General features: G+C 42.2%; 2 protein-coding genes across 16 annotated transcripts; one reads left to right on the forward strand and one right to left on the reverse strand.

Annotated features, from left to right (window-relative positions):
• Positions 1 to 12,552: 12,552 nt before the first annotated feature.
• C13H2orf76 (chromosome 13 C2orf76 homolog) lies at positions 12,553 to 97,778 on the reverse strand. 12 transcript variants are annotated; one of them, XR_004670084.3, is made up of 9 exons: positions 97,639 to 97,703; positions 95,013 to 95,066; positions 70,781 to 70,925; positions 52,607 to 52,657; positions 48,909 to 48,946; positions 43,055 to 43,136; positions 13,788 to 13,944; positions 13,170 to 13,297; positions 12,553 to 12,921 (listed from the first exon to the last, which is right to left on the reverse strand). XR_004670084.3 is itself a non-coding variant. In XM_003819138.5 (6 exons), exons 2-6 carry the CDS (start codon positions 70,911 to 70,913, stop codon positions 33,866 to 33,868), a joined length of 381 nt encoding a protein of 126 aa, XP_003819186.2. In that variant the 5' UTR covers positions 70,914 to 70,925; positions 97,639 to 97,778; the 3' UTR covers positions 14,834 to 33,865. The 12 variants fall into 12 exon arrangements, 5 of the variants coding, with proteins under 5 accessions (XP_003819186.2, XP_034809828.1, XP_057157368.1 ...); XR_008624472.2 differs by lacking the exon at positions 97,639 to 97,703 and adding an exon at positions 97,285 to 97,606; XR_004670085.3 differs by lacking the exon at positions 95,013 to 95,066 and having other exon boundaries at positions 97,639 to 97,763.
• On the forward strand, positions 97,778 to 103,389 carry DBI (diazepam binding inhibitor, acyl-CoA binding protein). Of its 4 annotated transcripts, none has more exons than XM_003819142.5 (4): positions 97,778 to 97,909; positions 99,037 to 99,154; positions 101,576 to 101,638; positions 103,088 to 103,389. In XM_003819142.5, exons 1-4 carry the CDS (start codon positions 97,901 to 97,903, stop codon positions 103,159 to 103,161), a joined length of 264 nt encoding a protein of 87 aa, XP_003819190.1. In that variant the 5' UTR covers positions 97,778 to 97,900; the 3' UTR covers positions 103,162 to 103,389. The 4 variants fall into 4 exon arrangements, with proteins under 4 accessions (XP_003819190.1, XP_063451189.1, XP_034809833.1 ...); XM_034953942.2 differs by lacking the exon at positions 97,778 to 97,909 and adding an exon at positions 97,949 to 98,312; XM_034953943.1 differs by lacking the exon at positions 97,778 to 97,909 and adding an exon at positions 98,186 to 98,377.
• Positions 103,390 to 144,179: the final 40,790 nt, after the last annotated feature.

Here is a 144,179-nt window from a genome sequence, read left to right on the forward strand (position 1 = left end):
AGTATCTAAAGAATTAAAAAATAGAGTTGCAAAAAATAAATAAGCAATAATATACTATAAAGGCACAGGCATGACGAAAAATGGAATTTTCAGAAATAAAAAATTGTCAGAAACAAACTTAATTTGGTGAGTTTAACAGCAGATTGGAGAAAATCGTGAATTTTAAAAGCTAAAAAAATTACCCAGAATGCAAAAGAGAGACAAATGGATAGAAAATATAAAAAAGTCATTAACAGAGATAAAGGTTAAAATGAACAACTATAACATACAAATAACTGGAGTTCCAAAAGGAAAGAATGGTGAAGAGGCAAATTTTAAAGAGATAAAGACCAAGAATTTTCTAAAACTAGTGAAATACTGGTATCCAAAAATGCTGAAAGTGCAATGTATACCATCAGGCAGGAAAGCAAATTTAAAAGTAAAGCTACAGTTAGCCACACTAAGCAGCTCTTAAAAGCAGTCAGAGAAAAATTATAAATGACCTACAATTGTGGAATTATAACAGACTTCTTAACAATATCAATGGAGATTAGAAAATAGTAGTCTAATATCTTGAAAGTTCAGGGGGAAGTGATTGCCAACTTAGAATTTTAAATCAAGCAAAACTGACTTTCAAGATTGAGTGCAAAATAAGAATGTTTCAGATTACAGAAATTGAGAGCTTACCAACAGTTCTTTTCTGAAGAACTTCTAAAAATATACTTCAGATAGAAAGAAAATGATCCCAGAGGGGAATCTGAAAACAAGAAGAAACAGTGAGTGAATAAGTGGTGACCCTCAAGGTAAATCTAAGCAAACCTTTTCTCTATAGAGGAAGAATATCTATGTAAGTGTTTTTTTTAAAAGGACATACTAGGCTGGGCACGGTAGCTCACGCCTGTAATCCCAACACTTTGGGAGGCCAAGACAGGTGGATCACCTGAGGTCGGGAGTTGGAGACCAGCCTGACCAGCATGGAGAAACCCCACCTCTACTAAAAATACAAAATTAGCTGGGCGTGGTGGCGCATGCCTATAATCCCAGCTACTCAAGAGGCTGAGGCAGGAGAATTGCTTCAACCTGGGAGGCGGAGGGTGCGGTGAGCCGAGATAGTGCCATTGCACTTCGGCCTGGGAAACAAGAGTGAAACTCCATCTCAAAAAAAAAAAAAAAAAAAAGACATACTAACTGGCTAAAAACAATGATATGTAAATAAGGGATTGAGTTAAAATGTTCTGAGGCTCATATTTGTTTAGAGGTTGGGGTTGGGAAAGTTATGGGCTAATTTAGATCTTGTTAAGTACATGTAGAAAAATGTCAAGGGTAACCACTAAAAAGCTAAAATTATAATGCCAAAATCCTTAGGAAGGGAAAAAAATTTTAACTGGATTTTTGAAAAACAAGAAACAAGAAAAATAGCATAGGTAAAGCAAGACACAGAAAACAAAAAGTAGGTATTAGAAAAAATCCACATATATTCATAATTGTGAAACAGAATACCATGCACTGGTATCAATCCTTATGAGGCGCACACCATATGTTGGATACCAGGAGAGGACTCTAAACACTTTGCCAATTTTTGTAAAGATTCCTGTATCTGGTGGATGCCCAGGTCTGGCAGGAGTCTTTACACAAACACAGCTTCTAAACGTTTTGCACAAACCCAGCTGCCAGAGTCTGAGTCTGGTATGAGAAAACATCTGCACAAGTCAGGCAAAGCCGACTTATTACTCACAGATATGTAGCAAAGATAGAAGCATAGAATCCGTGGGGAGCTGGTCCCCCAGAACTCAAGCAAGCTGCCCAGGGCAGACGGAATCCCATCTGCATATGCCCAACTTCACACTACAGCTGAGGGACCCTGAAAGCAGTCCACTCTGGATTTTATACCCTACAGGTACTTAAATCACTGAGCTTAAGCATTGCAGAGCATCTTGTTCTGAGAGGAACAAAGACAAAGCCCAGGCTGTTCTGGATGGTTCTTCCTTATCTCAGGATGTTACATTCTCAGTACATTCTGCCCAAGAATTGTAAGAAGGAGCAGGGAGAGCTGAATCAGCCAAGGTCATTCAAGGACTTGTCCTCCTGCAATAATCACAATAAATACAAATGGATTAAACACTTCAGTTGAAAGATAGAGATGGTCAGACTGGATTTTAGTTATATTTATAAGTGGCATACCTGAAGACTCAAGGTAAAGACATGGAAAAAAGTAAGCTAGGCAAAAACAAACTAAATTAACATTGGAGTGGCTAGATTATTATCATATAAAGCATATTTCATGAGAAAAGACATTATTAGGAATACAGAGAATTACTACATAATAATAAAATAAAGATTCAAATATTTTAGAATAATGTGCTTTTAATAATATAGCCTCAAAATATGTAAAGCAAAAAAATAAAAAAGAAAGAAATGTGAACAAATCCCTCATTATACTAAGAGATTATAACAAACAGAAAATTATATGCATGTGTGCACATGTATGTGTGTATAACAACACAAGTTGGATATAATATGAAATAGAAAAATTATATTTTTCTCAAGAAAACAAATTGAAAACATATTATACCATAAAGCAAATTTCAATAAATTTCAAATAATAAGTATCGGCATTCTCTCAAGTGAGTGCAAGAAAGTTAGAAATCAAGAACAAAATGCTATATATATGTGTGTGTATATATGTATACATACATATCAATGTATGTATACATGCATACATATCATATGTATGTATACACGCATACATATCATATGTATGTATACATGCATACATATATATCATATGTATATACATATCATATATGTGTATATATGTATACATATATTCATATTATGTATACATATATATGTACACATACATATATATCATATATATGTACACACATATATATCATATATATGTACATACACATATATATCATATGTATGTATGTATACACACATATATATCATATATATATATATTTATATTTTAGAGACAGGGTCTCACTTTGTCACCCAGGCTGGAGTACAGTGACACAACGATCACAGCTCATTGCAGCCTCAAACTCCTGGGCTTAAGCAATCCTCCTGCCTCAGCCTCCTGAGTAGTTGGGACTACAGGCACACACCAGTGTGCTCAGCTAATTTTTAATACTTATTTTTTAGAGATGAGATCTTGCTATGTTGCCCAGGCTTGTCTCAAACTCCTGGCTTCAAGTAATCCTCCTGCCTTGGCCTTCCAAAATGCTGGGATTACAGGCATGAGCCACCATGCCTGGCCTAAAATGCTATATTTTAAATGTCTATACATTTTAAAGCTTTAAATATACATTTCTAAATAAGTCATTAATCAAAGAGAAAATTACACTGAAAATTCTTCAAAATTTTTAAATGTGAATCATTATTAAATATCTTCATATCAAATATTTAGAGATGCAGCAAAAATACTGCTTGGAAGGAAATCAATAACCTTGATGAAAATCAGTACAAAAAGAATCCAACCCACAGAAAGTAAAAGATAGATACACACAGAAAGATATACTGAATGTAAGAGTAGAAATTAGTGAACTAGGAAACAAAAATATAATAGAGAGGATTGACAAAGCCAAAGGTTGGTTTTTGGATAAAACTAATCAAACAGATGAATCTCTGATAAAGCTGATCCTGAAAAACGATAAAATGCTCAAATAATTGTAGGCATAAAAAGGAGAGAAAACTGCAGATGAGACAGAAATTTAAAAGATAATAAGAGAATCTTATACATGAGATTATACAAATAAATTTGAAACTTAGAAAAATATAACTTACCAAAACTGATTCAAGAAAACAAAAAGTGAGCATGTAGACCAGGTGCAGTGGCTGACACCCGTAATCCCCAGCACTTCAGGAGGCTGAGGCAGGAGGACCACTTGAGCCAGGAATTCGAGACCAGCCTGGGCAACATAGCAAGACCCCATTTTTACAAAAAATAGAAATTAAAAAAAATAGCCACGTGCCTGTAGTCTCAGCTACCCAGGAGGCTGAGGTGGGAGGATCACTTGAGCCCAGAAGGTGGAGGCTGCAATGAGCCATGACTGTACCACTGCACTCAGCCTGGGTGACAGAGTGAGACCCTGTCACTCAAAAAAAAAAAAAAAAAAGGAAGAAAGAAAGAAAGAAGTAACTATATATCTGTGGTGATGGGCATACAGTGTATAATGATGTAATATGGTCTAACTTAGCAGTAATTACATTAAATGTGAAAGGATTTAACACTGCAAGAAAAGGCAGAGATTGGCAGAACAAATAATTCTTTTAAATGACCCATCCAGGCACAGTGGCATGTGCCTGTAGTCCCAGTTACTCAGGAGGCTGAGGTAGGAGGATTACTTGAGCCCAAGAGTTCAAGTCCAGCCTGGGCAACATAGTAAAACCTCATCTCTCGACAAAACAAAACAAAAACAAAAAACCCAAAGATTTGAAAGTAAGAGGATGGGCCAGGCACAGTGGCTCACGCCTGCAATCTCAGCACTTTGGGAGGCTGAGGTGGGCAGATCACGAGGTCAGGAGATGGAGACCATCCTAGCTAACAGGGTGAAATCCCATCTCTACTAAAAATACAAAAAATTAGCCAGGCGTGGTGGCACACACCTGTAGTCCCAGCTACTCAGGAGGCTGAGGCAGAAGAATTGCTTGAACCCAGGAGGTGAAGGCTGCGGTGAGCTGAGATCATGCCATTGCACTCCAGCCTGGGCAACAAGAGCAAAATGGCATTTCCAAAAGAAAAAGAAAAAAGTAAAAGGAAGGAAAAAAGATAGGCAAACAGTAACCAAAAGAGAACTGGATGACTACATAATAATGAACATTTTATAATAGTAAAAGTGTCAATCCATTAAGACTATATAAATTATAAACATATATGCAACTAACAATAGAGCCTCAGATATGAAGTAAAAGCTGTCAGAATTCAAGGGAAAATAAACTATTCAACAATGATGGTTTTTTGTATTTTTAGTAGAGATGGGATTTCACCCTGTTAGCCAGGATGGTCTCCATCTCCTGACCTTGTGATCCACCCACCTCAGCCTCCCAAAGTGCTGGGATTGTAGGTGTGAGCCACTGTGCCTGGCCCATCCTCTTACTTTCAAATCTTTGGGTTTTTTGTTTTTGTTTTGTTTTGTCAAGAGATGAGGTTTTACTATGTTGCCCAGGCTGGACTTGAACTCATGGGCTCAAGTCTACCCATTACTGAAAATACCTCATTTTCAGTAATGGGTAGAACAACTAGACAAAAGATTACCAAGGAAATAGAAGATTTGAACAATACTGTATACAACTATACTTAACACACATCTATAGAACACTCTACTCAACAACAGCAGAATATGCATTCTTTTATTATTATTTTTTGAGATAGAGTCTTGCCCTGTTGCCCAGGCTGGCATCCAGTGGCACGATCATGGCTTACTGCAGCTTCTACCTCCTGGGCTCAAGTAATCCTCCCACCTCAGACTCCCGAGTAGCTGGGACCACAGGTGTGCACCACCACACTCAGCTAATTATTAATTTTTGTAGAGACAGGGTCTTGCTATGTTGGCCAGGGTCTTGCTAAGTTGCTAATTTTGTAGAGACAGGATCTTGCTATTTTGCCCAGGCTGGTCTTGAACTCCTGACTTCAAGTGATCCTCCTGCCTCGGCCTCCCAAAGCGCTAGATTACAGGCATGAGCCACCATACTCAGCAAAGAATACACATTCTTTTTTTTTTATTATTATACTTTAAGTTCTAGGGTACATGTGCACAATGTGCAGGTTTGATACATAGGTATATATGTGCCATGTTGTTTTGCTGCACCTATCATGCTATCCCTCCCCCAGCCCCCCACCCCCTGACAGGCCCCGGTATGTGACATTCCATGCCCTGTGGCCAAGCGATCTCATTGTTCAGTTCCCACCTATGAGTGAGAACATGCGGTGTTTGATTTTCTGTCCTTGTGATAGTTTGCTGAGAATGATGGTTTCCAGCTTCATCCATGTCCCTACAAAGGACATGAACTCATCCTTTTTTATGGCTGCATAGTTTTCCATGGTGCATATGTCTATCATTGATGGACATTTGGGTTGGTTCCAAGTCTTTGTTACTGTGATTAGTGCCACAATAAACATATGTGTGCATGTGTCTTTATAGAAGAATAATTTATAATCCTTTGGGTATATACCCAGTAATGGGATTGCTGGGTCAAATGGTATTTCTAGTTCTAGACCTTTGAGGGAGAATACACATTCTTAAGTACATATGGAACATTCTCCAGGAGAGACAATCCATTAGACCACAAAATAAGTCCCAATAAATTTTAAAAGATTAGAATTATAAAAAGTATGTTCACCATAGAATAAAATTTGAAAACAATAACAAAAATTAATTTGGGAAATTCACAAATATGTGGAAATTAAAAAACACTCTTCTTAACCAAGAAGTCAAAGAACAAATAAGAGAACTTAGAAAAAAATTTGAGATGAAGGAAACAAAATAGCATACCAAAGTTTCTGGGGTACAGCTAAAGCGGTAGGTACTTGGAGGGAAATTTATAGCTGTAAATAACTGTATTTAAAAAGAAGAAAAATCTCAGATCAACTACTTAAACTATCATCTTAAGAAACTAGAAAAGCAAGAGAAAACCAAACCTAAAGAAACCAGAAGGTAGCAACATAAATTGATACAGAAACTTGAGAAAACAATTTAGCATTATAATGTTGAGCCTTTACATACCCTAACAGCCTGTAATTTCTCCCCAAAGTATATTTAGAAAAATTCTTGTAGGTGGGCAATAGTGAATGTATATAAAAATATTCAATGTAGGCTGGATGCGGTAGCTCACGCCTATAATCCCAGCACTTTGGGAGGCCAAGGCTAGATCACCTGAGGTCAGGAGTTTGAGACCAGCATGACCAACATGGTGAAACCCCATCTCTACTAAAAATCCAAAAATTAGCCAGGCATAGTGGTGCACACCTGTGATCCCAGCTACTTGGGAGGCTGAAGCAGGAGAATCACTTGAACCCAGGAGGCAGAGGTTGCAGTGAGCCGAGATCGTGCCATTGCACTCCAGCCTGGGCGACAGAGCAAGATTCCATCTCAAAAAAAAAAAAAAATTCAATGTATATGAAAACAACATGAAGATTCTGAGAAGGTGGCAGCCTTGATGGTATAATTATTTAATCTCTCCAAATCCCCCATAAAGATACACAAAGCAGCCAGGATTGCAAAACTAAAAACCCATGGAAAATCCCTACAACAAACCAGATGACACTGAATCCCTAAAAACCCTGAAACATAAATGGGTGGAGACACACCTACAAGATCTGCATGGTATCAGCAGCTGTGTTGGAGGACACAGAAGGAAGCAACAGAGCACCTGGTAGGCCTCAGAACTGTGAGGTCCTAACAAGGGGAAAGAAGTCAGGCTGGCAGGAGCAGAGGAAGCAAAAAACAGAAAGCAGATAAGCTATAAGGGATTTTATAAGGTCCAAAACACATAGCCCTCCTGTACAAATAACTCACAATCTTCCTGTTCTCAACTGTGCCTTCCTGTGCCAACCCTCAACTAATAAAATAATGCAATTTAGTTCCCTGCAACCTTGGCATTATCAGTACTGCGCAAAGCCCTCTTCAGCACATAGCACAAGCACCATCCTATAAAATCCCCAGGAAGCCTATGTTTCCTTGCAGTCAGTTCCTCTCTTGCTAACCTGCCTGTTGCATCCTTGCAACCTATTTGCCTACTTTCTCTAATAAATCTGCCTTTTTTAAACCTACAACTGTCTTGGCAAATTCTTCTTATCGCCCATGCTATTGGCCCAGATAGTCACTGATCACCTGCAACAAGAACTTTAAAATAATCAAGAAACAACTATTGTAAAGCCACCAGGCAGCTGGAGGACAGCACCTGACCCAGGGAGGTATTTGTATCCTTCAGTAAAAGCATGTGAGTTCCAAAGGTAAAGTCAGAAGAGGCCAGGGAAGACTGGGCCTAATAAACACTCCAAACTAACCAGCCCAAGCCCCTATCCAGAATAGAACCCCAGCTGGGAACAGACTCCAAATTGAGCACTTCAGGAAAATAGAGAAAAGCAAAAAAGAGAACCCAGACTACAGTAGGGGAGAACGGAATGGAAGTTCTCAGGAAGTGAGGTGCCCTATTTTTAAAATACTGAACATAAACAACAGAAGAGAGTGCTCTACCATTGTGAAATGAGAAAAACCCTTAAATTATGCTTCCTTTCAAAAAGTTCAGGAAATCTAATATTATGTAAACATAAGTAGCAGAAAAGGATTGAAGTGAAATCCCACACGGTTATTCAAAGAAAAAATAAAAAGTAGAATAACATCCCTGCAGACGATAAAAGCATGCCAGAGAAACACACGGGTGAAAACGACAGCCTAATATTTTGACATAAAAGCAAAGGGAAGGGAGGGGAGGGGAGGAAGGCACAGCTCATCTGTAGTATTCAGTAATGGGGAGCACAACTGCAAAGAAAAGAGGCAATGAGCACAAAAGCCAGGCTGGCGTTTACTCTTGGAGGAGGGGAGGGGCATTGCATTTGGGAAAGTGAGCCTGGCAGGCTTATGGGGTCAGAGTCAGCTTCCTTTATGTGGGGATGTTTAAAGGTGTTTATCTTGTAATTTCGTTAACCTCTCATTTTGTCTTATGCTATATATACACGTATATGTATAACGGTGTTTTTTGTTTTTGGTTTTGGCTTGTTTTTTGTTTTTGTTTTTGAGATGGAGTGTCACTCTGTCGCCCAGGCTAGAGTGCAGTGGCGCGATCTCGGCTCACTGAACCTCCTAGGTTCAAGCGATTCTCCTGCCTCAGCCTTCGGAGTAGCTGGGACTACAGGCGCCCACTACCATACCTGGATGATTTTGGTATTCTTAGTAGAAATGGGGTTTCACCATGTCAGCCAGGCTGGTCTCAAACTCCTGACCTCAAGTGATCAGCCTGCCTTGGCCTCCCAAAATGCTAGGATTACAGGCATAAGCCACTGCGCCTGGCCATAATGGTTTCTTTTTTAGCAACTAAATTTGTTTAAAAGAGTGTTGATTTCAGTATTGTTCATAATTGCCCCAAACTCCATTGACAGGAGGGCATGAATAAATTGTGCTATTCAGATGATGGCCTGTTATTCAGCAATGAAAATAAATTACCTATTCTTCCAGTGAAACTTAGAGACATGATTATGGACAGGGAAAAAAACAAGTATCAAAAACCTACATGCTATATGATACCATTTTTATAAGCCTTAGAAACCAAGCAAAAATGAAACAGTGTATTATTTAGGAATACATACATATGTGATTTTTAAAACTATATTTTAAGGAAGCAAGGCTGGCAAACACAAAATTTAGGATAGACTGTATACCACGATAACATTTTTATAATGCTCAGAAATCAGCAAAAATTAAACAATATTGTTTAGGAATAAGTAGACATGTGATTTTTAAAACTATTCTTTAAAAAAGCAGGGGAATGATAAACCCAAAATTCAAGCTGGTTTTTATTTCTAGGGAAGCAAGGAGGATGGGATAGGGGAGCCAGATCCAAGTTTTCTTCCCAGGTCGTGTGGTGGGTTCACAGTATACTTTTGATTATCATGTTTCATGATTCACAAATGTGTTTTATATGAAGACTTTATCAGATCTGCACACTAAGAATACAAATTAAAAATTGAATTCTCTTTTTCATCAGCCATTCATCTGTTCATTCATTCAGTTATGCAACAAATAGGCATTGTGTGCCCGCCCTATGCCAGGCCCTGTGCTAGGTCCTAGGATAGGGCAGTGAGCAGACACCATGGCTGTCCTCTCAAAGTTCACAGCCTCCTGGGACTTTCTACGCCACTGGTGATGGGGCCAAGTGGGAAGTAGCCTTTTACAAATCTGCAGAGAGCACTATTTACAATAGCAAAGACTTGGAACCAACCCAAAGGTCCATCAATGATAGACTGGATAAAGAAAATGTGGCACATATACACCATGGGATACTATGCAGCCATGAAAAAGAATGAGTCCATGTCCTTTGCAGGGACATGGATGAAGCTGGAAGCCATTATCCTCAGTAAACTAACACAAAAACAGAAAACCAAACACCACATGTTCTCACTCATAAGTGGGAGCTGAACAATGAGAACGCATGGACACAGGGAGGGGAACATCACACACTGGGGCCTGTCAGGAGTTGGGGGCAAGGGGAGGGAGAGCATTAGGATGAATACCTAGTGAATGCAGGGCTTAAAACCCAGATGACAGGTTGATAGATGTGGCAAACCACCATGGCACATGTATACCTATAAACCTGCACATTCTACACATGTATCCCAGAATTTAACGTAAAAAAAAAAAAAATCTGCAGAGAGTAAGAGCCAGGACAATCCATAATCAGGACCTTCCGTTTCAGGATAACTAGGAAATACCTTGTTGGTATGACCTGAGGGAGGTAATTTTTAAATTAAGATAGTTAAGGCAACCAACAGGAGACAGCAAAAACAGCAGACAGGCACTCCAGGCCGGTGGTTCCCAATACTGCCAATGTCGTTCCCCAAAGAAGTTTCCATCATCTTAAGCAATGTGATACGCACATGCATGCAAACATGCACACGCACACGGGTTATTCTGAGTTTATTTCCTCCCTATGTTTCTGTGTTAGGATCTCCTTTCATTTACATATTGATAGTGATGATAGACAGTGGTCGGACTTTGTTTAGGGAACTGTGGTTTGGTTTTTAATGTCCATACTTAGTAAAATAAAGAGCTGCCAAATCCAAATCAATCTCTAAGATTTAAATTCTTCATTATGTAAACCCTGAAGTCTGAGAATCATGGTCCAGAGTCATGTTTGAACCTAGCACTTTCCTTTTTGAGTAGGAAGACTGAGGTCACTTTTCTCTTTTTTTTTTTTGAGAACAAAGTCTCACTCTTGTCACCCAGGCTGGAGTGCAGTGGCACAATCTCAGCTCACTGCAACCTCCACCTCCCAGGTTCAAGTGATTCTCCTGCCTCAGCCTCCTGAGTAGCTGGGATTATAGGTGCCCACCACCACGCCTGGCTGATTTTTGTATTTTTAGTAGAGACGGGGTTTCTCCATGTTGGCCAGGCTGGTCTCAAATTCCTGACTTCAGGTGATCAGCCTGCCTGGGCCTCCCAAAGTGCTGGGATTACAGGCGTGAGCCACTGCACCTGGCCTGAGGTCACTTTTCAATACTTGGTTAAGACCTTGCTTGGCCTCAGGAGTAGCCTGGCCTTGACTCCCCGCCCAGCACCACCCCCATCCGTAGGGCCTGGAGGAGTTCCTCAGCTTATCTCTGAGCAGAGCTGAAAACCACCCTATGGCTGACACCAAGGTGAAAGGAAAGGACTGGTACCTAATAGCAAAAGCAGCAGTACATGTGCGTGCATGTGTGTATTACTACGAATACATCTGTTCCGGCAAGGTATCTCTACTACAGAATCAACCCGCAGGAATGTTTAGCTGAGGCTCCAGAGACCCTGTTGAGGAGGGTACCGTGTCTGAGGTCAAGTAAGTGCTTAATCCACCAGCTCCTTCTTCCTTGTGTCTGCCCGTGTGGCCAGCCGCTGCATCCATTTCCGTTCACCTCCACCATATCTGCCATTTCCACCCAGGCTTGGACCTCATTTCTTTATATCAACGTTTCCTTCAAATCTACTCACTTGTTTTCCCTGAAAATGTTTGTTTGTTTGTTTGTTTGTTTGGAGACGGAGTCTCGCTCTGTCTCCCAAGCTGGAGTGCAATGGTGCGATCTCAGCTCACTGCAAACTCCACCTCCCGGGTTCAAGCGATTCTCCTGCCTCAGCCTCTGGAGTAGCTGGAATTACAGGCGCCCACCACCACACCTGGCTAATTTTTGTATTTTTAGTAGAGACGGGGTTTCACCATGTTGGCCAGACTGATCTCGAACTCCAGACCTCAGGTGATCCACCTGCCTTGGCCTCCCAAAGTGCTAGAATTACATGCGTGAGCCACGGCGCCCGGCCTGAAAACATTAATTTTTAATGCTCCCTATGGAGAGGCAGCATAGCACAGAGGTTAAAAACACAAAATCCAGGCCAGACATGGGGACTCAGGCCTGTAATCACAGGAATCTGGGAGGCAGGAGGATCACTGGAGGCCAGGGGTTCAAGACCAGCTTGGGCAACATAGTGAGACTCCATCTCTACAAAAAATTTTTTTAAAATATTACTCAAGCTGGTAGTGCACAACTGTAGTTCCAGCTTCTCAGGAGGCTGAGTTGAGAGGATCACTTGAGTCTAGGAGGTCAAGGCTGCAGTGAGCCATGATTGCACCACAGCACTCCGGCCTGGCTGACAGCAAGACGCTATCTCTAAAAAAAAATGGTAAAAAAAAAAAAAAAAAAAGAACACAAAATCTGGAGCCACACTGCCAGGGTTTCAGCACCACTTCTACTACTTCCTAACCCGATTTAACCTCCTCTTGCCTCAGTTTCCCCAGCTATAAAATGAGGGTGATTATAGTTCTTACCACATAGGTTTGTAATTAGGTTATGAGAAAAATGACAGCTTCTCTTTTAACTTAATTTTATTTTTAGCTTTTATTTTAGGTTCGGTGTTACACAGGAAAACTCATGTCATGGGGGTTTGTTGTACAGATTATTTCATCACCCGGGTATTAAGCCCAGTACCCAAAAGTTATCTTTTCTGCTCCTCTCCCTCCTCCCAACTTCCACCCTCAAGTAGGCCTCGGTGTCTGCTGTTCCCCTCTTTGTGTCCACGTGTTCTCATCATTTAGCTCCCACTTATAACTGAGGATATGTGGTATTTGGTTTTCCGTTCCAAGAGTTTCTCTTAGGCTGAGGTGGGAGGATAGCTTGAGCCAGGGTGGTCGAGGCTGCAGTGAGCCGCCATCCTGCCACTGCACTCCAGCCTGGGGTGACAGAGTGAGACCCTACCACAAAGAAAATAAAAAGAGAGAGAGAGAGAACAAGAATGACAGAGAGAGAAAAAAACAGTTTCTCTTTTTAAGGTATTTAAAACAGATCTTCCACAGAGTAAGTGCTATATAAGCGTTTGCTAAATAAACATCCTAACATGAATAGGAAACCGTTATTACTGGCTATAAGACCTTAAAGCAGTTACAACCTCAAAATAAATAAAAACAAAATAATATGATTAAATTCTGGCTAGATTTTTTACCTGCTAAAATGCTTGGTGGAGACCCGCTCTCAAAAGAACAGAGAGAGGGAAGCAAGTGAAGTCTTAAGGACGTCGCCATCACCAAACTGAAACCTCTTCCTCACTCAACCAGAAGACCTGAAAGAAAACTGAAGTAACAGTAACTGTCTTACTGCGCTACCCACCCTCAACCAACCCCAGGCCCACTAGGAGCATGTTGTACATGTTCTGGAAAGTTCTGGAAAGGCCATTAAGATATAAAAATTGGTAGCCAGGCGTGGTGGTGGACGCCTGCAATCCCAGCTACTTGGGAGGCTGAGGCAGGAGAATCACTTGAACCCAGGAGGTGGAGGTTGCAGGGAGCCGAGATCATGCCATTGCACTCCAGCCTGGGCGACAGAGCCAGACTCCGTCTCAAAGAAAAAAAAAAGATATAAAAAGTTGGGAAAGTGAGAGGTGTCCCGAGAAGCCCACATACATGAAAAATGGAACCAGGCAATCCTATGTGGATCTATTTATCACAAACGCCGCTGGGCTGCAAGTGAAATATCTTATACCAATAGGTCGGCTCTGATGCAGGGAGTCTGTTTCACTTTGAACTGCTGTTCATGGCGCTGCCAGGGTGGGACTGTCACTCACCAAGCCTCCTTCCTGTCCTTGGTCTGGGGTGATTTGGCACTTCCCAGTAGGTGACTCCAGATGACAGCCAACAGCCAGCTTGCTCCTGTTCCCTTTCGCAGGCAGAGCTGGCTCTTAATTTTCATGCATTTATTCTTTAGCCACTTGAGACGCCTGGCTGGAGGGATGGGTAAGAGATTTGGCATCTTGGTGCCTCCAAGCCTCCTGTCCAGCATGGTCCAGGTTAACAAACACCTGTAAAGCGTCCGTCTCTGCCGGCCCTGACGGACAGGGTGAGCACCCCGGTGCATCCTCCCTCCTAAGAGGATTAAGCGGGGTGTTTGGAAAACAGAGCTGCATCCCTGGAGGGAAGGTGCCACCGAGACATCAACACACAGTTCTGCATAATCGGTTCAACAGCAGAACAACAAAAAGGGGAAGAGAAGATTAAAAAATAATCCAAATGTCATAATACTGAGGAGTGTGATGAAATGGGCAATCGGGTGGAAGCATTAAACCTAGAATCACTAACCACCCCCGCTTCACTCTTCAAAACTCAAGGCTGAGGGGGGAAACAACATGCTCGTCCTTGGGAGAGCTCCTCTAAGCCCCTCCTGAAAGACGGATGTCCACTTCTGAGGCTGTCTTTGAGGATGGGCACAGGGGAAGCTGTGGCAGTCCAGCCACTCTGCGGGGGTGTCATGAATAATTAGCAGGGTCCTTCACAGCGGAGGGCAGCCCTAGTCTCTCTCCCTCTTCCTTGGTGGGAAGGAAGCCCAAGTCCCTGAGAGACACTGGTGAACATCTCCCTGGAGGCTTTGGGCTGGCTGTCAACAGTGGCACCAAGGTGTAGCTCGGGGCAGGGGTGCAGGCGCTTAGCACTCAGCAAGATCTGTGGGCCTCCTCCCTGCCTCCCATTCTTTGTCATGAGCTTGGCAATGGAAGCTTCCAGTCCGCCTCTCAGTGCTGCACCCCCTCTGCCCACACTCCTGGGCATCCAGCCCAGGGCCTGCCTTGGTGCCAGCTCTGCCCTTCCTGCCTCCTCCTTCCTGCTTTGCCTTCTCCCCCTCTCTCTTCCCCATATCCATTTCTATTTTACAATGGTTCTTTTGGTTTTTTTGTTTTTGTTTTTGTTTTTTTCTTGAGAGGGAGTCTGGCCCTGTTGCCCAGGCTGGAGTGCAGTGGCGCCATCTTGGCTCACTGCAGCCTCTGCCTCCTGAGTTCAAGCGATTCTCCTGCCCCAGTCTCTGGAGTAACTGAGATTACAGGCGCCCACCACCACACCCAGCTAATTTTTGTATTTTTAGTACAGATGGGGTTTCACCATGTTGGCCAGCCTGGTCTTGAACTCCTGACCTCAAATGATCCAACCGCCTCAGCCTCCCAAAGTGCTTGGATTACAGGTGTGAGCCACTGCACCTGGCCCTATTTTACAATGTTTAATGACCCAAACTTGAGAATTTTTCCACTTCTCTACACCATATAATCAAATCAAAAAATCAGATATGAGGCTTTGACAATGGGACTGAATCTTGGAAACTGGAAAGTCCAGTCTCAGGACATCCCGGAAAGTTGAGCACACAAGCAAGCCCCATGCAACTGTGTGATGAAACAGCCCCACACATCCGGGAGCACAGCCAAGGCGTCCTGTGCCACCTCCCTGGTAGAATCTGGCTTTTCAACTTGCTCACCCATGAGAGGAAAGCGGTTTTAGACATCAGGCTCACCCCTCTCCTAAGCCACACCCTTTTCTCATTCCCAGCTGAGGAACTGAGCCTGAGACACTGAGGTTCCCAGCTGCCTCCATGATTCGCCAGCACCCAGCTTCAGTTTCACATCCTCCCAATCGTCATAGCCAGGACAGCATGCCTCACTGACCACGAGGGAATGTCACATCCCGCCTGGCTGAGCCATGCCGCAGACAGGCTCCTGGCTAAGCACTTGGCCGACACCCCAATATTCAATGCTGACACACCACAAAGGCATAAGTAGGCTAATTTTGCGGATGATGAAAATAGGACTCAAACCAAACTGTGTACAGTTGTAGGGCTTATTGAGGGCAGAAAACTTCTCCACAGCAGGTCTCTGGCAACCCAGAGCCCCTCCCTGCACTCCTGCGTCCCTGTCACTGCACCCATAGAGCCCCCAAGAGGCCTCAGTGGATCACCGGGCTTGCATAATTTTTATCTGGGTATACATTACCAAATTACCTCCACCCCAAAAATACCGTTCCAGGTTTCCTGTTACTCTACGGAAACACTGATGTACATCATCAGCCTGTGTTCATTTTGTATACTCTCCATATAGTGGGTGGGTTGTTTTGGGATTTTGGTTTTTTTTTTTTTTTTTGCAACCTAAAAGCTAAAATACTTTTCATGTTTAAAACTGAAATTCATATGCATGGACAGGACATTTTTTAAAGTAAATATTTCATGGGTATTTGTCAACAGAGTCTTATGGTTGATAATTTTGTAAACGATTTAACCCATCATTTCATGTGAATAAATTTAGATTTGAATATCTATAGGTAGCATAAGGCGAAAAACCTCTAAAATTTGAACCCGTATTCTGGGATGGGAGACCTTAGGCAAATGAACCTGTCTGAGCTTCAGTTTTCTCATTTGTAAGAAGGGGATGTAATATCTGTGTTCCAGGATCGTGGTGGAGATCAGAGGAGGTCATGTACCATAAAGCCCCCACCATCCTCACAAAATATCATTATTCTCATCATTTCATTCTTAGGTTGACTTAAATAGGGAATACAAATGTATTTACATATTCTTATTAAATTCTTAACAGACTGATAATTTATTCAAATCCAAATCATATGTAGATAATACAATTATCTACTGTGCATAAAACCATTAGAAAAGAATGACTCAATAACTATCACCTGACATTTTATTTAACATGATATAGTGTGATAGTCTCGGCACAAAGTGACCTTAACTGCTTCCAAATTCCTTCCTTATTTTTCCTTTAACAAATCATATGGTGAAGGAAGACCTTCCTCAGGGTCACGTAACTTGAGGAGCTTCTTGGGGGAAGTGCACAGGCATCTCTGCGGGCTGTGGAGGAAAAGGCCCCGGAATTGGCCCCAGTGGGGCTTTTTCCCAAGAGGATCTGTCCCGTTTCCCTGTTCATGTGTTGGGTCCTCAGTAGCTGGGACCCCATTTTCTCTGTCTGTCGTATCCCACCCCCAACACCTGACCAACTCAAATCAGCACATATATTTTAAACAGGTAGTGGATATCCAACACTGTGTCAGGGCATGGAGAAAATGGAAAAGAAACCGAAATTGTGGTCCTAGTGCTGAGACACAGGTAATCTCATCAAGCAATTTGGGTAGAGGCTGAGTTACCTGGATATTATTGCTGGTATCTGAATTTCTTAATATAAGTTCCAGAAAGCCTGGTAACTTTTAGAAGAGTATATGGTATAGCAAGGAAAGTGAATCCATTCATTCATACATAAATAACAGACCCTTGCATTTATCAACTCCCAGTGTGTGCAGGCCATGGAGATGCAAGAGTAAGCCTGATCTTCAACCTCAGGGAGAGCCACATCGTTTGGGGAAGGTCAGTATATAAAAAAGCAAGGCCGGCCAGGCACAGTGGCTCACGCCTGTAATCCCAGCACTTTGGGAGGCCAAGGCGGGCGGATCACGAGGTCAAGAGATCGAGACCATCCTGGCCAACATGGTGAAACCCCATCTCTACTAAAAATACAAAAATTAGCTGGGCATAGTGGTGGGCACCTGTAGTCCCAGCTACTTGGGAGGCTAAGACAGGAGAATTGCTTGAACTCGGGAGGCAGAGGCTGCAGTGAGCCAAGATCATGCCGCCGCACTCCAGCCTGGTGACAGAGCAGGACTCCATCTCAAAAAAAAAAAAAAAAAAAAAGCAAGGCCACAGTGTGTGATCAGTGCTCCAGAGGACTGGCCAGCACACAGCAGGATGAAAAGGAGAGCAGGGACCAGTCTCCTGGCTGTGAAGTGCTGGGAAGGTGGGATGGAAAGGACCTTAAGGACAAGATGGTCCTTGGCTGTGCCTCCCAGGATGAATGCTAGTCTGGTGGAACATTCAGAGACCAGAGTGGGAAGTCTGAGAAAGTGGCAGCATGGTGTGCCCAGAGAGAACAGGGTAAGGGGACAGGGGAGAGCTGGGGGAGACAGGAGGAGGTGCCAAATTCCATAGCTGGAGGAGAAGCTGGAGATGTAGCCAGAGATCAAACCAAAGAAGCCCCACTACACCATGCCAGAGTGTGCTCGTGATTCGGAAGGAAACAAGGACCCATCCGATGGTTCTGAACAGGGAGGGATACAGCAGTCAGACTTGCATTTTTAAAAGATCACTCTGGCAGCGGCATGAAGGCTGGACTCAGTGGATGAGAGTCTGCAGGGAAGGACACCAGATGGGAGAGTGTCTCTGCGGTCAGGATGAGAAATGATGAGGCCCAAAGCAGGGCAATGGCGGTGGGAAGGGAAGGGGAGGCCGTTCTCATGAGATGTTCATTCCAGCAATTCTGAGCTGACTTCTGTTGAGGAGGTATCAGCAAGTAGTGAAAGGCAAAGAAGGGTTTCACTTGCTCCAGCGATGGACTAGGAATTTCTTCTTAGTACCCCCAGTGAGCATAAGAACCTTCTTTCACCTGCGAAGTCCCTCCTGATGGTTGGTTCTGGCAGGCTCCATCACTTAGGAGCTGGGAAACCTCGGGCAGGTCACTTTACCTCCAAGTGCCCCTTCCCCATCTGTAAGACGCAGATAACTAGTACCTACCTCACAGGGGTCATGAGCAGTAGTGAGTAAATATCTGCAAAGTGCTTTAGTGAGGCCTGACAGGGCAAGCACTTGATAAATGCTGGCTATTTTATGCCTGGCTCAGTCTCACTTCTGATGGCTTGTCCTGCAGAGCTTGCTGGACCTTGCTGGAAAAATACTTGAAATTTTGAAATATGGCTTTTGTCACATATGCAATATCCACATAATGGAAGTGCCCACCAGCCAGAAACCAGGCAACTATCACACCTCAGTCCCCACCAGCTCACCATCACAGGTTCCCATGTACAGACATACACACCGCCCAAGACCCTCTCCCACAAGCCCACCACGAGGGCCTCTGCCCTCAAGTATACAACTTCAGAGGGTTATTTGAAAGCAGGGCTAATAACATGTTTTTTTTTTTTAATAAGACATCACATATACATTTTTAAGATGAGAAGTCTCTGTTTTTGTTGAGAACAACAAAGGGGAATATGACATGGAAGATCTGAGGAGACGTGATGTTTGTTCAAAGACATTGAGGCTCTTTCTTGATTCCTTGAGTTTTTTTTCATGGCGGAAGTTTTTAACTGACATGAAGTTCTGGTTATGAAGGAAATTCTAGAAGACAACACATCTTCTCTCCTTACTCCTGAAGGAAGAGGTTAGATTTGGACGCAACTGTGTGTGTTTAAAATAAAATGGCATTGTTCTTACTTAAATTCCAATTTCTTATAATATTAGAGTTGGTCTTCAGTTGGTTGGTTGTGTCGGGAGAGCGATTTGGACCATATACCTTACCCTCAAATATTCAAAAATGAAGGCCCAAATTTACCTATGGTGACAGAAATCGCAGCAGTAGTGGCTGATGACAGAGGGCAGTGGTGGGTGATGACAGAGGGGCAGAGAGGGGACTGTGATGGCACAAAGGAGGTTTTGGGGGTGGTGGGCATGTTCTGCATCTTGACTTAGATGTGGCTCGTGCACTTGTCAAAACCCAAAGAACTGCATGTCTAAGATCTTTGCATTTCACCATCTGTAAATTATACTTCAATTTTTTTTTTTTTTTTTTTGAGACAGAGTCTCACTCTGTCGCCCAGGCTGGAGTGCAGTGACGCCATCTCGGCTCACCGCAAGCTCCGCCTTCTGGGTTCCCGCCATTCTCCTGCCTCAGCCTCCCGAGTAGCTCGGACTACAGGCGCCTGCCACTGCGCCCAGCTAATTTTTTGTATTTTTAGTAGAGACGGGGTTTCACCGTGGTCTCGATCTCCTGACCTCGTGATCCACCCACCTCGGCCTCCCAAAGTGCTGGGATTACAGTATACTTCAATTTTTAAAAAGAAAGGGAGAGAGCAAGCAAGCAGATTTCCAAAGTTAAACATGAGAGGCTGATTATTCATTTACATCATCTCCTCTGAAAACTCCATTAAGATGGGAGTAAGGGGATAATACAAACATAAACTCATGAAGACAAAGAGACCCAGAGAGAAGACATTGAGGGCAAGAGAGTTGATCCAAGTTTTGAAGGTGAGAAGTGGATGGAGGGGTGGAATTGTCAGAGCAGAGAAAGCTCCAACCCCGACACTGGCAGAAAGCACCATCCACCAGAAGCTAGACACTCACCCTCAGAACCTGGGAGCCGCAAGCCTTGCTCAGGCCAGAGACTGGAGAGGGGGCACTCACCTGCTTAGGGTCAGCTATTCCCCTCTGAGGACAAGTCACCTCCCCAGAACAACACACGTGGCAATGGTAGAACCCACAAGCTCCATCCCCTCAGCCTTGGTGAGTCACTCCAGCCCCCAGCCTCCTCTCCCTCTCTTACACCTCAAGCCTTCTAGCAAAATTTCCCTGACTCTCGAAGGCTTTCAGGGAAAACCAAAATAATCTGTCTTCAAGCTGCTCTGCTTTCAAGTGTATAAGCAACCCTGGGCCAAGACACTGAAAAACCCAACACGTTGGAAAGAGAGGAAGAGAGAATACAGAGAGAATTGCTGGCTCTAGAAACTACTCTGTCCCTTTGACTTGGAGCCCGAGGAAGGCCAGTTACCAGGACCTTTGCAGGCAGGTCCCAACGCATTTCTAGCAAACACGGGGGCCTTAAGGCTGCAGAATGTGCGCTAGGTCAGGGGGTCTCATGCAGCCAGAAGGTAGGGACATACTGTACTCTGCCTCAAATTTAAGATTCTACTCTCCTATGGTTTAGCTTCTGTGTTCCATCTTGCACTTAACCAAGTCTCCTTGACATCTTAGTCTGGAAGCGTCTACCAGCTGTGGTGTCTGCATTAAAGCGCAGGGTGGCCGGGCGCAGTGGCTCACTCCTGTAATCCTAGCACTCTGGGAGGCTGACGTGGGCAGATCAGGAGGTCAAGTGATCGAGACCATCCTTGCCAACATGGTGAAACCCCATCTCTACTAAAAATACAAAAATTAGCTGGGCATGGTGGCACGCGCCTATAGTCCCAGCTACTTGGGAGGCTGAGGCAGGAGAATCGATTGAACCCAGGAGGCGGAGGTTGCAGTGAGCCGGGATCGTGCCACTGCACTCCAGCCTGGCGACAGAGTGAGACTCCGTCTCGAGAAAAAAAAAAGTGCAGGTGGCTTTGACAGGACTGGGGACTGGAATTAGACACCAGGGGGTCCACAGAGCTATAAAGAGACCCTGCCACTTCAGACCTTGTCTCAGGCCCCGCTCGTAGCCCCAACTCAGCCCTCTGCCGGTAGTAGTTCTCTGCTGTCAGCCACACCCAGCTAAGCCAGGAAGAGAGACCACAGAGGCACCGCTCTGCACCAGGGCAGACTGGTTTTTATTCTGTCTGCTGCCTTAAAGTGAGATTTCTTAATTTTTAAAATAACCTAGAAACAAACATAGGGTTTTGTACACTATCCAAAGAGTTACTGGCATTGCCCAATTATGTGTGAGAACATTCAGTCTTCAGAAGGGAAGAGGGACATTCCCTCTGCAAAGTAATTCCTGCGTCCCTGCCCCTGCATGGGAGTCACCATTTGACCCCAAAGCTCTGGGCACTGCTTACAGGCTCACATATGCCCAAGCTAAAGGACAGCTTCCAAGCCCCTCCACCAAGCAGAAGAAAGTCTCCCTGCAATTGGTTTGAGAAGGAATTTTTTAAGCACCTCACCTGGGCCAAATGGAGGAGGCTGCCTATCAATTGTTATACTAGGAAGCATTTAACACAGAAGCCATAGAAACCAGCTCACCACCTTTCAACCCTCAGCTTTAAGGAATCCTCAACAAATATACAGGGACGTTTTCCAAAGCATTGCCACATTATTAGTCTTCTTTTTAGAAATGGCCCATCATTAAATAGAGTGGTATAAAAGAAAAAGAAGGAAATAAGACTATAGAGGTAAAACTGACTAAAGTTAGGTATTGGCTTTGAAATAATTAAGCATTGACTTTTAAAATAAAATTTTAGGCTGGGAGTGGTGGCTCATGCCTGTAATGCCAGCACTTTGGGAGGGAAGGCAGGTGGATCACCTGAGGTAAGGATTTCGAGACCAACCTGGCCAACATGGCAAAACCCTCTACTAAAAATACAAAAATTAGCCTGGCGTGGCATTGCACGCTTGTAATCCCAGCTACTCAGGAGGCTGAGACAGGAGAATCGCTTGAACCTGGGAGGCGGAGGTCGCGGTGAGCCGAGATCGTGCCACTGCACTCCAGCCTGGGCGACAGAGTGAGACTCCGCCTCAAAAAAATAATAAAAATAAAAATAAAATTTTAGGCAGTAGCAATTGCATGGTCGCTGTTGAGCACTAGTACAACATGCCACCCCATCTACAAGCTGATGGCTTTGACTTTCAGCTATCAGACGCCAAGGCTGACTTACAGGGGGACAAACCTATTGAACACAGTCCTTAACAAATGACTGACACCGGCTCGGCCTCATCAGTTCCCAGGCCCAGACAGACTCTGCTGCCACCTGGTGGCTGAAGGGTAGGCAAAGGCGGACAAGTGCAGAGCCACTCCACCTGACCTGCAGCCTGGACTTCTCCGCCTAATGAGGCTCTGCTAATATGGCGGGAAAGGTGTCATACCGAGGAGAAGCTGCTCGGCAAGATGTAAAGATGAACGGCTGGGCATTAATCGGCTGGTGCCTGGCAGGCATCTAGAATATTCTAACTACAAAACCTGCCTTTGCAAGATTTTTCTTCCTAGAGATTATATTTCCTTGAACAAGCTGTGTATCCATTCATTCTACCACCTCACTCCACCCCATCCCACTTGAAGCAAGTTACAGCCAGAGAATAGTGAAAGGGACGGCTTTATCCTTATAGAAAGGAAATTTAAAGTGCCGGCTGTTGTTAATGAGCCCATTACTCCTAATTGGGGAAAATTGCAACCAGAAGAAAGGGGATATGTCAGGGAAACATGTGACAGGTAATGTGCTCAGGGCTGGCTGAATCCAAGGGCAAGGCACCTCGGGAAATGAAATGGGAAGAGAAGGTTCTTGGAAAATAAAAAACGAGTCCTTCCCTGGGACCAAGAACACTGCTGGGTGGTGTGGTTGGAGCTGGCAGGTGGAGGGGGAGAACGGGCAGCAGCCGGACACCCCTGCCTTGTAGGAAGAGGCTGGCTCCACTGCCTAGCACTCATGGGGGGCAACCTCCTATTCAGTGTCTAAATGTTCTCTCTGCGCGATGGGATTAGTAGTATTTCTTTGTAAAATAGCAGTGTAACAGAAATTATTCCCCAAAACAGATTATGTTTAGGCAGGCACCGAGCTAGGTCGCCTTAACAAACTCACAGAGAAATTCTGGAAGGTCAGTGTTAACATCCCCACTTAACAGAGCCAGAAACTGAGACCTGAAGAGGCCAAGCAGCTCACCCAAGGTCACACCTCCAAGCTAGCAACAATGCCTGTGTTCTTCCAACCCCGGGCTGCCTATGTCCAAGCTGAGCTCTCTCCTCCCACTCATGCTTGCCTAAAGCAAACACAGAAGGACAAATAATTCCAATATATGCAAAAGTGCACCATTTGCCTTTTCCAATTTGTATAATTTTAAATGTCACCACAAGTTCACTTCTAGGTCACTTTTAAAACAAGCAACTTTGCTTTAAGGCAAGTGGGGGAAAAAAATCTGCCTTAATTTGTACAGTTGTACAATCCACTGTTGAGTTTTCCACTCAGTTTTCCAGGGAACAGTTCAAACAGAAACAAATGACAATCTAGGACACTTATCTTGCTTATTGTGACTAACCACCACAGCGTTTGAGTTTTTTGTTGTTTTTTTTTTCCAGCTGGTAAAAAAGCCCTCACAGGAGGCTCAGGACCGCCTCCAGGCATACGCAGAGCCCTAGCGGCAGAAAAGAACTGTCAGCCGCATGAAAATGCAAGTGCAGCAGTGACCCGAGTCAGACCCACAAAAACAAACTAACTTTCAACACAGGTTTTCATCTCATTTCCTCAACTCCATTTGAAACACATATGCACACAGGACTGCTGACCAATTATTCCAGAGCTCAGTCTATACCACTTTACACATCTGGATGACTAATTTCAACTAAAGAAACTCCTAGAGAGTGTATTCAATCTACACAGATCTGTTAATACATTGCTATGGGATGAGCTTCAACAATCTGTAAAGTTTCGCTTTAACATTCAAATATAATCTTAGGCCAGGTGCGGTGGCTCATGCCTGTCATCCCAGCACTTTGGGAGGCTAAGGCAGGCGGATCACCTGAAGTCAGGAGTTTGAGACCAGCCTGGCCAACATAGTGAAACTCTGCCTCTACTAAAAATACAAAAATTAGCTGGGTGTGGTGGCACGCGCCTGTAGTCCCAGCTACTCAGGAGGCTGAGGCAGGAGAATCGCTTGAACCCAGGAGGCAGAGCTTACAGTGAGCCGAGACTGTGCCACTGAACTCCAGCCTGGGCGACACAATGAGACTGTCTCAAAACAAAACAAAACAAAACAAACAAACAAACAAAAAACAAATATAATTTTAAAGTCATTCACTCATCCCAGAAACATCCCTGCTGGCCTATGAAGTGCCAGCCACTGTTCTATACATTGGAGACATTCTAATAGCAGAAGACGGAACAGAAAAGGATTTTTAAAAAAGTAAAACAGAGATAGACAAATGAGTTTTGCAAGGGCAAGCATTTGCTATTTTATCTAGGATAAGCAGAGAAGGCCTCTTTGATGGCATTTGAGCAGACATCTGACAGAAAGGGAGAAAACCATGCAAAAAATGTAGAAAAGTCACTGCAAGCAGAGGGAAGAGCAAGTGCAAAGGCCCTGGGGCATGTGTATGTTTATCAGCTGGCCCTGGGGCGTGCATATGTTTGGTGTGCACCGGGAAGAGGACCAAGGCCAAGGTTCTTTCTCTGAGTAAGGGTTTTGAACTGAGGCATGACAGGATCTGACTCATGTTCTAGAAGAACCACTGTGATGGCTGGGTGAAGAATTGCAGCGGGGCAGGAATGAGAACGGGAAGAATTGTAGTGGGGTAGAAGTGAGAGCAAGAAACCCAGTTGGAAGGAAGGTGACTGCAATAGTCCAGGTAAGAATGGTGGTGCCTTGGACCCAGTGGTAGCAGTGAAAAAGGTGAGAGGCGCCTGGGCCCTGGATATACTCTGAACGCCCGTGGAGCAGACAGAACTGGCTGATGGCCTGGCTGTGGGGGTAAAAGAAAAAAGAGATATATATCCAAGGTTTCTGGCCTAAACAAATGGAGGACTGGAGGTCATGTCCTTCAGTGGAGAAGACTGAGCATGGTCCAGCCTCAGGGAGAAAGCTCAGAGGCTCAGCTGGAGTGTGTTATCATCTGAGGCATCTATCAGAGGATACCTATCAGCCACCTCACCAGGGATGGGGAGCACCCAGGAGGGACTCCAGCGGGCAGCTGGGCTGTGGACTGAGATCCGGAGTCTGCAGCATTTAGTTGTTATTTAAAGCTGGGAGCACGCATGAGGTCATCTAGGGAGAAGATATAATTAGAGAAGTCAGAGGGCCGAGCCCTGGGGCCTTCTACATTGTAAAGGATAAGGGATGAGGAAGAACCAGCAAACGAGATGGGGAGGAGTGACCAGTGAAGCCAAGCGAAGCAAGTGTTGGCAAGAAGGGTGTCAGTTGATTCCATGTGTCCAGCACTGCTGAGAGGTGAAGCAATTCCAAGACAGAATCCTATTCCTGTGGCAACAGGAACCTTTGGTGACCTTGGCAACAGCTGTCTCAGCAGAGTGCTGGACGGAAGCCCTCATGGAGGAAAGAGGGTATGGAGAACTCGGTTCAGGAATTTGGCTGTGAAGGGAAGATGGGGCGGCTCTTGTGGTAGGGTTCGGAAGGGAGAGCTGTCCGTATGCTGGTGGGGTGCAGAACTTGATGGTGTGGAAGAGGGAGGACAACGCTGAGGTGTGCTCACTGGTGTTCCAGAGGTGGGGGGCCCGGGCACGAGGGAGGACAGATAGCACTACTCGCTCGCCCACCCACACAGGAAGGCAGGTGAGGGACAAGGCCGGGAGCAGGAGCATGTTGTCTAGGATGGCCCGAAGTGAAGACAGCAGCTGGGAGTGAGAGGAGGGGTCTCAGGGTTGAGGGTCTAAAGGAACCTGGAGAGCGAGCGGAACTGCAGGGCAGTGTGAGGACCTGACTGCAGCTTAGCAGCCATGACCAACAGCGTGGCCAGTCAGCACTCGCCCTCCACCCCACCACGTGCAGTACGGCTGTTCAGGTGCAGGTGGAGAAGGTGGAGCGCGGCAGGGTTAGGCCTGGGGCCAGAGGGGTCAGGGCAGCAAGGGTCTAGGCAGAGATTGATGAGAAGGCATAGAGGATCTCAAGTCAGGGAGTGGGATAGTGAGAAGACAGCAGGATCAATGAAGGTGGGGGTTGAAGAGCCTTGGAGGGGGCACCAGAGGCAGAGAAATGGAAAGTCAGGAGACAGCAGTCAGAGAACGGGAGGTGGATATTGAGATGGTGTTGTGGACTAGGGTGCAGTTATTAATGACTAAGGCAAAGGTGTGCCTCCAGGAGGAGGTGGCTGAGACAGAGACGACAAGAAAGTTGCAGTGAGTTCTTCAATGACCTAAGAGGCCCCAGGGTACAGGAAGGTTTGTCTATGTCTATCCTGAATTACGAGAGATAGCAGCGGTCAGCTAAAATCATCAGGTAATAAGGGAGAGTGGCACAGGGCCTGCAGGTGTCGGCAACAAGGTTAGGGGACGGCGATAATGTATAGTCCGACGGCATAAGCCTCAAGGTCACAGGATGGAGGGAGGAGGAAGGGGCACTGATCAGGAAATTAAATGAGGTTGTTGTGCTTTGCTAAACAGAATTAACACTGAGTGGATTGAAGATGACAGCTCCCGATCTTACTGCTCTCATTCCCCACCAAATCAGAGATGGAGGGGAAGAAGCCCTCACCACCCTCCATCCCTGCCACTTGCCTTAGTCCTGTGAAGGAGTCACAGCCTTAAGAGTGCTCTGGTGACTGCTTTGATCGACCAGATTTGATAGATCACAAGAATGCCATTATGGATGACAGTTTTTTTCCTATGTATTGGACATAATAGAAATGAAGTTAAAACCAAAAGCTTGAGTCTCTAAGGCAGCATTCCCAAAACGGTCTGCCCTTACCTATTTTGAAAGAGTCACATGACTTCATCCGGGACCTGAAATGGATTTTCTCCATCTTAAAATCTCACGGCCTACGAATGACATTATTCACTGAACACTCATCCAAAGTGGCAGCAGCACGGAATGGAGGAGGGTCACTGCTCCCTAACAAATCACATCGTCAAGCAGCACAACACACATCCTGTATGTTTAAGTCATGACAACTATATGACCCTCTCGCTGACTAATGATCAACAAATGAGCCTCCAAAGGCCATTATCGAAACTCTTATGCTCATATTCTAGCCCAAAATGCACATTTGGGGATGGGGAAAGTGGTCTCAGGTCTGATTCATTGAATAAATATATCTCCTTTGATGGAAAGAAATGACAAATGTCGTGCCTTCCTCTTCCACTCCTATAAATGCTAGAAGTGCAGAGTGAAAGGTACAGAGTGGCCATGAGATGCATACTGTGGCTTCACGTGAGAGATGGGTTCTTTCCAGGCCTGCAGACAGAAAGGCCCACTGTCTTGATGGTGGAGTTCAAAATATTAACCTCAGACCAATCAAGTCAATATTCCACTTCAATTAGCTTTGCTACTCTGAGCAATCATGAGAGTTTCTGAAAGCAAAATGAGGTGAAACTGCCCAGAACCAATAATCAGAGCCCTTCTCCCAACACACATGCATGCATACATGTATGCATGTGTACACGTACAGTGAGAAAAAGATGACAAGATTGCTGGACAACTTCTCTAGTGGGCAGAGGGGTCCCAAGTACAGATCCTTGGACACTCAGGCCCACGATGCCCCAACATGCATTAGCAGAAATGGGGAAGCCCCCACTCTTCCCCCTTGTCCCCAGCAATCAGCAGAAGGTTTCCAAAGGGGCTCAGGCCAGGCCAGTTCTCTGGGTGTCCAAATAGGCAGGAACATCACCATCTCTCCTGCCTGTGTCTGGGGCAGGCAGAAAAAGAAGGAAAAGAAAACCCGTTTGCTACGGCAAAGAAGTTCCTCAAAGTCACATGAAACCTGGCCCAACTCGTAGGACCAGGGCCCAAGTGTTCCTTTGGCAAAGGCAAGTTCTCTTCAAAGGAGAATAGAAAAATGCCTGTAAAGGGGCGCCAACAATGCAGATGGGGAACTGTCTCTTGGCTGTGGTTGACCACCTTTCTACCATGTTTCTCCTATTGCCCAACGCCCTTTGTTTTCAAAGACAGAAAGTAGGATTTGAAGCCAGAAGAGACCTGCTCTTTGACTTATCAGATCTTAGGCCTTGGACAAGTGGCTTAATCTCTGAGGGTGAGGGTTCCTTGCTCCAAAATGAAGTTGCTGCCGCTGCACTCACTCTCACAATAAGTACCCGAAGACATGTAATAAGCGCTCACTTCCTGCTAGGCTCTGTCCGTAAGTGCCTTGTAGGCAATGTCCCACTTGATCACAAAACTCTGCAAAGTGGCCCTTATTGTCTCCTCCATCTCACAGATGGGGAAACCAGGACTCCTCAGAACTCTATCACAGTCTACTGTGTGGATTAAATGAGATAATATAAAATACATACAGTGTCTGACACATAGTGGTGATTTTTTTAAAAAATGAGACTTCTCAACCATCTTTAAGAGAGTGATCACGCTTTGAAATGCATAAAATGACAATGCTTTAAAATGCATACCTATATGTTTAAATAACATATGTGCAAAAAAAAGAAAGGTCTGAAAGTATGCTCACCAAGCTACGCAAAGGAGTGACCTTGCAAGAAGAGGATTTTTACTTTCTTTTAATCTTCAGAATTTTGTTGTTGTTGTTGTTTTGAGACAAGGTCTGGCTCTATAGCCCAGGCTGGAGTGCAGTGGTGTGATCTCAGCTCACTGTAACCTCTGCCTCCCAGGTTCAAGCCATCCTCCCTCCTTAGCCTCCTCAGTAGCTGGGGCTACAGGCATGCACTACCATGCCCAGCTAATTTTTGTAGAGATGTGGTTTCACCATGTTGCCCAGGCTGGACTCAAACTCGTGAGCCCAAATGATCACTGGCCTCGGCCTCCCAAAGTGCTGGGATTACAGGTGTGAGCCACCATGCCTGGACCAGAATTGGTTGTTTTAACAAGCAAATGTGACTTAAAACACAGGAAAAAGCTCAGAAACTCTAAAAAATAGACATAGAAAAAATAACCTAGATGGAAATATGTCAAAATGTTCATGGCAATTGCCTGATGGATTTTTTCTGCTTCTTTTGATTTCTATACATGTTTTGGTTTTGTTTTTACTAATTCATTTTTTATGAGACAGGGTCTCACTATGTTGCCCAGGCTGGTGTCAAACTCCTAGGCTCAAGCAATCCGCCCCCCTCAGCCTCCTGAGTGGCTGAAACTATAGGCATGCATCACCACACCTGGCTTGCTTTTAGTCATTCTTAACACACATTCTCCTTATGAAATTATGGCATACGCCTTTTGTGTTTTCAGAAGGCCTTCTCTACCCCAAGGTCACAAATATAATCCATTTTTTCTTCTAATAAACTCATCATCTTGTTTTTCATGTTTAGTTATTTAATCCATCTGAAATTTTAGTGAATGGTATGAAGTAGGACCCTTAACTGTTTTTTTTAAATACATGGCCATGTGCTAAATAATCTTCCTTTTCCTCATAATTACAAATACTACCTTTATTAGCTATTGTTTCCATGTAAATTTTATCAGTTTCTATATTCTATTCCATTGCTCATTTTATCTAGTTCTGTATCATTACCAACTTGTTTTGATCACTGAATATATTTTGACATCTAGTAGGCAACCACCCTTTCTTCTAGCCTACCTTTTGTTTTTCCAAATTGATCTTGGCTATTCTTGCATATTTTTCTTCCAAATGAATTTAAAAATCAATTTGTCAAGTTCCATGATAAATCCTTTGGGATTTTGACTGAGACTGCATTTATTTATGGATTAGGTAGGTATCTTCCACCTATAAACATGTAATCTATCTCTATTTAGGTCTTTTATACTCATCTAATAACACTATTTTATAGCTTTTGTGAACAATACATTTTAGGTTCAGCACTCAAGTCTCTTAGTTCAAAAAAACTTAATCTTCTTGCAATCATATTGTCTACAAATGAATGTTTTGCCTACTCCTTTCCAATATCTGAGAATCTTACTATTTTTCCTACTGTACTGGCTACAATAAGACTTGCAGAAACATACTGAATAGTACTGGCAATAGTGTTCGTTCTTGTCTAATTCATATTTTTTGTGCTGGAGTGCAGTGGTGCAATCACAGCTCACTGCAGCCTTGACCTCCTGGACCCAAGGGATCCTCCCACCTCCGCCTCCCAAGTAACTGGAACTACAGGGGCAAATTACCACACCCAGCTAATTTTTTTTTTTTTCTTGTAGAGACGGGGTTTCATCCTGTTGCCCAGGCTGGTCTCGAACTCCTGAGCTCAAGCAATCTTCCCGCCTCAGCCTCCCAAAGGGCTGAGATTACAGGCCTGAGCCAATGCACCCAGCCACAGCCTCTTATTCATATCTAATAGATTTGCTGAAACACTTCTCCATTAAGTAGGTTTTCTATGAGCAAACTTCATCAAGTTAAGGGTATTTCTTTCCCTTGCTAATTTTTATATATGCATGAGCAAGAATATCATCAAATGCCTTTTGGCATCTATTGAGATAAACATAATTTTTTTTCTCCTTTATAGATTTTGAAAAGTATATTGAGAGATTTTCTAATTTGGAATCAATCTTCCATTCCTGGTAAAAGTCCTTTTTAGTCACAATACATTTTTATTTATTGTAAACACAACAGAAATGTCTTTTCTCATAGCTGTGGAGGCTACAAGTCTGAAATCCAGGTGTCAGCAGGGCTCTGCTCCCTCTGCAGGCTCTAGGGAACAATCCTTCTTTGCCTCTTCTAGTTTCTGGTGGTTGCTGTTGATACATTTATTTTTGATTTTTATTCTGTATTTATAAGTGAAAATACTCTATATGTACCTTTTATAAGAAAAATACATATCAAAAAAGGTACTGTACATACATATTTTTGCATTATCTACTTAAACATGCACAGATAAAGATATGCTTAATTTTATATTTTAAAAAAGCCTGGTATGCAAATTGAATGTGTGCAAAGCAAACAAATGGAATATGTTTTAACCTCTACTTATTGAGTTCCCTATTTGGATTACTGCTGCCATCATTAATCCAGCCACTCAACTCCAGCAAGAATCACTGAAGTCTCCATTCCTCCCTCCCCACACTATCCCCGTCCAGGCATTCACCAGGTCCCAAACATTCTAAGGTCATTCTACCTCAGGTCTCCGCTGGGAGGCTGCAGGATGGAATGGGGGAAGTCAGGATTTTAAGACAGATTTGGTTCCAATCCCATTGCACATGACTGCATTCTCTTGAGCAAATAACTTTACCTCTCTGGGCCCCAATTTCTTTATCTATAAATACACATGCTACCATTGAAGAACTGTGGTAAAAGTCAGATGAGATAACATATGTAAATTAACTACCACACCATATTTGCCACGGAACGCACGATCACATGGTAACACCAAGAACCTCCCCACTCCTCTTCTTCCCCTCAGCCCCTGCCCTGGGCCAGGCCTTCCAAACTTCACCTGCTCAATGATGTCTTCTAGTCGTTATGCCACCTGGACATTGCTGACAAAGCTCACTTTCTAAAATACAAATGGAATCAAATACCTGTTTAAATCATGCTACTGGCTCCCATCTACCTACTAGATACCGTTCTAACTCCTTAGCATGACTTGTAAGGCCTACCTCGACCTACCTTTCTGGCCTTATCTTCCTCTTCTCTGTTCCATGTACTTTACACTCCTGTATAGATGCTCCTCAACTTACAATGGGGTTAGTCCCAATAAACTCATTGTTGGTTGAAAATATTATCTAAGTGAAAAATGCATTTAATACCCCTAACCTATCAAACATTGCAGCTTAGCTTAATCTACCTTACATATGCTCAGAACATTTACATTAGCCTAGAGTTGAGCAAAATCATCTACCACAAAGCTGATTTTATTGTAAAGTATTAAATATTTCATGTAATTTATTGAATACTGCACTGAAAGTGGAAAATATAATGGCTGTATGGGTACTCAGTGTTTCTACTGAATGCCTATTGCTTTCATACCACTATAAGGTCGAAACATCATTAAGTTGCACCATCTATAAAAGTCAGGGACACTAAAATGTGTGCTTTCTCCTGAAACCTCAAGCTCTTTCACAGTCCTTTGCTTTTGTGTATGCTATTCCCTCTTCCAGAAAGCCTTTCCCTTCTTTTCTTCTAAGCAAAAATTCCTATTCAATCTTCTAAGACACAGCTCAACTGGTACTTCTTAAAAAAAAAAAAAAACACACACACACACACACAGAACTCATTTCTGTCAACAATGCTCTGATGGCAGCTTTTTCTGCTATTCTTAAAATCATTTGCTTGTACTATGTCTTTCTCCATTCACTGAGGCAAAAACTGGGTCTTATTTTCCTCTTTATTAACTCCCCAAAAAGCTACATCATCTGTGTATTCAACACTTTGCTCCTGAATGAAACAATGAATAAAATAAATAGAATTTGTCTTAAAGAAGACCCTATTAACTTTTTCAACAAAGCAAAGCATCTCCTAATCATGTTAATCAGACTTTCAAAGTTGATTTTTAAAAAAATAATAGGTTTTCTTAAGTTAGACACGACCATAATGAAACCAATTTGCCCTCCTGGCAACTCTGAGGACTCAGGGAGCAATGGCAGAGCTGGCTAAGTTCTCTAGGACTCAAGGAGCAATGGCACAGCTGGCTAAGCTCTCCAGGACTCAGGGAGCAACGGCAGGGCCGGCTAAGCCCTCCAGCACTCAGGGAGCAATGACAGAGCTAGCTAAGCTCTCCAGGAGTTCTGATTAAACTCAGGCTGACTGAAAGGCCTCTGAAATAATGACTCCACAGGTGCTGGTGGTCAGCCATAATCAGGAACCACAAGTATTATATTATTTAGAAGGAATGTATCTTCCAGGACATAGACTTGTTCTCAATGAACAATTTTTTTCCAGAAGTGCAAGCATCCTGCTGCTTCCTCTCTCCAAATAAATGAGTTTGATTCTATGATAGTTTGTTCCTGAAGATGGAAAACACAGCTCAAGAAAAGAAAAAAAAATCAGCAACATTATTTGTATAGGCTGCAATACTTAAAAAAAAAAAAAAAAGTAACCTTCCTACATCATAAAACCTCCCTAAAATATACACAATTTAATTGCACATATGGTGGTATGTATCACACACCCTGAGCTAAAAGGTAGCCATGAGGGTCAAGAAAGTCAGAATTTCTGGTAGCCACAGACAGAAACAGTTGCTCTAATTCGAAACTACAGAAAAAATATACCATAAACAGTATGATCTTAGTCTTAGAATCTTTTTAAGGAACTCTACATGCAAGTCACCAAAATAATTCCTAATTTTAGAAAACAAATTATAATTTAAGAATCAATATTCCACAATAATTTTTAATAACAATTTATTTCCCTTTAAAAAGATCAAATGTTTTTCTCATAATATATTATTTTACAACAACAAAGAAAAAGAAAGAGAGAAGGAAAGAAAGACCTGAAGAGAAAGAAATAACCAGATTTTAGCTCAAAGAGTATAGCCTGGGATTAATTTTTTAAGATTTGTTTGTCAATTTCAAAAACTCAGCAGTGGAATAAAGAGCTTAATACAGGTATGCAAAAAGGAAGCCCTCGAGATGTTTTTACCAGGATGAAATGGGATTAGCTTTGTAGTTCTTATAATCTTCTTCACAGAAGAATGCAATTTCAGTTTCACTGGCTGAAAAAAAAAACAGAAAATGGAAAAAAAGATTTTAATGTAAATCTAAATTTTAAACAAGTATGGAAATCCATATGACTTTGATTCGGTATTTCAGAATAGCTTCAGATGCCCAAAGTGAAAAAGATGAGTTATTTGTTGGGTCGCACAATGCATTTTACCAAATCAACAAGAAGTTTCAGGTGAAGTTTTAAGAATCAAAAACTCAAATGATTTAAAAGTAAAGAAGAACAAAAAATAAAAAACCAAAAATTAAAATCAAGAGTTAATACAAGAATCTGGTTTTCAGGAAATCATAAAATTGCTCATTTAAAGTCTTTTTTACAGTGCTAGGAAATAAAAACCCTTGATTTTTTTCTCAAATATGCTACTCAGGTACTGAAGGAAGGGGAGGGAAAACTCTTTTCCCCCCCTGAAATTGGCCTGTAGGTATAATAATTTAATACTTAGAGGATCAGTAGAATATTTTACAGATCACTTTACATTCTCCCTCATGACCCATCAAAATATGTGTCTGAAGAAGTTAATTTTTTGCTCTGCTTATGATTAATTCATGCGGCTTCAACAATATGCAAAGTGAAAGACACAAATTGGCTTCTACCTCAATATCTTCAAATACCTCTAATTATTCACAAGGGAGATGGCACAGCTAAAGGACCCATGAAGGTTCAGAGCAGTCACAATTCTTTCAACCTAGCAGGTCAAGGACTGCGTCTTCTAAAACAATAAGTCAGCAACATTATTAATTCAGGCTAGAGACAAATCTGATGGAAAGCCTTCCAATTATTAAACATGCAATTCTTTAAGGTGTTGTGCCAACAAGTTCCACATTCATTTTTCAAATTAAACCAGAAGTTAATACAGTCTGCTTGGCTTTTACAGAAAGAGCAAAAGGGCCTTCAGAATCTCCACAAGAAAACAGACAAGATTATTCGTAATGCATACTGAGCACTCAATTAACATACTCTCTAAAAACAGACAAGTAAAACTCTCCAAGTCAAATAAATAGCATAATAAGAAAGGGTGCCAAGGATTACCACTCGTCTCTTAGTTTACAACTCTCATCTCATCATCAGACTTTATCACAAAATAATGAAATTAATGAGATTAGCATGCCATTTCATTAAAAATGTTTTTGCTGTTTTCAAGAATATCCAATTTAATGTTTGTTAATCATAAGCTACCCATGCTCATTACAGAAAATAAACAAGTGTCAAAAGAAGAAAATAAAGCCACCCATAGTCACAGATCCTCATTCCAGTCCTCTACTATATCTTCAAGATTAAATTTAATCTGAGTAGATGAAAATCAGATTGCAACCTCGCATGACAAGGAGCCTGTGGGGGATACAGCACAGAGAAACTGGAGATCAATAAGGAGGAGCTGTAAAAAGATGCACCCTGTGCAAACAGTAAGTTAAGGTACAGTTAAATTTTACAAGAAAGTGGCATCTAAAAGAATGGGTAAAAGACTCCTCCACACTTGGAATCAGTGGGAAAAAGAAAATCAAGAAAGAGAGCTTCAAAAACTTTAATATTCAAAGATATTTGGAAATCTATCCCTTATAGAAAAAGCTCCTGGGATTTCCTTTTTTGAAGGAAAGCATGCCCAGAGGTAGATGTATATAATTTGCAAGTGATTCTAATCAACCTTCTAATGGAGAATGAGCAAAAGACACCCTGTTCTTAATAATCACAGAGCAAGGTTTTATCTGTGATGTGCTATTTACATACAGAACTTTACACAGCGCTTTGCCCACACAGCACTTCGCTCAGTCCACGCTAACTGTAATTACAATTTTCACTTACTGCAGTTGACATTTATCTGAACCCCTTTTGAGAAACTAATATGTTGTGTGGCTCTTCAGCAATAGTAGGTTCAGAGAAGCTGCTGGAAAGCAAGGACTAAGCAGTTCTGTTTTGACACATAGGTTCTTTTGGGTCCAGTTAACTTAAACATCAATCCATTATTTACATAAGGCATTTATGCTAGCTCTCATAATGTAGACTCAAAATGAGAGTCTGCAGTGTAAAGATTTTATTTTCAGATGACTGCACTTGTTTTCAGGAAATCTAGGTAAACAAATGGGTTAAACTATAATACTTCAGGCTGATTTAAAAAATTTTTCACCCTTAACAAATCGGAAAACACACAAATTAAAATTTACTCCAAACATTCGAAAGTAAAACATTAAATGGGTTTTAAATTTTAGTAATGTGGTCCTTAAGCAGAAGTAGAATATAATGTTTTCTTACATCTGTAAGACTCTGTGGAAAATGTTTCAGAGAATGATTTCAGGGACTTATGCTGCAAATTTATTTGCCAATTTATGTGAAAACCAATTATAAATGATTTTTAAGGTTTCTACATAATCACTTTCCACCATTATCCCTTAAATTCCTGCTTCCCAAATACTATTTAAAATGGCTCCTTTAAAACTGGCTGGGGATGAACCCTCAGGAAGTCTACCTTGTGCTGGTCCCCCAGGGCACCTGATTTTAAATTAAATGTGCTGCAGGCGGCAGTGCAGTCAGGTGCAGAGTGCCTTGGCATGGGAATCTGAAATGAACGTGCAATCTAAAATCCAATAAATACACTGCCACTTCATCCCTTCGTCTTACTATCAAATGAAACCAAGAACCCTCCAAATACATTTGTAGGATCCTTTTAATACTGATGTTCAAGTTTAATGAAATAAACACAAGCTAGGGCTTTCAAACTTTGGATATAAAATTAATCATTTTATAATGCTTCCAGACAGACAGACAAGACACACACACACACACACACACACACACACAACTTTAACAGGAACATAATGATAATGACTTTAAATGAAAGAATATAAGAACAATCGATTTTAAGTATAAAATCCCAAGAAAAATTAAATGCAATGTATTTAAACTCTTAAACTAATTTATCTCAATAAACTCATCTATCAACAAGGATTTATCCGTATGTTCTGAGTCCCTAGCCTCATGCTACTCAGCACCAACGTAGTATGAGGCGCAGCCCCTGTTGTCTGGAAAAAAGGAGACTGAGACACGCGCACTGATTTTGTGGTACAGAAAATCCACAATCTTGGAAGCTGACATGTGACAATAACTGCACACTGTTGACAAAAAAAAATACAGGAAGGGCGAGGTGTGGCTTCTATGGCAATCTGAGACCAAAAGGACAAAGTTTCACCCTCTCTCCCACTCTAGGAGTATAGCCTAGCCTCCCAAATGTCATAAAATCCTAATCTATAAATCATTCACAGCTGTGCTCACAGCTGAGTTATATTTCTAAGTTTTCATCACCAACAGACGTCCCAAGTGCTGTGCCTTTTACTTCATGACTTGCTTCAAATATTTGTTTTGGATCTGCTGGCAGAGAAGATTTCAAACTACAGTTTGAAGAAAACAACTAGCCAAAAAAAAAAAAAAACCACCACCACCACCACCAACAACAACAAAAAACCTCGGTCTTTGATAGACTGGGTACATGCCTGTAATTTCCACCATGGTGTGGGAAGGTAAAACGGGAAACACTCTACAGAGGTTCACTCTGAGTCCTGCTTCTGGAATCCCCCAGTTTCCTGGGTCCGACACCCACATTACCGAGTAACCAGATTATCACTGTTTCTATGTAAGAGTGAAGAACGGCCACCATAACATACTGTCAAAGGAAGAAAACACGCATGACCTAAAATATTGCTACCCAGAAAAAGAAAGGGAAGGGGACCCACGCCTTAAGGAAACACAAATCAAACATCATCCCAAAAGAGAAGGGGGAGCCACAGAATCCCACAATATTAGCTGTACAGACCAGATCACCCAAAGGGGCGAGGCGTGAACGACAGGGTTCCGGTTGGGGGCAGATGACAGAAGTGACACGCAAAATGAAAACAAACCACGAGGGAGTTCTGGAATTATTACAGGACCTGGCTTGCCGAGAATGCTTCCCTCAGATAAACACTTACAGTTTGGCCACTGTATCTTGTTTTAAAATGTTTCCAATGAAACACAACTGTCTTTGGAAGAGTTACCCGGCCACAATTGCTCTCTTAAACCAGACCAGATTCGAAAGACAACAGTAGTAGAATGTAGCAAAATGAAAGAGAGAAAATAACACTTAAAAAAAAAAGCTTACATGTAAATTTATTACTTAGGGGAATTAGCCCATAAAACTACAATTGCTGACAAAAAATTATAAGTAACATTTCTAGGTAAAAGTCTCTTCTTGCTTCTACTGAGCAAATCTTTCTGAAGTACGTATTTTCGTACTGGGTCCACAAGCAAAAACTTCCACTGACGTCAGGTGTAGAATGTTCCACGGGGATCTGCAGTGCAGATAAAAAGCCAAAGGATGAACTAGAGAATCTCTCCCTGAGAAAAGAAATCTTCAAACACGTTTTTTTCCCCTAATTTTCCCACTTGCAGCCTTTCTTTTCCTTTCATGACTACTGCAGAAAAGTCCTAACGATAAATTTGTTACCCTGGCATTATTCCCATGGCAACTGGCTGTGATAGCAGAGTGACAGCTCTACAGCAAGATCAAGCAGTGAAAAGGGAGACAGAGATGACTTCGAATTTTTCTCTTAAACCTCTTAAAAATCTAACCAGACACGGCACTGAGGGAGGGAAAATTCCCTAGAAAAATCACATATTTCAGGCCAGGCACAATGACTCACGCCTGTAATCCCAGCACTTTGGGAGGCCGAGGTGGGCAGATCACTTGAAGTCAGGAGTTCAAGACCAGCCTGGCCAACGTGGTGAAACCCTGTCTCTACTAAAAATACAAAAATTAGACGGGCGTGGTGGCACATGCCTGTAATCCCAGCTACTCAGAGGCTGAGGCAGGAGAATCACTTGAACCTGGGAGGCGGAGGTTGCAGTGAGCCGAGATAGCGCCACTGCACTCTAGCCTGGGCGACAGAGAGAGACTCTGTCTTAAAAAAAAAAAAAAAATCACATTTCAAGTATCATTTTCACAACTCAATTCTCACTAGAATTTTTTGTTGCTCTCCAGGTACCCTCACCTCCTTCCCCAGGTATAACCTCAGCTTGTCCCCAAGAGCATAGCAACACCACTCTAGATAACAAAGAGAAAATCACTCCCTGCAGGGACCCAAATCACCCCAAGCCCAGGGTTGCTGGCTTGCCGGAGTTCGGACTTCGGAGGGCAGTTTGGAGTCCTCACACCACCCTGAAATGAGTGGAGAATCTGGGAAAATAATCTGACTCTGATCCAGGACCAATAGCCTTAAAGTAAGAAGACAAAAAGAGGGATTTGCTTCTCACCTTTACAGATGGTTCATTACATAAGTCAGTTTGAAATTAATCACAAGACCAACAACTCAATATTTTAGTAAAGTCAAAACATTTGCCAACTGCCTTCTCCAGGACAGTTTCCAAACAAAGCAGTTGTTCCTGAGGGCCTTTTACACACATCACTCCCGACGCCTTCATTGTTTTACACAAGCTTTATGACAACCTTCTAGAATAGGTTTCATTATTCTGTTTTTACAGAAAACAAAATAGAGTTTCAGAGAGCATAAGAGGCTTACAGAAAGCAAGCAAAGCACACAGCCTTCATTCTAACCGATTTTCCCCAACTTCATGGGTTTATACTTTTAAAAAAAATTCGTTCTTTAATTACAAGGAATACATGTAAACTGTAGAAAAATTTTTAAATCACCATAAAAGCAATTAGATAATACAGAAAAGAAAGAAGAATATCAATTACTGGCAATGCCACCACCTCAAGAAACCATTTCTATAATTTTGGCGTATGATCTTTTCTCCATATACGCATAAACAATAATCTTACATGTATACTTTAAACATTTTAAAACAATAATGGGGTCGGGCACAGTGGCTCATGCCTGTAATCCCAGCACTTTGGGAGGCCAAGGCAGGTGGATCACCGAGGTCAGGAGTTCGAGACCAGCCTGGCCAATATGGCAAAACCCGGTCTCTACTAAAAAATACAAAAATTAGCTGGGCATGGTGGTGCACACCCGTAATCCCAGCTACTCAGGAGGCTGAGGCAAGAGACTTGCTTAAACCCAGGAGGTGGAGGCTGCAGTGAGCTGAGATTGTGCCACTGCACTCCAGCCTGGGCGACAGAGCAAGATTCTGGTCTCAAAACAAAAACAAAAACAAAAACAAAAAAACCCAAACAATAATGGTATCACACAGTATGTTCTATTTCTATTCAATAAATCAAGCTCTACATCAGTGCTTCACATACAGGGAAGGTCAGGGCTAACCCCACCACCCCTCTGAAGACCTAGCACAACCTCACAGCTTGTCCCTGTTGGCTTAGAAACAAGTACCATTGAAATTCAAACTTGAGAAAGTCTTATTGGTCAAACCGACCCACAGAAAATTCAAGGTCGTATTCATTCCCGACGGTGGTATAAGAGTATCCATTTTCCTACACCTTGAACTCCCCTGGACAATGCCACTTTTTTCATGTCTGCTAATCTTATAACAATTGCTGCTGTCCAAGGTCACCCAGACAGTAAAAGACAGAATCAGGTTTTGGACCCAAGCACTCTGGCTCTGGATTCTGTTATTTTCATAGAGATGAGGTCTCACTATGTTGTGCAGGCTAATCTAGAGCTCCTGGCCTCAGGCGATCCACTAGCCTGGCGTCCCAAACTGCTAGGATTACAGGCATGAGCCACTGCACCTGGCCCCAGACTAGAGTCTTAACACTAGACTCTACTACATAAAACAGCATCTATGTACTCATTTCTAATAAGTACTCATTCTCTCCTAATAAGGTGGAGCTATTTTTTATATGTGAGTTATTTCTTCTATCAATAGAATTTTTCTTTTTCATAGGAATTACAAGGGCTCTTTATAAAGTCAGGCTAGTAACTTTTCTTTTTTTCTCTTTTTCTTTTTCTTTTTCTTTTTTTGAGATAGAGTCTCACTCTGTTGCCCAGGCTGGAGTGCTGTGCTGGAGTGCAGTGGTATGATCTCAGCTCACTGCACCCTCTACCTTCCAGGTTCAAGCCGTTCTCGTGCCTTAGCCTCCCAAGTAGCTGGGATTACAGGCGTGTGCCACCACACCTGGCTAATTTTTGTATTTTTAGTGGAGATGGGATTTCACCATATTGGCCAAGCTGGTTTCGAATTCCTGACCTCAAGTGATCCTCCCGCCTTAGCCTCCCAAAGTGCTGGGATTATAGGCATGAGCCACCACGCCCGACCCCAGGCTAATAACTTTTTATCTGTTGTATATGCTGCAGATATTTTTCAAAGTTTATTGTTTCTCCTTTAACTGTGTTTACAGTTTTTAGTTTATAGGTAGTCAAATTTATCACTTCTCCCCCTTTATGGCTTCTGCCTTTGAGCTCATGCTTGGAAAACTCTTCTCCTTCCCAAGATTATGAAATTATTGAACTACACTTTCTTTTTAAAAAATTTTTTTACATTATAACATTTAACCCATCTAGAATTTATTTTGTAATAAAAACAGAGATGAGATACGAGTTTGAATTTTATTTTCCTGAATGCTTTGGCAATGGGCTTGATATAATTTTCTGGCTAAATCATTCTTTCCTCACTTATTTGAAATGTCAACTTTATCATCCTGTGAAATGTTACTCTTTTTTTCATTTTTGGATTCTCCAGTGTTTTCCATGGAGCTGTCTGTCAACACCCCCATTAATATCAGTCTGTAATATTCATTATGCTTTATGCTTTAACAACAAGCAGGGCTACCTTATGGGTGCTACATGCCCCAATCACAAAGGTGCCACCTGCTACAATAATATAATAGCATTTAAAGAAACAAATGCCAAATTTAAAATCATTCTTCAAAATAACAACCTTACATATTCATAACATGGAAAGACAAGAATATTCTAGTAAATATTGTAGACATCAACACAGAAATCAAGTCTAAGATTTCACAACATGGTATTTAAGATCCTATTTAACTCAGAAGATCTATGTCAGGAACTCATGCTCATCACGTGAATCAATCAGAAGTAAATTCCTGATACACGTGATTAAAGTAACTCAAAATAATACTCGTCAAAAAAAAAAAAATCCAGGCTCCCAATGTGCACCTCACTAACCGTGTTCCTTAACAAGTGCATATAAATAATTATGAACAATGTGAGGCCGAGGCAGGCACATCGCCTGAGGTTAGAAATTCGAGACCAGTCTGGCCAATATAGTGAAACCCTGTCTCTACTAAAAAAATACAAAAATTAGCCAAGCGTGGTGGTGCACACCTGTGGTCCCACCTACTCAGGAAGCTGAGGCAGGAGAATCGCTTGAACCCGGGAGATGGAGGTTGCAGTGAGCCGAGACTGCACCACTGCACTCCAGCCTGGGCGACAGAGTGAGACTCTGTCTCAAAAAATAAATTAATTAATAAATAATTAAGAAGAAGCATGGCTTGTGACACTGCATCTGTCACCAACCGCAGAGGTGTGTGAGGGGCACACTGCCTTTAACCACTCAGACCTCCCCGACAATCTCCACTCCCTCTCCTGCCAGATCAGCTTTAGGTGTACATATACGTAGAATAACAGTGACATCTAATGGTCACAAAACATGTCACATAACATCTATTTAGAATAAAACCACATGCACACTCTAGGCTGGAAGGCCCAATCAGGTACTTTTCAGCTGCACACACCAGGTTCCTATTTTAAGTTCCATGCCTTGGTGGGCCCTGAGTGATTCGGAAGACTATCAAAAACCACACTGCATGTGATACCAACAATGCGTTTCATTATTCCTCATTAGTTCTTACTATGTCCATTTCTCTCCAACCATCGGCTCAAGTGACAATGATAAGAGTAAGTAGACGTGGTACTAACAACCCGTCACTTAAAATGACCCTCAGGAGAATTCTGAGCATACCTTCTGAAAACAGCCATTTGCATTCTGCATATTTGGAGAGCAGACACCTACTGTCCTCAGCCAAGAGATCGGAATGCACATCACTCTCATCCTCCTCCTCTGAACAGTTACCGGGCAGTGTCAGGGGGACCAAGGACAGCATTTACTTTCCAGTGAGTTATCCAAATACCATCAGCCAGGCCTCAGGATAGGCCGGCAGAGTTCCCCCTCCAGCAACACAAGGCCCCCTTCCTCACCGATTCCAGCTGCTTTCAGAGTGCTGTCTTCTTTCAGCAGCAGTCTTTCATCATCTTCCAAACTCAGCACAAGTTCATTTGTCTAAAAAAAAAAAAGAAAATCTGCATTTTATCAGTACTTACATGGGTTTGTTTGGTGAGACTTCTCAAAGACACAGAGTTGTAACTTTGAGCACAGCAATAATCTAAGTAGATTCCACTGCCCTGGCCGTAATGAGGGCAGTGAACAGAGGCACAGTGAGGTCCTGCCGAGCTCACGCACCACATAAAGCAGTGGGGACAGTTCCGTGGCATGGGCGTGAAGTCAGATCAGGATGCAAATCCAGACTCCACCAGCACCCAGCTGTGTGTTCTCAACAAGCTACACAACCTCTCTAGGACTCGATTTCCCCATCGGTAGAAAAGGGGAGGAGAGGCCCCTTCCTCATCACCTGTGGTAAGGGTGACAGGATGGGGCATATAAACCCTCAGCAGTGCCGGCCGCAGGGTGAGCACTCTCTCTTAGCTGTCACTGTTCTTTTGCTGCATCATCATCATCATCTTCTGCCATCCTCACCTGGTCAGTGACAGAGCTGAGCTTCCAGCTCTGGCCAGTCCGACTTCTGAGAGAAGCAAGTATACTTCCTTTTTTCGTTTTGTTTTTCGAGACAGGGTCTCACTCTGTCACCTAGGCTGGAGTGCAGTGGCGTGATTATGGCTCACTACAACCTCAGTCTCCAAGGCTCAAGCAATCCTCCCATCTCCAGCCTCCTGAGTAGCTGGGACTGCATACATGTGCCGCCAAGCCTGGCTAATTTTTTTTATTTTTAGTAGAGACAGGGTCTCACTATATTGCCCAGGCTCGTCTCAAACTCCTGAGGTCAAGTGATCCTCTGACCTTGGCCTCCCAAAATACTGGTATTACAGGCATGAGCCACCACACCTGGCCACAAGTATACTTCAAACGGCCAGAAGTCCACATATCTAAAAACCTTGCCCAAGCTAAAAAACATCTGGTTCCATGTCACATTAATTGGAATATTTCTCTATGTGATTTGGGGTGGGGGTAAATGAGAGTGCTCTCCAGTGACATTTACAAATCCAGTGAGACTCATAAATACAAGTGAAAATTTAAACTTGCTATTGACTGGGTGCGGTGGCTCATGCCTGTAATCCCAGCACTTTGGCAGGCCGAGGCAGGCAGATCACAAGGTCAGGAGATCGAGACCATCCTGGCTAACATGGTAAAACCCCGTCTCTATTAAAAATACAAAAAAATTAGCCGGGCACGGTGGCAGGTGCCTGTAGTCCCAGCTACTCAGGAGGCCGAGGCAGGAGAATGGCATGAACCTGGGAGGCGGAGCTTGCAGTGAGCTGATATTGCACCACTGCACTCTAGCCTGGGCGACAGAGCAAGACTCCATTCAAAAAAAAAAAAAAAAAGTTGCTATCTGCCCCTAAATAGCACAAAGAGATAACCACTAGTGGCACACAGCACCACTTGTCAACCAGAACACACCTGTTTAGCAACATATTCTATTTGTAGAATACAGCTGAGACAGAGAGTCAACAGAAAGGCCTCTCAGCAGCCAAATCAGAAGCCCAAGCCGCGCAGGGTTTATGGACCTCATTCACTGCAGAGCACAGGGGCTTAAAACTCCAGAGCATACAGATTAAAAGAAAAAATACTTTACTCAAAAAATCATTTTAGAATAGGTAATACAGTCTGTAATCCCAGCACTTTGGGAGGCCAAGGCAAGAGGACTGTTTGAGCCCAGGAGTTTGAGACCAGCCTGAGCAAGATAGCAAGACCCGATCTCTACAAAAAAAAAAAAGTTTTATTTAATTAGCTGGGTGTGGTGGCACACATCTATACTACCAGATACTCAGGAGGCTGAAGCAGGAGGATATCTTGATCCTGGGAGGTAGAGGTTGCAGTGAGCTGTGTTCATGCCACTGCACTCCAGCCTGAGCAACAGAGTGAGATTGTGTCTCAAAAAAAAAAAAACAAAAAACAATAAGTAATATCTACTCATTATACAAAGTTCTCCAAGCATATATGAATAGAAAGTGAAAAGTCAGTCTCCTTCCAATCCCCATCCACCAGCTATCTAGTTCTCCAGAGAGGACTGGGACCACTGAGAGGACCTGTTTCCCACAGCCTCCCAACACAGTATGTTAGCAAAGCCTTCTGATCCTTGCCAATCTGAAAGGTGTGGATTAAGTATAGTCTTAATTTGTATTTTACTATGCTTAAAGTTCTGAATATTTTCTATTTTTTAATGGAATTGTAGGCTAATTTTTCCAATAGAGTTGTAGAGTCTAGAGCATCTTCACATGCTAAGGAAATTCGGCCTTTTCTGTAAGTTAGAAAAATTTCCCCCACTTTTCATTTGTTCCTTGCTTTTTCTCAGTGTTTTTTTGTTTTTTTTTTTTTTACATAGAAGGTGTTAAATGAATTTTCGTGGAATAAATAAGTTAGTGAATGAAGTAAAATGTATCAATCTCATATCGTTTCTCAGTTTTCTGTCATATTTAGAAAGCCCTTCTTCACTCCAAGATTTTTTAAATTCCCTGTTCTCTTCAAATATTTTTAAGAATTTCATTTTTTGAATTTTTCATCGTGGAGAACTTCAAATATACGATAGATACAGAATAGTGTAATAAACCCCCTGCCCTGTACCCAGGACCCAACTTGAACAAATTATCAAGTCATGTTCCATCTGTTTCATCTCTATCCTCATCTATGGGTTTAATTTTTTAATCCAAGGGGTATTTATTTTGGCATAAAGAAAAATACATGGATTCAACTTAGCTGTTTTTTAGATGTTTACACAGTTATTCAAATACTATTTATTGAGTCCTCCATCTTTTCTTTACAAACTTGAAATGCCATATTTACTATACATTCAATTTCCATATTTGGAAATATTGGGGTCTATTTTGGAACTTTTAATTCTGTGCCCTTAAACTACCAGTTCATGTGACAGTGCCATACTGTTCTAATTATTATCGTTTTATAACATGTCTTATATGTTAGAGCTAATTACTCTCATTTCTCTTTTTCAAAATTCTCCTGATTATTATTATTTTTTACATACTGATTTTAAAATCAGCTTATTTAGTTTACATATAAACACAAGTATTGTATTTTATTGGGGCAGCATTAAATATGTAAATTAAGAGAGAACTGATTTTACGCTGTTGTATCTTCCTATTCAAAATATCCTAAGCATTTCTATTTAAGTCTTATTTTGGAACTCTCATAGCAGGTTTTGTTTTGTTGTTAAGTTGAAGTACAGTTTCACACAATAAAACGCACAGATCTTGAGAGGAGTTCACTTTAATGGGTCTGAAAAATTAATCGCAGAGTTTAGATTCGTATTTTCAAGTGTGTGTGTGATGAGGGGTGAGGAAGGACAGCAGCATTTTAAGTTTTCTGTTTAAAGACCTTGCACATTTCTTATAAAGTTTGTTCCAGGATATGACTTCCACACATAAAATGGAAATTAAAGTTTTTATTTCAATCTTTTTAATAGAAAGTATTCCGACTTTATAAACACACCACTGATTACCATCCATAATACACACACACATACACACACACACACACACACACAGAGGAGGCTCGGGTGGGAAGGTATCCAGTCAGTCTTTTTATTGTGGGAATGGGAAGAAATTTCTGAGGATACGTAGTAACTGCAATTAGGAAAGTCTCTAAGCCCAGAAAATTAGGGAAATGGGGAAAATGCCTTTTATGAATGAGTTCATTAAGACAAAGGAATTATTTAGAAGTCTCTCCTTTCAGCTGACGAAGGAGATTAAAATTACAGCTGAGCTGGAACACTAACAGGCCAAGCCAGCAATGCCACAGGCCCCGCAGATGGGAAATAGAAAATGAAAGGAGAACAATAACTTGGAAATGAGAAAAATGACTGTGAACTGGATAAGGCACAAATGAGGACATGTGGATGAAGTTTCTCTGAAGTTTCAAAACCGTATCTGTGAAAATATATTGAACTCTTCCCTTAGAAAAGTTGAAGCAGAAACTTGCAGAACCATCCCCAGGGCATCTTAACTAGCATTGTTATGATTTGGATGAAAGTTTATAAAGCCAGATTCCAGAAGCACTCTGAGTGACTTAATTGTTTTGGGAGTCCTCCCTTAAACAAATACATTGTTCAGCTGGAAAAACAAGCCCTAATTTTATAACGAGAACCTGCCAGTGTGAAACATATGTCTTAAATATAAGTAACAATTCTAAGATTGTTTTGTCTTCCGATGACAGGATAATTTCCAGATTTTTTAAATGTTATAACACTGATAATTTGAACATGATGAACTATGTCTCCACTAAGATAAAGGAATAATTTACTACTTACTCCTTTTTGGAAACATGAGCATATGAAAAGCCAAATGATGTAGAACATGCAGCGATGAATGGAGAATGGGGACTCACTTTGCTTTACAACCTTTTTGAAGAGCGTATTGTTTTATTTTAACTTTATTTTATATTTGTATTTGTATTTTAGATGTATATAATACATAAAAATACAGAACATTACCTATTCTCTACATTTTAGGAATGAGGTTGAAAACATTCCTGTCCCAGAGGAGAGAAATTGGAGGAAGTCCAAATATGGTGGCCACACATTCTAGTGCCAATCAAAAGGGCAGATTCCATACCACAGCCCCAGACACGTGTGAGCATGACATTTTGAGGCATTTCACAATGGATATTGTAAAACTGGCATATACGATCCTTGGTATAAAAAATAAAGTTACTAGAAGGAACCAAGCCTACTAAACCCTTGACTTTTGCTCAGTGAAACTGATTTTGGACTTCTGACCTCCAGAATTGTAGGAGAATAAATGTGTGTTGTTTTAAGCCACAAAAAAATTTTTTAAATAACATAAATTTTAAAACACAGTTACTAATCAATGGTCAACAGACATACCCTCATGCCATTTTCTTGTGATCTGTGATACACATTTATCTGAAAGGTGATTGAGTGTATGGAGTACATCTACGACTACAGAAGACAATGAAATAAAATGAATTAATAAATACTTCATTCAAAAATTGTTATGGAAAAACTCCTATGAGCCAGGCATTGTGCTAGGTATTGGGATATGACAAATAATATCTTGTTCTTGAGTAGTTTATATAATACAGGAAGATTACTGCTTTAATGAGGACTCTATAGAAGGCCAGAGATTAAAGAAAAAAAGATCACTCTGTTCTGTCTGTATGATAAACAAATCTTTGATTGTGGCTTCATAAAAACGTTACTCTAAAAAAGTAAAAAAACAGAAATATAAACACACAACAAACCCATAAATAAACAGCTCTCTTTGGGAAAGGTAAGACAACTTCAGGATTGCAGGCCGTGGTCTTGGTGGAGCTAAAAGGTGTGTTCCCAGAGCCACAGTTCTGTGCCTTCTCTTATACACAGCAAGAATCAAATTAGAACAAGTGAATTATTTGTGTCTGCATCTGGCCCTTTTGTTCTGGTACAGAATTAAGAAAATCAAAGACACTGGATTGCCAGATAATAAGCAGTTTCTTTTATCTGTAAATTGAATTTACTTTTCCAAGTTTTGTGCTTATTTTATGTTAAACATGTGCTTGATAAACAAAATATGGTATACTTTTTTTAATTAACACTTTTTTAAAAAGGATCTACCACTAACAGGGAAATAGCTTATTTTTCTTCAATGAAAAAGCTAAGGCAGTAAAAAGGGTACCTACAAAATAAAAAGCGCTATTATAATGGGAAATATTTTAGATGTACATGTATTCATTCACTTATTCACAAATTCAACCAACATTGATTACTTGCTATGTGCCAGATACTGTACCTGTGGAACATACCTTTGATTTATGTGCTTGATGAATAATCTTTAGTGTATCTGAAAGAAAAAAGCAAGTTATCTTTTTACACAGTTTATTCTAAACTTCTTTTCAAATTATTAAAATGGGTGGAGGGTGGCTACGAAATTGAGAAATGTAAGTCCTTGTTTTATAACCAGACTCATTTAGAAATATACTATACAGTAAAAGAAAAATTACTTCTGTAGATCATTAAAACTGAAGTAAAAGATCTTTATCTTTTAAAGCCTTGGTCTTTGACACACAGCAGTGTGTGTCAGAACTTTTTGTCAACTCAGCACATTTTTTCTTAGAATGGAAGACAAGCAAACCAGATTACTGTACCTTGTTTTTTTGGAGTCACTACAGAACAGGATTAGCAAATAATGTAAAAAAAAAAGTCTTAAAATAGACATTAGCAAATGCAGTTCAAAAAAATCTATTCAGATGAGATATAATGACAAGAGAGCAAATGATGATACAGGTGTTGCCACTCTCAGAATTCAAACACTGTATCTAGGACCACCGGGAATCTGAGCAAGGCTGCTAATGCCCCAGGAATATCACTATCTGTCTCTTGGTTTGCAAATACTGCACAGGCTCACACCATTTAATCTGCTCTATTCAAACCCAACTTCACTCCTTAATTTGTTTATCTTGAAGTCAGGCTACACTGTGCACTTCCAGTAAGTAATTTCTCCACACTTGGGTAAAATTCGAACTCAGCAACAATCAGCCCTTAATTACATAATCTACGCAGCCATTCAACAGGTTGAAATTCAGAAAGTTTCCGATTCTTCACTCGTTTTTATTTAAACATTTAATGAATGCATTATGATTACAGTGTATTATTGAATAAACTCCCAAACTTAAACTAAAACTCATTCCTATCAATCACGTTGTAACAAGGAATTCCAACAGTGACAGGAAATGAAAGGATCTGTTTTTAAAACAGACCTTATTTAACTATGTTCTCATAATACACAATAAGGTGGCTATCTAGATAAGAACTAGCACTCTGAATTTGCCCATTATTTTAAATAGTCAACTTTCAGTTATCTATTGCAATTTTTTTTTTTTTTGAGATGGAGTCTTGCTCTGTCACCTTGGCTGCAGTACAGTGGCATGATCTCAGCTCACTACAAGCTCCACCTCCCAAGTTCAAGCAATTCTCCTGCCTCAGCCTCCCGAGCAGCTGGGATTACAGGCGCCCACCACCACACCTGGCTAATTTTTGTATTTTTAGTAAAGACAGGGTTTCACCATGTTGGCTAGGTCTCGAACTCCTGACCTCAGGTGATCTGCCCTCCTCAGCTTCCAAAGTGCTGGGATTACAGGCATGAGCCACTGCACCTGGCCTTGTAATTTTTTATACAAGGTCAACATAATCCTCAGTAACTCTGTATTCCTAAGAAATAAAAATAAATCTAACCTAAGTAAAATATGCATATTAGGGATGTAAATAAACCATAATTGCTAAAAATAAGCTTAAAATGTGTGTAAGAAAATAAACAAAGTTGACTTTCAGCTTATCTAGTATTCCAAATTACCTATCATGTCCTTTTTCTTACTATAGATATGTTTATTATTTGAGACAAGTGAGAGAAGCCAATAGTATTTTTAAAATAACAGGAGCTCAAAGTCTGTTGCAATCAACCTGCAAAACTATAGTCTGACCTTACTAAATATTAATCCTGTTCTATATATTTTGCTAATGAGTCTTTAAACTAGAAATCCTGCTGCTCTAATAGGTTTGGCAAACACACAATTAAACGGCTACATATTTTAGCAGAAAAAGAAATGTTTTGAAGAGAAGTTTTTGCCAGATTTTTCTCTCCAACAGAAAGGGGTGTGACCTGAGGAGTGGGTAAGAAAGGAGAAATGACAAACCAGCAGAGAGATGTATTACTGTCCCTTTCTGTGTTGAATAAGCTGCTTCCCTTGTTCTTGCTTCTTTCAAATAATCCTCATAATTATCACAAACAACACCTGTGGGCATTGTTTTCTTAATACAAATTCCTTGAGGAAAGCAACCTCATAAAAATATCATCATGTATTTGTGGAGCATCACACACAGCTTTATGAAACAGAGAGGGATGAGCAGCCCACACTGTACAACAACTACATTCTTGTGTGCCCTCATGCGTCATGTCTAGGCGATAGGGATTTAAGATAAGTAGCATGCGTGGTAAATCAATAATAGATGTGGATGCCAATTAAATGGGAGGAGGGCTCTGAGATATCTCAGGCTCTTGGTGGCAGAGAGAACCAGCCCTTTGCCAAAGGGTAGGGAGACAGTGACTGGCAAAACTGAAATCTGACTCCACACTCTTTCCACTCCCGAATACCTAACAAAGTGCCCTGTCCCGCAGACCGTGAGGTGGCAGTCCCGGATGACAATGACAGGTGAAAATAACACTGCAGCCTTTCTTGTTCAACAGAAAGCAGAAGATTGTTAAACAGCCAAGTTCAGACAAAGCCACTTGAAGCCTATCAAAACTCGAGTGGTTCTATAATTTCTTCACAAATAAATGTATTCATTTTTTCTGCCAATTCATCTGAATAGTATAGAAATACTAGGGCAGAAGGATGTTAATAAGATAGAATAGTCTAAAAGGTACATTATCTACCACAATAATGCTTAGCAACTTGGATATTCTAACGCTTTCATTATCTAAAATTTCTTTCAAAAGAACTTACATGGAACACAGCTTTGCACATAGACATATAGATAGATACACACACACACACACACACACACACACACCATGAAAAAAGGAAACCATATGTAACTATTCTAATTTAAAATGGCATCTGTAAGTTGATTCAAGTTTAAGGCTATATTTCAAGACATTATACTTTGAAAGCCTTGAAAGCCACAATTGAGAAGTTTCATATTTACCTTAATCATCCTTTCTATTCCTTTATCTTATTCAATATTGAGTATGTAAATTCTTTAAGCCCAATAAATCAAAGTACTTTCCACTCAGTGCCTTCAACTTCTGCTTCACTACCCCTTATAACCTCACAATTAGTTTCTGGATATTAAAATGCATACACACGGCGAAGATTGTGATTTCAAAGGATTTTAGGTCATAAGTTGTTCTATCAAATGAGAACAGAATGAAAAGCCACTCCAAAAAAAAATCTAAGGTAATAAAAAATTTATACTTTAAAATGTCTGCACCAATTAACAGAAATATTTATTAGGTGCATCATACCTTTCAAATGAAGTCTCAAATTCAAAGTTTGGTGAGTGTCACTCTGCTGAAGGTTAATAACTGTGCCCTCTTTATAACAAATAATGAATGACATCTAGCTTCTTACCTTATTACTCCATTTTTAAATCATCAATTGTAACACATAAAACTACTATATAACATGCTCAAATTATTGGCATTTAAAATGTTAAATCCCTTCTTTTAATTCTTAGTCTTCAATCATTTTTCCTTTTCTAATTACCTGGCAGAGAAACTCATTTTAAACATAGTTTTGGCAAACATGCTATTCTTTGCAAATACACCACTTCCTTACTATTACAATTCATTTGAGCAATATACTAGCATTCCTGTATTTCTAAATAAACTTCCAAATTGGTTTTTATTTACAGATAGTCATTTTTGAAAACCAAATTTAAGTTTGTGACAAACTAATGCAAAATTGTATTTATATATATTTTAAAAGAATAAAAAAATGGTTACCATATTTATAATTTCTGAATGGTGGTGGCAGGCTGGTCCTTAAAGGGACATCTACAAGAGAAAGATTATTTTTTTTACACAATAAGCAAATAGACACTCATAGAATATGCACAGTCTTTTGGTTCTATTCTTTTCTATCTACAGACTAAGTTACCTTGAAAAACCTGATAGAACACAGAATGAATACATCACCGAAATCCAAGGGCCATCTATATTAGTCCATTTTCATACCGCTATAAAGAAATACCCAAGACTAGGTAATCTATTTAAAAAAATGTTTAATGGACTGGGGAGGCCTCACAATCATGGCAGGAGGTGAAAGAGGAGCAAAGGCACGTCTAACATGGCGCCAGGCAAGAGGGTCTGTGCATGGGAACTGCCCTTTATAAAACCATCAGATCTCACGACACTTATTCACTACCATAAGAACAGCATGGGAAAAACCCACCCCCATGATTCAATTATCTCCCACCAGGTCCCTCCCCTGACAGGTGGGGATTATGGGAGCTACAATGCAAGATGAGATTGGGGTATGGATACGGCCAAAGCATATCACCATCTAAAATATTAGAGCTATTGACAAGATGTTGAGTTGTTACTACCTGAACTAAGACTTCAGTAACACTATTAAAAGAATGTTTAATTTCATTAGACAACAGTATCTATGTATAGTTAAAATATATACTAATATGCTTGTGTGAGACATATATATATATATATATATATATATATATATATATATATATATATAGCTGATGTTTGTTTAGCATATGAATCTGAGAGCCCCTTATGGGTCTTTGGCCATTAGTGGAAACCAATGATCTAGAACAATCTTATTACTCTACCAAAATTCATATAACCAACAAAATAACTCCTCTAACTCTGCAAAGACAACAAAACACAGTAAATATTCTTTTAAAAACATATTCCAAATGCCAGTACTAATTTTAATTAATAAGATCTGCTGGTACAACACCTAACAGAGAAATGTATATATATATATGTGTGAGTATATATATATATCTCAAAATTACATATGCACATACTCCTTGACCTAGCCATTCCACTTCAGAATCAATGAGTGAATGAACGAATTTATTGATTAACTGATTGACACAGGGTCTCATTTTGCTGCCCAGACTGGAGTGTAGTGGAACAAACATGGCTCACTGCAGCCTCGACCTCCCAGACTCAAGTGATCCCCCTGCATCAACCCCCCAAGTAGCTGGGATTACAGGTGCATGCCACCACACCCAGCGATTTTTTGTATTTTTTTGTGGAGATGGGGTTTTGTCATGTTGCCCAGGCTGGTCTCAAACTCCTGAACTTAAGCAATCTGCCCACCTTGGCCTCCCAAAGTGCTGGGATTACAGGCATGAGCTACTATGCCCAGCTGGAAATTTATTATCATAGAACTATACTACACACATGAGTGTGTGTAAAATGACATTCATAGAAGGGTATTAACTGCAGCATTGCTCACAGCAGCAAATGTTAGGAAAAGTCCAAATGTCCTTCAATTAGGTACTCGTTAAGTAAATCATAATATGCCCAAACAATGAAAAATACTTTTCAACTGTTAAAAGAAAAAGAAGAAAGCTCTCTACTAACATGATAAGATCTTCAAGTTACATCAAGGCTAAAGAGATATGAGAGAACATTATTTTTAGGAAGCTACCTTTTGAGTAAAAAGGGGGTAAAATGAGAATTTATGGTGGGATTTGCTTGTACTTGCTGAGTGGGGGGTAGGGAGGGCAGGGGGGTGCTGCACTGGTCAGACAGAGACCAGAAGGGTAAAGGAGACTTTTCACTATATTCCTTTCTACATGTTGATCTTAAAACCACATGAATGTGTTACCTACTAAAGAAAAGTAAAACAAACAAAAAATATCCACGTGTCTAAATTAGGAAACGTGAAGGTTTTTTGAGACAGGGTCTTGCTCTGTTGCCCAGGCTAGAGTGCAGGGGTGTGATTATGCTCACAGTAGCCTTGACCTCCTGGGCTCAAGCAATCCTCCCACCTCAGCCTCCCAAGTAGCTGGGACTACAGGCGCTCAGCACCATGCCCATAGTCCCGGCATTTTTTTTTTTTTTTAATAGACAGGTTTCACTAGGTTGCCCAGGCTGATCTAAAATTCCTGGGCTCAAGCAATCCTCTCACCTCGCCCCCAAAGTGCTGGGATTACAGGCATGAGCCACTACACCTGGTCAGGAAATGTGGGTTGTTTTTTTTTTTAATGCTTTTTCAAGATCAAATATGTATCAAATTAAAATATAATTTATTCATTTATGTTACAAGCATTTAAAGCACCTACTACCAGGTATTCCAGGAACAGAGTAAAAGAGGAGCTGCCCACTCATGACAGCGTGTGCTCCAGTGGTGAATGCTGTAACAAAAGTACGTTTCCAGCCAGTGCTATGGTCCTAGGAGTGTGGTCCTCACCCCGGCTGCACGTCAGGATCACCCAGCCTGGCACGAGTGGATCTGACTCACGGTAGGCTGGTCCCAGGCAGAGATATTTAAACACAAAACAAAACAAAACAAAAAAACCCCTGAGATGATTCGTACTCAAATTCACCCAGAGGCCAGACAGGTGACAACAGGTAAGTGAAGCAGGTCAAACAAGGAGGGGCAGTGAGATCTGAGAGCATGTGCCCATCAAAGGGGGCTCTGCCAGTCAGTGCTGACTGATCACAGTGCTGTAGGAACATGAGCCTGGAGTGGCCACACCTAAAGATTTAAATGGCAACGCTACAAGTCTAGGGTTTTAGGTGAAATTTCTTGACTTTTAAAACACTATAGGCCAAAAGAAACCTCTCTGGAGGCAGGATTTGCCTGCCAGATACCAATTTGAAACCTCTGGCTTAGGCTTACCAGAGCATATGTACTTCATTTTATTCTTCTTGTGTCTCCATCATTTGTGAATTATGGGCCAAAGAAGTATTCATTAAACATCAGAAAGGAGAATTAATTCCATTTAATGTATTGACATTTATATTTCCTGAATTAGACAATGAAACTCCCTGAAGAAAGCCGTGAGGTGAAGAACAGATGGCCCCATGAAGCTATTATCATTTAGAGATGTCTACGACTGAAGAAATCAAATCAGTCTTATGTTCAATCCAGACTTCTGAGAGAAGAGACAACGACCAGGACACAGCGAGCACCTATTCTCTTCCTGCCTTTACATCTTCACTGAAGTGCCATCTCCTCTGACAACCCTTCTAAAGCGAGGGTCTTCTCTGATATTGTTTCCTTCATAACAGGTTTTACAATTATAGTTTTGTCTTTTAACTTATTTTTGTCACTATTTCCTATGAATTTATAAATTCCTCGGGATGAAAACGTGGGCTGTCCTCTCAAAACCTAGGACCATGTCCGGCCCATAACAAATTATCACAAACTGCTTCCATGAGGGCAGGGACCACAGCCTGTTTTCTTCATTGTGTTGTCAGAACCTAAAACAGTGCCTGGTACACAGCATGTGCTCAAAATATTCATGAAAGAATACATATAATTTAATGCCTACAGTTGCCAGTGGAGAACACTGAGGTCTCAAGAAGTGCCTGGTCAGCCCAAGGTGTCAAGAGCTGGGACCAGAACCCTGCCCTCTCGAATCCCCTCCTGCAGCACTGAGAAGGGTGGGAACTAAAGCAGTTACCTTCCACAGTGGCAGAAAGACAGATTAGACATTAGACACACTCCAGTGAGATGAGAGCTTTAACCAAAATACACATAAAGATGCCTGCAAAGGAACTGGAAAAAAACATACATGTTCTTTATGCTAAAGGTCATTTTTAATCTTGCGCTATTACAAATAAAGCTGGGAACATTCACATGGAGGAAATTACTTTCATTCTCACAGGCACATACTGTCATTCCACCTAGAAGTGGAATGGCTGGATCATACAATAGGTATATGTTTAGCTTTCTAAGAAATTGGTGGCCGAGTGCAGGGGCTCACACCTGGAATCCCAGCACTTTGGGAGTTCAAGGCAGGAGGATCGCTTAAGTCCGGGAGTTCAAAACCAGCCTGGACAACATAGCGAGACCCTGTCTCTACAAAAATAAAAATTAAAAAAAGACACACCTGCAATCCCAGCACTTTGGGAGGCCGAGGCGGTTGGGCCAACTGAGGTCAAGAGTTCGAGACCAGCCTGACCAACATAGTGAAACCCCATCTCTACTAAAAATACAAAAATTAGCCAGGCGTGGTGGCGGGTGCCTGTATTCCCAGCTACTCAGGAGGCTGAGACATGAGAATCGCTTGAACCCAGGAGGCAGCGGTTGCGGTGAGCCGAGATCTTGCCATTGTACTCCAGCCTGGGCGACAGAGCGAGACTGTCTCAAAAAAAAAAAAAAAAAGACATGATGATGTCTGTAGTAGTCTCAGCTACTCAGGAGGCTGAAGCAGGAGAATCACTTGACCCACGAGTTAAGGCTGCAGTGAGCTATGGTTGCACCACTGCACTCTAGCCTAGGGGAGACAGAGCAACACTGTCTCCAAAAAAAGGAAAGAAATGATAAATCATCTTCCAGAGTGGTTGTTCCTTTTCATACTCCCACTAGTGGTATATGAGAGTTCCAATTCTTCCACATCCTAGCCAAAACTTCCTATGGTTACTCCTTTTAATTTCAGTCATTCTTATGGATGTGTTGTGTAATCTCATTGTGGTTTTAATTTCCATTTCACTAAAGACTAATGATGAGTATTAATTAATGTGCTTATCTGCCATACATACGTCTTCTTTAGTGAAGTGTCCATTCAAATATTTTGCCCACTTTTAATTGTGTTGTGTGTCTTATTATTGAGTTATAAGAGGTTTTGGTTTTAATTCTTATTATTCTAGATAATAGTTCCTAATAGTTCCTTGTTGGATGTATGTTTTACAAATATCTTCTCCACATCTGTGGTTTGGTTTTTCATTTTTTTAGTGTATTTTGAAAAGGAAAAGTTTTTAATTTTGCTAAAGCCCAATTGATTTTTTCTTTTATAGTTTATGCTTATTGTGCTGTATTTAAGAAACTTTTACCAAAATCAAAGTCTCTAAGGTTTGTTGCTGTTTTCTTCTAGATGTTTTATAGTTTTACCTTTTACATTTAGTTCTTGGCCAATTTTGAGTTATTTTTGTATATGGTAGGAGGTAAGCATTGAGGTTCATTTATTTGCATATGGCTATCCAATTGTCCTAATACCTTGTTTGGGAAAATTACACTCTCCTCAAAAATACCTTGAGCAAAAATCAATTTAACACATCTGTGTGTCTGTCTCTGGACTCCGCTTCCGTTAACGTATATGTTTATCTACACACCAGTATCACATATGCAGTACTGATTACTATAGTTTTATAGCAGTAAGTCATGAAATCAGGTAGTGTAATTTCTTCAACTTTTTTCCTTCTTTTTGTGAGTTATGACGATTTTAGGTCTTTTGCCTTTCCTTACAAATTTTAGAATAAGTTTGGTATTATCTGAAAGGAAAAAAAAAGCCTGCTAAAATTTTGATTGGAACTGGAATCAATACCACAGTTTGAGGACACACGACATCTTAACAGTTTTGAGTTTTCTGATCCATGAACACAGTATACCTCTCCATTTACTTAAGTCTCTTTAAATTTCTCTCAGTGATATTTAAAGTTTTTAGAGTAAAAGTCATACACTTCTACCAAACGTATCCTAAGTATTTCAGGTTTTTTGATGTTTTATCATTTTTTTTCAGTTTCCCACTGTATATTGCTTGTAACTAGAAATACAATTAATTCTTGTACACTGATCTTATATCTTAATATCTTATAACCTTGCTAAGCTCCGTTTGTAAGTTCTGGTAGCATTTGTATAGATTTCATAGGATTTTCTGCATAGATAATCATATTGCCTGTGAATAATGACAGTTTCACGTCCTCCTTTCAAACAGGGTTGCGTGTTACTTCATTTTCTTGCCTTAATGAACTGGCTAGAACTCCAGTACAATGTTGAATAGCAGTGATGATGAACAGATGTCCCTGCTTCCTTATTTTAGGAGGAAAGCACTCAGTCTTTCACCATTAAGTATGATGTTAGGCAACAGTTTTTCATAAATATTCTTCATCAGGTAAAGGAAGTTCCTTTTTATTCCTAGCTTGAAAAGAGTTTTTAGCAGGAATGGATTTTGGATTCTGTCTTCAATTAAAATAATCTTATAGTTTTCTTTTCTTTACTATTAATATGATGAATTACATGGATTTTTTTTTGGTGGAACCAGCATCGCATTCTTAGGATAAACCCTACATGGTCATTGATATAGTTTGGATGTTTTGTCCCCTCCAGATCTCATGTTGACGTGTAACCTCCAATGTTGGCGATGAGCCTAGTGAGAGGTGTTTGGGTCATGGGGGTAGATCCCTCACAAATGGGTTGGTGCTCTCCATGCTATAATGGGTGCGTTCCTCCTCTATTAGTTCACGTGAGATCCGGCTGTTTAAAAAGAGCCTGATATCTTCTCCCTCTCTCTCTCTCTTGCTGCCTCTCTCATATGGCATGCTATGTGGCATGCTGACTTCCCTTTGCCTTCCACCATGGTAGTAAGCTTCTTGAGGCCCTCACCAGAAGCACATGCCAGCACTAAGCTTTGGGTATGGCTTACAGAACCGAGAGTCAAATAAATCTCTTTTCTTTATAAATTACCCAGCTTCAGGTATTCCTTTATAGCAATGCAAACAGACTAACAGAGTCATAATGTATTATCCTTTTTAAATATTGTTGGATTTGATTTACTAAAGTTTGGGCAAGAATTTTTACATCTCCATTCATGATGGATATTGGCTGGTAGCTTTATTTTCTTTCAACAACTTTTTCTGGTTTGGTATCAGGGTAAGGATGACCTCAGAGAATGAGGTGAAAAATATTCTGCCCCCCTCCTTTTTTTTTTCTTAAGAGACAGTATCTCGCTATGTTGCTTGGGTTGTTCTCAAACTTCTGGCCTCAAGAGAACCTCCTGCCTCAGCCTCCCACATAGCTGGGATTATAGGCAAGAACTATCGTGCCTGGCTCCCATCCTTCTTCTGGAAGAATCTCTGTAGAACTGAGATTATTTCTTTCTTAAAAATATGGTAGAATGTACCAGTGAAACCATCTGGGCCTGGAGTTTTCTTTGTGGAAGTATTTTTTAACCATAATTCCTTTTAAAATACAGAGTTGTTCATGCTGTTTCTTTTTTAGTGAGCTTTGATAGTTTGGGTCTTTGAAGCAATTTGTCCTCTTTATCTAGGATACTGTATTTATTAGCATTAAATTGTTAAGAATATTCCTTTATTATTCTTTTAATATCTGTAGAAAGTCTGTAGTGACATGACAACTGTCACTCCTGATACTGGTAACTTGTATCTTCTCTATTTCCTGATCAGTCTGGCTAGAGTTTACTCAATTTTATTGATCTCCAAGAATCAACTTTGACTGTTATGGATTTTCTCTATGGTTTTTCTATTTTCTGCTGTGATCATTATTATTTCTTTTATTCTGATTATTTTAGGTTTCATTTGCTTTTCTGTTTCTAGTTTCTTAACATAAAGACTGAAATCATTGATTTGAAACCTTTTTTAATATTTAGGTGTTTTAGTACTATAGACTTTCTTTTAAGTACTATTTTACATGCATCCACAAAATTTGAAACGTTGTATATTCATTTCCACTCAGTTCAAAATACCTTCCCTTTTGATCTCTGCTTTGACCCTTAGGCTATTTAGAAGTGTGTTATTTGGTTTCCAAATATTTGGAGATTTTTCCAGAGATCTTTCTGTTATTGATTTCTAATCTAATTCCATTATGGCCAGAAAATAGACACTGTCTAATTTGAATCCTTTAAAATCGATTAAGACTTGTTTTATAACATGAAATCTGGACTATTCATAAACGCTCCATGTGCACTTGAAGGAAATGTGTAAATTCCACTATTGTTGGAAGCAAGATTCTATAGATGTCAATTCAGTTGATTGGGTTGCTAGTGTTTTTAAGTTCTCTTGATCCTTACTGATTTTCTATTTGTTCCATTCCTCTATTTCTTCCTGCAGTTCTATGAGTTTTTACTTCATTTATTTTGAAATTCTGTTGTTAGGTGCATCGTTATGTCCTCTCAGTTGATGCCTTTATCCTTATGAAGTGATAGTTTTATCCCTAGTAATATTTTGCTCTAAAATCTACTTCATCTGATACTAATACAGTCCCTCCACTTTTCTTTGGATTCATATCAGCATGGTATAACTTTCTCATCCTTCTATTCTTACTTGATTTTTATCTTTAAAGTACATTTCTTGTAGGTAACATATAATTGGGACTTCCTATTATATGTCTGTCTTTTAATTGGGTATTTAGACCATTTACTTTCAATGTGATTATTGATATGGTTAAAGTTTGCTATTCTTTTAAATTTGTTCTCTATTTCCTCTTTTCTGTCTTCTTTTGGATTGTCTATTTGACAATATTTTATGATTCCATTTTATCTCTTTTGTTAGCTCATTAGCTGTAACCCTTAGATTGTGGGGTTGGGAGGCAGGAGTTGCTTTGAGGTTTACAGTAAACATCTTTATCGGTCTACCTCCAAATGATACTATTACACTTTGTAATAGCAAAAGATTCTTCCATTTCTCCTCTGCTGGCCTTTGTGCTACTGCTGTCATAAATTTCCCACAAAACCCACAATATGTTGTTGTTGTGTTTCTCTAAATGGTCAAATATTTTTTAATTTATTTTCAAAATAAGAAAAAATATTTTATATTTATTATATTTACCATTTCCAGTACTATTTCTCTGTGTGCATCCAGATTTATATCTGGTATCATTTTCCTTATGCCTGAAGAAGGTCTTCCAACATTTCTTACAGTGCAGATCTCCAGGTGATGAACTCTTTCAGCTTTGGTATGTCTGAAAACATCTTCATGTTGGCTTCATTCCTTAACTGCTTTAAAGAAGTTACTCCAGGCCAGACGCAGTGGCTCACATCTGTAATCTCAGCACTTTGGGAGGCTGAGGCGGGCAGACCACTTGAGGTCAGGATTTCGAGACCAGCCTGGCCAGCATGGTGAAACCCCATCTCTACTAAAAATACGAAAAAAAATTAGCTGGGCGTGGTGGCACATGCCTGTAGTCCCAGCTACTTGGGAGGCTGAGGCAGGAGAATCGCTTGAACCTGGGAGGCAGAGGTTGCAGTGAGCCAAGATCGTGCCACTGCACTCTCCGTCTCAAAAAAAAAAAAAAAAAAAAAGTTAATCCAGTCTCTTCTTTCTGGCACGCACTGATTCTGATGAGAAGTTGGCTGTCAATTTCATCTTTGTTCCTTTTTATGTAATGTGTTCTTTTTTCTCTTGCTGTTTTTAAGATTTTTTTTCTTTACCACCAGTTAAGCAGTTAGATTATGGTATGCCTTGGTGTGGTTTTCTTCATGTTTCTTTTGCTTGGGATTTGTTGAACTGCTGGGAAATGTGAGTCTCTAGTTTTCATCATATTTGTAAAATTTTCAATCATTATTTCTTCAAATATATCTTCTGTCCCCCGTCCCTCTCTCCTTCACTATCTCCAATTACATGTATATTTGGCTACTAGAAGTTGTCCCATACCACCCCACTGCTTTATTTTTTCCAGTCTTTTCCTGTGTTTCATTTTAGATGGTTTTGTTGCTATGTTTTCAAGTTGACTAATTTTTTCTCCGCAGCATCTAATCTGCAGGCTAATCCTGTCCAGTGTATACCCATCTCAGACACTATTTTCAATTCAGGTATTTTTAAATATCTTCCATTCCTAACATGCTCAATCTTTCCTCTAGCTTCTCGAACATTTTGCAATATAGTCATAATTATCTCCATCATCTTTGTTTACTAATTTTATCACCTGCAATATTTCCGGGTTGGTTTCAATAGACTGATTTTTTTTTCTGCTCATTATGGGTCATACTTTTTTGCTTCTTTGCATGCCTGTTAAGTTCTGATTTGATGCTAGACACTGTAAATTTTATCTTGTTGGGTGCTGGATATTTCTGTATTCCTGTAAGCTTTCTTGAGCTTTCTTCTGCAACACAGTTAAATTACTTGGAAACAATTTGATCCTTTCGAGTTGTGCTTCTGAACTTTGTTAAGTGGGACCAGGGCAGAATTCAGTCTACAGCTAATTTTGCTCTACTACTGCAGCAACACCCTTCTGGATACTCTGCCCGATAACCTGTGAATAACAAGGTTTCCACTCCAACAGGTGGAATAAAAACTATTCCCAGCCCTGTAGGAGCTCCGAGCATTTCTCATTCTACTAGTTTTAGGTGGTTCTTTCCCAGGCTTCCAGTGGTTTCTTTACTTGCTTGCACTGATCCATACACAACTGAAGACTCACACTCTGCATATCTTCAAAGATCCTCTGCAAATCTTCAGAGCTCCCCATCTCTCTGTGCAGCTCTCTATATCCCTGTACCCTGCCCTGTGAACTCTCCAGGGTCCACTCCAGACTGCCAGCTCTGACTCCTAAACTCATGGAACCCACCAGCTTTGCCTGAATTCCCTCTCCCCGCCCTGTGGCCTGGAAAGTGGCACAATCATAGGGGTCACCATGTCTGTTTCCCCAATCCCAGGGAAATGATTGTTTTATATATTATACATAGTTTTTTTAGTTGTTTAATGTAGAAGAGCAAGCCTGGTCCCCTGGTCCCACTCCATCTTGGCTGAAAGCAAAAGTTTATGACGTATCTATTATATTCTGAAAATTATTTCCCACTTTGCACTGCGTTTTTCTTTCATTTTATGTTTTCCCACCTTTGAACTTAAGACTTCAGAATGTTGCAAAAACTAATTTAATATTTCATTAATAGAAAGGAAGGTCACGAGAAGGTAACCACTAACTTTTCTCATACAATTAAGTCTCCATAAAAAAAAAATCAGTGGAAAAATTTAGGCAACTTAACAAATATACTACTGAAAATTACAATGCCCCAGGGGAGTCTGAAATGTTAAAACACACATTTCAATACAAAAATCAATAAAGTCTAGAAAACCATTGAAATATCAAGAGGCAATAAAATAATTCTTTGCCTCACAGTAAAGGCTCTAAAAATAGAAGTGGTACAATTTGTAACTTATTATTGGATGCTGGATCTACATTAGAAGACCTTTGAGAAAGTATAAACACCTAAAGGAAAAAAAACAAAACTAAGCCAATGACTAATCTATATGGACAAACAATACCAAACACCTAATAATCAAAACTATGCACCAACATTCAAACCTGAAAAGGTATCGTTATCAGATATGATGGTAAGATTCAAAGGTTAAGCTATATGCTTTTTACTTTAATTATAAAATAATCTAAATTATAGAAAAGCACAGAGTAGAACAAAAAATTCACTTAACCCACCAACCAGATTTTACAAATGTTAACATGTAGTCATATTACTATAGATCCTTTACTATTTTTTTTAACTAAGTAAAACAATCTGGGTACAGCTAAAGCCTTTCTATCTTTTGCCAGTCCCACTGTTACTCCCTTCCTAGAAGAAACCACCTGCCATCCCTAGGTTAGCACACCCGCTCTGTTGTTACACTCTCGTTCCAAAGATTAATAGCCAGGGATGATAAAAATAGTTTTGTTTTGTTTTGTTTGAGTCAGGGTCTTTCTCTGTTGCCCAGACTGGAGTGCGGTGGCACAATCAAGGCTCACTGCAGCCTCGACCTCCCAGGCTCAAGCAATCCTCCCATCTCAGCCTCCCAAGTAGCTGGGCTACAGGCATGCACTACCAGGCCAGGCCAATGTTTTTACATTTTTAGTACAGATGAGGGTCTTGCTATGTTGCTCAGACTGGTCTCGAACTCCTGCGTTCAAGCGGTCCTCCCGCTTTGGCTTCCCAAAGTGCTGGGATTGCGGTGTGAGCCACCACGCCAGGCCAAGTATTATTTTGTGTATTAAAATTATAAAGTACTTAAATTAAAGAATCTGCAGTACATCCTGTAGTAGAGTAGTAAAAACAAGAAAGCATTGCCTTAACAGTATGTTGAAGGAACTGCCTCACGTGATAAGGCAATAATACGTTATGACTGTGCTGCAGCCACATTATTGTATTCCTTTCAAAAAAAGAGAGGCTTCAAGGGACGGGTTCTCTACAGAAGAGTGCCAGATAATACATGTAGAGATAATCATAGAATTAGAAAAATCACAATTTTTCAACCACCAATGATTCAGATAAGGATCATCAACAAATGCTAAAACCATAAGAAACAAGATATGTAAATGGTCTCAATGTTGATCACTCCATAGACTACTTAAAATTAGACAGACACTTTTACATCAGGAAAATCTGGTGGATGGCACCTTTAGCCAAAGGATTTAAATCTGTATCACCAATGAAGGCATAAACTGACATTCAGTGTTTCCTGATGTGATGCAACAAGGAGGAATCACCTACATCAAGGCCAGCAAACTAGTTTGGTAAAGGCCAGCAAGTCAGCATTTTAGGCTTTGTGGGCCAGTCTCTGTCTCTGAGACAGTCTGTCACAGCTATTCAACTCTACTACTAAATCACAAAAGTGGTACATATATGGTCCACAGACTGTTGTTGGTTAACCCCTGACCTACATGGTAATCTTGCCAAAACTGCTTAACCCGAACCTAATCATGAGAAAACAATCTAGACAAATGTAAATTATGTAACATTCTATAAGACACTGGCCTAAATTTTTCTTTAAGAATCAATATAATGAAAAACAAAAGGTGGGGGATTGTTCCAGATTAATGGAGATTAGAAAGATATGACTTGTCACAAAATGACATGAAGGACCCTTCAATGCGTGTTCAATGCGTTTCTCTGTTCTTTTTTTCTTTTTTTTTTTGTACAGATGGGGTCATACTCTGTTGTCCAGTCTGGTCTCAAACTCCCAGGCTCAAGTGATCTTCCTACCTCCACCTTCCAAAGTGTTGGGATTACAGGCATGAGCCACTGTGCCTGACCCCTTCAATGTATATTTCTAAGTAAAAGAAGCCATTCTGAAAAGTCTACATACTGTATGATTCCAATTCAGTGACATTCTGGAAAAGATAAAGAGATAAGAACAAAATCAGTAGCTGCCAAGGGTGCAGCATGGGGAGGGAAAGGATAAAGAAGTGAAGCACAGCGGATATTTTAGGCAGTGAAACTATTCTGTACGGCACTGTAAGGGTGGCTACATGACATTATCCATTTGTCAAAAACCCAAAGAACTTTGTAGCACAAAGAGTGAACCTCAATGTATGCAAAGCAAAAAAGAAAAAAAAAAAAAAAGGTCGGGCACAGCGACTCACACCTATAATCCCAGCACTTTGGGAGGCCGAGGCAGCGGACTGCCTGAGTCCAGGAGTTTTGAGACCAGCCTGGGCAACACAGCAAAACCCCGTCTCTACTAAAAATAAAAAATTAGCCAGGCATGGTGGCATGCATCAGTAGTCCCAGCTACTCAGGAGGCTATGGTGGGAGAATCACCTGGGTCCGGGAGGTTAAGGCTGCAGTGAGCCGAGATGGTGCCACTGTACTCTAGCCTGGGCAACTGGAATGAGACCCTCTCTCAGAAAAAAAAAAAAAAAAAAAAAATTTAAGAAGTCAGAGGATACCAGGAAAGAATGCAGGTGGTGACAAGAGAATCTCATCTATCTGTACTACAAATGCTACAACAACCTTACTGAAGGGAGTAGAAGAAAAAGTGCTGACCTAAATAACTCTGGCAGTGAACAGATTTTGTAAGACTACAGTGCTTATGGTGAAAGGACACAAAAGGACTGTATCTAACTGATATCAAGTTGCTTCCCATGAGGATACACTGCTATACCTGTATGCTAGAATTAAACAATGAAATAAATGGATAGCAGATGGGGGGACCACGTTTCTCACTGTTGGTGTGGGAATTAACAGATAAGCAAGGAGAAGAAGCTAGAATGACCCACAGGGTAATGGATCAGAGATGGAAAGATCAGTAAGAACTCACGTTTAATGTATTTATATATAGATCATTACATATAAAAATATTTATAGATATGTACATATGCACAGGTTAATATAGACACATATATTTCTTTGTCTGATCAGCTGAGACAGTTTAAAATAACACTCCTTGGTCTTTAGATATCTACCATAGAAAAAAGAAAGAAAGAAAGAACACTCTAGTAGCAATGAACACATATAGTACCTAGATCCTGGTTTCTAACACAATTTTCCACTAAAAAAGAACTGAGACTCCTTGGAAATAAAGCTGATTCTAGGAACAGGGCATGTACAAGATGAGTCTGGAGCATCCTGTAGTACCAGAAAGTAAAAGTACTGAACACGTGCACCCATGCACACTGAGGGCGTATGTCAGAGGAGCACAGAAGGCAACTGAAAGAGCTCCCAAACCTAGCAAAATCTGAGCAACAAAGTCAAGTCTGCCACACAGAACTCCAAAGGATTTTTGTACATGGTTTATTCTAAAGGAAGGGAAGCATAACTCCCGAGTGTTTAACTGTGATATGAATTCCTTCTGAAAAGTACCATTTGAAAAGGGAAGGAAAAAAGAGTAACTTTACAGTAGAGAAACCTGACATGACTTCAGCCACTTAATCAACGTCAATGTCAATAATCCTAAATGATGTGGAAAGCGTACACCTCTGATACTATCTGATAAAATCACTCTGTGCCTCTGTGACCTTCCTCTCAAAAATCCATAAGCCCAGTCTAACCATGAGAAAAACATCAGACTGAATTGGAAGGTTGGACAGAGCTTCCACAGTGTTCTTTTTTCATAGTTGGGATGACTTTACCTTTGGAAACCAGATCTAAAGTATTAGTAAGAATCGAAATGCTTGCAAACTAAGAATAATTAAAATAATTTTATGTTATCTAGATAATTGGTTTGTCTAGTATTCTGAATCTAAAAAATACAGTCATCTATAGATGGTAATATATTATGATACCTCTATGATCATAATATTTGATTAATATCCATTTCCCAGGCCAGGTGCAGTGGCTCATGCCTGTAATCCCAGCACTTTGGGAGGCTGAGGCAGGCGGATCTCTTGAGATCAGAAGTTTGAGACCAGCCTACCAACATGGTGAAACCCCATCTCTACTAAAAATGTAAAATTAGCCGGGCATAGTGGCGCACACCTGTAATCCCAGCTACTCAGGAGGCTGAGGCAGGAGAATCGCTTCAATTCAGGAGCCAGAGGCTGTTAGCTGAGACCACGCCACTGCACTCCAGTCTGGGCAACAGAGCGAGACTCTGTCTCAAAATAAATAAATAAATTTATCATACATCAGAAATAGGTTTATTATATTTATATGTAAATATATACATTTATATTTATTATATATTATATATTATATATTATATTATTGATTTGCAGCTTTGCCTTTTATTACCCATGCAACATCAGGAAAGTTTTGTTTATTTATTTATTTATTTATTTATTTTGAGACACAAGCTTGCTCTGTGGTCCAGACTAGAGTGCAGTAGTGCAATCAAAGCTCACTGCAGCCTCAACTTCCTGGGCTCAAGCAATCTTCCCACCTCAGCCTCCTCAGTGCTGGCACTACAGATGTATGCCACCATGCCCAGCTAGTTTTTTGGGGTTTTGTTTTGGTTTTTTTTGGAGAGACAGGGTCTTGCTATGTTGCCCTGGCTGGTCTCAAGCTCCTGGGCTCAAGTGATCCTCCCGCCTTAGCCTCCCAAATTGCTGGGATTACAGATGTGAGCCACTGCAGGTGGCCAGGCAAGCTTCTTAACCCCTCTGTTCCTTAGTTTCTTCACCTGTAAAATGGTTCCAACTTTAGAGGGATGCTGTGAGGATGAAATGAGATAATCTAGGTAAAATTCTTAGTATAGTACCTGATACAGAGTAATGTTTGCTATCATTATTATTATTACATATTTCAAAAATCCCTCACTATCAAACTGTTTGGTCTTTGTTATGTACACAATTCATAAAAGGCAAATCTGTGGCCCACCAACCTTTCCGAGTTCCATAGTACCTCAAATCAGATGACAAAGATAGGCTTGGACACAGAGCCCACAACTCAGAAAAGTCTGTACCCCAAAAGTTCACCTTTTAGTCAGTGGAACACATTTCCCTAAGTGCACAACTGAAACAAGCAGTGGCTGTTATTCCCACTGCAGATGAAAGGTGTGAGTAGGTGGGTCTGAGCATCTCACTGTGACCAGTACCACTGCTCTGCTGGGGAAGGTATCTGTGGTACCTGGGAAGAAAAGAACACCGTGACCCTGGAAAAAAGACATCTTCCCCTGCCATTGCAGCAGCTTGAACATACATCTTATTCTCAAGGACTTCAAGAACCTAGTCTGTGCTGTACAAAGAACATCATAGCACTTGCTGTGTCAACATTAAGAAACACTGTAATCCATAATACACACAAAGATTATAAAATAAAAAAGTACGGATTTGTTTCTATTTCAAACTCTGATTATGCTTTGGGTAATGACCTTTCAAAAGCAGGACACTTTCTAATTGACACTGTCAGAGACCAGGAAGTGCCCCCCAAAATATGCCTCTTTAGCTAAGGATTTTTTTTGAGCTAAAGGCAATTAAGCAGCAGCAGATGGAGGAAAGCTCTCGGCCCTCCGTTTGCCTAAAATCAGGACATATAATAGATTTACAAAGAGAAAAGGTATCCTGCCCACCTCTCTCCCAAGGAAAACAAAGGTTAATCACTGAAGACAACTTTAGACCTCTATCAGTCTGGAGACAGCACAAGAGAATCCACATTAACGAGTTTTACTAACTAGCCTTAGTATTCACTTTCCCACAAGTTGTCACCCTGAGAGATTTAGAGTTCATTTCCTTTGTCTTGTCACTTCTCTAAAATTTTACTGTTCTTTGTTGAGGATGCTACCTAATCTGGGGGAGTGAGGAGAATGAGAGAGAAAGGGGAAGAGGAGAGAGGGGAGAGAGTGAGGAATTGTTTCAAGGTGAGCAGGTCTATGTGAACCTGCCCCAGAAAGTCCGAGGAAACTGAGAGGCTGAAGAAAGAGGCTGACATATTCAGTTTCTTAGAAAGACATATTTAATAGGAACTTACAAACAGAAGCCATGTCTGTGTCTCAGGCTTTGGCAGGACAAGACAAGGGATCCACACACCACTACCCCCCAGACCCAGGGCTTTTACCACAGGGAAAGGGTGATCTGAAGGGATGTGTAGGGCAAGCAAAGTACAATAACATCAAGGTTGCTTGACCTAAGGTCAGGATTTATAGTAAGTACCTGTTCTTACACAGGGAATAGTAGATAACCTGGAAATCCTAGAGGCATCTTGAAACTGGGGCTAATGAGAAGTCAATATGGCAGATCAGTATCCAAGATGGAGTTGCTTTGGCCTCCACAGGAATAAAACAAACATAACAAAATGTTAACACAGGGAATCTGTGTGAAGAACATCCAGGAATTCTTTGTCTTGTTCTTGCAACTTGTCTATGAGTTTGAAATCATGTCAAAGTAAAAAAATTACATTGGATATAAAGCAATACCTTTGTCAAAACCAATGGAACTATACAAGAAATCTGCAGATTGCACCATATATAAATAACACTTCAATTAAAGTAATGAAACCTTATTTTAGATGTTTTCTCAAAGTTCGATGATTGGAACACTTCAATAATTAAAAACGGAGAAGAGAAACCCATTGAGGACATAACAGAATGAAGACTAACTTCATGCATACTTCTAGTTTGAAACAATCAACTAGCACCGCCGTTTCTGTGTCTGTGACCACAATTATCAGCAGCTCTCACGACTTCCTGCTGTACAGCCTCCGCTCCCCTCCCACCACACTTCCCCATGTGACCACCCCACAACCTCTGTGCTCAGCTGGGTACCACAATCAGCTACACTACACCCGCTTGCTAATCAACCTCCAAATACATAACCCCATTAACAACAAACCTAGATATTACTTTTAATTTAAAAAAAAAAAAAGAAGCCAAAAATGACGGTCACAATCCCTCATGAGGACACAGACTATTCAGTGAGAATCCTTGAGGGAGGCCCTCTGCAGATGCCAGGGCCCAGAACCGGGGCTCGCCCAGCACCTGGCTTGGAACCCAGGTTAATCTTTCAAAGTACTTTAGGATTTGTTAAAGATTATTATTAATGTCATAGTCAGCTATTTTAAAAAAATACTAGTAAAACAAAATGGCTTTCACATCTCATACCTTGCTTTAGAAATACGATAAATTCCTTGACAGTTTGGTCCAAATTCACTCCGTGATACACTACAGGTTTGAAATTGCGATGTTCAAAGGAACGGATGAGGCGAACTGTGATGGTCACTTCTCCAGGAGCCATGTGAAGAAATTCCTGTGGCAAGAGACATGAGAACCATCTAAATGAAGCCAGCTCACAGTTGTCTACCAGCACCTAGCCTGCATCTCTATCAGCTCTCTGGCACCAGCCCCCTCTTCCATGCTGCATGATCACTGACGGAGTTCCCAAACAGAAGCCAGGTTCCAGAGTCCCCAGAAGGGTCCCAGTGATTATACCCACCTATCCACTGCAATCCTGGACAGCTCTGTCACAATCACAGATGTTCTGACCAGCAGAAAACTGACAGAGTACAGAAGATGAACCAAAGTAACACAGGGGCATGTGTACGTGTGGAAGCAGAGAAGCAGGACGGCCGAACACAAACACACGGCAGACACACGCCTATTGTGGGTGCCCTACGTCCGTGGGCCCCTCAGCTGGCCCTGAGATGGAAGCACATTTACATTAGGATCAACTATCAACAGACAGCATTTCAATTTCATTAATGCTGCCAGATTTCAGGGCTGATTTAATTATATACGATGGTGTTACCGTCTTTCACATTACTAAAGTTGAGTATGTATAGTTCATCCTAAAACTAAGTACGAGGCACATGTACCAGGTCTTAATGTTATCTCATTTAATTCATTTAATTCTCTAAACAAAACATGAAGCATTTTGCCTCATGGTTTCGTGAGAGAATTAAATGAGATAACATTTTAAAGATGAGAAGACTGACTTGGAGAGATTGCATAAACTGCCCAAAATCATGAAGCTGGTAAATGATGGAGTCAGGATTCAAGCATCAATTTAATTCCAAAGTTCATGCTTTCTAATACACACACACACACACACACACACACACACACACAAATTGGAAAACCACCCCAAATTATTTCCTCCAAAAAATGTCTGCACAGTTGCCAATGTTTTTTTCATGCTTAAAAAATATTTTTGTTTTGAAATATTTTAAGCAAACAGTTAAAAAAAAAAAAGAACTTGCTACACTACCCTGTCAAATCTTAACATTCTGATGCATTCTGAATCTTTTAGGAAGAAAACACATCAGAAGCCCCATGTACCCTCCCCAATTCCATCAGCATTTTCTGCCCTGGGACGACAGAGCAGTGACTCGCACACACCATTCCAATACATAATTTTACACTCTAATTCATATCATTTGAATCTACAGAAAATAGACTATTATGCACAGCAATAACTACACTTTCTATATATTTTTTTAATCTTGTTTTGTTTTGTTTGAGACAGGGTCTCACTCTGTCACCCAGGCTGGTCTCCAACTCCTGGGCTCAAGTGATCCTCCTGCCTTGGCCTCCGGAAGTGCTAGAATTATAGGTGTGAGCCACCATGCCCAGCAACACTTTCTGTTATATATCAGCAATGCTTACATGCCAGATACTATTCTAAGTACTTAGCATTCATTAGATCATCGACTGCCCACTCACCTCCAATCACCCTGTGAGGTTGGTAAGATCATCTCATACAGAAAAAGTGAAACACAAATAGGCTGAAGTACTGTGCCCACAGATACACAGTATGGTTAACTTTACATACATGGTGTATTATAGGTAGCTTCCACAAGCCTTTCAGCATCGCTTTTCACTTATCTGTGTTGAAAGATGTAACTCTAACTCTCACATTCACTTTCTGAAGTATCAAAAACGCATTTGTTTTAAAGATACGAGCAGGGCATAGTTCTATCTAGTAGCACCTACTTTGTGCTACTTACAACTTTGCATGTAACTTTAAACCATAATATACAATAAAAGTAAGTACTAGAAAAAAATACCTGTAATACTGATAAATGTAAGGCAAGATATACAACATCACTAGTAGTCAGGGAAATTCAAAATAACAATGAGACATATCACTCATCTAACTGATAAATTACAAAGTCTAACAATACCTACTATTGGCAAGGGTAGAGAACAATGAAAACCTCATCAGTGACGGCAGGGACTTAAAGGAGCAGTACTCTTGGAGACAATTAGGCGATCTTTAGTAAAACTGAAGATACATATACCTTTTGATCCTACAATTTCATTCATACATAGGTACCCTAAGGAATCTCACATATATATACAAGGAGGAACCATAAAATAACATTAATAGCAGTGTAATTTTTTAACTGCAAAAACTGGAAACAACTGTCCATCAACAGCAGAATAGATAAGTAAAGGATGGTGTACTCATATGATAGAATATGACAAGCAATAGAAATGAATGGATTGAACTACAAGCATTAAACATGGATAAATCTCAAAAATACTACCACGAGTGGAAAAAAGCAAGCTGCAGAAGAATCAGAGCATCCTGTACTATCATTTATACAAAGTTCATAAACATAGTCTTTATTTCGTTTGATAGGAGACAACTGGCCAGGCGCAGTGGCTCACCCCTGTAATACCTGCACTTTGGGAGGCCGAGGTGGAAGGATCATTTGAGGTCAGGAGTTCGAGACCATCCTGGCCAACATGGTGAAACCCAGCTTCTAATAAAAATTAAAAAAATTAGCCAGGCATGGTGGCGGGTTCCTGAAATCCCAGCTACTCTGGAGGCTGAGGCAGGAGAATCACTTGAACCCAGGAGACGGAGGTTGCGGTGAGCAGAGATCGTGCCACTGCACTCCAGTCTGGGTGCCAGAGCAAGACTCGGTCTCAAAAAACAAAAAAGAAAAAAAAAAAAGAAAGGAGACAATTATCTGGGGTGTAGGAAGAATTATGTACTTGGGAAGGAATAAATTGGGGCTTCAATTATATTAGTAACATTTTATATCTTAAAAGGATGTTAGGTATATGGGTTTTTTGTTTGTTTGTTTGTTTTTGCGATGGAGTCTCACTCTGTCGCCAGGCTGGAGTGCGGTGGCGCCATCTTGGCTCACTGCAACGTCCCTCTCCCAGGTTCAAGCAACTCTCCGGCCCTCAGCCTCGTCAGCCTCCTGAGTAGCTGGGACTACAGGTGCGCGCCACCAGGTCCGGCTAATTTTTGTATTTTTAGTAGAGATGGGGTTTCACCATGTTGGCCAGGCTGGTCTTGAACTCATGACCTCGGGTGAACCGCCTGGCTCGGCCTCCCAAAGTATATCATTCTTTATGCCTTTTAGTATGTCTGGAATATTTTATAACATACACAAGCAAGTCACATTAATTTGGCCTGGAAAGTGTCTCTGAATCTTATAAGCATGTTTTGTGGTTAATGAGTTTAACAAATCTTTTCACAATTTCAATATTAGTTACTTCACTATTTCCTATTAAATCTGGCTTACAATGCTTCTCAGAAAACCGGATCCCAGAATCTACCACATAATAGTTCAGCAAATACCTACAAAATTAAAATTTAAAATATACTGAAGTATTCAATAAGGAATAGCTCTTCAGAAAGAGACATATAGAAGCCTCTTGTATTTTAGAAGCAGTGTTGACAGGTTTGCTAAAGCTATGACCACGTCTCCCCCTTCTCACCACCTAAAACAACAAAAAAGCCCTCCCATACACATGCATATGCACACACCTACACCTACACACACACATACACACACACACACACACACTGGGAAGCCCTGGAATGCAGCCCAGTGTCCCTAAGAACCTAGAGTTGGACAGATTTAACTTAAAGATCAACTCTGCTTCTTAGCTGCAACTGTCTGATATATAAATAAGAATTCCTTAAAAAGCTGTTCCCTGTTAGCCAGGCGTGGTGGCACATGCCTGTAGTCCCAGCTACTCGGGAGACTGAGGCAGGGAGGTGGAGGTTGCAGTGAGCTGAGATTGCGCCACTGCACTCCAGCCTGGGCAACAGAGTGAGACTCCATCTCAAAAAACAAACAAACAAAAAAAAAGTCGTTCCATTAATTTAAGAAATTAACATACATAAAACACAATTCCTCACACACAGGATCTCAATAAGTAGTAGCTGCTTTTATCATTATTATTCTATTTAGATTAAAATAGGTTTGGGTATAAAGACAGCCTATATAAGCAGCAGATAAAGATAAATTCCCAGATGTAATGAAGCAAAGGCTGGGCAGGCTGGCACTTGCATTCCTCATGAAACTGTTTTTCACAATTACAGGTTTGTTATTTTCACTTAATAAAAAGCTGCCCACGTGCTGTACTTAAATAGTTGAACTTTTCCATTTAAAACCCCAAAATTTGTGTTATATCTAATTTTGGACAACTATTGCCATCTTTCTTTTATGTGCTTCAATTTATACTTAGTAACAAAACAATAGCTACTATCAGAAGGACCGTTATCTAATTTGCCTTAAGGACAGTGGGACATAGGCTTGTTTGCCTAGAGGAGCTGCCTCAGCTTAGAAGACTAACCTTACAGATAATAAAATCTGACATTTTTCCCAGAAAGTTTGGCCTAGTTTTTTAAAAAAGTGAATCTGATCAATTTTTAAAAGTATTCCTCAAATGAAAAGGCAGAGAAGCCAATAAAAATAAACTTCAGGATAAATTAATTAAAAATATTCAAGGATATAAAAGATTTAAATAAATGAAATGATAGACAGTGTCCTTAACTACAAAGGTTCAAAGTAGTAAAGAAATCAAGTCTCCCTAAATTGACCCATTGAATAAAATCCCAATCAAAATAAAAAAGAGCTGTTTGGGAATCTTGACACAAATAATTCTAAAATCCATCTAGAAGAATCTGTGAGCTTTGTCAGCAAAGTCATAAAACAACAAAAAAGAAAAGAGACCAGTGACACCAATTATTAAAACACATTATAAAGCAACTGTTATATAGGAAAATGCTTGTTTGATTTTCATAATTTTACAAAATCCAATAACAACTATTTTAAATGCAAAATCAAGCCACGGTAATATAAAATCGGATACTGGAGCAGAAATAGATGGACAAATCTGTGAAATCTAACAGAGAAGTCAGACTTAAGATTATAGAAAATTTAATATAAGATGAAAGTGGCATCTCAAATTAGTGGGGAAAAGATAGTTTCCTTAATAAATGGCATTGAGAAAACTAATAATGGATTTGGGGAAAAGTAACAATGGATTCTTATCTCACTCCTTATACAAAATAACGTGTCCATGAAACAAATATTTAACTATAAAATCATGAAGAGGCACCAGAAGAAAATAGGTACATATTTTTATAATCTTAAGATAGGAAAAGCTCTAAGCAAAGACAAAGCAGCAATCATCAAGGAAAAGACTGAAAGTTGTAACAACATAAAAATATAAAAAGAGACCAATATCCTAATAGAAACAAGGATAAAGGTAATTAATAGGCAACTGGCTAAACTTAAGCCAATAATGTGAAAAGATCAGCTTTACTTCCAACTAAAGAACTGAAAGAGAAACAGTTATCAATTTTGCCATCAGACTGGTATAATAAGAAAAATTGAAAACTGGCCAACCAGTGTTGGCAAGGATATGGAGAAACAAATATTTTTTTATAAACAACTGGCAAGAACATAAAATGAAACAGCCTATCTGGAGGTGAGTGGGTAATCTGTACCAAAATTTTAAATTTGTCTACCCTTTGATATGGCAATTTCTTTTCTAATAATTCACCCTGAGAAGAGAATCATATCAATTATTTTATAAACCCATGAGTTCATAATGACACTTTTTTAAAAAGCTGGTCATTCTGGAGGCTAACAAGGCACTAATTTGTTTTTCTGAAAAGTGGCTTTCCAAGCGAAGGTTGGTAGAAATAAGAAGTCAAACATTTTACCCTTCCTTTCTTGTACAGACAGTATTTCAGCGTTATCAAATAGCTGATGAAAAAAAGTTTCTTCTTTATAGAAGAATTACAGCTAGAAAGTACTAAAAGAATAAAATTTTGGCCAGGTGCGGTGGCTCACGCCTGTAATCCCAGCACTTTGGGAGGCCGAGGAGGGCAGATCACAAGGTCAGGAGATCGAGACCATCCTGGCTAACACGGTGAAACCCCGTCTCTACTAAAAATACAAAAAATAAGCCAGGCGTGGTGGCGGGCGCCTGTAGCTACTCAGGAGACTGAGGCAGGAGAATGGCGTGAACCTGGGAGGCAGAGCCTGCAGTGAGCAGAGATCGTGCCACTGCACTCCAGCCTGGGCGACAGAGTGAGACGCCATCTCAAAAAAAAAAAAAAAAGAATAAAATTTTAAAATCCTAATTTACATACCTATCAGGATGGCTAAAATAAAACACAGCAATAGCCCCAAATGTTGGTGAGGGTGGAGAAATTCACATACATTGCTGGTAGGAATGTAAAATGGTACTAGTCAGTCTGAAAAAAGAATACGGCAATTTCTCACAAAACTAAACATACCCATTATATAACCCAGTAATTGCATTCTTGGGCATTCATGCTAGAGAAACAAAAAGTTATGTAGACACAAAAACCTGTATATGAGTGTGCACAGCATATCCATGTGTAATACCCCAAAACTGGGAAACAATCCAAATGCCCTTTAACATATGAATGGTCAGGCAAACTGCAGTATATCCATATCATGAAATACTAGTCAGTAATAAAAATAAATAAATTATTGATACAGGCAACAATCAGGGTGAATCTCAAGGGAATCAAGCTGAATGAAAAAAGGCAGTCTCAAAAGGTTGCATACTGTATAATTCCATTTTTATGTCATTCTTGTGATGACAAAATTACAGAAATGAAGAATGCATTAGGGTGTTGCCAGGGGTTAGGGGAAGAGGGGGAAAGAGGTGTCATGTCTGTGGCTATTAAAGGGTAAAATGAGAGATCCTTGTGGTGGAAATGTTCTGATTCTTGACTGTAGTGTTACCCATTTTTATCTACATGTGATATAACTGCACAGAACTAAATGCATACACACACAGGCATACACATATATACACACACAAGTGTATATAAAACTAGTGAAATCTAAATGAGGTTCATTGCTTGTATCAATTTCAATTTCCCGGCTGTAAAATCGGACTATACTCAAGCAATATGTTGCCAATGGGGGAAAGTGGATGAAGGGAAATGGGATCTCTGTATTATTTCCTACATCTACATGTGAATCTACAATTATCCCAAAATAAAAAAATTCCAAAAATTATCATTCTGAAAACTCTAATGAAATGAGTGTAGGTGATGATCATAAAGCGGTGTTAAAACCATCAGGTAAGACTGATGGGGAACTTCAGCATGGGTACATCTGGGGCTGACAACACCTGAACTGCATAATCAACATTAGTGAATGAGTCGAGCCTCCAGATCTCATTCCCAGTTTATCAGCTATGACAGGGTATGGAAGAACATGTTAAATGACACCACAAGGAGGCCATCAGCCAAGTTCAGATGGTGGAAAATTGTACTGGAGAAATGACTCGATTTCTTCAACAAATGGCATGAGAAATAAAGAAAAGAGAGGAAGGCTATATATATTAAAAGAGACTTAAAAGAGCTGATCTCAACGGATGCAACATTTAGTCTTTGTATGGATCCTAATTTGTATATTAGATGATATTAGGAATTAATGTTAATTCTGTTTATATGATATTATGGTTGTGTTTTTAAGTCCTTATCTTAAAAGACTGAGGAATATACAGGTGAAATGATGACCTGTATTTGCTTTCAAATACCCTAGCAGAGGAAAAACAATTATAGAAGCGTAGATTAAAAAAAGAATAGTAGTGACCAAGCATGGTGGCCCACGCCTGTAATCCCAGCACTTAGGAGGCCGAGGCAGGAGGATCACTTAAGCGCAGGAGTTCAAGACCAGCCTGGGCAACATATCGAGACCTCATCTCTCCAAAAAAAATTTTTTAATTAGCTGAGTGCAATGACCTCAGCTAATTAACCTTTTTATCTTGAAATAATTGTAGATTCACACGTAGATTTGGGAAATAATACAGCGCTCCCATTTCCCTTCATCCGCTTTCCCCCACTGGCAACATCTTGCTTGAGCATAGTCGATTTTACAGCCAGGAAATTGACATTGATACAAGCAATGGACATCTATAATCCTAGCTACTTGGGAGGCTGAGGCAGAAAGATCACTTGAGCCAGAAGTTTGAGGCTGCAGTGAGCTATGTACTGTGCTCCACACCACTACTCTCCAGCCTGGGCAACAGGACAAGGCTCTGTCTCAAAAAAAAAAAAAAAAAAAAAATACTACACCATTGTTAACTGTTGAAGTTGGTTATGTATGAAATCTCATATACTATTCCATTTGTAAATGCTTGACATTTTTCATAATAAAAACATTTTGCAAGAAGACTATAAGTGCGCAAAGGTGTACATTCAAAGATTTTCTTTCACTGAAATGTTTATAACAGTTAACAAAATTAGAATCCACTTAAATGTCCAACAGTAAAGAAATGGTTAAGTAAATTATGCCACACAGTAAAACAAAATACCCTGCAGCCATTAAAGGGTGATATGGATGTATGGATACCAACTTTGAAAGATGGCCATGACATACCAGTGAGTAAAAAAACAACTTAGGCTGGGCACAGTGGCTCACGCCTGTAATCCCAGCACTTTGGGAGGTCAAGGCGGGTGGATCACCTGAGGTTAGGAGTTAGAGACCAGCCTGACCAACATGGTGAAACCCTGTCTCTACTAAAAGTACAAAATTAGCCAGGTGTGGTGGTGCGCGCCTGTAATCCCAGCTACTCGGGAGGCTGAGGAAGGAGATTCGCTTGAACCGGGGAGGCAGAGGTTGCAGTAAGCCAAGATTGTGCCACTGTACTCCAGCCTGGAAGACAAGAGTGAAACTCTGTCTTAAAAAAAAAAAGAAAAGAAGTTAAAGGGCTTGGTGCCGTGGCTCACACCTGTAATGCCAGCACTTTGGAAGCCCAAGGTGGGCAGGTTGTTTGAGTCCAGGAGTTCAACAGACCAGCCTGGGCAACATGGTGAAACCCCCTGTAGTTGCGGGGCTGAGGTGGGAGGATCGCTTCAGCCTGGGAGGCAGAGGTTGCCAAGAGCCAAGATTGCACCACTGCACTCCAGCCTGGGAGACAAAGCCAGACCCTGGTCTCAAAAAAACAAAACAAAACAAAAATTAGAAAATTGCCTGTGTACAGTATCACTGCATGTTTGTAATGTAGGTGTGTTACATGTGAACATAAGCATGGAGAGATGTCCAGAAAAGCCTTTACCAAAACATTAACAGTGGCTGTCTCTGAGGGGCAGAAATCCAAGAGACTGTTACTTGTTTTATATACTTTTTAATATTGTTTGATGTTTTACCAATCATGTGTTTTTAAATTAAGCTATTTCCAGTATACTTATATTTTCACTTTTCTGATATATGTGTATGCATCAACAATAAGTTATTTTTAAAACTCAGCTATTTCCATTTCTTTTTAAGAAGGAAGAGACAACAGAACAAAGCAAACAATACCAAACTTACAGAGTACTGGAAAGGAGGGAAAGGCTAGGAACTTAGTTATACTCCTGCTATGTACCAAGGAACACCAAATAAATCCAAACAGCATTCGGAGGCACCAGAAGCAGGTCACACGCCCAGAGGAGTCTGAACTTGTCCCGCTGCCTCTTCAGTGGTATACGTCAACATCAAAATCTGCTTTTAACATATCCCTCCAGTCACAATGACAGCTCACAGTTCCCCACACCCACCACGCTGTTGCCAAGCCTCTACCACACCTCTCCAGCCCCAGCTTCTCTCCAAAATCCCTCCGCCCCTCACCCTCTTTGCTTTCCCACAGAGGCTCCTTCAAGACCCAGCTCAGGGGGCTATCTTCTGCAGGACACCTTTGAGCTGGGCTCCTCCTCTCCCCCAGGCTGAGCCATGGGTCCCCTCTGTATGCTGTAACACCCATCACTCGATGTCGATGTCATCTGTTTTAGAGGTCTGGCCCACAAGCTCTTTAAGGGAAAGAATGCTGTATGGTCCGTTTTTGTAGACCCAACAGCTTGTGTAGCGTGAGGCACCTCAGAAGCCCCATAAATGTTCTTTTTAAAATTGTTAATTCTGTGTAGAGCTAGGGTCTATGTTGTCCAGGTGGGTATTGAACTCCTGGGCTCAAGCAATCCTCCTGCATTAGCTTCCCAAAGCACAGGATTACAGGTGTGAGCCACCACGCCCCGCCCACACCCCCCCCCCCCCACCGTCCCGCGTAAATGTAGAACTAATGAGCAGTTAAAGGGAGGGAAAAAAACCTGATTTCTTCCATTTCCTAAGAACACACAAACATGGCAATCTTGCACTAGAGACACAGGACCCAAGAAAATGTTTGAGATGTGGAAAAAAAATCAAAATTAATATTAATTATATATTTATAATATGTAACAGTTCAACAGCAACTTGATTCTATTCATAATTATATATGTTAGATTTAATGTAGGATACGTGTATATTTCAACACATAAGACCCAGGTGGTACTTTGAAAAGTAAGAGTGCCTAGGGCTTAGGAAGGTCTTTAAACCTCCCTGCCTAAAAAACCTGTAGTTCTAGCTAGTAACTTACTCAGCTAGTTTGGGGCAATGCAGAAAAGCCCATATGCAAAGCAAAACAAAGCTCTTACAAACAAAGCAAACACAAAACTTCCATAGGAACTGCCTTGCATGGAAGTCCCAGTTCGCTGGCCAGTAACCTCTGCATCAGAGCAGCCCAGCACCCTCCCCTCTGCAGCTGCTTTTTTGGTCCAAGCTGCAAGGATGGTGAGGAGGGAAGCATAGCTTGGAAGCTTTGAGACCCCATAGATGAGATGGGCCTTCAGCCTTCAGTCCTGGAGCCTGTGGTGGAAATTCAGCAACCAGGCAAAGCCAGAACAAGCTCAATGCAACGCTCCTTAACTTGCCCAGTGGTTCCCCTTCCCAAGCTGGCTGGTCTCCCCAGGGCAGAGCTCTAAGCTGCAGAGTTATAAACCAGCAGGCGCAGGCTTCTGGATGAAAAACTAGGCACCACACATAAAAGCTAAGAGCCGAGCATCCAGATAAGCACAAAACACCCACAAGATACTTGATTGTTGATGTTACACTGATCTCTGTCAGCTCAAAAAAAAACATCACTACAGTTGATTCTGGTTGTTGGTAGTAGTTATGGTTTATAAAGTTGGCTGTGAACACTGAATTAGCAAATCCTGAACCACTGCTCCTAGGGGAACTACAGGATTAGGGTCTCGTGAGCTCGACTTCACATTTTGGCAAATGATCAATACATAATCTTGTTTCATGCATGTTTCTGTTGAAAGAGACATTTATTATGTGTTGCTAATTCATCAGCATTGAACTCACAGCCAACACCACTCACAGCCTGCCTGAACAAAGCTTATCTAACACAATATTTAATATTTTCTCCATAAGGCATATCACAGCCTTCCTGCGCCTAGGAACACTTGACTGCACGTCTGCGCTATGCTTGGGGGACATTTTAAATAGCAGAATCACCAACAGAAAAGCATTAAAATGAAAAAAACATGGCAATAAATAGTCCACAAACTGGTCACTTGTTTACAATATAAGAGCTGAAACAAGAAGGCAGAGCGACTGGGCACGGTGGCTCACACCTGTAATACTAGCACTTTTGGAGGCCCAGGCGGGAGGATCACTTGAGTCCAGGAGTTTGAGATCAGCCTGGGCAACATAGCAAGACTCTGTCTCTACAAAAAAAAATACCAAAATTAGCTGGGTGTGGTAATGTGTGCCTGTAATCCCAGCTACTCAGGAGGCTGAGGTAGGAGGATCCCCTGAGCCTGGGAGGCAGAGGTTGCAGTGAGCCAAGATTGCACCACTATACTCCAGCCCCAGCCTGGGCAACAGAGCGAGATCCTGTCTCAAAAAAAAAAAAAGCAGAGTGTTGTCTTCTTTGACTTCAGCTGGGAATGTATTGAGTGACTCAAAATTTTCACTGCTCTGCACATGTCCAAGAATGACCAAGAAAGTGCCATGAATATTGCTTTTGGGGTTACAAATAAATGTTAGTATGTAGGTGAATTTGCAAATACAGAATCTGAAAATAATTAGGATTGACTGTACTACCTAAAAAACCCGGTATATATGCCTTATGGTATTCGAAGAAAGCATCTTCTTGACTTTTTTGTAAGAGAATGGAATCCAAAATGAGCTATTAGAAGCTTTAAGGGTAGGAAAAGCACTCAGGCACTAAGGCAGTTAACATGGAGAAGACCCTATAACCGCTTGCGCACTGACTGACCTTCCGTCATGCCACACGCAGGTTTCCAAGAAATTATGCTTATGACCAGAATTTTAACAAACTCCTAGAGAGAATCATTTTGAAAAACCAAAATATTTTATAAAGCATATATACTCCCTAAATTTAAGTACTGTAAAATTACACTTGTCATATATCAACTTTGCTTTAAAGTTTGTCTTATCCAAATGAAAAAGGTACAACTTTCAAAAAGGGAAGGTTCTAACCACTGTTCAATTAAATTTGGCCTAAAGCTGCCTCCACAGGTAATGAACTGCACCCTATCTTACTATGTAAACAAGCTGCAACCTAACCTGCAAGTGTATTCTTGGAATAAGTAACTGAGTCTCAGCCAATCACAGCAGCCAAACTTTCAGCCAATACAGGCTGCAAACTGCCAAAACATGTCAAAATAAGGCAAAAGCCAAGCTGTAGCCAGTCAGACTATTTCGGTCTCTCACTTCTGTTTTCTGTCTATAAATACCACCTGCTGGGTATTTATAGACAGAAAATACTGTTGCTGGTTAGAGCTCTCTGAACCTTTACTGGTTCAGATGCTGCCTAATTCATGCATTGTTTCTTTACTCAAATAAATGCTGCTAAATTGAATTTGTCAAAAGTTTTCCTTTTAACACCAGATTCTCTCTCTCATTATAGACAGGTTATATATAGAGAGAGAGTGTATTAGAGTGATTACATATACATACCTACGTATGTATGTATATGTAATCATGCTAAATGCTTAATTCTCCTCAAGATTTAGGAACCAGTATCACAGGGCAGAGAGTCCATCACCTTCCTTTTAAAACAAATAAATCAATAAAAAGAATATATGAAATACAGTTGTTACTGTTCTTTTATGTGAGGAAACTAAATTGGCAAAGGTGAGCAGATATAAAAGGAGAAAGAGCAGGAAATTGTTAAGAAGAAAATCACTGAATATGCAAATGATTCTGAAACTGCCCTTAATGATTTTGGAGTAAATAATCCTTAAGTACAATTAAATAGCATTCAAATATGTCATTTTATCAAAAAAAAATGTTGTTTAAGGCCAGGGGTGATGTGGGGGAGCCTAAATTATTTTTATTATCCTTCTTAAAAAGACGGAACACCTAGCATACTGTTAGTAGATGAATGATAAATGCTCACCATTTACAGAAAATTTAACCTTGGCAAATTAATAACTTTATATTAATTTCAGTTTAAGTTTAGAAGAATGACAAATTAAAATTAATTCGCACTTAGGACTATGACTAAAAGTAAAATGTTAATTGCATTTTAATCTACTCTGGCCTACTTCAAAAGCATAATTTTAACTCTTGGATGGAAAACGAAATTTTTCTTCTAAAAATAGATTTCGGTAACAATGAAATACCAAGAGCTGGACATTATAATAAAAAGAAAAAAGGTAACAAGAATTTTCTTTTTTTTTTTTTTTTTTGAGAGTCTCGCTGGAGTCTTGCTCTGTCACCCAGGCTGGAGTGCAGTGATGCGATCTCAGCTCACTGCAACCTCTGCCTCCCATGTTCAAGTGATTCTCCTGCGCAGCCTCCAGAGTAGCTGGGACTACGGGCACACGCTGCCACGCCCGGCTAATTTTTGTAGTTTTAGTAGAGATGGGGTTTCACCATGTTGAGCAGGCTAGTCTCGAACTCCTGATCTTAGGTGATCCGCCCGCCTCAACCTTCCAAAGTGCTGGGATTACAGCTGTGAGCCACCACGCCCAGCCCCAAGAATTTTCTTTTTAGGACAGACTGGAGAAAGGGTGGGAAAAGGATTGGGAGAGGCTGGCTGAAGGTACAGTTGAAATTAAATAGGAGGAATCAGTTCTGGCGTTCTACGGTTAACAGTACATTACAAAATAGCTAGAAGAGAGATTTTTAAATATCCTCACCACAAAGAGATAAATGCATGAGGCAATGGTCACACTAAATACCCTGATTTGCTCATTCTACAACTTATATATGTATTGAAACATCAAATTGTGCTCCCCAAATATGTACAATTACGTGTCAATTAAAGAATCTGCTTTAAATGTTTTCAAAAGCATATTTTTTTAAAATATGAAACTCAGCATTTATAAACTACATTAATGGCAGGGCACGGTAGCTCACGCCTGTAATCCCAGCACTTTGGGAGGCTGAGGAAGGCAGATCACTCATGGATCACTTGAGGTCAGGAGTTCGAGACCAGCCTGGCCAACATGGTGAAACCCCGTCTCTACTAAAAATACAGAAAAATATTAGCCGGGCGTGGTGGCACGCTCCTGTAAGCCCAGCTACTGGGAGGTTGAGGCACGAGAATCGCTTGAACCAGGAGGTGGAGGTTGCAGTGAGACAGGATCACACCACTGCACTCCAGCCTGGGAGACAGTGTGAGGCTCTGTCTCAAAATATAAAAATTTTTTTTAAAAAACCCTACATTTATAAACTAGGACTATATGAGGGTTAAATAACATTTGAAAACTTCTTGGCATTTTTTTGTTGTTGTTTAGCTGCATAATACAAATGAAAGCACCATTATTCTAGAAGAGTTGGTTAAATCATCTTTCACTGACAGAACTTTTGAGAAAGATATTTTCAACATATTCATTTATAAATGATTTCAAAGTCTTCAACCTCAGCCATTTTTTAGATAGGTCAAAAAAATAAAATCTTCCACCTCTAGGGGTTTAGGTAACACAATAGGTACAAGATAAATTTTAGCTAATCTGCTGACTGGCACATGCTTCTCCGTGCTGTAACTGCTTTATTGCATAATGACATTAGCAGCTGACCTTCCCTGAGGAAGAACCATAATCAGTTCCAAATAAATATATCCTTGATTACTGTTCACATCTAGAATACACCACCCACTGACAAATCAACATCTACAATTCCTCAGACCTGCCATTATGACCTTGAATCTGGAGCAAATGCACAAAACCATAATTCGTTTTCTCTGCTCAAGATATGCAAGACTCTCCATAAACCATTCTGGACAGTTGAGTTTTCCCAAGGGTTGGAGACTTAACCATTTAGAAAGAATATTTCATACACTTTCTTAAACAAGGTATACTGGGTATAAATTCTATTTTTCTTGATTTGCAACCAACCATCAGTGAGAATATTAATCCTTGTACTGTGGTTGGGAGACATTTCTCCATGGGTCTCTCACACGTCTGCGTGTCTTAGAAGCAGAGGGGCTGGCTGCTTTCATTCTGAACTATCTTTCAAGGATATGTACATAGCGAACAGCTTAGAAAGACAGAGACAGTATCTCCCACCAGACTGTCCAGTACCGTGAAGACATCTCACTCCAGGGTAAGGCTGGGCAGGTTTGCTTGCAGCCCTTTATAAAGAATTTGATTTACCTAAACCTGGGGTTCTACAGCTGTGACATAAACCCACTGCACATGCAGTAGCAACTGAGCTACTCTGATTGCCCCTGTGGGACCTATAGGGAGGAGGAATGAAATAAACTCCTCCTGTCAGTGGTGGCATTAGATTCTCATAGGAGCGTGAACCCTATTGTGAACTGAGCACATGAGGGATCTAGGTTGCATGCTCCTTATGAGAATCTAATGCCTGATGATCTCAGATGGGACAGTTTCAACCCAAAACCATCCCCCTACCACCCCATCCATGAAAAAATTGTCTTCCATGAAACCGGTCCCTGCTGCCAAAAAGGTTGAGGACTGCTGCTCTACAACACCATCCACCGAACAGGATGTAATGGACATTTATAGAACACCCCACTAATGACTGCAAAATACACATACTTTTCAAGTATCCACAAAATAGATGCCAAGATGTCCATATCCTGCACCACAGGAAAAAACCATGACGAGTTTGAAGAAGTGAAATTAAACAATGTGTTCTCTGACCATAGTGGAATCAAATTAGAAATCAGAAACAGGAACCTACCAGGAAAGTCTTCAAACACTTGGAAACTAAGCAACAGACTACTAAACAAGCCCTGGACCAAAGAGGAAGTCTCAAAGGAAACTAAGGCCAGGTTTGGTGGCTCTCAGTTGTAATCCCAGCACTTTGGGAGGCTGAGGTGGGCAGATCACTTGAGGTCAGGAGTTCCAGACCAGACTAGCCAACATGATGAAACCCCAACTCTACTAAAAATACAAAAATCAGCTGGGCTTGATGGCAGGCACTGTAATCCCAGCTTCTCAGGAGGCTGAAGCAGGAGAATCGCTTGAACCCAGGAGGGAGAGGTTGCAGTGAGCTGAGATCACTGTTCTCCAGCCTGGGTGACAGAGCGAGACTCTGTCTCAAAAAAAAAAAAAAGGAAACTAAAAATACACTGAACTGAATGAAAGTGGGACACAGTTAAAGCACTGTGAAGAGGAAAATGTATAGCACTGTGAAGAGGAAAATGTATAAATGCATAAATTAAATGAGAAAAAGTCTCAAGTCAATAATCTAAGCTCCCACCTCAAGAACCTAGAAAATCAAGAGCAAAACAAACCGAAAGCAAGCAGAAGGAAAGAAATAATAATGAGTGGAAATCAATACAATTGAAAACAGAAAAACAATAGAAAATCCATGAAAAAAGAGCTGGTTTTTTGAAAAGATTTTTTAAACACTGACGAATCTTGAGCAAGACCAGCTAGGAAAAAAAAAAGAAGGCACAAATAACCAATATTGGGAATGAAATGAAGAACATCATTACAGGCTCTGCAAATAGCAAAAGGATAATAAGGGAATACTATGAACTAATTACATACATACATTTCACAGCACAGACAAAATGGACCAATTTCTTAAAAAACTAAAACTACCACCACTCACCAATATGAAATAAACAATATGAATAGCCCTATAACTATTAAGGAAATTAAATTCATAATTTAAGAACTCCCAAGAAAGAAATCTCTATAAGAACCCGATGAGGTGCCTGGAAAAAAGGAAGGAAGGAAGGAGAAAAGAAATCTCCAGTCCTAGAAGGTTTCACTAGAGAACTCTACAAAACATTTAAAGAATTAACATCAATTGTACACAACCTCTTTCAGAAAAGGGAAAAGGAACATTTCCTCATTCATTTTATGCAGCTAGTTTTTCCACAATAAAGCCAGACAAAGCCATTACTAAAAAAAAGACAACAGACCAATATCCCTTATGAATATAGACATGAGAATCCTTAGTAAGACATTAGCAAATAGAATTTAGCAATACATAAAAATAATTATACACCCTGACCAAGTAGTTTTTTCCAGAGAAGCAAGGTTTAATATTTGAAAATCAATCAATGTAATCCACCAAATTAACAAGCTAAAGAAAAATCACATGATCACATCAAGTGATACAGAAAAGGCACCTGACAAACTTCAATGGAGACTCAACATCCACTGACAATAAGGACTCTCAGAAAAACAAGAAAAGAGGGGAACATCTCAATTTGATAAAGAGCATCTACAAAAAACAAACCAAAAAAAAAAAAAACTAGAGCTAACATTAGACTTCATGATGAAAGACTGAATGCTTTCCCCCTAAGATCAGGAACAAGGAAAGATAGCCATTCTCACCATTCTTATTCAACATGCTGCTGGAAGTTCTAGCCAGTGAAACAAGGCAAGACAAGGAAATAAAAGGCAAAGAGATGAGAAAGGAAGAAATAAAACTGTCCCTATTTGCAGATGACATGATTATCTACACAGAAAATCCCAAGAATTCTCAAAAACCAAAAAAATCTGGAATTAATGAATTTGGCAAAGTCACAGGATACAAAATAAACATGCAAAACCAACTATATTTCCAAAAAGTAGCAATGAACACATGGAACACAATATACAATATAAATACAAATACAAAATACAATAACATTCACAATCACTCAAAAACAAGTATTTAGGTGTAAATCTAACAAAACATGCACAACAATATTGAAATTAGGCCAATTAATAACACTGCAATGGCATCTAAGTTTTTAAGTGACAGGAGGAGTTGTTAGTCTCTCATTTTAAATCAAAAGTTAGAAATGATTAAGCTTAGTGAGGAAGGCATGTCAAAAGCCAAGATAGGTTGAATGCTAGGCCCCTTGCACCAAACAGCCAAGTTGTGAATACAAAGGAAAAGTTATTGAGGAAATTAAAATGCTATTACAGTGAACACACAAATGGTAAGAAAGCAAAACAAATGGCTCACGCCTGTAATCCCATCATTTTGGGAGGCCTAGGTGGGTGGATCACCTGAGGTCAGGAGTTCAAGACCAGCCTGACCAACATGGAGGAACCCCTGTCTCTACTAAAAATACAAAAATTAGCTGGGAGTCGTGGTGTGCATCTGTAATCCCAGCTACTCAGGAGGCTGAGGCAGGAGAATCACTTGAATCCAGGAGGTGGAGATTGCAGTGAGCCGAGATTGCACCACTGCACTCCAGCCTGGGTGACAGAGGGAGACTCTGTCTCAAAAAAAAAAAAAAAAAAGGCAAAACAGCCTGTCGCTGATATGGAGAAAGTCTGAGTGCTCTGGATAGAAGGCCAGACCACCCACAACATTTCCTTAAGCCAAAGCCTAATCCAGAGAAAGGCCCTAACACTCTTCAATTCTATGAAGGCTAAGAGAGGTGAGAAAGCTATATAAGAAGAGTGAAGCTAGCAGAGGTTGGTTCATGATGTTTAAGGAAAGAAGCAGTCTCCATAACAAAAAAAGTGCAAAATGAAGCCTCAAGTGCTGATGTAGAAGCTGCACCAAGTTATCCTGAAGATCTAGCTAAGATTGATGAAGCTGGCTACACTAAACAACAGATTTTCAACACAGACAAAACAGCCTTATATTGGAAGATGATGCCATCTAGGATCTGCATAGCTAGGGAGAAGTCAATGCCTGGTTTTAAAGCTTCAAAGGACAGGCTGACTGTGGGTAAGGGTTAAGGCAGCTGGTGACTTTCAGTTGAAGCCAACGCTCACTGATCATTCTGAAAATCTTAGGGCCCTTAAGAATTATGTTAAATCTACTCTACCTGTGCTGTATAAACGGAACAACAAAGTCTGCATGACAGTGCATCTGTTTACAGCATCGTTTATTAAATATTTTAAGCCCACTGTTGAGACCTAATCCTCAGGAAAAAAAAGATTCCTTTCAAAATATTACTGCTCATTGACAATGCACCTGGCCACCCGAGTGCTCTCATGGACATGGACAAGGAGATTCATGTTTTCATGCCTGCTACCACAATATGCATTCTGAAGCTTATGGATCAAGAAGCAATTTCAACTTTCATGTCTTATTATTTAAGAAAATACATCTTGTAAGACTACTGCTACCATAGATAGTGATTCCTCAGATGGATATGGGCAAAATAATGCGAAAACCTTCTGGAAAGGATTCACCATTCTAAAGGCCATTAAAAATATTCATGATTCAGGAGGAGATCAAAATAGCAACATTAACAGGACTTTGGAAGGACTCCAACCTTCATGGATGACTTTGAGGAGTTTAAGACTTCAGTGGAGGAAGTAGCAGCAAATGTGGTGGAAATAGCAAGACAACTAGAACTAGAAGTGAAGCCTTAAGATGGGACTGAATTGCTGCAATCTCATAATAAAATGCCAGCGGATTAGGAGTTACTTCTTATGAATGAGCAAAGAAAGCAGTTTCTTGACAGAATCTACTCCTGGTGAAAATGCTCTCCCTGTCGCCTAGGCTGGAGTGCTGTGTTGAAATGACAAAAAAAGCGTTTAGAATATTGCATAAACTTGTAAAGCAGCAGCATGGTTTGAGAGAATTGACTCCAATTTTGAAAGTTCTGCTGTTGATAAAATGCTGTCAAACAGCATCTCATGTTACAGAGAAGTCTTTCTTGAAAGGAAGAGTCAATCAATACAACAAACATCATTGTTAGCTTATTTTAACAAATTGCTACAGCCACCCCAACCTTCAGCAACCACCGCACCGATCAGTTAGCAGCCATCAACATTGAGACAAGACCCTCGACCAGCAAAAGGATCATGACTCGTTGAAGTCAGGTGATAGTTAGCATTTTTTAGCAATCAAGTATCTTTAATTCAGATATGTACATTTGAGGCCAGGCACGGTGGCTCATGCCTGTAATCCCAACACTTTGGGAGGCCGAGGCAGGTGATCACCTGAGGTCAGGAGTTTGACCAGCCTGGCCAACATGGTGAAACCCCGTCTCTACTAAAAATATAAAATTAGCCAGGTGTGGTGGCACATGCCTGCAATCCCAGCTATTCAGGAGGCTGGGGCAGGAGAATCGCTTGAACCTGGGAGGCAGAAGTTGCAGTGAGCTGAGATTGCGCCATTGCACTCCAGCCTGGGCAACGAGAGCAAAACTCTGTCTCAAAAAAAAAAAAAATATATATATACAGTTGTTTGACATAATGCTATTGCACACTTTATAACAGACTATACGTATAGTGTAAACATAACTTGTATATGCACTGGAAAACCAAAAAACTGTTACTCATTTTGTTGTGATCATCATTTTATGTCAGTGGTCTGTGACCAAACCTGCAATATCTCTGAGGTATGCCTGTAGACAAGTGATTGGCAGCAGCTTTATTCATAATAGCCAAAAAGTGGAAACAATAGCAATAGCCTTCAAAGAGTGAATGGTTAAACTCTTTCATCTATATGATGGAATAGTACTCAGGGATAAAAAAGAACAAAACTATCATTCACTCAACAAGCTAGATGAATCACCACAGAATTATTCTGAGTGAAGAAAAAACAATCCAAAAAGGCTATATACCACAATTTCATGATATATAACATTTTTGAAATGATAAAATTATAGAAATAGAGAAGAAAGTTGTGGTTGCCAGGGGCTAAGGAGGAGCTAGGAAGTTAGTGGTTGTGGCCACAAGGCAATATTAGGAATCTTTGATGATGGAAATATTGTTACCTTACTTAAATGTATCAATGTCAATGTATTGATTGTGTTATGTATTCTATATGGTTTTGCAAGATGTTACCACTGGGAGAAACTAGGTAAGACGTACAAGAGATCTCTCTAGACTACAGTAGTCCTCACTTAGAGTTCCACTTTCGATGGTTTGAACCCAAAATGGGTTTCGTGGGTTTGTTACCCACGGCCAACCACTGTCCAAAAATATTAAATGAAAAATTCCAGAAGTAAACACTCACATTTTTATTACAATATATGGTGATAATTGTTCAATTTTATTATTATTTTGTTACTCTCTTACTGTGCCTAATTTAAAACTCAAATTTTATTATAGATATGTATGTACAGTCAGCCCTCCATATCTGTGGGTTCTGCCTTTGCAGAATCAACCAACTTCAGGTGAAAATATCCTGGGAAGAAAACAATAAAAAAATACGAATACACACACAAAATAAATTGTAAAATACAGTATCACAACTATTTATATAGCATTTACATTGTATCTAGTATTATAAGTAACCTAGAGATTATTTAAAGTATACAGAAGAAGGTGCATAAGTTACATGCAAATACATCATTTTATATAAGGGACTTGAGCATCCATGGATTTTTGGCATCCATAGGAGGTCATGGAACCAATCCCCCACAGATATTGACAGACAACCATGTAGGAAAAAACATATATAGGGTTCAGGCCTCCAATGGGGGTGTCTTGGAATTTAGCCTCTGAGGATAAGGAGGGACTACTGTATTTTTTATAACCACACATCAATCTATATAGTTAGCTCAAAATAGTGTTTTTTTGAACAACATTGCCCTTTGAAGGAATTATTAGCCAAAGCATGTCAGCAGATCTTTTTTTCTTTGAGGCAGGGTCTCTCCCTGTTGCCTAGGCTGGAGTGTAGTGGCAGGATTATACCTCACTGCAGCCTTGTCACCAGATTTTAATACAGCGGCGTTTTGAACAATAGGAGTCCAACTTCTATTTTTTTCCACCTCTGCCATCCCTGAGAAAGACCAACCCTTCCTCTTCCTCCTCAGCCTACTCAGTGTGAAGATGACAAGTCTGAAGACCTTTATGATCTACTTCCACTTACTGAACAGTAAATAATTTTCTCTTCCTTGTGATTCTAGTAACATTCTTTTCTAGTTTACTTTTAAAAATACAGTAAATAATACATATAACATATAAAATGTGTTAATCAACTTTGTTATCAGTAAGTTAACAATCGATTGTTATCGAATCAACAGTAGGTTATTAATAGTTAAGTTTTAGGGTAGTCAAAAGTGACACACAGATTTTTGACTGTGTGGAAGGTCAGTGCCCCTAACCCCTGTGTTGTTCAAGGGTCAGCTGTATTTCTAATTTTCTTGGTGACAGGCAGAAGAGTTTACTAAGAAAATTCACCTCTAACAATCTAGTTTCGAGGCATTTTCCAGGTGGTTTGTCATGTGCAGCTAGGAGCTAAATAGGCAAAGATGTAGAAGACAATGTAGATTTCGAAGAGAATATATAACACATTTTTATTAAAGTATGAAGTTGAACAAGAACTCAGTATTGAACTCAAGATATTTTCATTATTCCTGCCCATAATCATGAATGCTTCTAAACAGAGCGCAGGCAGCACCTGACCAGTGTATGACCAACTCATGGAGAAGCAATTCTAAAGGAAATCCTGTCTTCCTTACTTCCAGCCAGCCTAGGATACTTCCCTATCAGAATCTTCCACTCCCAAGCCATCTCTGCAGCTCACCTCAGCCCTAACCACTCCCAGCCCAAGTTGGCTAGCCAAAAAGAAGAGGAAGAAGAAAATGGTAAACATGTGCATGCCACACCTGTTTACTCTTCTCTCATGCCCGCCTTGCCACAATTCCTCTGAAGATGAACACCCAAAGGAAGGAGAGGGTAAGAATGGCAAAGGGCTTGCTAACACCTCCAGCTGCCAGGCCTCCTCTCACCAGTTATGAGGAAAGCCAGGCTTCATTCTTACCCCACCCCCACCAACTCTCACCTCCCTCAGCCTTCACAAAAAACTCCACCCATACCTCCCCAATCCTATCCAGAAGCATTTCCAAAGTCCCTTCTTCCCTTTAAAACTAGTCTCCTGGGCCAGGCGACATGGCTCACGCCTGTAATCTCAGCACTTTGGGAAGCCGAGACGGGCGGATCACGAGGTCAGGAGATCGAGACCAACCTGGCTAACACAGTGAAACCCCGTCTCTACCCAAAATACAAAAAATTAGCCAGGCGTGGTGGCGGGCACCTGTAGTCCCAGCTACTCGGGAGGCTGAGGCAGGAGAATGGCGTGAACCCGGGAGGCGGAGCTTGCAGTGAGCCGAGATCGCACCACTACACTCTAGCCTGGGCGACAGAGCAAGACTCCGTCTCAAAAAAAAAAAGGCAAAAAAAAAAACTAGTCTCCTCCAGCTCTGCTGAAGCCCTGCCACAGAAGTCACATTCCAAGTAACCGGAAAGAAAATACAGAATGAATGTAATCCATCATTTGTGGATACCCTAACCCTCGCCTTATAGTAACTCTAGTTACTAGAGCAACTAGGAAGCTCTCCTGAAATCGTAGTTCATTTTCTGGTGATTAGGTTACTTTCAGAAATTAGAGGTTTCATTTATACTAAGAAACTTAATATGAAACTACTATTCCCACCTACTGAGCAAGAAATGCTTTCACTTATTAATATATCTTGCCAGGGCGAGGCACAGTGGCTCAGGCCTATAATCCCAGCATCCTGGGAGGTCGAGGCAGAGGGATCACTTGAGCTCAGGAGTTCAAGACCAACCCAGGCAACATGGCAAAAACCCATCTCTACAAAAAATTAGCCGGGCATGGTGGCACACACCTGTAGTCCCAGCTACTCGGGAGGCTGAGGTGGGAGAATCACCTGAGCCCAGGAAGTCAAGGCTGCAGTGAGCCATGATCATGCCACTGCACTCCAGCCTGGGTAATGGAGTGAGACCCTGTCTCAAAAAAATAGAGACAGACAGACAGACAGACAGACAGACCCTGTCTCAAAAAAATAGAAAGAGACAGACAGACAGACAGACAGAGATAGGAGAAAGGGGGAGGGAGAGAGAGGTAGAGCAGAGAGAGAGGGAGAGGAGAGAGAAGAGAGAAAGAGAGAGAGAGATCTTGCCCACCTGGCTTTATGCTGAGACCCACCGAGTGAAGCCTGTGGCAGACAAGAGTGGTTTCTATGAAAAAAATAAAAATAAATAATAAATAAAAAGTGGTATCCCCAGATGTGAAGGCAAACTACAACAATGACAATGGCCTCTCTATTGATTGGCAGGGTCAATTTGGCTGACAAGTTGGCTGGTCAGGTTTCTCATCTCCAGGTGCTCTGCTTCCAAAGCTGGGAGTGGTACAAAGAGATTACATGGTCCTTGCACCAGAGTTCATCTACTTTACTCAACCCCATAGTTTTACATTCAGTTCTAACAAATTTAGATGGTTTCCAAGTTCAGTTAATCAGACAGAATAAATCTTCATAGAGAGAAAAACACTTTATTCATTCAACAACTATTTGTTGAGTGCCTAAGAAGTGCCAGACACTTGGAGATTCAGCAGTGACTGATACACAATGACCCCATCTCCTCCTGGCTTATGTGTGTTTGGTGGGAGGCAGAGGCAGAGGGTTAGACAGTAGAAAAGTAAATTAAAATTAAAATAATTGTAAATAAAATAATTACAACATGTTACGGTGGCTAACAAGGACATAAACAGAGCTGAGGATCTTGCACTCTCAGAATTATGAAAAGCAATATTCAATCAAGGCCAGGCGCAGTGGCTCACACCTGTACTCCCACCACGTTAGGAGGCCAAAGTGGGAGGATCCCTTGAGCCCAGGAGATCAAGACCAACAACATAGCAAGACCCCATCTCTACAAAAAATAAAAATAAAAATAAAAAAATTAGCCTGGCATGGTGGTTGTGCCCACAGTTCCAGCTACTCGGGAGGCTAAGGTGGGAGGATCGCTTGAGGCCTGGAGTTCAAGGCTGCAGAGAGCTGAGATTGTGCCACTGAACTACAGCCTGGGTAAAAGAGTGAGACCACATCACACGCAAAAATAATTAAAAAACAAAAACTAAAAAACTAAAAGCAACTGATCTTTGAGAAGTGATAACTGCATTCTCAAAGTACCTAATCTCAACAATACCCTAACTTAAAACCTGCTGACTAGGAGATGTATTTGACTGCAAATCTGGCCCACACAAGCAATAATCTGAGTTTCCATCAAGGAAGCTGTAAGCACCAAGTAGAGCAAAAACAAATCCAGGCCTCAAATGGAAAAAGCAGCTCTGAATTGTGATTTTCGAAGAAACCTGCCATTTCTTACACTTCAGTGTACTTTCCCCATATTTAACTCCAAGATTTTTGTTAATTTGTTTGGTTTTCCTTTCTCAAACAAAATTATGCTCAGACTGAAAACCCTAGATTTGTTCCCTATTGCATCTTCATTTCTTCCCAAACATTCCATAAAACGTGACCTACATTAAGTTAGCAAGTTAAGTCTGAAAGCGTCTACCTTCCCTGGGGAGGGGGAAGGTGTAGGCAGGGCAGAGATTTGTAGTCCAGCCCTCTTGCCACAAATTATGAATTCGAGAGGAATGACTTTGCTTTTTTAATGATCTCCAGAGAATGTTCCATCATTTCCCTCTCTTCACCCAGCTCCTTTGTAACCACTGCCAGAGAAGTCTTCCTTTAGCTTCTTAAACATCGATACTAAAACACTTCCAGACACCTGTGCTGCTTTCTGTTCCCATGGAGATTAGGCTGTGTAACAATCTCGCAAAGACGTTCCCCTCCGTCTCCTCATCCTCTTTTGAAACCCTTTTACGATTTCCCATCTCACACAGCATGACAGTCAAAGTCCCTGTGATGGCCAACTTCTGCATCACCTAGCCAGTCTGCCACCGCCAAAACTCTCCAGCCTCATCTTTCTACTCTTCCCCTGGTTCCTTGCCCACGCCTTTACACTTGTTCTCTGCTTGGAATCTTCCCTCCCCTCCTTGAGGAACTTTCTCAAATGTCACCTTCCCTCAATACTCCCCCTCCTCCATTTAAAACTATAAACTTCCAACTCTCTAAGCCCCTAAAGTACTCTATATTTAACTTATTGTATAAACTACTGTCCCTACTTGTAAGTTCCAAGATTGCAGGGATTCACCCGCTTTGTTCACTGCTGTCTGCCAAGGTCTAGAACAGTGCAAGTTACCCAACAGGAGTTCAATAAACAGCCATTCATTTAACAAATATTTGCTGAGCACTTCGTCCCGTCCAAGTTTGTTAAATCAAGACAAATAAGACACCGTCCCTGCCTTTAACGCACCAGATGGAGAAATGCACCACAGACATAAATGTGCAATACAGGCCTGACACTACGGCCACAAGCAAGTCAAAGAACGTGCCAAAAGTTCAGAGGAAGAAGCCTCGGCTTCGCCTTTCGGGAGACCAGTCCAGCTTTCCACCATCACGCTGCTCATCAGGGACCATCTCCGGGGGTCTCCTCTAGACCCTAAGGGAGGAGCGGGTCCCGCCCGCCATTCCCAGGTCTCAGAGTTTACTTGTCCAGAGATGCAACTTCCGGCCTCTTCAGGCCGGGCAAGATTTAAGGAAAGAAAAGAAACATAAGAACCTCCGTTCTTCGGTCTCCGTCCCCTCCCCTTCCCCCGCGTGCCGTCCCCACAACTGGCCAGGACTGAACCCAACTCTCGACCAACTCCCGGCAGCAAAACTAAGCACCCTACTTCCGTTGTCCCCACCTGTTCCCGGCGTCCCCTTCGGCTACTCCCGGCGTTTGCGCCAGCGGTCCCACGTGGGCTCGGGCGGGGCTAGCGCCGCGGCGGGGGCTGGGCACGCCCCTAGCGCATAGCTGGCTTCTGATTGGCTTTCCGGTGCTCGCCCGAGCAGGGTTGGGGCGAGTGGACCGCGCCTCTAAAGGCGCTTGCCAGGGCAATCTGGGCGATCGCTTCCTGGTCCTCGCCTCCTCCGTTGTCTCCCTGGAGTTCTTGCAAGTCGGCCAGGATGTCTCAGGTACAGCGCGTGCACAGCCAGGCTGCGAAGGTGCAGCGGGCGGGAGGCCTGTTGGGGGCTCAGCCGGCAGCCAGAAGCTCTCGGGCTCTTTCCTTCCGTGCCCCTCACTTGCTCATGGACCCATGCCTAGCCCTGATTCGTTGGACAGAGCCTTGTGAGCGGGATTTTCCGTTTGGGGATTTCTAAATCTGCTGCCCACCCCGCAACTGCCGGAAAGTTGCCCATGGGGTGGACTTCGCTGTGTAGCGGGAGAGGGGTGGGAGTCGAGGGTACTTGATGGAAAGATGGGGGAAGGGGTTGCACGGATTGGAGGAGCGAGGAGACTCAGTCCCCATCCCGAAGCACAGGGCAGGACGTCGCGGCGGAGTGGGGAAGCGAGGAGGCCGTGGCCGGGAGCTTGGAGGTCAGGGGAAGTATGGGGCCGGCTGCTCAGAGTGCGGGACCAGGAGAATCGCGGCCCGGGGAGAGGTGACCCAGGGGCCCCTCCCTTCCCTCCAGTGTAGACCCTTGTCTGAGACAGAGCTATGTGGGGCGACCTCTGGCTCCTCCCGCCTGCCTCTGCCAATCTGCGCACTGGGACAGAGGTCGGTGTTGAACGCGCGGGCCCCAGGGGGAGGGAGGGGACCAACGGGCTCCGGCGCTGACACCGCGGCACTCATGCCCTGTCCCCTTTCAGCTGTTTCCAGCATACTGTGCCCCCTCTGTCCTCAGGCCAGGGCTTCGCTGAAGCCCCGGCCACTCCCTAGTGCCTGGCCCGGTGGTGGCCAGGCAGTTGGCCGCGCTGCTTCTCCCGCAGAGTGGACCCCCACTGCGGGCGAAGGCTTGGCCTGCCCTCTTCACTGCTGTATTTCCAGACCTGACGCCTGCGTTTGTGAGAGCTCTGGATATATGGTTTTCGATTGAATGAGTGAACTGGAGGGGCTTCCCCTTCTTGTGTTGCTGAATCTTTCTAGCTGCCCTGTTGGGGCAGGGAGGGGCAGACACACTTCAGGGGCTGTATTGCCCGAAGGGTGCCACCTTTCCCACCTCTCCATCCCCGTAACTGGGCTGTCTTCAGGCCACAGTAGGATTCTTACCCTCTCCCACCCAGAGGAGGCCCTCAATCCTCTCCTCTCACTTCCATTTAGGCTGAGTTTGAGAAAGCTGCAGAGGAGGTTAGGCACCTTAAGACCAAGCCATCGGATGAGGAGATGCTGTTCATCTATGGCCACTACAAACAAGCAACTGTGGGCGACATAAATACAGGTATGCAGAGCGGGGGTTGGAAGGGCCTCTGCTCATCAAAGCAGGCTCAGCAGCCCAGACTGGAAGTCCCTGGGAACTTCACTCTCAAACTGCCTGAGGCCCTACTCTTCAGGTGGGGTATGGTGATGGTTCCTGGGGTGGAAAAGACCATGTTCCGGATTCTCAGTGTCTCCAGTAGTAGCAGAATTCAAATCCTGGTTTTAGAAGGTCTTTACTGGTTATCACCAGCAGCTACTCTCTACTAGGGAAGAAGCAAAGGCTGCAGCTTGGAAAAGACTTGCTGAAGGCTCTCAGCTCAGTAGTATCATTGTTGAGCCGTTCAGCTTCTGCCCTAGATAGGCAGGATCAAAGTTGGAGCACTTTTTTGGAGCACTTGACAGCCTGGCCAAGCCTGATGTCAGGAGCAGAGAAGCACCTGGTTTCTTGGGCTAGGTCAGAGCATTTCGCTAACAAGTCTGTGCCTTCCTGATGACAACTTTTTCCCTGCCCAGAAATCTTGGTGCAGATTTTGAGGCTGTGCTTTTGACTGTCATGCTCTGTAATAACATCTTTCCTGCCTTGGGCAGGTTTCATTCTGTCCCTAAGCCCCTGAAACATGGGTGGATACTGAGGCAACAGCACAGTGCATTCTGTGCAAGGACTCAGGGTTATCATGGCAGCACAGAAGGGAGGTCTCCCCTGCCCCTGCTGAGGAAGAAGGCGAGGATGGTCCCCATTTCCGCAGTAGCTGGGGTGGAAGATGGAGCAGGTGGGCTGGCTGCCAACCAGCTGGAAGCAGGAAATAGTACCCAGAATGACAGATCACAGGCAGTACCATATCAAACCCTGGGGTTCACATGGAGCACTTAGTTGAAGAAGGTCTTATGGCGAATTTGAGTTTTACAGTGAGTTCGTAAACTCTGTCCTTCCAGGGAGGGGAGGGGAAGGTGAAGTGGGGGAGGCCAGAGGTGCCAAGATGCTTTTCTGACAAACAGTATTTTCACAGAGACTGGCCTGTGCCCGTACTAGAGTTACCGATTTTCACATGAGTCTAGATAGACTGGCATAGGAATCTATCACTTACTGATCAAAGACGTGTCATCGGCTCTCTCTAGGGCTGTACTATACAGCCCTATTACACGATTATAAAACGTGATAGTCCAAACACGATAGTTTAGTATAATAGCCAGTAGCCACATATGACTATATGAATTTTAACTGAGGCTGGGCGCTGTGGCTCATGCCTGTAATCCCAGCACTTTGGGAGGCCGAAGCAAGCGAATCATGAGGTCAGGAGTTTGAGACCAACCAGGCTAACGTAGTGAAACCCCATCTCTACTAAAAATATAAAAATTAGCTGGGCATGGTGGCATATGCCTGTAGTCCCAGCTACTTGGGAGGCTGAGGCAGGAGAATCGCTTGAACCTGGGAGGTAGAGGTTGTGGTGAGCCGAGGTCGCACCACTGCACTCCAGCCTGGGCAACAGAACAAGACTCTGTCTCAAAAAAAAAAATTTTTAACTAAAAATAGTTAAATAAAATCAAGTTTAGTCTTCATTCACAGGAGCCACATTTCAGATGCCCAGTAGTCATTTCAGGTACTTGGTGTGGCAAGTGGCTCCTGAGTTGGACATTGCAAATATACATGTACATTTCCATTTCCACCGCTTGGAGAGAGCTGTCCTAGGATCTTGATGATGACCACAAGGGCAGTTTGTTTCAGCTGTGCCTGGGAACACTTCCCTGAAAGCGCTCAGGGACATTTTCTCAGGCACAGTGCTCCAGGCTACGGACTCTGATTGTTCCCTATGGCTTTGGGGCTGGGCATGGTAATGAAATAGGACAACAGGGAGATGGTGAGTGTGTTTCCCAACTGCAGATGATAACAGGTCTATAAGCATAAAGTCATCATATAACTTAAAGAAACCTTACCTTCGGTGAAATCTCCCACAGATCAGCAAGAAATAGACTAACAATTCGGTAGAAAAATGGGGCTAGGATATAAACAGTTCATAGGAAAGGACACCTGATATCATTAATGATAAGGGAGAGAAATTGGGTAGCTAAGAGCAGGGGTGAGAGAGAAACTTTATAGTATTTTCCTCTGTAGCTTTTGAATTTTAAGACATATGAATGGATTTTTTTTTAATTGTAATTAAAGTATAATTTTTTTAAAGGAGAAATTTTGGAGTCATTTAACTTGTAAGACAAAGGCTATCTTGTAATAAGAATACTGTTCTTCCTATTTGCTCGAGATTTTAAGTTTGGATTGGCATACATTGGTTTTCTTAGGGCAGAACCCACTCTACTAGACCTATTTAACCCCATGACAGAGCCTAGAAGGAACAGGTGTAATAGAAGATGGCATTTATGGCAAGAAGGTTGATCAAGTTCTCCATTAGAATTTGAACCAGATCTAATGCCTTTTCTTCCCTTGTTTAAGAACGGCCTGGGATGTTGGACTTCACGGGCAAGGCCAAGTGGGATGCCTGGAATGAGCTGAAAGGTAATTGTTCTAATCAATTTCCCTCATTTGTGAAACCCAGTAGTGAAAGAGTCTTCATTATGAAGTGTAAGGGAAGAGGAGAGAAAACAAAGTCAATGGGGCACGTGTGGGAAACCAGCCTGACCTGTGCCAGAATGGGAAAAAACCGGGCCACCTACTTTTTCTCCTAACACCATTTATGCCTTTTCTAAAAGCACCATCTCTGAGCAGGAGCATCATCTAGAGAGGAGGGACTGGGAACCAGGCCACTGAAAAATAGTTTGGGAAATGATGTAGTTGGCGTAGGCTTCGGATGTATTCAGAATAAGGGGTGGTTTCCTGTCTGCAACTCCCTCTCCCCTACAAGGCCAGGCGGTGACCCCCTAACCCCAGTGGCCCTCCCCAGTTCCTTCCTAGCCAGAAGGATACATGAAAGAAGGGAATGAGCTAATGCATGGCCTGCCGCTGGCATCGTAGGCTCAGTGAATGGAGCCATTATATGCTAAGCACCAGCAGCCAAGAAGTATCCAAGCTCATACTTAATCACGTGCCACCTGCAGCAGCAAGACCCAAGAGTTGGCACCAAAGCTCCTGGCAGCATTAGTGTTCCTGCTGGCTAGTTTCTGAATAAGCCCTCTGTCCTTCTGCGAATGAGAAACCCTTGAATTCAGAAAGGGCCACAATACAATAAACACACTCCTAGGATCTGCAAGTAACTGGGAAGGGAATGCCCATCTGCCTGCCCATTTTCATGGGACATTTCCATACCATCCTCAGGCCCCATGTACTCTCCAGTGCTTCAGAACAAGCTCTGAGTTCCAAAGGGTCTCTATCCTTCACCATAGAATCCAGGAAACTGGGTGTCACTGTCTCTGAGGGATACATTCAGTGTCCTTTCTACTGCAGCAAGAAGACAAAGATTTGTCTCATTCCCCTCCAAGAAGCAGCCACTTTTGGTCAGAGTTCCTGAAACTTTTCTCATAGCCTCTCTCTGGGGAGAATAGGGTGCCTGGCTTTGCTTTTTCACTGCCAGCTTAACAGCTCTGGGAGATAGGAGCCCAAAACAGAGACACTGAAAAGGCCAAAGCCAATGTCAGCCACGAGAGTTAGCAGGACCAGTAAAGTCACCACGATGACAGTTTCCTGCCTGTCTGGAGGGTGGCACCTCTCTCCCAAGGCTCACAATGGCCATTCCCCCAGGACAGGTGGGGGATGCAGGTGTCCAGCAGATGGGCGACAGATCTTGGCCAGCCCCACCAGGTTTTCTGAGCACAGTTGCTTATGGAGCATTCACTTCGGGCCAGGTTCTGTGGATACTGTCTCCTCCAACATGTAATTAGTAGAATCTCAACTTTATTAAGTGAGAAACTGAGCCTAGGAGAGTTACAGCAGAGCTGCCTGGGGCTCTGGAGGCTGCTTGTTTCCTACCATGCTACCTCCCTGACACATAATCCTGTCGATTCCTTACAGGGACTTCCAAGGAAGATGCCATGAAAGCTTACATCAACAAAGTAGAAGAGCTAAAGAAAAAATACGGGATATGAGAGACTGGATTTGGTTACTGTGCCATGTGTTTATCCTAAACTGAGACAATGCCTTGTTTTTTTCTAATACCGTGGATGGTGGGAATTCGGGGAAATAACCAGTTAAACCAGCTACTCAAGGCTGCTCACCATATGGCTCTAACAGATTAGGGGCTAAAACGATTACTGACTTTCCTTGAGTAGTTTTTATCTGAAATCAATTAAAAGTGTATTTGTTACTTTAAATAACTTTAGTGATCTGAGTTCTTGAGATCATTTACTCTGTCTGACCTCAGCCTTGCTTCCTTTTTCTAAAGACCTCTGGTAGTGCTTCAGCTGCATACCTGGTAGAGTATAAGGTGGGCAGTCCTGCCCTGCACCCTGGCCCAAGGTGTGCTGGCCCTTTGTGGGGAGGAGGAGGATGGTAGAAGTGACCTTTCTCTCCTCCTTCCCAGTTCAGCCACGCCGAGGAAGATGAGGCAGGCTGGCTGAGACCACAGTCTGCAAGTACTTCTGACGGGGACGTTCCTGCCCCAGGACCTGTGTGAGGCAGGGTTTACAGTGTTTGAGGTTTGTCTGAGGCCCAGCTGGTCCCTGATTCCAGAGTGCATGAGCCAGAGTGGAAGCCCCCATCAAGAATGGAGTGTGAACCTGACAGGAGGCATTCCCCAAGTCCCAGGGGAAGCCACAGACAGCTGTGTGGGCAACAGTCAGTGGGCAAGGGGTGTGTCCTCTGCAGGGAGCAGAACCCTGGGAGCTTGCAGAGAAGAAAGGCTGGAGCTTGACTCTGGAGGACGTAGGAGGTAGGTTGTTGAAAAGTAATAATGAAGAAAAGGAGATAGCTCGCTAGACCCTTCTTGCCAGATGTTCCCTTCCAGCTCTTGGGTTTACAATCCCGCTGCCCTTTGCAGTGGGGATCATACCTCAATATAGTGTAATGGGGATTACTGTGCCCATTATTTGAGTGAGGAAATTAAGGCTCAGAGGTGATTTAACTGGATCCAAGCCCAGGGCTCACTGGCCGGGAGGGCCCTGTTTGTCCCCCTCCACCACGTTCCCTCTCATGGCCCCTGGCTGCCACTTAGTCTGCACCTCTGCTGTGCTGCAGTGAGTGACATCTGTCTCTCTGGGCTAGCATAAGGTGCTGGTGTGAAATCTGTCCCTTGGGCTATGCAGCTCACTCCGGAAGAGTGGCTTAGACAAGGAGGTCCCACTTCTAAAGCTGGAGTGAGGCACAGATGAGAGAGACTTTTAGGCACCTCAGGTGACTAGGTCATAGCCGGTTTGGGAGATGCCCTCCCCGCTCGCTAGAAAGTACTTGTACCGGTTTCTCAGAAAGCAGTGTTTGTGCAGTTCTGAGAGCACCAGCAGCCTGGGGCTGCACCTGCTCCTGTGGCTCCCACAGGAGTCCTTGTACCACCCAGGGCTGGCTCACAGGGGGTCACTTGGGGACAAATTATCAGGGAAACCCACCCCCAATATTTCAACATAGGCTCTTTCTATTTTCCATAAGTGTCAGCCGGCTGAGAAATAAAGAGAAAGAGTACAAAGAGAGGAATTTTACAGCTGCGCCGCCAGGGGTGACGTGACATATCAGTAGGACCATGATGCCCACCTGAGCCTCAAACCAGCAAGTTTTTATTAAGGGTTTCAAAAGGGGAGGGGGTGTAAAACAGGGAGTAGGTACAAAGATCACATGCTTCAAAAGGCAAAAAGCAGAACTACTAATAAGGGTCTAAAAAAGATCACATGCTTCTGAAGGAACAGGACAAAGGGAAAAAGCAGAACTACTGATAAGGGTCCAACAAAGATCACAAGGCAAAGGGCAAAAGCAGAACTAATGATAAGGGTCTATGTTCAGCGGTGCATGTATTGTCTTGATAAACATCTTAAACAACAGAAAACAGGGTTCGAGAGCAGAGAACCAGTCTGACCACAAATTTACCAGGGCAGAGTTTTTCCCCACCCTAGTAAGCCTGAGGGTACTGCAGGAGACCAGGGCATATCTCAGTCCTTATCTCAACTGCATAAGACAGACATTCCCAGAGCAGTTGTTTATAGACCTCCCCCCAGGAATGCATTCCTTTCCCAGGGTATTAATATTAATATTCCTTGCTAGGAAAAGAATTTAGTGATATCTCTCCTTGCACATCCATTTATAGGCTCTCTGCAAGAAGAAAAATATGGCTCTGTTTGCCCGACCCCACAGGCAATCAGACCTTATGGTTGTCTTCCCTTGTTCCCCAAAAATCGCTGTTATTCTGTTCTTTTTCAAGGTGCACTGATTTCATATTGTTCAAACACACGTTTTACAATCAATTTGTACAGTTAACACAATTATCACAGTGGTCCTGAGGTGATGTACATCCTCAGTTTATGAAGATAACAGGATTAAGAGATTAAAGTAAAGACAGGCATAAGAAATCACAACAGTATTATTTGGGAACTGATAAATGTCCATGAAATCTTCACAATTTATGTTCCTCTGCTGTGGCTCTAGCCGGTCCCTCCTTTCGGGGTCCCTGACTTCCCGCAACATCTCTCCCTTTCTTTTTATATAAATGTGCCATGGCGATGAAGTCTTGTTCGTTCTCTCGGTTTTGACGCAGGATTCTTTGACTGGTCCAGCACACTAAAAACAAGCCAATTAAACAGAGAAACATGATTCCAAAATTTACTACAGTGGAGCCCCCAGTAGACTTAATCCAAGTTGTGGGGTTTAATCCAGAAAGACTTTCTGCCACCTGATCTAACACCTCAGCTCCAGGCACAATGGATAAATGAGCTTGAGAGGCTTCAAAAATTTGTTTATTTAATTTAGTTATGTCCAAGGATAAATTATCTTCCCTACCCAGCAGGTGTCCTTTGACCATTTCCCATGAATGATCAGTCTTGTTGTAGGAATATGGTGTGATACAAAGATCAGAAGTATTCCAATCAAATAGCATTTGCATGCGATGTTCGAGACTCATTAGCCAATCTCCAAGCCAAATAACAGACTGTCTTAAATCATTAATTTGATTAGCTAATTTTTGATCAATGCCCTGTTGAGAATTCCACATTTTGGTGGAGTTGGCTTGCCAATCATTAACAAAATGAGCCATTTGAATAGATTGGTGTAATGCCACTCTGGCAGTGGTGGCCAGTGCAGTGACTGTAATTAGGCCCATGATCACAGCAATTAAAGTGAAAGCAAATCTCTTAGATCTTTTGAGAATTCGTTGTAACACTTCATTAATTAAATGTACTGAGGGGGAAGATTCCCAAGTTCTGGGTAAAGTTACCAGTATCCAGATTCCTTCTCAAGCTCAAACCAACATTACACTTTTCCTGAAGTCAAAACGGGAGTTAACACAAGTGTATAAATGACAGTTAATGCATTGGACAGTTTGATTGTTCATTCAAATTTTGATATTTTCCACTAACAGCATGTAAGGAGGATTAACACAACTCTGTATAGGAATTGTCAGGCTGGAGGTAAACAAAGCAGAATGTTTGAATCTATGATGATACTGAGGGAGAAGGGCAGCGGGGGTAACGCACGATGTTCTCCACCATAAAGAAGCAATCCAAGGTGCCTGGGGATGCCGAAGAGGTAGAGGGGCATACCTGGGTCGAGAAGAATTATCATAATGCCAATTGGAGTCTCATAAAGGAGGATCGGCATCAAAAAGAGGAAAAGGGTTCAAAGGGGATTTATCATGGGGTTCAGAATCACAGATGCGAGGGGCGGTAGTGGGGATAACAGACAGAAAAGTTTCCGCTTCCCATACTCGCAGTCCGGACATGGCAAGAGCCAATTTCCAAAGTTCTGGGTGTTCTGAACTCAGAATGGGGAATATCATACGAGGCCTCAGGGGGGTAATGCCCTTATCTTCCCATTTTAAGGGAAAGAAGGAGCTGACCTCCTATGCAAAGTAAGATGAAGATCCCCGTCCTCCCAATAAAAAATAAAATAAGTAGCCTCCAGGCCTTCCCTTCTGCCAGAGGAGCAATTGTTTTTTAAATAGCCCTTTGGTGCCCAGTCTATTACTAAACTATATGAGTAATACTACTGCATGTGAGTTAACACAATCTTCCCAAATTAAAGTTTTAGATGGGCTCTCAAAATTTTTAGGACATGGTTTTCCTACAGGTTTACATTGAAAGTATGGGGTATCTCCTATTACTCCCCTTTTCATTTGTCTTAAAGGAGAAAGGGAGAGGCCAGAGACCAAATGTCCCCATTCCCCTGTGGCTAATCTCTCCGGAAGATAAGCAGGCCAGACTTGAGTTAATAGATGGATACAACCAGGTGCATGTCTGAGGCACAGAGGAGGGTATTTATAACCCATAGTAACATTAAATGCAGTGCCTTCTCCTCCTGGTTGAGCACGGCAACGGTCATCTGTAGCCCCAGGCATCCACACACTATCGTTAGTATAGATTTCCGCAGGAGCATCCGTCCAGGTGAGAGGTCGAATAAGCAGAGGACCCCTCCGTTCGGGGTCCCTGACTTCCCACAACACAAATGAGATTGTCAGTGGGGGCATCACCAAGCGTCACCTCGTCTGTGAGGAGCCCACAGCACCTCTGGTCCATCTTAGCTGGAATCTGGCTTTAGTGACACACTGACTTGTGAATCCTACTTCAGTCTCTCAGTGCTGAATCATGTATCACCTCGGAGCCACAGTTCCTTCATCTGGAAAATGGGTAGAATCTGCACCTCACAGTGCTGACAAAATGGATCAGTGTTTAGCGCAGTGCCTACCCAACAGCAGCTGGTTTGTGGCCCAAAGGTCTCCCTGGCAGGCTGGCCTGGCCTGGCTGCACAGTGCTGCTCCTCACCTTAGCAGGGCTTCAGCAATTTAGGGGTCAACCACGCAAGTAAGTGGGGGTTATCTGAGATGTCCTCCCCAAACAAATAGTTGCAAGATTCACAAGTCTGGAAATCGGGGCTGAGGACCAGGAGCCAGCCAGAAGGGAACGTGGAAAGGCCCCTGAATTTCAAGTGGCAGGGGCTTTCACTCAGTCGCCACCCAAATTAAATAGACCTGGGACAAGGTATCTCACCTCTGTAAGCCTCATATTTTTCATCAGTAAGCCAGGGCTGAGCAGAAGGTCATGTGTCCATTGAAAGCCAGAGAAGGAGAAAGAGAAAACCCCCGGGGCTGGCTGGCTTGATCAGAACCAGGCTTGGGCTGGGAAGTGGTGAGGGGGTAGTTGAAGTACCCACATGATTAAGGGTGCTTAAAATTAAATTATAGGTATTTGAAGTTGAGGATGAGCCAAGAGACATCATCAGCGAGGGCGGCTTTTGCACAGTTGTGCCTTTGGGGTCTGGGTCAGGGCAAGACAAGGCCTGTGCCCTTTGCAGCTCCCATGGAAGAGAAGTTCAGAATGTGTTTTCTCCTGTTCATTTTGTGGTCACAGTCTATCTCTCTTTCAAAAGGACTTGGGACAGCTAAGAATAAACCCCCAAATAAGGGAAGTCCTGTGCTGGACCCTAGGGTTTAAAGATAATAAAGACTCATTCTTGCCTGAAAGCTGTAAACTGCAGCACAACAGATGTGCCATGGGGGGGCCCTCTCCTCCCACTCCAAGCAGAGAACCCATCCCCTTCTTGGCCACAACCCGCTGCGTCAGGTACAGCTCAACCCTTGGAAGAGTAGGAATCATTGGTCTACAGTTTTTCTTATTTTATGGTTTTTGGTAAGTATGCTTGCTAAGTAATGAATGAACATAAGTCTAAACTGTAAATATTTTCTTTTTAATGTAGCTGTTGACAACCAAAATGAGTGACTGAGGCAGGTGTCCCCATCAATGGAGGTTTATTGAGCCAGCTTTGAGGGCGTGCCTGGGAAAAACACACGAGCCACACAGACAGATCTGTGGCTGTTTTTCTTTTTCCAAAGAAGCTCTGGGGAGGTTTAGTATTTATACAGTTTCCCTAAAGGGGATGGGGGTGGGGTGGCAGTGACAGGAATGGTTACATACTTGTGAGACCTCAGTCAGTGCCTACTAAGTCTACGTTTTACTAAAATAAGATTTGAAGGCAAAGGGAATAGAGGAAGCAGATGTCTCAGGGAGGGGCGAAGGAACAATTAATCTCATCTTTGTTCTGTACCTGGGAAGATAAGCTGATAATCTACATTATCAGTGTGGAGTCCTTGGAAAGGACTGGTTTCTGTTTAGCCCTTAGGATGGTTAGCCAGGGAGAGGGTGTAATGAGGTATGTCTGAACTCCCATCCTATCATGCTCAGGAACTCAGCTTCCAAGGTTTCTCTGGGGTCCTCTTGGCCAAAAGGGGGTACGTTCATTCTGCTGGGGAGCTTGGATTTCATTATTGATATGGCTTGGATGTGTGTTCCCTGTCTTTACAGTATAAGCAAAAATTTGCAAATTTTGCCATATTCTTGGACAGACTGTAAAAAAGATTTTTTAAAAAAGAAAAGAAGGCAAGGAGCAGTGGCTCACGCCTATAATCCCAGCACTTTGGGAGGCCGAGGCAGGCAGATCACCTGAGGTCGGGAGTTGGAGAAACTTTAGTAGAGACGAGCTCGTCTCTACCAAAAATACAAGCATGCCTGTAATCCCAGCTACTTGGGAGGCTGAGGCAGGAGAATCACTTGAACCCCAGAGGCGGAGGTGGCAGTGAGCCGAGATGGCGCCGTTGCACTACAGCCTGGGCAAAAAGCAAAACTCCATCTCAAAAAAAAAAAAAGAAAAGAAAGAAAAGAAAAAAGATTTGCAAATTGATTTTTCATGTCTTTCTTTCTTTTTAATTTTAATATAGCAAGCTTATCCTTAAGCAAATTGATTTTTAAGAGATATTAAACAAGCCTTGGCAATATTGCCTTCTCAATCCCCAGAGAGAAATCTTCACATCCCATCTCCAAACTGCTGCATTTTAAGAAATATTTTTCCAAATATGAAAAACAATATGCATGCATTGCAGAAAACTTAGAAAATATTGAAAACTATAAAAAGAGAACAAATAATCTCTCATAATCATTTAGCACATAATGGGAATCATACTGTGTATAAAGTTCTATAACCTGATTTTTCTCCCCTAAAGTATATCATGAAAAATGTCTGCATAATATTTGCATCACATTGTTAAACTATAATTTAATTAGTACCCTATAAGCAATACCCTATTTTTCCTGTTATTATAATAATTTGTTAAACTTTTTTTTTTTTTTTTTTTAAGACGGAGTCTCGCCCTGTCGCCCAGGCTGGAGTGCAGTGGAGCGATCTCGGCTCACTGGCTCACTGCAAGCTCCGCCTCCCGGGTTCACACCATTCTCCTTCCTCAGCCTCCCAAGTAGCTGGGACTACAGGTGCCCGTCACCACACCCGGCTAATTTCTTTTTGTGTTTTTAGTAGAGACAGGGTTTCACCGTGTTAGCCAGGATGGTCTCCATCTCCTGACTTTGTGATCTGCCCGCCTCAGCCTCCCAAAGTGCTGGGATTCCTCGCCCAGCCTGTTAAATATCTTTATACATGGATCTTTGAAAACATTTTGATTTTTTGCCCATAGAATAGATATACCCTTGGATATAACTTATTGAGTAAAAATGTATGATCTTTTATACATATTGTTAAATTATTTTTGTAAAAACCTGTTACTAGTAATGTATAAAAGTGCCCTCTCACCAACTTCTTGCTAGCACTGAATATTATTATTTTAAACATTGTTGTTTTTATAATTCAGCCGGTAAGTGGTAGCTTGCAGTTTCAGGCTCCCTTGAAAGTGAAAAAGGTTTGATGGCTGCCTTCTCCAGGATTCTCTTTAGCGGCCTCTGCTGCTTCAGCTCTATCGCTCTCTCTCTCTCCCTTGGGGCCATCTTGCATAGTTTCTGGTTTCCTCCTTCCTGTTGTATTTTGGAGTTCTTCCCACAGAGTTTTTCTTTTTCAGTCCCAGCTCTCCACTTCAAAGTCTACTTCTGCCAGGGTGCAGCAGGTCAGATGTTTTCCATTAACGAAGGTCGTATATGTTAAATGGTTAACCCGGAACCCTCTGGAGTCAGCAGAGGTGTTGAGTGGAGCTGTGCCTGCCAGGAAATGCCCCCTTATCCTCATTTCTGCCCATTGGGCAGAGCAGCATTTTCCGCTTGGCAGAGCAGGCCTGATGCAGCGCTCAGAGGGAACCAAGCCAGTGCTGGCATTGCTGCCAATAGCTACTGAGGAAGCAATCTCCTTAACGATACATGTGATCAAGACTCAAAAGCTTAAAAGAGAACCTGTAGATCTTGCGTGGGCAGAGACCATGAGTCATCTAGAAATGGTGTTTAGGGCTGTGAGCAGATGACACCATTTCCAGTGGAGACAGTCACGGGACAGACAGCAGGACAGAACTGGGACCTGGGATCTGCAGAAGCCACATGATGGAGCGATAAGACCACCTGGCCTGGGCCAGGACGCAGACCATTCTTTTAGCCACACCAAACTTTAAAGGACTTTCCATTTGTTATTTCTCTCCATTTTATTATGAAAATAAGTTGAAAGAATTTTCCAGCAAACACCCACGTGTCCACTACATAGATTTTCTCACAGCATTTTACACGAATTGCTTTTTTTTTTTTTTTAAACATTTTGTAGAGATGGGGTTTTGCTATTTTGCCCAGGTTGGTCTCAAATCCCGGGCCTCAGGCAATCCTCCTGCCTCGGCCTCCCAAAGTGCTGGGATTACAAGCATGAGTCACTGCACCGGGCTGCGTTATCATATATTAATCCACCTATCCATCATCCCTCTATCTCTCAAGCAATCTAAATTATTTTTTCTGTGAATATCAAAATAAGTTGCCGATGTCAGTATGCTTCCCCAAAAAACTGAATCATGTATATTATTAACCAAAGTTCAGTATTTATTTATAGTCCATTATTTCCTTAGGGAAAGATTTATATACCACAGATTGCATGCAAAAACGTGTACTGTGTGATGTTTTAACAAATGCATATACTTGTACAACCCAGATCCCTATCGCAATATAGAACATTACTATCAATCCAGAAAGTTCCTTCATGCCCCTTCCCAGTCAATATCTGTCATCATGGTCCTAGAGGCAAATTCTGCTCTGGCTTTTTCTACCGCAGATTAGTTTTGCCTGTTCTACAACTTCCTATAGATGAAATTATATATTTGTATTTTTGTGTGTGAGACTTCTTTTACTCCATCTAAGGACACTTTACTATATAGGAGGAAACTGGCAAACTATAGGGCCTGCCAGGATCCTGTTTTTTGTTTAGGAACAGAGAAAACCTTTTTTCTTAAATCGAATTTTAAGTGACAGTAAGAAACACCATTAAGGGGGGCAAAGGTTTCCTATCTCATTCTATGGAGCCAGCACTGCCCTAACACCAAAACCAAACAAAGACATTACAAGAAAAGAAAACTGCAGACCAGTATCTTTTATGAGCATAGATGCAAAATCCTCAACAAAATATTAGCAAATTGAATCCAACAGTTTGATAGAAAAGTGTAACTGACTTTGGGAGGCTGAGGCAGGCAGATCACTTGAGCTCAGGAGTTTGAGACCAGTCTGGGCAACATGGCAAAACCCCACCTCTACTAAAAATACAAAAATTAGCTGAGTATAGCGGTGCACTCCTCTAATCTCAGCTACTGGGGAGGCTCAGGTGGATGGATTGCTTGAGCCTGGGGAGGTTGAGGCTGCGGTGAACTGAGATCATGCCACTGCACTCCAGCCTGGGCAACAGAGTGAGACACTGTCTCAAACAAAACAAAACAAAAAAACAAAAGAAAGAAAAGTGTAATCACCCAACAGGTTCTCCTTGCCCACTGCCTAGAGAGAGCCGATTTATCAAGACAGGGGAATTGCAATAGTTTAATTCTCACAGAGCCAGCTGTATGGGTGACTGCAGTTTTATTATTATTCGAATCAGCCTCCCAGAAAGCTAGGGGATCAGGGTTTTTAAGGATAATTTGGTGGGCAGGGGGTCAGAACATGGGAGTACTGACAGGTTGAGTTGGAGATGAAATCATAGGGAGCTGTGCTCTTGTGCTGAGTCAGTTCCTGGATGGGGGCCACAAGACCAGATGAGCCAGTTTCTCGATCTGGGTGGTGCCAGCTGATCCATTGAGTGCAGGGTCTGATCTTAGGTTTTGCAATAGTAATATTATCCCCAGGATAATTTGGGAGGTTTAGAATCTTGCAGCCTCTAGCAGCGTGACTCCTAAACCATCATTTCTAATCTTGTGGCTAATCTGTTAGTCCTGCAAAGGCAGTCTAGTCCCCAGGCAGGAAGCGGATTTGTTTTGGAAGAGGGCCGTTATCATCTTTGTTTCAAAGTTAAGCCATAAACTAAGTTCCTTCCAAAATTAGTTTGGCCTGCACCCAGGAATGAACAAGGACAGTTTGGAGGTTAGAAGAAAGATGGAATCAGTTAGGTCAGATCTCTTTCACTGTCATAATTTTCTGTTCTAATTTTTGCAGAGGCGGTTTCAAAAGAATTATACACACAACCAAGTCACATTTCTCCCAGGAATGCAAGCCTGATTTAATATTCAAAATCAATTAATGTTACTCATCACATCAACATGTTAAAAGAGAAAAATCACATGATCTTATTAATAGATGCAGAAAAAGTATTTGACAAAATTCAGCACGCATTTATGATTAAAAAAAGAAACTTTCAGTAAACTAGGAGTAGAAGGGAACTTCCTCAACTGGGTGAAGAATATCTACAAAATATCTATAGCTAACATCTTACTTAATAGTGAGAGACTCAAAGCTTTCCCACTAAGGAAACAAGGAACAAAGCAAGGATGTCCTCTCTCCCCACTCCTTTTCAACATTTTCCTGGAAGTTCTAGCTAATGCAATGAGATGAGGAAAGGAAATAAAAGAATACAAACTTAAAGAATAAAATAAATACAAATAAAAAATACAAATTAGAAAGGAAGAAATAAAACTATTTTTGTTTGCAGATGATATGCTCATAGTCAATGAAAAACTTCTGGAACTAATAAGCAATTATAGCAGGATTCCAGGATACAAGGTTAATATACAAAAGCCAACTACTTTCCTATATACCAAGTGGAATTTGAAATTAAAAACACAATACCATTTCCATTAACATCCCCCAATATGAATTCCTTAATTATAAATCTAACAAACTATGTCCAAAATTTTTATGAGGAAAAGTACAAAATTCTGATGAATGAAATCAAAGAACTAAATAAATGGAGGTATATAACATGTTCGTGGAGGAAGACTCAATATTTTCAAGATGTTAGCTCTTCCTCAGCTTGATCTAATTTAATGCAGTCCCAATCAAAATTTTATCAAGTTATTTTGTGGATATTGGTAAATTAATTCTGAAGTTTATATGCAGAGGCAAAAGATCTAGAATAGTGAACATGATATCTTCAAGTACAAAGTCGGAGGACTGACAGTACCTGATATCAAGACTTACTATCAAGCTCCAATAAGACAGTGTAGTATTGATGAAAGAATAGCCAAATAGATCAATGGAACAGAAGAGAGAGCCCAGAAAATAGATCCACATAAATACAGCTAAGTGATCTTTGACAAAGGGGCAAAGGCCATACATTGAAGAAAAGATAGTCTTCAACAAATTGTGCTAGAACAACTGGACATCCACATGCAAAAAAAAAAAAAAAATGACTCTATGCACAGGCCTTCCCCCTTTCACAAAAACTAACTCAAAATGGATCATAGACCTAAAAGTAAAATGCAAAAGTATAAAGCTTCTAGAAGATAACATAGGAGAACACCTAGATGACCTTGGCTATGGTGATAACTTTTTAGATACACACCAAAGGCATGATCCACAAAAGAAATATGTGTGTGTGTGTGTGTGTGTGTGTGTGTGTGTGTGTGTGTGTATTTTTGTAGAGACAGGGTCTTACTTTGTTGCCCAGGTTGGTCTCAAACTCCTGGGCTTAAGTGATCCTCCCGCCTCAGCCTCCCAAAGTTCTGGGAATACAGGTGTGAGACACCGTAACTGGCTGACACACAAAAAAATTGGTAAGTTGAACTTTTTAAAAATTAAATAATACGGAATAGTCACACTATGGAATAATATACAGTAACAAATGGAAAACGACAACCTCATGCAACATATCCTACAAGGTTGACAGAGGAACATGTAAAGAGAATGCTGCAAGGTTGTCAGAGGGACATGGCAGAATGGTCTGGTGGAATGGGCCCAGGTCTGGAGGAAGGAAGGCCTTGGGGCCTGATGAGCAAAGTGTGAAGTGTCTAGGGAGGGAGCTTTGGGACAGAGTACATAAAGCATGGGATTTACTTCAGTTCCAGCAGGCCTGGGTTCAAATCCTGGCTCTGCTACTTACCACTAACCTCTCTGGAACTCCATTTACACATCTCTAAAAGGGATTATTATGATGATTGAATGAAATCAAATGTGTTCAAATGTATAAAGTGCCTGGCGTCCAGTACCTACTCAATACATGGAGTGAGTTTTATTATGTGGAGGGAACAAGGTTTTTCAGTGGACTAACAAAGGGCGTGGAATCTAAATAATCTGTCTGTGTGTCTGTTGCCCCCACTGCCCGATGGACAGTGGAATAGGGACTGCACCTCGCACACAGTAGCCATTCAGTATGAGCATTCAAAGAATGAGCCTGCATAGGAAGCACTGGAGCTCCTATGACTGAACCAACCATCATTTTGGGGGTCCCCACAAGCTTACTCAAGTCCTATTGCCTGGCTGACTGTGCAGCCTCTGCTTTTGGTGGCTGGAATTGACACTGCAGGTATAGATTTATGCCAAACCCTGATCTCTTTATGCAGAGCCCAATCCTGGACCCCACCACCTGCCTCTTCTCACCTGCCTGGTGGGATCTGAGGGGGAACTGCTTCTCTGAGTCGCCTCCTGATATGCCTCCCCACCCCAACTTTCCCCTAACTGGCCCCAGGTTATAGCACCCTTGTATGGCCTTGAAAAAGCTGTTCCCTCCTCTCCTGCAACTGATAACACCCTCCTCTATCCCAGCCACCCACAGGGACACATTTCTATCACAGAACTCTCGGTGCTTTATTTTTATTTATTTATTTATTTATTTTGAGAAGGAGTCACACTGTGTTCCCCAGGCTGGAATGCAGTGGTGCAATCTAGGCTCACTGCAACCTCCACCTCCTGGGTTCAAGCGATTCTTCCACCTTGGCCTCCTGAGTAACTGGGATTACAGGTGTGCACCACCAAGCCTGGCTAATTTTTGTATTTTTGGTAGAGACATGGCTTCCCCATGTCGGCCAGGCTGATCTCGAACTCCTGACCTCAAGTGATCCACCCGCCTCAGCCTCCCAAAGTGCTGGAATTACAGGCATGAGCCACTGCCCCCAGCTACATGCTTTGTTACAATTATTTGTTAGCACAACTGCCTGCTTCCTCCTGGGTAAGGTCCTTGAAGACAGCGGCTGTATCTTCCCTGTCTCAGAGGTTAGCCACATAAATCCTCAATAAACACACTTATTGAATGGATGAACAGATGGATGTCAAAATTTCATCTCCTTCTTGTCTTCCTCAGCTGTACCCCACTCAAGGTATTCCAAAACAAATTCTATTAGTAAATCCCCACTGCCAGCAATCATTGCCACACTTAAGATACAGGAGCCCACCTTATCCACAGTTTCACTTTCCAAGTTTTCAGTCTCCTGCAGCCAACTACAGTCCAAAAATATTACATATAATAAGATATTTTGAAAAAGAGACAATTCACATAACTTCTATTATACTATATTGTTATATTTGCTGTATTTTATTATTAGTTATTATTAATCTCTTACTGTGCCTAATTTATAAATTAAACTTTATCATAGGCATGTATTCATAGGAAAGAAACATATATATGTGTGTATGTATATATATGTATATAAAAATATAATTTTATTGCTCAGTCATGGGAAGCACAAAATAGAGTTCTTGCTGAGTGGATGGCTCCTTCCAGGTTCTGCCTCTGCCTTCCTTTACAGCCGTGGGGGCCTCTGAGCTCAGCCTGAGGACTGGGAAGGACAATGGAGGTTTTTGTTTTTGTTTTTTTGAGCGGAGTCTCGCTCTGTCACCCTGGCTGGAGTACAGTGGTGTGATCTCAGTCCACTGCAACCTCTGCTTCCCAGCTTCATGCTATTGTCCTGCCTCAGCCTCCCAAGTAGCTGGGACTACAGGCATGTGCCACCACACCCAGCTAATTTTGTATTTTTAGTACAAATGGGGTTTCACTATGTTGGCCAGGCTGGTCTTGAACTCCTGACCTCAAGTGATCCTCTTGCCTTGGCCTCCCAAAGTGCTGGGATTATAGGTGTGAGCCACCACACCCAGCCAACAATGGAGGTTTTGATAGGCTAGGTCTTGAATTGACACGCATCACTTTTGTTGATATTCCATTGGCTAGAATTCAGGCACAAGGCACCCAAATTGTAAGAAAGGCTGGGAAATATAGTCCAGCTGTGTGTGCCCAGAGAAAAGAGGAAATGGTTTGCTTAGTAGTCGGCTAGTCTCTGCCACACCACCTTAATGGGAATTATTTTACCAGTTCAAAGATTTGAGAATTTAGATTCGGCTCTATCATTAGCATCAGTAGACTATTTTCATATCAGAAGGGCTTTTGTGTGGTAATTAATACTGCCTTTATTAAACAGAATGCAGTTTTAATAAACCACATTTAGAGAATGATTTTTCTTTAACATTTGGACACTGATTACAGATGTTATTCAATACATTTCCTATGTGACTTAAACTAAAATTATAGTTTTATCATGACAGATTATCTCACACTTCAAATATTCTACTCCAGGAGTCAGCAAACTGAGGCTCACTGCCTGATTTTACAAATAAAGTTTTATTAGCACATAGCCACACCATCATTTCCATATACTGTATGGCTGCTTTCCCTGTACAACAGCAGAGTTGAGTGGTTGCAACAGTAACCACATGGCCTGTAAAGCCAAAAACATTTACCTCCTGGCCTTTTAAGAAAAAGATTTAGACTGAAACAAAATATCCACAAATATACCAGACAAAAGATTACATTTAAACTTGTTCTAAAATACCACCAGTATGAGCGTCCTCTTTCTTTTTTTCTACTTCTTCTTTTTTTTTTTTTTTTTTTTTTTTTTTGAGACAGAGTCTTGCTCTGTCTCCCAGACTGGAGTAAAGTGGTGCTATCTCAGTTCACTGCAACCTTTGCCTCCCGGGTTCAAGCAATTCTCGTGCCTCAGCCTCCCAAGTAGCTGGGATTACAGGTGCACCACTATGCCCAGCTAATTTTTGTATTTTTAGTAGAGACAGGGTTTCACCATGTTGGCCAGGCTGGCCTTGAACTCCTGACCTCAAGTGATCCACCCGCCTTAGCTCCCAAAGTGCTGGGATTACAGGCGTGAGCCACTGCACCTGGCCAGGAGGCTTCTTTTTTTTTTTTTAAGTTGGAGTCTCGCTCTGTTGCCAGGCTGGAGTGCAGTGGCACGATCACGGCTCACTGCAACCTCCGCCTCCTGGGTTCAAGCAATTCTCCTGCCTCAGCCTCCCGTGTAGCTGGGATTACAGGCGCAGGCCACCACACCTGGCTGATTTTTGTAGCTTTAGTAGAGACTGGGTTTCACCGTATTAGCCAGGATGGTCTCAATCTCTTGACCTCGTGATCCGCCCCCTTCAGCCTCCTAAAGTGCTGGGATTACACCGCGCCCGGCCAGGAGGCTTCTTATAATCACCATCCTTACACTTGTCCTTTTACCTTTTTAGAGCTTGTAACGCATATATTGATACCTTCAAGTGATACAGCAAACATATCCTGAAAAACAAGGAGCAGAGATTAAGGAGAAGAAGAAAGAGAAGGAGGAAAAGGAAGAGGAGAAAGAGGGACAGGAGGAAACATATGCTTGTTTTATTAGGATGCTTTTTTTTTCATAGATTATTGGGGGACAGGTAGTGTATTTGGTTACATGAGTAAGTTCTTTAGTGATGATTTGTGAGATTTTGGTGCACCCATCACCTAAGATTCGGATGCATTTTGATTAATTAGGACAACTAAAGATCTCATCCCCCAGAAGTCACGGATGCAGTCTGGACAGCTGGTCTCTCTGGGAGACTCACCTGGTCCATCATTGTGCAGCACTCTTGGGCATCGTTCTACTCTGGGGCTTTGTGTGACTGACAACACTGATAGGTCCTCCTTGCTTTTCCTGGTCATCTCTCACTTGCTCACGCTTCCATGTTTATTCTTTACCACTTACACATGGAGAATGCGTCTTACATAGACTTAGAAACAGACATATCCACACTCTCCTCACTACTGCAATTTATTTAAATACTATCTTTTTACACTTTCTATAAACATTTCTTTTTCAGGTATCATTATATTTGCATGTCTTTTTAGACTAAACTTATTCTTAACAATACAAGTATTCCATTTTGATGCTCAGATTATGATAAATTGTTGCCAATTGTTACAGTTTGGCCAAGCAGTTCCTTTGGTGCCAAATTTTTGAAACCTTCCATTGTTTGGGGCCAACAGCAGGATATTCTAGGACCATCCTGATCTTTCTTAACTCCCAGGCCATCAGTTACCTTCTACTAGAATCCTGATTCCTTTGGCGTAGAGTTATATTAGAGTACAAAACCTTGGCACTTAGAATTAAGCAAAATACTACTGCTTACTGCTGAGTCTTTTTTTTTTTTTTAAAGACAAGGTCTTGTTCTGTTGCCTGGACTGGAGTGCGATGGTGCATTTAGAGCTCACTGCAGCCTCGAACCCTTGGGCTCAAGCTATCCTCCCACCTCAGCCTCTCAAGTAGTTAGGACAATGGGTATGTGCCACCTTACCTGGCTAATTTTTAAATTTTTTCTAGAGACTGAGTCTCACCATGTCCAGGCTGATCTCAAACTCCTGTCCTCAAGCAATCCTTCTACCTCGGCCTCCCGAAGCTTTGGGATTACAAGCGTGAGCCACCATGCCCAGCCTACTGAGTCACTTTTGAAGCTACAGACATAGAAAAAAGATGTCTTTTGAACATGTCATTAATGCCCTTTCAAACTGATTTTTTTGTTAAATCCTAGAAAAACAAGAATGTTTAAAACTCAACTTTATGAAGACAGAAAAGGTTTTCTGACTTCCAAACACTTCCCATTACTTATCAAAAGTAAAGCTTCGAGGGCTGAGACTAGACCATTAATATAAACTACAGTATCAAGAAGATACAGAATGACCAGGCTGTTGCGCTCCATGAGACAGAGGAGGGCCTCCAAGGAGGTGTGAGGGGGCAGAGCTGGCAGGGAGGGAGGGAAGGGCTGGAGGTGAGCCCACAGTGTCTTTCCCATCTTCTTGGGCTGAGTACGGAGGAAGGAGGCTAAGTCCTACAAAAGCAAAATACTCAGGTGGTGTGGGGATGGGATGTTGGATCCGACAGGTGGCTCCTTCCCTGCTTCTGGGTACTCTGCTGGGTCTTAGGAAAGCTGAGGCCCCCTGCCTAGGAGAATGGGGCCCCAGGGCTGAGGGCCAGGCCCAGAGAGCTCCAGCATCCAGAGACGCCCACGGGTCCCAAAGGTAACCCGGGGCTGGCTCCCTCTGAGGAAGAGAGCCTGAGGAGGAGGAACAGGCAGGACTTTAGGGCCAGGGCTTGAAAAAGAGCGACATCCAGGCCTCAAGGATGGCAGCCCCAGCAAGCGCCCAGGCAAGGGCAGGCCAGCCCAGGGACTTGGGGAGAAGGCCTGACAAGGCCCTGAGGTCCCTAAGGCACTCACACCTCGGTAAGGGATCCAGTGGGGGCCCTGTGAAAGTTCCAGGCCAGGGTCCATCCTTCTGCCCCTATCGCCTTGAGAAGGAAGGGTGAGAGAGGAGACCCCTTCAGCGAGGAGAAGAACTGATGGGAAGTCTTAATTCTGAAGGGGCTAAGTCTTTGAAAAAAGTCTCTTTTAAATTGGAAAAGACTGAGATACTTTGACTCAGCAAGTCACCCGCTTCTCATCACTCCATATCCACCCTCAGTGGACTGGAAGCAGAGCACGGTGAGGCTGGGCCAGCGATGGAAAACAAAGACGGGGCACATCTGGCTAGACCACTCCCAGTCTCCCGACCAGGCAAGGGGAGTTGGGGGAGTGGGGTGGCTTCACCTGTGATGTACTTTGAGCTTTTGTCTCCAGAGGATGAGCGGATGCCTCTACCTACCCAGCATTTTCACAGCCTCCTGGAGACAGGGTCATCCTTGGTCCCTGCAGAAGCAGGGTGCTCATTTGTGAAAGCCCTTCACAGCTTCACCAATCAATGCTTTCCCTTTGCAGCCTGTGTTGCAACACCGTGAGTTTTTCCTTTTCTAAATATGAGTTCTTTTTTTTTTTTTTTTTTTTTTTTTGAGACAAAGTCTTGCTCCTTTGCCTAGACTGGAGGCAGTGACGTGATCTCAGCTCACTGCAACCTCCACTTCCTGGGTTCAAGCAATTCTCCTGTATTCTCCCGCCTCAGCCTCCAGAGTAGCTGGAATTACAGGAGCCTGCTACCACACCCGGCTAATTTTTGTAGTTTAGTATGGACAGTATTTCACCATGTTGATCAGGCTGGTCTCGAACCCCTGACCTCAAAGGATCCACCCACATTGGCCTCCCAAAGTGCTGGGATTACAGGTGTGAGCCACTATGCCAGGCCCAAATATGAGTTCTTTTAATTTGAATGTGTTTTTCTGATACACGTGCCCCATCCCAAACTGAAGATTTTCATCTCTCTCTCTCTCTTCTCCCACACACATACACACACACGCACACACCCACTCACTCCCTTTAAGAATAGCCCTGGAAGGCCTGTCCTTCTCAGGGACATCCTGGGACAGTCCCATTCATTTCAGGAGCTACACCTGCTCAGAGCCTCGTACCTGTGAGCTGCTCCCCAAGAATGGGAGCAGAACTGCCCTTTACAAACACCCCCTTCCAATTCTCCATTTTCAGCATTTTTCCCTTCCTTTTAGTCCCAGCCCCAGAAATGCTTAGGATTTAATGCTGTCTGGGAATATTTGCTTTCCAAAAGGAGAAATGGGGAACAATGCAATGCTCTACCTGAGAGATGACTCATCCGTGGTTCATGCTCAGGCATCAGAGAGCAAGGGAAGCTGCACTGGGGCGAAGCTGCCTTCCCCAGGGCTCCTCCTGCCTCCCCCCAGGGGACACTTCCTTCCCCAACTGCACCACCTGAGACACCCCAGTGCTCGCCTGGAAGTCCAGGCAGGTTAAATAGCTAATTACAGGAAGAATAGTCAACAGCAGCATTTTGGAACTGTGCACCAGGAAGTCTATTCTATGCTATTACATGGACTAGGCACTAACTTATTCTTTCTTCATAGAGTAAGAAGCTGAGACACAGAGAGGTTAAGTAAGTTGTGCAAGATGCACAGTTGGTAAGGGGCAGGGCCGAGCTGCAAATGCAGGCATCTGGCCCCAGAGCCCTCACCCTAACACTCCACGTTGCCTCCTCTTGGGCTTTTCATGGAAAAAAGGAAATGATGACTCTCCACTTCCTCCTGCCCCCATCTCTGTCCATCCTGGGGACAGGGAGAGCCTGGGACAGAACAGCCCTGGAGCAGACTCACCCACCATGCCCGGGTCTGGGGTGGATCCAGGGTAAGGAGGAGATCCTGGACAGAGAGGGAGCATCACATTGACTGGGAGAAGGGATACAAGTCGCCCATACCCACTGCTGGGTCCAGGGAGCCTAAAGCAAATGGAGGCCAGGTTCTCACCTTTACAGAGGCCGCTGCTGAAATTCTTGGTCTTTGGGCTCACATGTTTATAGACTGCAACACTGCAGTCCTGCATTAGGCTCTGGAGATACACAAATAAATAAGATGTGTCCCTGCTCTCCAGAGTTCCCTGTCAGCTGGGAACCATGTGATGAAACCACTGCAGCACCTCTGGGTCTTCTTCCCAAATAATCTAACCCCAATCTGATCAAAACCCCAGATCTATCAGCTTTCAGGAAATACAGGGGGCAGGGAAAGAACATGTCAAACTACTCCATGGGGATACAATCAGCAAAATCTGGGTGGCACAACAAACAATCCAGTTTTGTCTAAATAAAATACATGCTACGGGGAAGTAAAGAGAGGAGAGCCTCTGAGAGACAAATCAACGCAGCATAGTGCATGGACCCTGGCTGGATCCAGACTAGAACAAAGTAACTTTTTTTTTAAGACGGAATCTCACTCTGTCACCCAGGCTGGAGAGCAGTGGCACGATCTCAGCTCACTGCAACCTCCGCCTCCTGGGTTCAAGAGATTCTCCTGCTTCAGACTCCCGAGTAGCTGGGACTACAGGCATGTGCCACCATGCCCGGCTACTTTTTGTATTTTTAGTAAAGACGAATCTCGAACTCCTGACCTCAAATGATCTGCCCACCTCAGCCTCCCAAAGTGTTGGGATTACAACCAGTTCTGCAGCAGATGCCAGCTGTGTGTCCTATAACTTAACTCAATTCTGGTACTGTCTACCTGGAAGCAGCATGAGGTGAGGACCTAGCCCCACGAGACTGTCCCTGCTTCAGATGCCAATCACAAGCACAGGTGATGTCTTGTGTTTCTTACCGATGGGCTGCTCTCAGGGTTCCCATGACTCCCTCCTCGGAGTCAATTGCTTTGCTGGAGCGGCTCACAGAACTCACAGAAACACATGTTTACCAGTTTATTATAAAGGATATTACAATGAGGAAAGAAAATAGCTCTTTTTTCTTTTTTTTTTTTTTGGAGACAAAGTTTCACTCTTGTTGCCCAGGCTGGAGTGCAATGGCGCGGTCTTGGCTCATGGCAACCTCCACCTCCAGGGTTCAGGTGATTCTCCTGCCTCAGCCTCCCAAGTAGTTGGGATTACAGGCACCCACCACCATGCCCAGCTAATTTTTTGTATTTTTAGTAGAGATGGAGTTTCACCATGTTGGCCAGGCTGGTTTCAAACTCCTGACCTCAAAGGATCCACCTGCCTCAGCCTCCCAAAGTGCTGGGAGTAGGGGCGTGAGCCACCACGCCCACCCCAGAATATAACTCTTATCTGAGGAATGGGAGCCCTTTCAAATTATTAAGCCCAGAGAGGAGGCATTGAAATGAGACTGTGATCACATCCTCTTGCCTGCTTTGAGCTATGTTGCATCTCTTGAAACTGCTTGCTATTGCCACGAGTAGCTGTGGATTAACCTAATTATGCCTCACCCAGCATATAACCCACATCCTATAGCGTAACAGTGTATAGCCAATTGCTAATCGATGTCATTCCTGAAAAACAGAATTTCCGACAGAACTTTATATCAGCCATTCCCTGTTTCACTTTTGTTTCCTTTAAAAACCTGCCTGCAAAAAAGGCCACGTGAAGCTCATATCCAGGATTACTTGGGTCTGAGTTTTTTGGGCAGCTGTCCTTATTTTTGCTCAAGTAAACTATTTTCTTATTTTTATTTTTTATTTTTTATTTTTGAGACAGGGTCTTGCTCTGTCACCCATGTTGGAGTACAGTGGTACAATCACAGCTCACTGCAGCCTCAACCTCCTAGGCTCAAGTCAACGTCCCATTTCAGCCTCCCAAGTAGCTGGGGCTACAGGTGTGTACCACCAAGCCTGGCTAATTTTGTGCTTTTTGATGAGATCGGATCTCACTATGTTGCCCAGGCTGGTCTCAAACTCCTAGGCTCAAGTGATCCTCCCACCTTGGCCTCCCAAAGTGCTGGGATTCCAGGCATAAACCACCACACCCAGCTCAAGTAAACTCTTTAAATCACATTTTGCACTTCAGCCTCTTCCTTTTAGGTTGACACAGAGGACGCAGATGAACATGTTATGGAAGAGCATGTTATGGGCGAGGCATGGGAGAAGAGTCTCAGAGCTTCCATGCTCTCTCTGGACACGCCACCCACTAGGAACTTCCATGTGTTCCACTGTCCAGAAACAACCGAACCCAGTCCTTCTCGGTTTTTATGGAGGATTCATTACATATGCATAATTGATGAAATCATTGACCATTGGTGACCAACTTAACCTTTAGCCCCTCTGCCATCTCTGAAGGCTAGGAGTGGGAGTGAAAGTCCCAATCTTCCTGGCCAGCCAACAGTTAATTCATCAGCATGCAACAAGATACATTGCTTTAGAGATTCCAAGGGTTTTAGGAGTTGCGTGCCAGGAAACAGGGATGAAAGCCAAACATGTATATTACATCTTGGCCAGGTGTGGTGGCTCACACTTATAATCCCAACACTTTGGGAGGCCAAGGTGGAAAAATCATTTGAGTTCAGGAGTTTGAGACCAGCCTGGGCAACATATCCAGACCTCATCTCTACTAAAAATAAAAATTTTTAAAAAGTAGCTGGCCCATGTCTGTAGTTCCAGCTACTCAGGAGGCTGAGGCGGGAGGTTTACTTAAGCCCAAAATATCGAGGCTGCAGTGAATCACAATCACACCACTGCACTCCAGCCTAGGCAACAGAGCAAGACTTTGTCTCAAAACAAAACGAAAACATATATCTTATCATGAGTCACAATACTGTATCACAAGCACTTACTATATGCCAGAGACTGTGGCATATGCTTTACACATATTATTGCATCTAATTCTTGCAATGACTCTGAGTTAGGGATTGTTATTATCATCATTTCAGAGATGAGAAAACAGCAAAAAGAGGATAGGTGGGTTACCCAAGTCACCGGGACTTTACAGCGGAGCGCCTGTCTCCATGTTCTTGGTGCGATGATCTATACCAGTGGTTCTCAAAGTGTGGTCCCTGGACCAGTAGCCTCAGCATCACCTGAGAACTTAATGGAAGAAAAATTCTTGAGCCCCACCCCTGACCTGCAGCATCAGAGGCTCTGGGGGTAGGGCCCAGCCATCTGGGTTTCAGCAGCCCTCCTGGTAATTTATTCACATTGAAGTTTGAGAGCCACTGTTCTATACTCTACTGCCTGCTTTTGGCCCCATCCTGCAGCAACCACCCAGTGGAAAGAAGCCATGTGAGCTTGGAACCGAAACAACCCAGTTGCAAGGGCAAGAGGGCAAGAGTGATAAGGTGGTGCTTTTCTAAGCACCAGAGGCTGTTGCAACATCCCGGAAGTTTAGAAAGCACCCAGGGTGCAGGGCCAAAGATTTCTGGTTTATGATCCTTCAGCTACACTGCACTCTTTACACAGGTCTCAAGGAAATTTCTGCTCAGCATTTAAAAATCAGACCCTAAAAGAAACAGAGCCTGAAGGTGTTACCCGAAAACACCGGGGTTCATTTGCCTGGCAAGTAACAAATGACTCCCCACAAGAACACAGGTTTTGATCAATAGGAGTTTTATTCTCCAAAGCAGTGTCTCCCTGAGGGAAGTGACAGAAGGGTTTTATGGGGGTGATGCAGAGAGCAGAGGGTGCATTGCTGCATGGAGACGGGGGTCCTAGCGGCGCAGGCACAGCAAGTCATCACGCCAGCATGTGGGTTGCATGTTACGGTTATAAAGCTACAGCTCCACCCAGGGTGGATACTTTAGCATGGTCATGAGGAAAGTTCACTGAGGCTCATCTATAAGTTGCCGGGGTCTGTCAGGAGCCGGTTCCAGCCAACTAGGTGACCACATTCCACAAAGGGTTTGGGAAAACCAGGCTGCAGGGCAGGAGGCTGTAAAATACCCTGATTGCTTGAGTGGATTACATTCCTGTAGTCCCTGGAGACCCTCCTTGTCTGCTTACATTTTTGGTAAGTTCTCTCTCCTTCCAGGCATTGTTCCTATTCTCGTTTATTTTTTTCTTTTTTTGAGATAGATGAGACAGAGTCTCGCTCTGTCACCCAGGCTGGAGTGCAGCGGCACAATCTCAGCTCCGCCTCCCAGGTTCAAGTGATTCTCCTGCCTCAGCCTCCTAAATAGCTGGAATTACAGGCACGTGCCACCACGCCTGGCTACTTTTTGTATTTTTAGTAGAGACAGGGTTTTGCCATGTTGGCCAGGCTGGTTTTGAACTCCTAACGTCAGGCGTTCCATCTGCCTCGGCTTCCCAAAGTGCTGAGATTGCAGATGTGAGCCACTGTACCTGGCGTTTCCATTCTTCTTTCATTCATTCACTCACTCATCAGACGTTTGCTGAGCACTGCCATGTGCCACTCACTGCGTCCAGTGCTGAGGATGCAGATGAGCCATGGAATGGGACGTGGCAGTAAGTGGAAGCTTCCCCTGTTCCTCCATGGCACCGCTCCTCCAACCCCGTTCCTGAGAAGTCCCCAACCTCCAGCCACGAAGGGGTAAGGCCACTTCAGATAGGAGCCTCCAGGGCTCTGCAACTGTTGTGCCAATCGTTGGATGTGAGGTGGGGAGCATGCACAGGCAAGTGGACTTCGCAGCACAGGGACAGGCGAGCCCATGGAGGGAGCCTCCACCCAGACAGAGAGCCCAAAAGTCCCCCCAGTGCTCTGGGTCCAGCGGCCCTAGCTGTGGATGCCGTGGCTTGTCCCCAGGGGCAGGGACCAAGCAAGGGGGACTAACACTTATTAAACACTTACTTACAGGGCACAGCTGGTTCTTTCCACCCCAGGGAGTCCTCACAACGGCCATGAGTGTTATCCTTGGTTTCCCAGTGAGGACACAGGAAGGCTGAGGGTCTTGTCCAAGGTCCCACAGCTGGGAATCGGGTTCCTGTCCATCTGATGACACCCCGGGCTGCCCCCATAGCTCTGTGCTGACTCTGCAGAGGGTGGCCACTGGACCTATCATGCCTCCGTGGTATTCCTCGGGGCTGCTTTAGCTCAGGGAGTTTGGTGTAGAAACACAGAGCCTTGGTCTCACCTCTAACCAGCTATGTGGACCCCTTAGGTCTCTTCTCCCCGGACACCTCCTTTTCCTTATCTGTAGACTAACAGGGTAAGAAGGCCCAGGACTCTGTCCTCTCTGGATCCACACACCTGGCCTCTGGTCCCATCTGCTCTTGAACCTGTATCTCCTATGCTCCCAGGCAGGACCTGCAATGAAAATGCAGGGCCCCTGGCCCCAAAACTACTAAGAATGTCAAAATGCCCTTTCCTACATTATACGTTATACATTTCTTCAGATCATAAGTTTTGTTGCCCACTCAACACCAGTGGCAGTTTGGAGAAGGGAGAGGCCATCCAGACCCACACATTGGGCCAAGCAGAAGGCACCACAGAGACCCAAATCAGTATAAAGAGGGGTTCTAAGGATCAGAAAAGGTGAAATCTCTCCCACAAACCCCAGCAGAAGGCATGGCCCGTCTCACTCAAGAAGAGTTGGGATGGGGGTGTCACTGTCACTGGGTGTGACAATGGTGACAGCGGAGCTTAAAGCAAGCACGAGTCCTTCTGAAACAGGGACCTGTGTGTGGGTCATGCACTCACGAAGCTGGCCCTGGTTGGACAGAATCTGGCAGAATTTGGTGGCCCTAAAGAAGAGCCAGGTGCCATCCATTGCATGTTCTCAGGGTAGGAGCTCCTGTACCTCATGTCCTAAGGAGTGCCTAGAAGACAGGAAGCCCTGCCAGTAGGGGCCTGTGGCTGACACCAAGAGCAGCCAAGCCAGGAGCCATTCTTCCCTCCACACCTGCTAGCAGGTGCCCAGGTCCAGACTCACACCTGGTGTATGCCAATCATAACACTCCCATCCCAACTCTCCTTGAGCGAGAGGGGCCATGCCTTCTGCTGGGGCTCGTGGGAGAGATTTCACTTTTTCTGATCCTTAGAACCCCACTTTATACTGATTTGGGTCTCTGTGGTGCCTTCTGCTTGGCCCCATGTGTGGATCTGGGTGGCCTCTCCCTTCTCCAAACTGGCACCGGTGTTGAGTGGGCAACAAAACTTATGATCTGAAGAAATGTATAATGTAGGAAAGGGCAAGCTTAAAACGGATGTTAGAAAAACTATCATGCATTTCTGCATTGCTCGCTGGAATGCTCACTCTTGACACCTTCACCTCCCAGGGCTGACTTTGCAGAGGCTGCCATGCTGAGAGGAAGCCCAAGCTCCTCCCACATGGATAAACTCCATGGAAAAGACCAATCACCTGACTGCACCCACCTGAGCATCCCCCAGCTGGAAACACCAAAGAACAAAGCAAGACTGGATGTTAGACCTCACAGTTCCTTAAGTCAGGCTAGGCCCTCCCTAGGGCTCCCCTACTGGCCAGATGGATGAAAATTCTGTGGGCTTATACAATATGGTGGAGTCTCCTCAAAACAGAAGGTGTAAAATTATTTATCTCATATTAGGTTTGAAAGCTAATATTGATTTAGAAGAGACCCATTCAAGAAAGAGGTCTTGAAGCTTGAGCCATGCACCTCTCTGGCTCCAAGCCAGCCATTTTTGAACTGCAGTCTTCTGCCTTAGTCCAATTGTGCTTCTATCACAAAATGCCTGAGACCAGGTAATTTATAAAAAACAAATTTATTTTCTCATAGTTCTTGAGGCTGGGAAGTCCAAGATCAAGGCACCAGCAGGTTCGGTGTCCAGTGAGGGCCTATTCCTCATAGATGGCATCGTCCAGGTGTTCTCTTGTGGCAAAAGGAATGGAGGGGAGCAAAGTCTCTCCCTTTGGCCCTTTTTTAAGGACAATAATCTCACCCATGAGGACAGAGCCCAAGCGGCCTAATCACCTCCTAAAGGCCCATTTCTTAATATTGTTGCTCTGGGGATTAAGGCTCAACATGAATTTTGAAGTAGACATGAACATTCAAACCATAGCCCTTCCAGTCCCTCAAAGTGCAGAATATGAGCTGGAAGTGGGAGGGGTCAAGATATGACCCTTGACTAAGGGAGCTGGATCACCACCACACAAGCAGCAGCAGGGATGGAGAGCTGAACCTTGGCCTGGGAAGGGGATCCAGGAACATGGCAGGCCCTGGATGCTGGACCTCCAGGGCAGAGCAGGACCAGACGCCAGGCTGACTACTATGGCGAGAGGAATTCGTCCTATTCCCTGTATGAGAAATGGGAATTTTACCATCATCCTTAGAATGCACAAGCGACATTAGCATTAACATTTACATTTTTAGTTGTTGTTGCTGCATTTGGGACTCCCAGCTCTAGGCAATATGATTGCCAAGCCATTGCCATTTGTTACTCCACTAAGGGACATTTGGGAACATCCTGCCTCCCTGGGTTCCAGTGTCACTGCAGCCAGAGGCTGTGTGGGAGATGGGGAGAGACCAGGTGTGCTCCTGCCATAGGGCTCCCCCATCACTGGGTAAACTGAGGCTTGGCCTGATGTCTTTCTAATTTAAAATCGCAGAACCAGGACCTGCACCACTGGACAAAATGAAAGCACCTGTCCCTGCTCAGGAGACAGTGAGAGAGCTTGGCAGTTGGGATGGGGGTTGGGGGGTGGAAATAAACAAAAAGATGTACACAAGAAATGGCTGAAAAACTAATAAAATGAATGCTAATGAATACTGTGCAGACTGACTCAGTATATTCCCAGGTACAGTGACCAGTGTGCACAGCCAAGTCCACATGCTCAGTTGCAATGGTGGTCAAATCTCTAGGGAGCCCCCAGCTTCAACGTGTGTGGCTTTTTTTCTCCACTTCAGTTTCAAGTCCCACAGCAAACTGGTTGGCCCGCTGGGCCTGGATCTAGGAATGTAGATCCAGGGTGTGGATCTGAGTGTGCCTCCAGCCTTCCCTCCCTAGGATGTCTCTGTGCAGTGGCCTTGCTCTGTCCTGCTGAGGAGGGACTTTCTTAGGCTGACTGCCCCACCGACGGAGACCCTAGAGGAAGAAGGGACTTCCAAGTGTATATATAATGCCCCAGAACTGTCCCATTTAGGTTGACTAGGCACTCACCCCTCAGACCCATCCATTACTGTCACCACCCCCAGGCCATGTGCCCCTTGCCACGGCCAGGAATGACAGGATTCTGAGACTGTGGCTCCATTGGGAACGGGTAACGTGGGCAAGGGGAGAGGGCCAGTCTCCCCCCAGAGAACAGGGCAGTGCTACCAAAAGAAGAGGGAAAGAGACACAGAGGCACTAAAATCTCTTATGTCTGCAAGATGTGTATATGTTGGTGGCAGTGGGGTGCCAGACTTGGGTGGGGGAATAAATCAATTATTTGTCTGTAATGTCAGGCAGAGGCCAGCAGAGGGAGATGTTGGAATGTGTTGGGATTTGTGGGCCGTCTACCCACAGACAGGACTTGGGAAGCCAAGTTTATTCTCGGCTGAGACATTTCTGTTGGTGGTGACCCCGGTGGTTCAATGTACACTAACTTTGTCTTATGTACAAAACCATTTAAAACAGTGTATAAAATTACCTTCAGACTACATGTAAAAGATGTATATGAAAAAAATGAATTTCATGTTTAGACTTGGGCCCCGTCTTCAAGAGATCCCATTCTGTATATACAGATATTCCGAAATCTGAAAAAAAAAAAAAAAAAATCCAAAATCTGAAACACTTCTGGTCCCAAGCATTTTGGATAAAGGACACTCAATCTGCATTGAATTAACAGCACCGCCCAGCTCAGCGAGCCTGCCAGGGGCGTGAGAGCCCTGAATCCACACAGTCGGCTCCAGTCCCCACTTAGATTTTCCCCAGAGGGAGGCATTTCCTGGTGCTCTTCTCACCATCTAGGCAGCTGGGCATTCTGAAATGTCTCCAGGAAATGCCGTTGGGAGATTTCTGAGACTCTTCAATCAAACCCGGGCCTTCAGGGAGCACCCAGGTTGCAAGTGGTGAGTCCAGAGTGCAAGTGTTGTGCTGAGAGTGCTGATCGTGCAGAAAGCCCTGGATTTGAAACCCCAGATGCAAACGAGCTTGGGTCAGCTGCCTGACTTCCTTGTGCTTCTGTTGCCTCTCCCTAAAATGGAGATATAGTAGTTCCTGCCTAAAAAGTTTGATGTGGGCCGGGTGCGGTGGCTCACGCCTGTAATCCCAACACTTTGGGAGGCCAAGGCGGGCGGATCAGGAGGTCAAGAGATCGAGACCATCCTGGCCAACATGGTGAAACCCCGTCTCTACTAAAAATACAAAAATTAGCTGGGCGTGGTGGCACGTGCCTGTAGTCCCAGCTACTCGGGAGGCTGAGGCAGGAGAATCGCTTGAACACGGGAGGCGGAGGTTGCAGTGAGCCGAGATCACGCCACTGCACTCCAGCCTGGCGACAGCCTGGGGACTCCATCTCAAAAAAAAAAAAAAAAAAAAAAAAAGTTGATGTGAGAAATAAATGAAACAATACATTCTAGCATGCCTAGCACAGTATCTAGTACACAAGTGCTCAACAAATATTATAATAATATTATAATCCCTAACACAGACACACATAGGAATAACCTACGTAACTGGTTGCAAATAAATCTGTCCCAAATATTTGCAGCTGACCCCTTCAGGCAGGAACAGCCCATCACAATGGATAGAAAGCATGTTAAATGCCTGTGGGCTCCCTGCCTTCTTAAGGACACGTGACCCAACTTTTCCAATTAACTTGAGGTCACAGAACATCAATCAGTATATTATGTGTTTTTGTTTCATTTTAATTTTTGTGGGTACATAGTTGTTGTGTATATCTATGGGTTACATTGGATGTTTTGATACAGCATACAAAGTGTAATAATCACATCAGGGTATATAGGGTATCCATCACCTCAAGCATTTATCTTTTGTGTTTCAAACAATCCAATTATACTCTTTTACTTATTTTTAAATGTACAATTAATTTTTTTTTTTTTTACTATCATCATCCTGTTGCGCTAGCAAATACTAGGTCTTATTCATTCTTTCTATTTTTTTGTACCCCTTAATCATCCCTCTTTCACCTCTATCCTCACCCTCCCTAGCTACCCTTCTCAGCCTCTGGTAACCACCTTCTACTCTTCCTCTCCAAGAGTTCAATTGTTTTAATGTTTACCTCCCACAGATAAGTGAGAACATGTGATGTTTGTCTTTCTTTGCCCAGCTTATTTCACTTACCGTAATGACCTCCAGCTCAATCCGTGTTGTTGCAAATGATAGGATTTCATTCTTTCTTGATAGCTGAATAGTACTCCATTGTGTGTATGTACCACATTTTTTTATTTCTTCATCTGTTAACGGACACTCGGGTTGCTTCCAAATCTTGACTATTGTGAACAGTGCTGCAATAAACCTGACAGTGCAGATACTTCTTCAATATACCGATTTCCTTTCTTTTGGGTGTACACCTAGCGGTGGGATTGCTGGATCATATGATAGCTCTATTTTTAGTTTTTTGAGAAACCTCCGAACTGTCCTCCATAGTGATCGTACTAATTTACATTCCCACCAGCAGTGAATGAGAGCTCCTTTTTCTCCACATCCTTGCTAGCATTTATTATTGCCTGTCTTTTGGATAAAAGCCATCTTAACTGGGGTGAGATGATATTTCACTGTAGTTTCGATTTGCATTTCTCTGATAATCATTGATGCAGAGCACCTTTTCATATACCTGTTTGCCATGTGTATGTCTTCTTTCGAGAAATGTCTATTCAGATCTTTTGCCCATTTTAAATCTATTATTACTTTTTTTCTATAGAGTTTTTGGAGCTCATTATATGTTCTGGTTATTAATCCCTTTTCAGATAGGTAGTTTGCAGATATTTTCTCCATTCCATGGGTTGTCTCTTCACTTTGTTGATTCCTTTGCTGTACAGAAGCTTTTTAACTTGATGTGCTCCCATTTGTCCATTTTTGCTTTGGTTGCTATGCCTGAGGCAAAAAGAAAAGTCTTTTCCCACTTCAATGTCCTGGAGAGTTTCGCCAATGTTGTTTTTAGTAGTTTCATAGTTTGGGACCTTAGATTTAAGCCTTCGATCCATTTTGATTTGATTTTTGTATATGGAGAGAGATAGGGGTCTAGTTTCATTCTTCTGCATATGGATATCCAGTTTTCCCCCAGCACCATTTATTGAAGAAACAGTCTTTTCCCCAATGTATGTTCTTGGAAACTTTGTCAAAAATGAGTTTACTGTAGATGTATGAATTTATTTCTGGGCTCTCTATTCTGTTTCACTGGTCTGTGTGTCTGTTTTTAGGCCAGTACCATGCCATTTTGGTTACTATAACTCTGTAGTATAATTAAAGTCAGGTAATGTGATTCCTCCAATTTTGCTCTTTTTGCTTAGGATAGCTTTGGCTATTCTTGGTCTCTTGTGGTTCCATATTAATTTTAGATTTTTTTCTATTTCTGTAAAGAATGTCATTGGTATTTTGATAGGGTTGCATTAAATCTGTAGATTGCTTTGGGTAGTATAGATATTTTAATGATATCAATTCTTCCAATCCATGAACATGGAATATCCATTTTTTGTGTCCTCCTCAATTTCTTGCATCCATGTTTTATAATTTTCATTGCAGAGATCTTTCACTTCTTGGTTAATTCCTAAGTATTTTATTTTATTTGTAGCTATTGTAAATGGGATTGCTTTGATTTCTTTTCAGATTGTTCGATGTTGACATTTACAAATTTTTTGATTTTGTATGTTGATTTTGTATCCTGCAACTTTGCTGAATTTGTTTATCAGTTCTAATAGTTTTTTGGTTGGGTCTTTAGGTTTTACCAAATATAAAATTATATCATCTGCAAACAAGGATAAATTTGACTTCTTCCTTTCCAATTTGGATGCCCTTCATGTCTCTTTCATCTGATTGGTCTAGCTAGAATTTCCAGTGCTACATTGAATAACAGTGGTGACAGTGGGCATCCTTGTTGTGTTCCAAATCATAGAGGAAAGGCTTTCAGTTTTTCCCCATTCAGTATAATACTAACTGTGGGTCTGTCATATATAGCTTTTATTGTGTTGAGGTGTGCTCCTTCTACACCCAGTTTGTTGAGGGTTTTTATCATGAAGAGATATTGAATTTTACCAAATGCTTCTTTAGCATTCATTAAAATTATCATTTTTTTTTGTCCCTCACTCTGTATATATGATGTATCGCATTGATTGATTTGTGTATGTTGAAACACCCTTGCATCCTTGGGATAAATCACACTTGGTCATGATAAATGATTTTTTTAACGTATTGTTGAATTCACTTTGATAGTATTTCGTTGAAGATTTTGGCATCAATATTCATCAGAGATATTGGCCTGTAGTTTTCATTTTCTGATGTGTCTTTGTCTGGTTTTGGGATCAGGGTAATGCTGGCCTTGTAGAATGAGTCTGGAAGTATCATCTCCTCTTCTGTTTTTCAGAATAGTTTGAGTAGCATTGGCACTAGTGCTTAACTATTTGGTAGAATTCAGCAGCGAAGCCAAGTATGCTATGTTAATTTGGTGACGCCAAGTATGCTATGTTAATTCAATGCAGGTTGAGTATCCTTTTTTTTTTTTTTTTTTGAGACGGAGTCTCGCTCTGTCGCCCAGTGGCACGATCTTGGCTCACTGCAAGCTCCGCCTCCCGGGTTTACGCCATTCTCCTCAGCCTCCCGAGTAGCTGGGACTACAGGCGCCCGCCACCAAGCCCGGCTAATTTTTTCTATTTTTTGGTAGAGACGGGGTTTCACCATGTTAGCCAGGATGGTTGCAGTCTCCTGACCTCATGATCCGCCCGCCTCGGCCTCCTGAAGTGCTGGGATTACAGGCGTGAGCCACCACACCCGGCCAAGTATCCTTTATCTAAAATACTTGGGACAAGAAGTGTTTCAGATTTCAGATTTTTAAAAAGATTTTGGAATATTTGCTTATATATAATGAGATGTCTTGGATATGGGGCTCAAGTCTAAACATTAAACTTATTTATTTGTTATATACATCTTATACACATATTCTAAAGGTAATTTTATACAATTTTTTAGTAATTTTGTGCATGGAACAAAGCGAACCTTCAGAAAGCAAAGGTGTCACAATCGCAGCCACCCATGTGGACAATCTGTGGTTGTTTGGCATCACCATCACTCCTAACTCTGAATTTATATGCTACCGATAGGCAATCATTTTCTTACCATTATTCACATGTAAATATTTAAGAGTAAAAAATCTTACATATCATTAATAGAGTGAAAAAATAATGTACTCATGGTAATTAAGCAACATAGTAGCATCACCAGAACACCTGGATCAGCTGCAAAACAACAGCAACAAACAACGGCAGGCTTTTGTTGTCATTTTTAGTGGGGTTTGTTTTTTGTTTTTTTTGTTTTGTTTGTTTCTGAGACATGCTCTCACTCTGTCACTCAGGTTGGTGTGCAGTGGCACGATCATGGCTCACTGCAGCCTCAATCTCCCTAGGCTCGGGTGATCCTCCTGCCTCTGCCTCCCATGCAGCTGGGACTACAGGCACATGCCACCATGCCCAACTAATTTTTTTTATTTTTTGTAGAGATGGTTTTTTGCTGTGTTGCCCAAGCTGGTCTCCAACTCCTGGGTTTGCCATTCTCCCACCTCAGCCTCCAAAACTCTGGGATTAAAGGCATGAGCCCCCAGGGTCCAGCTAATATGTTTTGAATAAAAAGTTACTGTGTGCTGTACTTTATTTCGTAGGTGAGAAGAAACATCAGAAGCAGTTGAGGGCCCAGGAAGTGGGTCTTGTAGAGATGAGGAGGTATTCTGCTGGATGGCTTTTAGAATGTTTCCTCCAGAGTCCTCTGCCTTATTCACAACTGTTTTTGTCTTAAAATCTCTCTTGGATTTTATAAACTGACATGATTTCTTGCTCTGTTAAACTGCTCCAGCCCTTCAATAAGCCCATCACACATTTTCACCACATGGTCTATAGGCACTTTTTCTGCAGTGTTACATTAACAATAACATCTTCATATCTCTATTATTATGATCAACTAGATTTAGAGCCATTTTGACTTTTTCACCATCAGTAAATGAATGAACAACTAGAGCCTCCTTATTGATCTTGAAAACTTCTTCAATATCCACTTCTCCCAGCTTAGAGACAGATTCTGAAGGTTGGATTTTTGTTTGTTTGTTTGTTTGCATATGTAAGGGGGTCAGACATTGCTTTTTTCTCACTTGACATAGGGAATCCTTCAAAATCACCACCTTGTTCATTGTCATCACTGAACATAGTTGCAGGCCAGACATTGTTCAAGGCCTACACAACTGTCTTCACTGTGTTCCAAGCATTTACAACAGCATATATGGCATCCTTCTTGCTAAACTTCTTTTGAAAACCTTTCACACCCACACTTCTGTTCACTGCTGTTAGCATACTGTTCAAGAAAGAGTTTTTATATTTACTCTTTGTTGATTTAAGGATACCCTGGTCACATGACTGAATTAATAGAGCCATGTTTGGGGAAAGTACATGGCATAAACATTATTTTTTATGAGAATTTCAGCCAAAGGATGAGCAGAACAGTTGTCAAGAAATAACAAAATCTTGCAGTCAACATCTAGTTCAGCTTCCCAGCAGTGAGAACAAGCCACTGGTACAAAATGTTTGTGAAGACAATCAGAAAAGATGTCCCTAGTGATTCATGCCTTTCTGTTAGCATAATAATAAACTGATAAGAAATTCTTTCCTTGAAAACAGCAAGGATGCAAGCTTTTTCCTATCACAGCAAGTGTACACTTAGCATGCCTGCCACATCAGCACATCCCAGCACAGTTATTCTCTCTGTGGCATCCTTAATTCCTGCAAGGTCTGTCTCATTAGCTGTAGTCAGTGTCTTTTGGGGGCAATAATACTAAAACAATGATGCTTCATCAGCATTATAGACTCGTTCTGGCATCAGATTTTCATCAGCAATGACCTTGGCAAACTCATCAGTGTATTCCTCCACTGCTTTGTGATCAGCAGATGTTTCATCACCAGAAATCTTTAAAAATGTAATGTTATGTCTTTTGTTACATTTCTGCAAAGAATCTGTTGAATATTTACAGTTCCCTTTAATTTTTAGTTCATTGTGACACATCTTTGCTTGTATCATGATCAGCATACCATTAAGGGGCGTGTGTTCATGGCAATGCTGATAGATCCACTCTTTCAATACACAATTGGGATCTTCATTTTTAGCTTTATGCAGTGTTTTTCTGTGTTTCATTAACTTCTTCTGTTCATCACTCTCAGTGTAGAGCCTCAACAGTTTATCCTTCTGTTTCTTCAGGTCATATATAATGGCCACTCGAACACTATACTCTTCTGTAAGACGTTTTGCATTTGCACTGCTGTCCAGCTTTTTCAACAGCTTGACTTCCTGTGCTATACATATAAATGTTTCCTCTTTTTCTTTTGCTGTTACCCATAAAGGTGTCTGCAGGCCTTTTTGACATTTTCAAGAACATCTCTTCACTACAGGAAGAGAATTAAAAAAAAAAAATGAATAATGCACACACCGTCAGGCCTTGTTCCCACGTACTGCATTGTGGGAAACCTGCCATTGGCACATCCAACCTGTACACATGTCATTTTGTAACCCTTTGTGGGTGTGCTTGTGTGAAGGAACCTGGGCATGGGCAGAAAAGATACATTGCAACTGAAGGGAACTGGGACTGTCTTTTTTCCCTTGGGGACTCCAAATAAACTGTGTGTTGTACACCTGCATTTTAACTGTGACCCATCACATGAGGTGTAAAATTTTCCACTTGTGGTATCAAGTCAGCACTCAAAAGTTTTGGATTTTGAGCAAAGTGTGGTGGTGCATGCCTATAGTCCCAGCTACTCAGGAGGCTAAGGTGGGGAGATATTTGAGCACAGGAGATCAAGGCTGCAGTGAGCTATAATTGCACCACTCACTGCACTCCAGCCTGGGCAACAGAACGAGACCCTGTCTCTAAGAAAATAAAATTGAATAAAATGTAAAAGTTTTGGGTTTTGGAGCATTTCGGGTTTTGGACTTTCGAATCAGGGATGCTCAACCTGTAATGATATCAGGGACCCTATTTGATGGTAGAGGAACTTCTGGGGGGCTTGTTCCTTGGTTCTCACTTGTGTTGGACACATGTGAAATTACCAAGTAAGTGGCATGTGGATAAGCAAGAATAGCTTCTCTTTTAAGGTATGTGTGTAAACTGACGCAGCTACACAGATCTCCAGCACACACACACAGAGGCAGTCTCTAACTTACCACATTTACCTACAGGAAGAGCCAACCCCAACCCTCCACTTCTGAGCTCATGTTGCTCTAGGGCAATTATAAATAAACAAATGAAACTCCAAGATCAAAACATCTCCTGAGAACCCAGAACAGATGAAAAGAGTAGAGCAAGAAACTAAGGAAAGCAGAAAGCCTTGAGGGCAGAGGTTTGCAACCTCAACTGCACATTAAAATCACCTAGGGAACTTTAAAATATGCCCTTGTCCAACCATACCAAAACTCTGAGTTCTTTGGTCTGGGATAGGGGTTTGGTGGTGTTTTCTAAAGCTCCCAAGTGGGCCAGGCATGGTGGGTAACGCCTGTAATCACAGCCCTTTGGGAGGCTTGAGGTGGGAGGATTATTTGAGGCCAGGAATTCAAGACTAGCCTGGGCAATACAGCGAGACCTCCTCCTCCATCTCTACAAAAAAAAAGTTTTAAAAGTTAGCCAGGTGTGGTGGTGCACACCTGTAATCCCAGCCACTTGGGAGGCTGAGGCAGGAGGATGGATACCTTGAGCCCAAAAGTTCAAGGCTACAGTGAGCAATGAAATCATGCCACTGGATGACAAAGTGAGACTCTGTCTCTTACAAAAAAACATAAAAATAAAAATAAAAAAGCTCCCAGGTGATTGTAATGTGCAGTTAGAGTTGGCTACCCTAGCTTAGAGTCTGGCCTCAAAAGTTTCACTTTACTCTCAGAGTAAATTCCCTAGAGGTTCACTTTACATTTCCACACTGCCAAATAGCCTGAGAATTAGAGACCTGTTATTGTTCACCAATATCTTCACATTAAAAGTACTTCCCTCCACTTCTTGGAGGGGAGTAAACCATCCATTTACAACTAAATGTTCATTAGTTTCTCACTAATTGAGTTCTAGGTCAATGAAGGAAGAAAAGTTGGCAAATGTGGTAAAGGGCACCTGGGTTGATTGTGTGTGCCACAGCCACAGCTGAAGAGTCTAGGACAATGGTTTTGAACCAGCCAGCCCAAACTATTAAATCTGATCCTCTGGAGCAGGGCCCAAGGGTCCAAGCATCACCCTCCTTCTCTTCCCCACCTTTTTTTTAAAAACAGACAGAGTTTTGCTCTTTCGCCCAGGCTGAAGTGCAATGACATGATCATAGCTCACTGCAACCTTGAATTCCTGAGCTTAAGTAATCCTCCCAACTCAGCCTTCCAAGTAACTGGAACTACAGGCATGTGCCACCATGTCTGAAATATATACATACACACACACACACACACACACACACACATATACACATATAGCTTGAAAGAGAGTCTGGCTATGTTGTCAAAGCTAGTCTTGCACTCCTGTCCTCAAGTGATCCTCCCACCTCAGACTCTCAAAGCAAGCACTGGGCAGCATCCATATTTTTAAAAGCTCCCCATGGGAGTCCACTGAGCAGCCAAAGATGGGAACCACCAGTCCAGTGGGTGAAAGTATCAGGAAGCAGAACATTAGTACAGGAAAGTAGAAGAAAGATATTACCTGTTGTCAGTGTTGAGGCTGAGAGCACAATACCCCCAAAATACAGTGCTTTGGCATATGCTGAGCACTTTTGAATTAAAGGACACTAGAAGGCCTCAGAAGCTCTCTCAGAACCAACGATTTTCTTACCTTCTCTTTTTTCTCCGCCCACCAAACCCCAACTACGAAGCACAGGGAGGGGCTCTCTCTGGAGTTCCCTTATGTGACTAGGGAAAACTTCTTCCAAAAAAATGCAATTTCTTAAGACCCTCTCCTTAGAATGTCATCAGATACGCAGGAAATACTAATTACTGGAGAAAAGAAAAGACTAAAAGTAGTCATCACGCCCAGGTGAACGTTTTTTGTGTTTTGTGTGGTGTGTGTGTGGTTTTTTTTTTTTTTTTGAGATGGAGTTTCACTCTTGTTGCCCAGGCTGGAGTTCAATGGCACGATCTCAGCTCACCGCAACCTCCACCTCCCAGGTTCAAGCGATTCTCCTGCCTCAGCTTCCTGAGTAGCTGGGATTACAGGCATGCACCACCACACCTGGCTAATTTTGTATTTTTAGTTGAGATGGGGTTTCTCCATGTTGGTCAGACTGTCTCAAACTCTTGTCCTTAAGTGATCCACCTGCCTTGGTCTCCCAAAGTGCTGGGATTACAGGTGTGAGCCACCATGCCTGGTGTGGATGTTTTATCTATTTTTCTGAGGGCCGCTCCAAGAGATTACTTGGGAGACTTTATCTGCATAGTAAGACAACCTTTGTTCACAGTGAGATTCTGCCCCTTACCTTCCCACCATATGACCCAGTGCCCAGAGAAACTTTGTCTCAGACCATTGTCTGTCTTCTGGCCCATTTATTCCCCTTGAAAATCATTTACTAACCTCTCACAATTTCCTGCATTCTCCAATGAAGAGGGCACTATTTAAGCTTCAGCCTGCTGGCCCTTCTTTGAGTCTCATGTTATATATGACTCCTGTTCTTATGCATATCAATACATTTGTACGTTTTTTCTCCTTTTAGTCTGTCCATTGTCAGTTTGAAGGAAAATTATCTTTGCCACTACTTTGAGGAGGAAAATTTTTTCCTCTGCTCTCTTAGGTTTGTTGATTGTGGGTCTGCAAATTAAACTGACAAAATACAGATTAGAAAGAGAAAAGATAGATTTTAACAATATACATACAAGAGTTCTTGTATGTAATAATATACGTACAAGAAAAAATGTGCCTCAAGGAGATGGTTAGAATTTTGGGTTTATATATCATCTTACTAGGGGAAGGGGGCAGAAAGGACACTTATAGGAAAACAAATGACTTTGGGGAAAAATAAGTGGGCCTTTAGGAGATATGACAGTCTTGTGGCAACATTTGTTTATATATAGTGCTGACTTCTAGTCTGTGATGAGAAGAATCAATCTTTACCTGGGTGTAGTGGCTCATGCCTATAATCCCAGCATTTTAGGAGGCTCAGGTTGGAGGATAGCTTGAAGCCAGGAGTTCAAGACCAGCCTGGGCAACATAATGAGGCTCTGTCACTACAAAAAATAAAATAAAATATTAGCCAGACATAGTGGTGCAAGCCTGTGGTCCTAGCTACTCAGGAGGCTAAGGTAGGAGAATTACTTGAGCCCAGGAGTTTGGGGCTACAATGAGCCACAATGATAGCACTGCACTCCAGCCTGAGCGACAGAGTGAGACCCTGTCTCTTAACAAACAAACAAAAAGAATCAACCATCCCTGTTGCTCTTGGGGGAGTAATTTATGACAACTGAATTTGAATAGTAGTAGAACATACCACTCCAAAATGTGCCACTTTGGCATAGAATTATTTTGACCTGAAGGCAATTGAGAAGAAGCAAATACAAGAAAAGCTTTCTGCCCTCCCCCCATTTGCCTAAAAGCAGGATAGAAATTTGTAAAGATGTCCTCCCTCCCCTTTCTACCAGGAAAGACAGAAGTTAGTCACCAGAGAGCTGGAGATGACCCTAGATTCTTATCATCCTGGAGACTCCCCAAAGGAATCTACATAGCAAACCTTGCTAACTAGCCCTTATGTGCCATTAATCTCCCTATATATTTCCCTTCCCGCAAATTGCTACTCTAGAAACTCAAAAGTCTTTTTCCTTTGTCTTGTCACTTCTCTAAGAACTTATTGCTCTTTCATTAAGATGCCATTTTAGTCCATTTGCATTGCTATAAAGAATATCTGGGCCAGGAGCAGTGGCTCATGCCTGTAATCCCAGCACTTTGGGAGGCTGAGGTGGGCGGATCACGGGGTCAGGAGATCAAGACCATCCTGGCTAACACGGTGAAACCCTGTCTCTACTAAAAATACAAAAAAATTAGCCGGGCGTGGTGGCAGGTGCCTGTAGTCCCAGCTACTCAGGAGGCTGAGGCAGGAGAATGGCATGAACCCAGGAGGTGGAGGTTACAGTGAGCCAAGATCGCGCCACTGAACTCCAACCTGAGCGACAGAGCAAGACTCTGTCTCAAAAAAAAAAAAAAAAAGAATATCTGAGACTGGGTAATTTGCAAAGAAAAGTTTATTTGGCTTATAGATCTGCAGACTGTACAAGAAGCATGGTGCCAGCATCTGCTTCTGGTGAGTGCCTTAAGAAGTTTCACCCATACTGGAAGGTGGAGGGGAGCCAGTGTGTGCTGAGATCACATGGTGAGGGAGGAAGGAAGAGTAAGAGGAGAGGAGCTGTTGAGCTCTTTTCAATAACCAGATCTTGCAGGAACTAAGAGTGGGAACTCACTCACTCTGGTGAGAATGGCACCAAGGCATTCATAAGGGATCTTCCCCCACAATCCAAATGCCTCCCACCAGCCCCACCTTCAACCCTGGGGATCAAATTTCAACAGGAGAGTTGGTGGGGCCAAACAAATCATATCCATACCATAGCATTCTGCCCCTGGCCCCCCATGTCTCATGTCCTTCTCACATTGCAGAATATAATTATTCCTTCCAATAGTCCCCAAAAGTCTTAACTTGTTCCAGCACTGACTCAAAAGTCCAAAGTCCCATCTGAGACACAAGGCAAGTTCCTTCCACCTATGAGACTGTAAAATCAAAAACAAGTTGTTTACTTCCAAGATACAATGGTGAAACAGACATTGGGTAAACATTCCCACTCCAAAAGGGAGAAATCAGCCAAAAGAAAGGAGTAACTGGCCCCATGCAAGTCCAAAACCCAGCAGGGCAGACATTAAATCTTAAAGCTTCAGAATAATCTCCTTTGACTCTGTCACCCTAAAGGAAAAAACTGAGGCAAACTTAATAGAAATAGGGAACTTATTTGAGCCAAGCTTGAGGATTGCAACCCAGGGGTATAGATTTGCCCTGAATATACACTCTGAGAAGCAGCAGTTACAAGTGGATTTTTAAAGGAAAAGAAAGGCAATTCCTAAGTTGTTTACCAAGCATTTGCATTAAAATAAGATAAGATATTGATTGGCTATACATTGTTCTTTGTATCATGAATTCCAGGAACATGAAGGTAATGAGTGAGACAGCTAGTTAGGAACAAGATGTCTTTCAACAATTGTCCCCAGGGATGGGTGCAGGGGAATGAAAGGGAGGTGAGAAGTAGGATGGGATGAAAGT

This window comes from Pan paniscus, chromosome 13, assembly GCF_029289425.2.
Source record: "Pan paniscus chromosome 13, NHGRI_mPanPan1-v2.0_pri, whole genome shotgun sequence".
Classification (NCBI taxonomy): domain Eukaryota; kingdom Metazoa; phylum Chordata; class Mammalia; order Primates; family Hominidae; genus Pan; species Pan paniscus.

Bases quoted from the DNA above. Each gene is read 5' to 3' on its own strand.
- C13H2orf76 (XM_034953937.3), bottom strand. From the start codon at position 97,359: ATGAGCAGCGTGATGGTGGAAAGCTGGACTGGTCTCCCGAAAGGCGAA. The intron at 48,947-52,606 runs GTAACCATTTTT...TTTTTCTTTCAG, and splicing joins ATTCAGAAATTATAAATATG to ATACACTAAAGATTATTCAT. The intron at 43,137-48,908 runs GTATGTTCCACA...TTTTTTTTTTAG, and splicing joins ATCAAGCACATAAATCAAAG to ACAAATGAACTTGTGCTGAG.
- DBI (XM_034953943.1), top strand. From the start codon at position 98,186: ATGGAAAGATGGGGGAAGGGGTTGCACGGATTGGAGGAGCGAGGAGAC. The intron at 98,378-99,036 runs GTGACCCAGGGG...ACTTCCATTTAG, and splicing joins GAATCGCGGCCCGGGGAGAG to GCTGAGTTTGAGAAAGCTGC. The intron at 99,155-101,575 runs GTATGCAGAGCG...CCCTTGTTTAAG, and splicing joins TGTGGGCGACATAAATACAG to AACGGCCTGGGATGTTGGAC.